Genomic DNA, 113,531 nt, shown 5'->3' with positions numbered 1-113,531 from the left:
GCAGATGAAAATCATGAGGTTTGAGCTAAATTGGCCTTTGAAACCTTTAATCACATATGCATAGTCTCTTTGTACATAAATTATACTGCATATTCTTTCCGTATCTTTTGCATAAAAAATAAAAAGAGTTTGTGCATTGAGACCTGGTGGTTCTCAGATTTCTATTTAGCAAGGGGTCTGGAGGAATTCTTAAAAGAGAAAAAAGGAGAGTGCAGGAAATAACTGCAATGACAAGAACATGTACATGGAAAAACCATGATGAGATCATTGGGCAACTTTAAGAAATTAGCTACTGATTAGTTACTAATCATGGGTGTTGTTCTCACCACCTCTGTCAGAAGCCTGGTGGTGTAACATTACCAGCAGTAACCACTCACGTAGCCTGTTCTGTGCATTTCTGGAATTAAATCTTTTCTGATTCACCCTGAGGATTTTGCTCTCTGGGAACAGACCAGATGGGCTCTTGGAGATCTTGAAGTCATGGGAATAATTCCTAAAGCTAATGAGACTTAAGAAATGCAAAGGTTCTATGAAGGCAAAATGCATCTCAAATGACCAATGAGCAATTTTGGAGGCTCCAGATATTCCTTTCTTCTCTTCCTTTCTCCAGGCCTTCCAGGAGAAATAGGTGAAATACCTGAGGCACTGCTATGGCCAGGCTGAGTAGTTCCAGCTTTACTGAACCCAACTAAGCCTCCACTGCCTGACTGCAGGTAAAAAAAGCAATGCTACAGAAGTTAAAATTGCCATAAGACAATCCAAACTAACCTTTCCCACTGGGGTTTGAGGGGGTTTAATACCCAACAAATCCCTGTTGAGGGATTCCTGCTTTACCACTATAAATAGCTCAGTCCTTAGACTTCAGTCTGAGCAGTACTTGGGGCACCTGACCTCAATGCATTTGCTTCTTATGCACCCTTCAGGTTAGATATTGTCTTCTTAAATGAAACTAAAATATTCTAATATCAGCTTTACACTTTGCCTTCATAACTGGTGGATTAATTTGCAGATATACTTACTTGATTTAATTTCTTGTTTCAGTATAAGCCGAATCAGTTTAGTTACTGCATTTTTCATCTTTGAGCAACTTAATTTATGCTTATTCTGTTTTCAATAAAAACTATTAAAAGCATGGGAAAAATTACATTTCCTAGATTATATGATAGGCTATGAACACATTGGCATAGACAACCTCAGATAAGAAATCTCTAAGGCACTTGGCTTTGCTTATAATGTAAAATATATTTATATCTAAAGGCAGCTATGACCTGAATGCCACAGTCTGTGCCTGTGAAAAATAGACAATGTAGAACCAGATGAGAAATAATGGAATCATGAAAATGGAGAAGGGACCAGTATAAAAACTGTAAGATGGGTTTTTTTTTGAAAAAATTGTTCTGAATGGGAAAATGTTGTTCATAAAGATGATCACTACTGGTGTTCCTCAGCTTCACATCTGGGACCATGTTTATTTAGTATTTTAATTAATAGTGTTGGTTCAAAAAGTAGGGGAGCACTTGTGGGAGTTCCTGATGACTGAGGGAGGCATAGTCAGCATCTGCTGAGGCTAAATGATATACAGGAATTTTATTTGTTGAGGATCTTGTTCAAGAGAATAAATAAGGAGGATAAAAATTTAATAACACACAGCTACTTCTAATAAAAATAAAAGGTTACTATGAGCCTTAGCCTTACCTGTGGCCAGTGACAGAGGAAAAACCCTTCTCTTTATTGGGAAATCTGAAGCTGATCCCCAAGTGCCCTGTGTACCATGGGCAGGACATGGGAGTGCACAGCTGGGGAGAGAAGGGTGAAGAGGAGGCAGAGAACTATCAACCACTGGGTGATTTACCTCCTCTAGAACTCTGGGAGTGGGGTTTTATAAGGAATAATTTCCTCAGTGAGGCCAGTTTGAGGGACCACTATAACAAGATGAGGAATTGAAAGCCTGTCTTTTTAAGGAGACTAGAAGAGCCAGCTTGTCTAAAAAAGGGTGAAGAGGAGAATTATTGTTTGTTTTAAACACTTCAAAAGGACAAATACTCAGACAAGTGAGGACGAAAGGCTAAAACATCTGCATCCCAAATCAGTGGCTGGAAACTGGCTGAGATGAAAGCTGGAATAAGATTCTGCTACAGTCCTCCAAGAAGAGCTTCAGGGGCAACTTGGATTTCTGAGAGTAAGCCTATTCCACTTGCCAGAAGGGTTTATACTGATACCATTGCTCATGATAGGAATGGCTTGGACTCTTGACCCAAGTGATGCCTCTTCCTTTTATTTCCTTGGAGCTTTAACAGAGAGTGGATTTCCTCAGGGCTGGCTGGGGATCACTGTGTGTTATCAGACAGAAGACAATGTGCTACTTCAAATCTGATGACACATGGCTGGAATTTCAATTATACACTGCCATTTTAGAGGGCTCTAAACTCCTTTCAAAAGTCAGGCTGCAGGTTTTTTTAAATGGATTTCAGAGAAATTTGTCAGAAGTGGAATATTTAAAATTACTCAGATTTCTTTAATTTTAACCCTAAGATTAATTGAATACCAGTTAGTTGGTAAGCCCAGAGCAGAATTTCTGGCATTTTGGTTTCCCCTTAAGCAGTGGTTAGCAAGGTTACACTCAGCTCATTAGAGTCACTACAGTTTTAGGCTAGCACAGTATTGGTCATGGTGTCTTCCTAATATAAGACATTGAGGTGATAAACATCAATTCACCCTTACAGGTGAATATTTCAGATGGCAAACCCTCTGGGGTTCTTCAGATAAAAGCTGTGTAAAATGTGATCTGTCATGAGATTTGTACAGCTTGATTTGGGGTGCAAAGTAGGAGTTATGTGCCACTTGCATTTTCCTTGCTGGATCAAGGAAATGTTTCTGCATTTTGGTGTCAAGGATTTTATAAGGTTACAAGTCCTCAATAATGAATCAAACTATTTAAAAAGTTTTCATGACTTTTCATGACAACTGTAATAAATGGTGTGCATCTTCTGAAAGAAAGGAATTTATGAAAGAGAATTGTACTTGCTAAACTCCTGTTGTCAGAGATGTCTGTGTTTGAAAACTGTCCAGAGTAAATAAACCTTTCTGCTGTACAACCCTCAGCAGGGAACATAAATGGGCAACAAAAACCTAAACAAAACAAAGCCACTTTCCTGCAGCTTAGGAACTTCACTGGTGGTGTATATTCACATTCATTCAGATAATAAAACAATTTCATGGGGAGGAAAAGAAGTCATATGATTACCAAGGTCATTCCAAGGATAAAAGCATATTTTTGAGCTTGAAAAGCACAATTTCAGATGGAGGCTTTGGAAAGAATAAAAAGCCTACTTGTCCAAAGTTCAGAGCCTCCTAAGCATAAAAACAATAAAATTGCCTGTGTTCTTAGTGAAATAGAGAACAAACACCAAAAAAAGCCAAAACCCAAACTCCATTTAAATCTCAAATTATGGAAACATAATGAACAGGCAATTTTAATCAGTTTTTCCATCAAGAAAATGAACCAAAAAACCAGATTTTTCTTGAAACATTACTCCTAACTTTTGTCTTTTCCTTTTGTTCTACCCACAAACTCTTGATTGATTTGAGCACACAAATCCAGATCCTACAAATTCATAAAACAGGCAGTTTGAAGGGAAAACACTGATGTAACACATCTTCTCAGGACAACAGAGTGAGTCCTGATAAATAAACACATGGAAAAGAAAAATTGTTTTGAACCTGCACCACATTAGATACTGGGGTCACTCAAGTGAGATGTGAACAAGAAGATAATATTTTTATTAATATCAGAACTTCCTCTGTCATGTCTCAGTATAAATTAGCTTTTGAGTAAAATATTGCATTTAAATGTATTTTTAGACAATTGCAAAACCCATACCTCACTATGTGATATACAATGCAGCCATAATTTAATTCCTGCAGAAATAATTGACTGGTTTTACTCTACCAGCAGGAGAGATGCTGATAAAAGTACTTAGTGGGCTGGACCCGGGTGAGGACAGCTCTGTGTGGGAGAGGGAGGGTCTTCACCCCTGCTCCCACTTGGGATCACCCAGCTCACAGCTGGGAAAGAGCTTTCTGCATGATTCACCCAGAAAAGTCAGGCTCCTAAAAGCAGGTGTGACGACAGAGCATATGGAGAGTGGTGGAACACTTCAGCCAACCAACAGTAGAGGCTGAAGAGTTTTCTCAAAAATCAAACTCCCCCTGGTCTAACACATGGACTTGCAAAGACATTTCAGACCTGGGATTCACCTGTCTGGCTCAAGGATAAACCTGCACTGCACAGACTGAAGAGCTGAGTTAGTGCTGGAACTGGAAGGAGCCAAGGGTTTCATGAACACTGTTCAGCTTTACTGGGGGAAAAGTGGTTATGGATTTTATTCTCCTAAGAAAGCACCAAATATCACCAGCCCTGAAGTGAAACTCAAACCTTGCATGGATGGCCTCTCCATCACACGATGAAGTTTTTCTCCCTCTTATTCTCTTCAGCTTCCTTGATTTGGTTTTTTTTCCTAGCCACTGGCAAATTTGTAATCTCATGGCAAGAGCTCTTCCCTGGCAAAGGAGTGACAAAAGTTTGAAGTCCATGGAGCCCATAAGAGACAAAGAACCAAGATCTCCCAGTGCCATGTGGGGCACTGACCACCACTGCTCCCTCTCAGCTTTGATCCTTGTTCATGGTAATCCAAATGGTGCCTCTGTGTGTGTCCCAACAAGGTCAGGCATCTCAGAGGTCAAAGATCCCTGAGTTTATTAATCCCAAAGGGAGAGACCAATATATACCAGGGCACTGGGCAATTCTTTTGAATTTCATGGAGTTCTCTCAGGAAGTGAGAGGTCAACACATAATTACAATCCCCTTGCCCTACTGCTGTCCTTTTGTAAACAGTGGTGTCTCAGGAACACAGGAAAGTGTCTGATTTTTATATGCATTGACATTCTGAACATGCCATGCAGAAAGCCAGGGGATCAGTAAAAACTGTATTTTAGAATAAGTTATACGGTTTGCTTTTCCCAGCTTCCAAAAAGGAAACAGCAGTTTACAGAAGAAGCACTCTCTTGTGTTCATATTAACTTTCTGAAGCTGTACTATGCAATGTTCTTGCATTAGAGCTCAAAGAATACTCAATGTCATCTTTTAAACATCCATGGAATTTGGGCAGATTTCATGGGAGGTTCAGGTTCGCTTTAGGAAAGAAACACAAGTACAAATTTCCACATTGCAGAGTGCAAAACCACATCCAGCTATGCCACAAAAAGTGCCCAAAGAATCCAACTTACTAATTAAACACTAGTTCTGCAGGAAGGAACAAAAGGCATTTTCCTTCTCCCTGCTCCTAAGAAGCCCTTGAAGCCAATTCTGCCCTTGTACAACATCACCTTCCTCAGAGCAGCCATCCAGGCCCAAGTTCCTAGCTGGAATGAGCTCGGCCAGGGCAAAGGGAAGAGCTGTTTCCAGTGGTCATGAGCCAGGTGCCCTGCGAGTACTTCTCAGTTCCTTCATTGATGGAGCTCCTGTTTCTCCCTGAGCATGCACATCCCTTCACCAACATTCTCCTGCACACTGCTTACAGAAATATTTTACAATGCAAATATAACTCTGAAGTTCGATCTACAATAGCCTTTAACTGTTCTTTTAGCAATGTCCTTAGAAACTGTCCTTAAACCCCCTGGAAATCCCCAGATCACAAACTGGTAACTGCTCTGAGTCAGGAAATGTGGTGTCTGTCTCTAGAAACCACAGGTTGGAGACCTGGGGACTGAAATGAATTAGAAATTATTCCCTTCCTCCTCACACAGCCCTTCCATTTACCCATTGATTTAACAGAGAATAGTTGCTTTGTTGCTTGCACAGAACTTTTAAACTGACCACAATATTCATATCTTAGTGTACTCTGAACAGAAGGTTAAGTGTAGATAATATCTATAAATTTACTATCAAATAAGGGATTTTCTTACTTAAAACATTCTGTATAAACAGAATACACATAAACAAGATGGGTTCTTGTTGCATTTTTCTGATGTCTGTTCTTATGAAGCTCTTCCAGTGGCTTTCACTGCACTTTAAAAACTGGATTTGGTTCTACCACTGTCTGAAGTCAGAGGACCCTGGACTTCCAACTCCCACAGTTTTTATCTCAATTGCAATTCCTGTTTTAAATCATTCCACTGTGCTCCCTGGGATGACTCAGAGTTGAGACCCATCAGCTTCAGCTGCAAAGCTGTAGGGTCAGCTCTACGTTCATACACCAATTTTCATCCTTTTTTGCTTTGCAGTAGGACAGATAGAATATATGGTACATAATACTTGTTGGTTTTTTTTTTCTTCCCATATGGACTTCAGTTAATAACACAGAATTTGAACCATAAAATGTCTTTAAAAGTTGCCCCCCCTCCAATGCACAGGAATGGAACTGTCTGCCCAAATGTAGAAGAAAAAAACTATATATTTCAATCACACTTGAAGTTCTTTTCTCTTTTTATGCTACTTAACTGGAGGAGAGCTTATACTATTTTCCAGGAACTATTTTGGAGAAACTAAGTTTCATCCAGAACCTCTATTTTAAATTTGTGAAATTGCAATAAAATCAACATTCTGAATGCCTCAAATCTTTACTTTCCCTGACACAAGTCAAAAGCACTTTTAAGACTTCATGAGAAAACTACACCAGAAGGGACCTCTTTAACCATAATCTCAATTTCTAATGGGGAAGAAAGGATGAACAGACACAACCAGCTGCTTTCAGGACTTACAGAATTGTTAGTTTTTAAGTTAAAATGTTACCTGTTGAAGTAAAAAAAAAAGGAAAAAAAAAGAAAAAAAAATCCAACATCTGATTGTGAAAACGCCATGTGGAGCACGGTGGGCAGAGGAAGGCCTGGAAATTTATTAGTGGGGCAGGACTGAGCTCTGAGCTGAGGCCCTGCCCAGGAAGGTTTTAGTCCTGAGGATGCTGCTGCAGGGCCAGGGAAAGGGCAGCGCTGCAGGGCACGGCCCCGGCCCAGGCTGGCCTCGCTAAGCCGAGCTCATGGCAAGGCTCAGGCGCTGCTTAAGAGCCGCGGCTGAGTCCACTCCAGCATTCCCCAGCACTTCCAGCGAGCTGTGTCCCTGCCGCAAAGCCGCAGCTCCCGGCGCTGCTGAGCGCCTGGCAAAGGCCCGGCCCCGAGCGAGCCCCCATGGCTGCACGGGGGACTGGTGCAGGGAGGGAAGGAAAGGGAACGCGGGCACAGAAAGAGAGATGAGAAAGCAGCAAAGAAAGAGGAAAGAGACACTTGAATCACAAAATGGAAGGTTAGGAGCAGATTTCTTATCCTGGGCTGCTCACCAACCTTCCCCCAAGAAAAATCACTTAATTCTAATTTCATTTGCCTCATTGGTGCACGACTTGCATATTACAAACAATTTACTGTTCCTCAAAGTACTCTGAAGCTACTAGAGGCTTATTAATAAAGATGAGACTGAGTTCCACTGAAGAAAGAGAGAAAAGAGAAATTTAGAATTATAATTAGAATAATATGGGAAGGATTTGCAGAGGATTTGAGTTATGGTGCAGCAATAAGAGAAAAGCTGAATCAAACGGATTCAGAAAAATGTATCAGCAGAGTCCTTCCAGCCCAAGCTGCCTACAAGACTGACCACAGAGAGGTTTGTAGATGACCTGCTGGTGACCTTTCAGTCTTTGTCATTCATGATAAAGGGTTATTTTCCTAATCCTAGTTCATTTTCAAGCACAGATTAACAAAAAGGGATCACTATCAAGCTGAATAATCTCCTAGCTCTAAATAATCACTGAAAGAGGAGCAGAAAAGGAACCATAATCATTTCCTTTTAATACTATGGATGAGGAATATGCAAAAAGCTAACACAGAAAGGTGCTAGCATGCTGTATTTTCATAACAATTGGGGTTTTTTATCCTAAAATGAACCCAGTCAAATTAAAAAAGTAATCTTATTTATTTCACCCTACAGTGTTACCCACATACAGAATTATTCAAGATAAGGGGAAAATTATTGGTTGTCTATCTAGCAAGTTAAATCAGATTAAAATACTGTATGAATTTTAAACAGAACTGTTCCTACACACACTTATTTCAGGGAAATTTAATTTACTTAGAGAGAATTAAACTAAAAGAATGAGACTTGCTGAGTTCTCAGTAGCAGGGTTCCCAAATCCAGCTATGCTGTCTTTTATGGCTACTTTTCAAATTTTCTTAGGCCCTGGAAGTCACCTTCTTTTGCTGAATGTCAAACACAGGACACTCACATGCTCCTACAGCTCTTAACTCAGTCCTGCCAGCTCTCATACACTTCCAGCAAGAATTCAACTCTCCAATTTTTTATGTGTACATATGTGTGCACACAGACATACATACACACAGTTTCCTGAATTTAACTGAGAGAACTGCAACACAATCTAAAATCCTAAATTCATAGAGAATTAAAAAAGAAACCATAGAACAGAATGGGAAACTTGGCAATTTTACCTTGCATCAGAGGAAGATAAGAAGTAAGAGATGGTAAGAGGAACGATATTGCTCATGTTACACAAAGAAACACCTGAAATGCATGAAAAACAAAATTATACTGGCCAATATCCAAATCAATGCACCTGTTGGCAACAGGCATCGTGTCTCTTAGTCTTACACCAGGAGCATGTCTGCTCAAATCTCATCAGGTGCCCCTCATTACTCCCTGGCTTTTTTTAAAATCTTGTTTTAAAAAAATAATGCAAGTTCTAGAGAATTTAGAGGAATTATTTTTCTATTGCTCACAGCATAACTCTCATTAATCAGCACAAGTTTTCCTTCCTGTGAGCAGGAACATAATCTACCAGAGTGGAACACAACTCTTCCTCTGATTCATTGGTTAGACAAGGTGGGGAGAGAGGAATTGGCAACCCCTCCTGTTCCTAGGTGATGCTCAGGGTTCCTAAGCACACAGATAAATCTTCCCCCTGACACAGCAGGGAAAGAGTGAACCAGGCATGGAGGAGCCTCCCAACTTCACCTGTCAACAAGACAAACTCAGCAAACCTTGTTTGCTCCCTCAGATTTATGGGATATTATTTACAAGATTTGTGTGCTGTTACTGCCTGTCTTGGGATGTTTTATACTCATCTGGTTACTGAACACTGCCTGTTCTGTAACACAGAACTCCAGCCCAGCAGCCAGCCAGGGGAGAAAAGCCATTCTAATCAGAGAAAACAAGAGGCATGACAGACTCATGGATTTTAAGCTGTGGCACAAGAACTAACTTTAAAATATCACTTCCATTAGTAATTTTACCCCCAAATCAAATGAAACCAAAACAAAATGAAAAACACAATAAATAAAATCTCAAAAAAAGAGTAATTTTGAGTTTGAATACAACTCTAACAATATCAAAACACGTGTGTGAATCAAGAGAAGTGACAGTCATAGGAACTCTTGAAGGTAGCAGGGAGTTGTTCTCACCATCACTGACGTGTACCTGGTGCTTCCCCACAGAGCTCTACTGCTGTGTCACCATCCTCCCATCTCCCTCCATCTCCAGCATGCCCCTAATCCATTCCCTGAGGAGCACAGATCTCTCTCCCTCACTGGCAATGCCAGTCTGCTGCTCCATGTGTCACCCAGGACATCAGGATCTGCTGTGTTTGAGGTGAGAGCTCCATGCCAGGACCTGCTCTGCACAACTTGCCAGAGGTATCCCTGAAATGTTGGCTGGATTGTTGTGCTACCAAGGGCAGTGTTCATCACTCAACACCAACTTCTTTATTGTTCCTGCTGCACACCATGGAAATGCATTACCTACAGGTGAATTAAAGTCACAGTGGTACTTTAGCCAAGCAACCATCCAGACTTCCTTTAGGATTAATTCAAGTCTCCCCTCTTTTTTTTTTTTTTTTTTCTTTCCTTCTAATATCTGAAGATGGTACCTTGTCCTACTTCTGTGATCTCTTTCTTTTAAGACTGATTTATGGTAGCAATTTTCTCCCATCTGCTTATCCATGCAACTTGGGGGCCCTGCAGCAGAGCATAAACTCATGCTAAAAATAAGGTGGCCTCACAAAAACCTGAAGCCATAACAGAACAACCCTGGTTAGCCATGTGCACATCACAGACAGCACAACAGGGACCCTGTGGCACACAGCAGCCCTAAACTATTCTAGGCACAGTTTTATCTTTAGCAAGCAGATAAAAGATGACTCTTGGTTTTTCAATCTCTAAAGAATTAGAAGAAATTCACCTTGGATTAGAGTAGGGGCCAGGAAAAAAGACAGACAAGAGATTTCTCTATGGGAGTAATTTTTCTCATTAACTTCTTCTGATATTTCTGTGGGTTCCTGGTTACTCAATGATTAATGACCATGTATGAAAAGAGACAGACAAGAGATTTCTCTATGGGAGTAATTTTTCTCATGAACTTGTTCTGATATTTCTGTGGGTTTCTGGTTACTCAAATTAGTGATTCGTGACTGCTTTAAACATTTGCAGTATTAACTTACTGGATCAGAACCAAGGATTTATGGCTTCCTTTGAGGAAATCAGAAAAAAACCATCATCTACCAGCATCTGTGTGGAGGCCTTACAAGTTTTATAGTTTGGTTTGGGGGCATGTCCTATGTGTAAATCACAAATAATTATCCAGACAAACTTTTAAATAACTTACCAAACGTGCAGGTACTGATAATAAAGTGATCAGAAAAGTGCAGGTCTACAAGCTACTAATACCTCTCACTTCTCAAGGGGAACTGGACTGCAAACTCCATGTATAGGTGTGCCTATGGGTAAAGGTTCAGGATATTCAGAATGGAAGTGCATTCCCTATCACAGCTGTCACCCTCCCACAAGGGAGATGTAAATGCCAGTGTAGAGAGCTCCTGACACAGCTTCTGGATCATGGATGCCACAACTCCAGATACAGGAGTTTCCACATCCAGGTTGGATGTGGAACTCAGACACATTTTACACCAGGAATGAGTCTGAAGGGTCTCGTAAAAGCATAAGGTAGGGCTGAAGAAGACAGAAGGAAGCTGTTTGCAACAGCTCTGCCTTATAGCCAAGCAAAGGACATCTCACTGATGCTGCTGAGTCTGCCTTCTTGTACAAGCACTAAGTTCACATGGTTTAACTTCCTTTTTAAATTTATTTTTAATCCAGGAAAAAATGTTCCTGGACTTTGGCATTACAGGGAACTGAGGAAACCCTTCTCAAGGCTCTGATCTGTTAGCAGAGCATGCACAGCCTGATTATTTTTAAGAACTCCAGGAATAAACATAATTAAAAAAATCCCCTAATCTCAGAAAGTTCATCAGCATAGTGTTAAGTTCATGATTAGACATGGCAGAGGTTAAGAAAGCATCTGCCATGAAAAGAATGAAAAGCCTGGAAGAATTGGGTTTGGTTTTAATGCACTGTGTATGGTTACCAGCTAATGGAGAGTACAAAATTCTACTATGCAGAAAAGCTGCAGTACAGAGTCTGAGAACAGATGACCTTGGAAAACTTGTGCTGGCCAGCCTATTTGAACACTGAGAAAGGGTAATTTTACCTTTTCTCATCTCCATGCAGAACTCTCAGTGAACTTCTGAGGGAAGGCAAACTGCTGCAAATATCAGTTGTGCTCCCATAGTATCTCTTCCCTCTTTTTTTTTTCCTTAAACCTGGTTCTAAACATAGAATCAGAGTCATTAGGTTGGAAAAGACCTTTAAGATCATCGTGTCCAACTGTAAACCTAACGCTGCCCAGGCCACACTAAACCATGTCTGACAGTTGTGTCCTGCTCCCCCTGACACCAATTCCTGAGATGCTGTGACCCTCAGGGCAAAGGAAGTAATTCCTGAACAAGGCTCTGGACACTGCATCCTGATCGAATCCACAGGGACAGAGGAAAAGATTAAGACAGTCTGCCTAGCTAAGCTTACATACAGAATAATGTAGACAGTTTTCAGTCCAGATCAGTCTCTACTGCTATTTCCTCTAATTTAAAATAATAATTGAAAAAATACTCCTTAAAAAAAAAAAAAAAAAAAAAGGAAAGAAAAATAAAAGGCTGATATTTGCAATAACTTTGGTAGTTTGCTTCCTTTGCTATACCAGAAAACTTCTGTAACTTTCCTTCCTATCTAGAACACAGCCTTTGACTGCTCATGCAGAAAGGTGGCTTGTGATTATTGGAACACTCTGATATCTGGTAAGTCAAGTATTTTTACAAATAAAATTCTATGCACGGCAGGGACACCTAGAGAACCACCCTGGGCCTCTGCCATCATCTTTGTGAGCACAGAAAATCACACTATAAGATTGTAATTATTAGATACTGACATTCACTTGGCTCAAGATACATTTTTTTTGTTATTTAATGTCAGTTTAAATTTTAGGATGAAGGCAGGACTTGGATCAGATGAAAGGGAGAAATGATCTAATCAGAACATCAGGCTGGGCAGGCACCACAGATAACCAGCTCGGGGCTGTGATCACCTGTGATGATCCCATCTGCAAATCTAGGGCCATGGTCTCTGGATGCCTCAAGTTTCCCTCCTTCCTGCTTCTTTTTATAAATTTCAAGTTACTCCTCCAAAAGCCAACCCTTCTGGGTGTGCTTGTCTCTTTTCAGCCCTCTGGCCTCTGGGAACAGCAAAATACTTCAGTGCTGCCCTGAGAGGGGAAAAAGTGCAGGCAGGACCCAAACCCCTGTAATCCAGCAACAGGCTCTGTGCAAAGAAAACATGGAGCCAGGGAGTGCTTCCCCTCCATCTCCATGCAGGAAGTAACACCAGTTGCTTCTCTTTGCAAAAGCAGTGAATGAATTTCCATTGCTGATGGGCTCTGGGCTGCCAGCCACATCCTGCTCCCTGGAGAAGGAGGTGACACTGCTCTGTTGCTCAGAGAAACAGGGGACCTGACCTTACCCTGCCTGCTCGAGAGTGAACCTCAACTGCTCCCTCACTGCAGTTTATAAACTGGGCTCCTGCCTCCTGTGCTGACCTAAATACTGCAAAATGTTTGGTTTACAAACATATCAAGGGAAAGTTGGTTTTGCCCTTGCCCTACATTTCCCCTTCTCTTCCCAGTTTAGTATCTCTAACATATTTCACTTACACAAACTATGGAAACTTGTTTTTCACATAACATATTTTAGTAATTTGCTGGAATTCATAGGCTTGTGAGGGGACTCCATCTTCACTGTTTAGGTGGGCAGCATTGAATCAATTTATATTAAATAAACAATTAACAATAAAAAAATTTAAATGCTCATGTTTTGATAAAAGTTTGTAAGGCTATTTTTCAAAAAATAAAAATTCAGCCTGTTAAGGAAAACCTTTCTTGTTAGAGCTTATAATGTATAAAATAGAGACTCACTTCTTCTGACGTTCATTTTTTGTTCCATCAGACTATTCCCTCTGCACACCTGCTCTATCTCCATTTGTCTGGTTAATTATCCTCACTTCTTCTCTACAGGCTTTGACAAGTTCCTCTTCCTTCTCCAGCTTCATCCCCGTTTTTCACCTTGTGTGCCTTAAATCTCCACCCTAAATATCCTGGCTCCTCTCAAAATGAAACAACATAGAATCTACCAACAAACAGTTTGAAATAAACAATAAATAGCAGAACATCTTCGTTATAAACCATTTTTTTGAGAATTCATAAATTAAGCATTTTTCAGAGTAGGAGATGGCAGAGGGCTTTAGGTTTCTATGTGATCAGTACTCCCATGGAGAAAAAGTCAGAACCAAAGAGGTCTTTAGGACAGCATTTCACAAGGATTCTGAATTGATAATAATTTCTAATACGAATGCTGAGCAGCATTTTCTGTATTTGAAAGTATCACATATGTGCATCTCAGTTTATTTTTTCCAACATCAGAATTGCCTGGTAGTATCTGCTATAAATTAATTCTTCTCAGGATTCCACAATTATTATTCCTCTCTTGTCCTGCTTTCAGTTTGTTGAACCTTGCCAAAAAAAAAATTGTGCTGTTAAACTAAAAGATACCTGTGCTTCATCACTCATGCAGCTTTTAATATGGAAAATTTTAGATTTTTATTTGTAAATAATTGAGAAGCAAATATATCACCTTCACAAGGATGGGTCTGAGTGTTCTTTGGGAAGCTGTAGTGGAGAGGACCGAGATGGTTGGGTTTTCCAAGTGCATCTGTGATACCTTGTTCTGTGTTTGGTTTCCTTCTCTGCCCAAAATCCATGTAACCTTTCCAAGCCTTTCAGCTCCAAATTCTCCAAGGACAGTGAGTTCTTGAGTATCTTTGAAATCAGAGCAGTCTCACTATTCTCCTTTCACCATTTCGTGAGACTGATACAGGTTTGAGCATCACCGTGGGGTGGGACTTCAGAAGCAGAGAGGGGGTGAGTGGCACCACAGAGGCAGAGCCACAGCAGCTCAGTTGTGTTGTGCTGTGTTGTTTTCTGTTGTGTTGCTCACCTGTGAGAGGAGCTCTGTGGGACATCACACACACTGTCCCTGCTCTTGGGCAGAGGGGAACAGGGTATGAGAAAAGGCCAAGTTGCACAGAAACATTTACAAGCAATTGCAGAGCCTCACATTCCACCAGCCTGTTCCTCCACACAGATCTAAACCACTCTGCACATTTTAGATGCTCATTTCATTCTTTTGCCCTGGAGTTTTGGCTGTGATTCATTCTTTACATTTAACAAAGAGAATCAGATCACATATGTAAGGTGAGTTGTGGGTGTCCTGACAGAAGGATTTGGCCTTATACGTCCCACCTCCAGACATTTCTATTCTCTTTTTCTTTTTTTCCCCTCCAAGCATGTTGTTACTGTCCATGAGTCATTTCATTAATCTGGAGAGAAGGCCAGAAAACAAATGAATAAACACCCTGCTTCACAACCTTCTGCTGCACTGTTTACTTCTCTGCTAATGAATGAACAGCTGAAAAACAGAATCATCCTAACTAGGGACATTCAAAGGGACATTATCTCCTCTTTGTCAATGGCTGGTGCCTGGTTCAGCCAGTGACTGCACTGCAGGATCAGAGGATGATCTCTGCATGCTCCTTATAACTCTCACACAGTGAGTGCAATGACTGTAAATCATAGAGCAGCCACACAACATTCTGGGTTGGAAGGGACCTTAATCCCAGAAACAGTGGAAAGGAACATACATGCAAGTCAAAAAGAAGAGCACAGGAATCTTTTACCTTTCCTATTAAAATAAAAAAATTAAAAAACAGTTTGAAAAACACAAACATCTGTGATGCCATACACAGGGGCCTGCCTGCAGCAGCACAAGGTCAGATCTCATGTGAACCAGGCTGGAACTCAGCCCGTGCTCTGAGTCCTGGGGTTGGCTCTGTGCACATGGCCAGGGCTCTCCATTTATCATGGATATGGCTGGCAGCCACCTGAAATGTCCTGCTCCCCCTCCAGAGCTGTCAGAGCCATCCTATCTCCAGTGAGATGAATAAAGACAGAAGATCAAGGACTAAATGAGAAACAAATGAGTGCAGTCTCAGTTTTACCCCCCTCTCCCCAATTACAGGAATTCAAGTTCTATCTGCCACCATGGAAGCCAGGGTTTGACTGTCCCTTGCAGTCCTGCAGCTGCAGGTACAGATGAACTGGTGCTCAGTGCAGCTCACACTCCATCCCAGCTCATTTGGGATTCACAGAATCAATGAGCCTCCCTCAAAAGCACAGCCAGAGCTAAACCTTAGGACCATAATTTCTAACACCGTAAGGTGTTTAGTAAGTCCCTTTCAACTTTCAAGGATAGGAATGTTACCTTCATAAAACAAATATTTGATGCCCAGAGGTGGCACTCTAAGTAACATGCAGATTACTATGAATTATTTTCAAAATAAGGCATGAAGCTAAGCTTGTGCACTTTACATATTCTTTCCCCTTTGTTGCTACATGTGCTTGAGATTTTGGAATTTAGTTTAACGTTTATATTTCTGCACTTTGATGCACAGTTGAACATACCCTGCTCTGATCCACTTTCAAAGAGAATCCATTAATTTTTATATCAAGGAGGGTGATGTTCAACCCCTCAGCTAAACACACAGTCCAACAGAACATGAAATTCAACATTTGATGACTTCTTTTCCTGCTCCCATTGCATATCAGCACAGCAGCTTGTACATGACTCCTCATGTGAGTGGTGTATTTCCATTTTTGTGACAATTGGTCGCATGTGAGGTTTTTGACCCAATTGTACACAAACAGAGGAATCTGCCTAAAATATATCCCTGGTCTGTGGTATTGCCACAGCACATTGAGTTGTGTCACCAGGACTTCTCAAGACTTACAACGATGGACAGAGAAAAACCTATCTGAGACAGGATGCTGGCATCCTTGTGGCTGGCAGCATTTGAAATTAAGTCACTATTTTGTCATGCTCCTTGATGGCTTGTGACACACAAACCAACACAAAGCTGGCATTCAGCACATCAAACAGCCTTTCCCTAATGTAAGACTATTTTGACAGAGCATAATTTTCTTACAATCCAATTGTTATAGAAAAAACCAGAAGAAACCCCAAATATGATACAGAAGTGGTCATGATCTGCCAGGCAGCTTCCCGCAACACTGAAGTTTCCTGCAGAGCCGAGGTGCAGATACTGAGCAACATTTACAGACCCACAACATCCCATCCTGCCAGGCCTCACCTGCACATGCAGAACAACACAGGCAATTCCAGCCAGGGCTCTTCCCTCTGCTGCTCTCCTCCTCTTCCTTGGACAAAGCAATGCCCCGTGGCAGAGGGGAAAGAGAAAACTGAGAAATGGAACCACACAACATTCACTGGCAGGGAGAACCTTACCTGTGTGGTGCTGTGGGAAAGGGCAAAAGGGAACTTGACAGCAACATTTTTGGAGGCTTTGTGCCAGTGTACCTGCTTCTATGTACATAAATATATATTTGTGCTTCTGAATTGAAAGCATTCGGGTCAGAAAACTCAAAATACTTCTGTTTGTACATTACTTTTGGATATAGAACTTCAAAGATCAAAGCAACACAAAAATCACTCTTGACATGGACATTATCATCATCCAAACAGAAAATTAGCATGGCCTTTTTTTTAATCATTTAGGCAGGATAGTATTTCTGATTAATAGAAATTTGAATTAAATTGCTCCTTTCATGTACACAGCAGTTAATTCTAATCAAGCAAGCTCAAGGTCTTCCGTTGCCTGGATAGTACTAATTAGATTCTTCCACCATATGACTTCATATGCATCCATACTTGGCATACAAATATCAACTTTCTTTTTAACAAATATGAAGTTTCCTTTCAAATTCTCACTGGAAATAATTTTCTGGTGGTGGGAACAATATCTGCTCCAAAGGAAAATACAAAATTTCAGGAAAATCCTACCAAAAAAAAGTATCCGGCTTAAAAGAAAATGCTTTGAAACTAATTTACTTAGTACATAACATGACCACCATGAAGATTTTGCACAGAAATAAAAGTAACACTTCATGTGGGACTGTGGTTATGGAAATAAGGTTTGATGTATGTGAGTGGCTGCAGATATCATAAAACAAACAATATTAATAAAGTGATGACTGATGATTGCTGAGCTTCTGTTGGCCAGGCATGTCACTGTCCAACGGGAGCTGAGGGAAGCTCCAAGGAACAGCAGCACATGCCTTGTGACACAGGCATGCACCTTCTCAGCTAATCACTGCTTGCTAGATGGCTGTTCCAGCATCCTCAAGGAACAGCTTAAAAACTGACTTTGTGCAGGAATGACAAATCATTGGAGAAAACATCTGATAGCTCTCCCGAGTGCCAGCCAAGGTTTGAGCTGGATGCAGAGAATCTATTATGAAAGAAGGAGGCAGACCGAGCTGAGTCACTTTAAATCAGGAAATGCAATTCCTTCCTACTCCTCAGACTTAAAATATCCTACAGCATAAAACTTCTATAGGATTTTTTTTTTTTTTTATGTTTAGGGAAGAAACCGAAATACTGCAGTCAGGTCTCTCTAAAGGAAGCACTCATAACTTCCAGGCAGTATAAAATACATCAAACTACTGAAATCAAGGAGCAGAAGAAAATCAGAGGATTTAGAAGGACAATAACCAGACCACCTCATTTTACTCTTTTTAGTTGGGTGCATTTCTTTGTAGAGACCTTCTCTTTTCCTCAGAGGGTGATTTTTCCTACAATTAGCCATTGCTTACAACCTTCCTCCTTACCATTTTACAGACAATGAAGTTTTTTGCTTCCTGCCAGGTAATGGGATTCCTTGAAACTCTTCCAATCCTTTACACCACACTGAGTTCAGAAGTAAAAAAAGTGGTGGTACAACTGCAATTGAGCTAAGGAAAGAGGAAAAAAACCTTGCATCATGGAATGGTAGCCTTGGGACAACTAATTAGAATTTTATTCAAGACAAAAGTCAAACATGCAGTGGTAAAGTGCAAGACAGAAATGCAAAATTCCAAAAGCAAAAATGAAGGGTAACTTCACCTTACAAGCTTTCTGCAAGCAGCTTACTCAGGCAACTTTAGGAGAGCAGAAGTTAATCTGAAAAGACAATTTATTCAGTTATTAGTTGCTCTAAAAAAAAAAAAAAAGCTCAATTTATTTTGTTCACACTACCAGCATTTACTCAAAAGTTTCATTGATAAACATCAAGCTGATCCTTGCTTTAGACTAACTCAGATAAAAAACCCTGGAGTCTGTACTGTAGATCTATCTTTAGGAAAACATAATTATTTCTGAATCCAGGAACTGCTCTGGGTTGGAGCAGCAGCTAATATCCTAACCAGAATTTCCTTGATCATTACTCAAGCAGTAGCATTTTTATTTTAAAAAAACCCCTTAGCCCTCCCTCCCCCACCAGTTTCCCCATTTCTCTTCTAACACATTCCACTCTAATTTTAGTTTTTTGAGAAGGTTTTTTTCCAGATCAACCCACTCTTTTTCACATTTAAATAATTTTCAGTTTTTAAAAGAGCTCAGTTTTAGCAGGTGCTTCAGTAGCTAGGCAATAAGAAGTCTCTTGGGAACATCTTCCATATTTCCCAAATGGATTAGCCTGGAAGTTTGGGGAGAACACATTAGACAAAATAACCATGCTCTTTAAGAGTTTCATTCCAGCTTTGAAATTCAGAGAAAGAAATGCTGTCCCCAAAAGAAGCATTTGTGCTCCCTGTTAACAAATGAATAAACAGCTGCTACACTGGCAGTACTGGGATGGACCTTGGAGGCAGGAAATTCAACAGACACACTCAGAAGCCAAACATGGCAGCAAACAATGCAGCTCCTCCTTTTTGGCATTATTCAGCTCCAGTGTAGCCCAAGGACCAAGAATTCTCCGTGCTTTGCAACCATGGCCCCAGTGAGTGATCTCCCTGGCTCACAGTGGGAAAGGCCCCTGCACGGTGTCGAGGCAGCAGAGACTTCACCAGGGCCTGCAGCCCCCCACAGCTAAGGCAGGTTTGTTACCAGCAGCTCTGGGAACTGAACTCAAGGCCAAGATTCCTTCAGGATACCCCTCCCCTGATAAAAGAGAGTCTGGCCCCCTCCATCATCTCCAGCTATTTGAAAGACACCTTTTTCCTCTTTTGGCTCCTGGAAACTAAAACCACTGCGGTACATTTCAGCAACTGATTCTTCTTGTGGTCCCAAATTGCAGGAGACAACCCACTGACAGTGATGCCTCTGTGCCTTCATGCAGTTAGAGCAGACCTGTGAGACTTTGGCATCTGGCAGATTCATGAGGCAGGAAATTTAAAAATAAATTTAATGCTAGGCATCATTTACAGATTTACCAGAATAGATGTTCATCTACAGTCACAGGGTTATCTTCCACATTTCCCTAGAGTGCAGCAACATCCTCCTTCTCCACTGCTAAAAAAGACTAATAAAGAGTTGAATCTATCTTGCTATATCTGTACAGAGGTAGCATCTGCAGTAAGAAGTAAGTTGGAGTAGAATACAACAGCAGACATATCTTATTCTTCAACATGACATATCATCCCCCGTTTCTGTTCCCTTTGCTCCATTAAATTCCCCTAACCACACAAACTGAAAATAAATAATCCTATTTTAAAGCTGGACTTAATTTTCAAAAATAATTTTCTTACCCGGTGCAAAGATTTCAGGGAAACATTTCCTCAGCAAATGTTATTACCTAGATTTGCTCTAACCTCTATTTTCCACAGGTGAGGTACATTTCAGTATGGAGATGAGGACTTGCCCGTTAGATTGCAAGAATTTTTAACATGTTTTTTTTGTTTTGAGTGTGTGTTCTCTGCCTCTCAAGTTTGCTTCATTGCCTTCATCCTTTTTAGGCTCTCTAAAAGAGAATTAACCATGTCCATTCCCAGCTTTGCCAGCTCCACTACTGAAAACAGATGGGTGAAGAGGGGAAATACTGGAACCTAAAAAAAAGAAAATTCTGATATTTCCAGAATACCCCCCCCCCTCCCCAAACATTTAATCTTAGAAAAAAGGAGTTCTCCTGCATGTGAAGTCATTCCCTGCTTGCTTCCTTCTCTTTGTCCCTGAGGTTTGTGAGCTGAGCTGGCTCCATCCTTGGGCTAAGCAGGAGAACACTTCAGAGCAGCTGAGCACACATTAACACCTCCTCCCCACCTGGACCACAGGTCTAAAACAGTACAAGTGCTCATGATTCCCTGCAAGTAATTAAAACCTTTGGCTCTCTCATCCTCACTAAACCTTCCTCTGCTCAAAAGCATCTCTGTCTAAACATGGGCCAAATAAAGTGTGAATTGAAAAGAGGACAGGGAAATTAGATCAAACTGAGTATGTAGCATTCTCATTATCCCTCATGTCAGACAAGTCAGAAGCACTTATGTAATTGGGCCTCCAGACTCAAGGCAGTGAAGTGTTAAGACAGAAAAGCAATCCCAGGACTGCGTGCTGGGTTTTGACAAATAGAAAAACACAGAATTAGGCCAAGAGCTTATCATTAATGTCAATTTTTAATTGTACCATGTCAAACCCAGGTTCATCATGTGGCACATGTGGTCAAAGAGGTAAGAAAGTGTGTAGTGCAAAAGCTGGGAAAGTGAGGGAGGGAATTTCCTGTGTGCCTGGGTACACATTTGTGTGTGGATCAGAGCAAGAGCACTGGTGAGAGCACATGAACCACGTGTGTGAGGAGCACAGTGCAGGGAAACACAAGGGGAGGCAGCGGCCCATGAGCAATCGCTGTGAAAAGGATGGGGGTGGGGAATAGTGCACAGTCCTTTTTTTAGCTTCTGCTGTAAAAAATAAATAGACCTTTTAGTCTGTGTTCTTCTTGAAGCCTTCTCTATTGACCATTCATTTCTTCTGTCCCTTCCCAGCTCTTTACCTCCTCTATATGGCTGATGAATATGCAAACGCATAATCAGTTCTGTAATAGCCTATCCTTTCTAAAAACAGGCTATAAATTTGGATCCTGAGCAGCAGGTTCTAAGAAGCCTATTATATGACATGGCTGGGGGAAGAGGCAAGACCCAAACACCACCAAGAGCTCACCAGAGCTCTTTATAATGTGTTTGAAAGCAGGGAGGAGGAGGGTCATCCCCCAGAGCCTCGCTAGCAGCCAGAGGGACAACACCTTCGGCACAGCCACACACCCAGAGCAGGGCCTGAGATACTACAGGGTTTGGGGAGCTGAGGGCAGGCTGGTTTTGGGGAGCTGAGGGCAGGCTGGTTTTGGGGAGCTGAGGGCAGGCTGGGTTTGGGGAGCTGATGGCAGGTTCAGATTTGGGGAGCTGAGGGCAGGCTGGTTTTGGGGAGCTGATGGCAGGTTCAGATTTGGTGATCTGGTGGCAGGTTCAGATTTGGGGAGCTGATGGCAGGTTCAGATTTGGTGAGCTGGTGGCAGGTTCAGATTTGGGGAGCTGAGGGCAGGCTGGTTTTGGGGAGCTGATGGCAGGTTCAGATCTGGGGAGCTGAGGGCAGGCTGGTTTTGGGGAGCTGATGGCAGGTTCAGATTTGGTGATCTGGTGGCAGGTTCAGATTTGGGGAGCTGATGGCAGGTTCAGATTTGGTGATCTGGTGGCAGGTTCAGATTTGGGGAGCTGAGGGCAGGTTCAGATTTGGTGAGCTGGTGGCAGGTTCAGATTTGGGGAGCTGATGGCAGGTTCAGATTTGGTGAGCTGGTGGCAGGTTCAGATTTGGGGAGCTGAGGGCAGGCTGGTTTTGGGGAGCTGATGGCAGGTTCAGATTTGGGGAGCTGAGGGCAGGCTGTTTTTGGGGAGCTGATGGCAGGTTCAGATTTGGGGAGCTGAGGGCAGGCTGTTTTTGGGGAGCTGATGGCAGGTTCAGATTTGGGGAGCTGAGGGCAGGCTGGTTTTTGGGGAGCTGATGGCAGGTTCAGATTTGGTGATCTGGTGGCAGGTTCAGATTTGGGGAGCTGAGGGCAGGCTGGTTTTGGGGAGCTCTTGGAGCCATGGGGCAGGGGCCAGGTGGTGTGGCAGGGCTGGGCAGAGCCGAGTCCATCGGATGCTCTGTACATCCCTACATCCCCATGGAGCACACAGGCCCTGCTGGGGAAATGCCTGCACCCCAAACCCGGTCCCTGGCAGCCCCTCCCAGCTCCAGGAGACACAGAGCCAGGTAAAACATGAGCTGTCCTGTTCCACTGGGCTGCAGAAGGCAGCAGTGCCTGGAGCAGGGCAGCATTTTGAGGCTCCAAACATTGCAGGGCAGCTGTTTCCCAGCTCCCAAGGATTCTTCTCCTTCCCTCTGTGCAATAAACACAAACCCTTTTGTCCAATACTTGCATACACTTCCATGTCTGCCATTTTGAGGCCCTCCTCTGGTTTCTGCAGGGTTTTACAGCATTCCTGGGTGCTGTTGCTGCAGGGTAGAAGGCAAGAACTGTTAGTCTGAGTTTAATGGGATTGTCCTGCTACACAGAGACAGAAAGCTGAAGGTGCTGTGCCAGGTGCCTCAGTTCCAGCTCCTGATCTCCAGTAAATACTAGAACCCCACAGGAAGGAATCAGGCCCAGGTGTGTTTTACAGAATTTTTACAGAAAACTACCCAGGAACAGACACATCTTTGAGCTCCAGACTGAACTGACAAGCCAGGAGGTACCAGGTGGGAACTGAGAGCTCCTGCTCAAACCTTGGCCAAGGCACAGGAAAAAAGCTGGTTTGCAACAGTTTCAGTGGCTCTGTCCCCAAGACAGACAGGACAGTGCACTATACACTGCTTGTCCTGGGAACATCCATCACCCTGATGAATGGCACAGAGATGGAATGGCAGCAATAATGTACCTACCTCCCTCAAAAACATGAGATAAAGGGACAGAAACTTGGATCTGGCTCGAATTCCAACTTGCATCCCGAACATATCACAACTCTTCATTTGCAGGTAGTGAATATTTGCATAATTCATTGGAGTAATATGGCAAAACAAAAACATACAGGACATGCTATAATCACAGATACCTGAAACATGAAATAATTTTAAAACACAACTTTACAGAGATTGATATTTAAAACCAAAACCTTGTGATCTTATAAAAAGTACAAAGTTGTTCAAATGGCAGCCTTTGAATGTGGACATCATGGAACACTTTCCTTCTCCCCTTCCCTGTCACCTTCAACACAATGTATCTTGCAAAGCAATGCAAACTCTGCAACACCTCAACAAAAACAGGGATGACAGAAGGAAGGAATGTTAAAAACTGATTTTAATGAATCATGTGACAAAACCCTAGGACCAGTTCACAAAGGAGAATTGAGGTCTCATTCACCACTCTGAAGATGGGAACTGGGCTCCTCAGATGAGGTCCAAAGCCTTGAGCTGAGCTTTGCTGTGTGTCACTCTGATCTGACAATTCAGATCCCCTCGGGAGCCCTCTTTTCCTTTTTGTCTTTTTACATTCTTGCCAGCCTATTAACACACCAGTATTGTGTGCCTACTTCAAAGGTGTATTTGCCTGCATCACTGGAAGCACATCATATTCATCCCAGACTCTGATAACACTTTCACAAATATTTGCTTCACTTAAACTAAAAATAAAGCCAAACCCCAAAATACAGTGAGAGAAAATATTTTGATCACAAAATAAAACATACCAGCAAACCAAGGCCAGATTCCCATGAAATAAGGAGAATTAAAATAGGAAAAAAACAATGGGTGGATGTACTTAAAAGTAATCTCCCTTAAGTGGTGAAAATCTTTGGGTCCTGAAACACCACCAAATCACCATAAATAAAGTAGCATCCTTCTCCCTCCTGACCCCAGGAAACAAACCAACCCTAACACCCCACAATTTGCTGTGATCAGCACATCTTAGGCACAGGATCTGGAGATAATTACCAGAAGGGATGCTGGCAGACACCAGGGTCCATTCAGAGAAATGCATTTGCCACTTCTTCCCTGAATTTCAGAAGTCTCTCTCCTAAATCAATCCCTTGCATATCCAGCTGCATGCTCTGGAGATTGTGGATCCAAGGGGAACAGCAATATTCTCTGCAGGATACTTTCAACTACTTAAATCCTGACTGAAACTCTTCAAATAAAGTACCAGTTAAATTGAAAACATTACAAGAGAGGGGTCTGACAGTGGCAAAGATACAACATAGTGGCTACAGCTCAGAAAATTTACATGTTATCAAATGGGAAGCCATGACAAACTCAAATCTTCACATGAGACTACACAGAAGACTTTATGAAATGGAAATGTATGGATGCTTTTTCCTGTAAGAAGAATAACTTTACAGTTTAGGTGATATTCTGTAACTATAGGAGGTAAGTTTGGAAATATAGACTATTACCAATTCTACTAAACTACTAAAACACTCTTAGCAGAACACTTGGCACTTTCCTATTCCCCAGTTTAAAACAGCAGCAGAAGTTACTCTTGTAGATGGCTGTTAAAGCCTCAGTGCATTAATGTGCTGAGACTGCCTCCTGCTCTCTCCTCTTGTCCTACACAGCTAAAGCCAAACCAAGAGCCTGTAACATTTCTGGCATTACTGTACCTTCCCTTGCAATATGCAACAGAATTGTGTCAGATCCATTAGCTTCAAAAGCAAAGCCCCGATTCAAGTTATCAAAACGTTATCACACTGTTCCCTCTTTGCAGGATAGCATCTTCACGGTCTCATTGCCTTTGTGGTGTGGACTGAGGCAATCATGTGATTTTAAATTGCTCTGTTTAACTTTTACCCTGCACCCACAGGTCCCTCTTGGCTTCTGCCCTCACTGGTTGTTGCAGCCCGGCGCCGCAGAGGAGGCGCCCGCCTGCTTCTGCTTCTTGCGGCGCTTGTTCAGGAGGCGGTTGTTGGACGTTTTCAAGTCTTTGATTTTCACCTGGTCATAGTCCACCCTCATGGTAGCCAGAGCACTGGTCATCTCCTCCTGAAAGCAAGCAAGCAATGTAGTGAAGCCCCTGAGGCAGCGAGCGCAGGGCCACCCCACCCTACAGGCTGCAGAGGAGGGACACAAGGAGCCCTCTGTCACCCCCTGGCCAGCAAGAGCTGAGCCCTCTCTGGGCACTGCGCCAGGAGCAAAGGTTCCTTCCACCAGGGGCTCAGTCAGCAGGAACTGAGCTGGTCACACAGCATTTCACACGTGAGCACACAGGACCATGCTCTGCTGGCCTAAATTCCACCTGTCCCTGTGCCCAGCGCTTCTCCCTGGCTGGCTCTGTGCCTCCACATAAAGATCTTTAAAAGTATGTGCTTCAAATTCACACACCTTCTTAATTTGAATTAATGCTTAAGTACGGGAACATTTTAAACTTTTTAATAAGGTTGTAAAGAAAAATCTGTTTAAGTAAACAAATGTCTAAGCATTTGGTTCAGGAAAGGAAAAACAATTCAATATCATGAGTATGTTGGTAGCTCGAGGGAATACCTCTGGGACGGACACAGAAGCACAAGCGTAAGAAATTCTCAGAAACATGGAAAATAAGGCAGCTAAGTGAAAATATCTGCTTGATCTCTGACTCAGAAGGTAAATGTTGCCTAGGTCCTAAAAAGTTTTATCATTACATAGCTCAACAGCTGAGACTACAGATCAGTGATTTCAATAAAATCAGTAATCAATAAAATATGCTACAGGAATGTTGCAATTGTAAACATTCTAGAAATTTCAAGTGCAGAAAACTCAGAATTAATTGTAAAAGATGCCAACCTGTTAAAGGCCAGCAGGAAAGAGTTAAAACTTTCAGTGTGCCCTACAGTTTCACTTTGCAGGAAGCATTCAGCAGTCATTGGTACACACAGTAGGTGAGGCACCTGCTTAGATTAAGATAATTTTTTTTTCTCTCCTCTTCCTCCCCACCTAATGTCATAACAAGACAAGACTAAGGTTATTCAGTGTTGTTCCACAATTCAAAAGCACTGCATAAAACCAGAATGCAGCTCAGCCCTCCCTCCTGTCCCCCTACGTTTTCAGCACATTCTTCACTGTAATGAAGCTCAAACTGCCCCAGCAGTGTCCTTCTCCTCCCTGGGTACATGCAGTGGCTCAGCAGGAGCATCATTCATGCCTTTGATCATCTTTGTTGATATCTGGTGCAGCTGTAAGGCTGCTGATGAAGCTCAAATAGCATTCCTTCTTTTTTTAAACAGTTATCATATACACTACTGTTCTAACCAAGACTGTTTATGGCACCCTTGTTTGACATGATTGTATTCAAAATAGCCACAGTATCCAAGGCAGCACATTTCATCTCCTATCACACTTGACTTAAAGAAATCTGAATTTGGATTGACTCACTTTAACTTCATCCCAGTGGTCTTTGTCCTCTTGCAGGACCCGTGCAGTGTGAAGAGGAGTTGGTGGCACCGACATTGATCTCTGAGAACAAAGAAAAATACCAAAAGAAGTTCCAAAAAACAACATTTGGGAAGTGATTTCTTGCTCTTCTCTGTGTATGAAAGGCATAAAACTTGATATAATGTCCTCCAATGGCCCTCATTATTCCTGCTTCCAATCACTCCACAAATGAACTCGTGTGTAGGAGAAAAGGACTACATTCCCCACACAATATTTAAAGAACAAAAAGAGAGAGAAATCAGTGCTGAGCTTCTTTCACTCTACTCCCTTCCAGTCCAAACAATTTATCCAACCAGTGTTGGATAAATTTTTATGTATGTTTTAGATTTTAACTGTCATTTCACTATTTATTAGTCAATATCTTAAAGTAGTTAATTTGACCTTTATCTCCTAGGATTTGTTGTAGGAGACATTTTCTTGCACGTATGCATTAACTGAGATTACCACTTCATCAGACTAAGTGAACCCCAAAGAGGAAATGACACAATTCTTCTGAGCAAGGCACAGCTCAGAAGACAGTACATCCACATGAAACTGAGATCTCTGTTCACCTGCCATGAAAGATCAGGAGATACTTTACATAGAAAAAGGAACAATTTCTAAAGCCTGAAGCACAGTTCCCTAACTAAACTCAGTATGAATCATGGCAATTCTTGCCAGCACCTAACCCAAACTATAATTTCATTTGGATTCTCTATTTTCCTTATGTTTTCCACCCAAACTTGCTGTTTGCTGCTGTGGCATCCTACAGCTGCATGTCAACAAAGTCTAAGGAGATCCCTGTAAAACAAACCCGACACTGGAACCAGTGCTTATGTTCCCCCGAGCTCAGAGAAGCAGTGCAGCAGTTACAGAAGTGAAGCAGAAATCCTGACTCCTGCATCCTCTGGACAAGGACCCCAGCTGGCCAGGGTACAGTTTTATCAAACACAACTGGGACAAGAGAAATGGAAAACAAGCATGCTGGTTTCAGTGGTGTCCCTGCCCTGCTTCCCTGTGGAAGGTGCCTTTCTGCTGTGAGCTGCTGCTTGTTTAAAAAAAATCTTATAGACAAGGAACTAAATGAGTCTGTGCTCCACCTAAATTGACAGTTTTTGCCTACTTCACAGTAAAACACTTCTGTCATCCATCTCAAAAAAAAAAAAAAAAAAAAAAAAAGAAGAGGGGAAAGTAAAAAAAAAAAAAGAAAAAAGAGACAGAGGCACCCTCCTCCGCTGCTTGTGCAACTCCCCAGACATGTTTCCACTTTGGGATTTAGGAAAAGGGAGAACACAGACATTCCCTGTATTGGTCTTTCCCTCTCCCTCCCTTTGCCCCCTGTGAGCAATAAGTTCAGCAGAAAAGAAATCCAACCTGCAGCTTTCTTCCAGGAAGGGTATTGGAGCAGGGCTCCAGTTGGAGCAGGTACAGCAGAGTCTGCAGACCTTGCCTCTAATCTCCTCCTCATTAATTGGCTCTGTGCATATTCCAAGTAACGAGTGTCGCTGTAGGTGGCAGCTTCCTTAGCTATTAGGCACTCACTCCATGAAATTCCTCACCTGCTGACTTCTGAAACACCTTCTTGGGGTTTCAGATACTCAAAGCTGGAGGTATTTATTCTGAGCAGTGATTACATTTTTATTTAGTTAAAAAGACTCAGAAACATTGTTTGGGGTCTGTTCTACAGAGTCTTTACAACCTCAGTTTCTCAACTCTGAATGACAACACCTTTTTACTTCATCAGGATGTCCTACAGCTGCATTTCACTTGATTCCAAGGGCTTTCAGATGCTGCAGCAGGCATTGTAGGAACAGGGACAATCAGCCACACCTCTGCTTCTGCCCCATCCTTTGAGGATCAGCACAGACACACCAGCACTGTGAGAACAAAGGGAATTCTACAGCAGAAATGAGTCTGATCCTGGCTGATGATTCTTTGGGTAGCGAGAACAAGGCTGGTATTTTTTTAGACACAAATGTGAGAAGTATAACCTACTATTTTGAGGGACACCTACAGAGCAGGGATGGTATCATGAAACTCAGTCTTTTAACTTCTGGGATTTGTGTCTCTTATTTGAAATAGTCCATATTGCATTAATAAAGTAATTTTTTTTCTTTTTTCTCAAAAAATTACTTTTAAGGAGAAGTAAATTCAACCAAGTCATAGAATGAAACCTGAACTGGGACCATTAATAGCTCTGTGTACCACCCTACCTGGCAATCTCTCACATGGCAATAAGAGACCCTTGCTCCTCCCCCATGTATTTCCAAACTCTGCCAAGGATGAGAATTCCCACTGAGCACAGGAGCATGTTCACCCTAACACAGCTATGCACAATGGTGCCTGAGACCACTAATAATAGCTCTTTAAATCCTGCACTGATGAAGTAAGCACACAGAGTTTATTTTTATATTTTTAAAGAGAGTAACACATGCATATGCTGCAGAGTCAACAGAGACTGCCTGCTCACAGAATATAGAGACATTTTTGGCTGTTGCTTCCAAGGACACGACTGTGGGTGTCTCCCCTTGTGTGTCCTCTGCTAACAGCAAGAAGAATTGTGGTTTTATGGGCAGTTGGCCCTCTGTAGAGGGCACAGGAGGTTAATTAAGGGACCAGCAGCAATAACAGCCCTTCCCTTGCTGCGTATACCCAATGTAAGAAACAATTTGTGGTGTAAAAAGGGATCTAAGACTCACATTAATCCAAGGGTGATTCATAAACTGAGAGACTGTCATCCTCTCTGTTGGGTCAGTCTTCAGTAAATGGCGAATGAGTTGTTTGGCTGAAAAACAGAACCAACAGGGCATGGTGTAGTCTAGGTCTGCATTCCCAAATAACCTTGGGAACACAAGGACCTGCTGAATGAAGAAACACAATTTTGCAGCACTGAAAACACCTCCCAATTGCTGTGACTGGGTTAAGAAGCCATGTACAGTGGGGCAGGTTACTATGTTTAAAGGGGAAAAACAGAAAAACATCTAAAACAAGAGGCAAGAAGGAAAGAAAAGACTGGGAATTCCAGCTATGCTCTCTACATCACCAAACCAACTGCTTTGAGAGCAATAACTGGAGGAAAAGAGAAGCACAGGAACAGAAAGCTGCTAAGTTGCCTGCCTCAGAGATGGCAACAAGCTGGGCATTAATGGGCTGAATGAATACATAAGCTGATGTTTTGAGAAATTATGGAGGACAACAACTAGCACAGGCTGTGGAAAAAAGGGACAATGAACTTTGACAACTGAGAGGCCACTAAAAAGACAAAAAAGTCAAATAAATGGATTGCACAAAATGGCTTTACAGCAGCTTTCTGTGAACATGGGATTTGCCAAAGCAAGAGCACTAATAATTGAGATATGAGATGGTGAGAGGCTAGACAAGAGTTTCATTAATGTGGGTGGACAGACTGGAAACACTGCATCCAAAGGAAGTTATTTAGAAGGACTTACAGAAAACTTCCTTAGGAAACCTATAAGAACTTCTAAATAAGAGTTCTCTTTTAGGAACATCACATGCAAGATGACTAAATGCTTGTAAGAAGTTGCCAGAGGTACAAGTTCAATTTGTTGAGAGAGGCTGCAAAGGACAAGGACAGCACAACACAGGGAAAAAAAGCAGCAACCTGCTGAAGGTGCCTCATCAGCCTAAAGAACACCTACAGATGAGATGATCTTAATAGGATGGAAGGTAGAGGGCCCCTATCTCCACCCACGCAAGCACACAGAAACCCTATACACAGTCCAAGTGCCTGTTCTCTCACCAAGCTCCTCTAGCCTGTTTTTAACTGCTGGAATATGAACAAGACTCAAAGCAGAGAAAATATTTAGCCAGAAACCCATGACTAAAACATCTCCCTCAACATTGTTCAGCAGGCTGGGCTGCACACAGCCACAAGATCCAGTGAGGGGTGAAGATACCACAGAGCACAGCAGGGTCCAAGGATAATTTGTTACTGCTAAGCAGCAGTCAAAACCAGGATCACAGCAATATAAAGGGCTTGTAAGAAAAACAGATAAACCCAGATATTGCTGACCTTTCTCTTCAATATGACAGGCAGGTGAGACTTCCAGGTTATGAAACTGTCAGGATAAGAGGGAATCAAAAATACCCACTTTCAGGACACTGATTTGAGCCCAGCAGCTTTTGATCAATGACTTATACAAAATTAATTGTTGACCTTGATTTAAGTGGTGGTTGGCAAATTCCCACATCCCAAAAAGCTAGCATGAAAACTTGCCATCCTTGCTGGCTGGATCACCAAGGAGAGCAAAGACTGAATAAATTCTTAAGACAGTTTGCCTTTCTTCCAGCTCAGCTTGCGTTGGAGCTGTCCAGGCTGTCTCCTTTCTTGGGATTAGAGACTTCTGTTTCAAGAGGGTTTAATATCAGCATTCACTAGCACTAGCTGGATTTTGAAAGAAGGTTTTCAGTGGTCATTTACTTTTTGTAGCACAGAGGTTGCTGGCTGGTATCTGAGTTCCCAGTCGTTCTCTGCAGCACCTTACAAAAAATTGATTTAAATTGCAGAAGAAAGGGAAACAAAAGCTCAGACAGATTTTTAGAAATAGTCTCTTTGTAAGCACTGCAGCACTGCACACCACCGTGCTCACACTCATCGGCACCAGGGAGGATTTTTACCTTCCTCTGATACTTCAGCCCACTCTGGATTGGGAAATCCATATTGCCCCATCCGAATTCTTCTCTTCATCCCTGGAGAAATGGCTTGACCGGTGTTTGAGTAGAATGGAGGGAACCCACACAGGCTGTAAGAGTGGACAAAGGAACTTTCATAACTAGGGAAGTCCTTTCACTTCTTGAAAAGTTTTATTCAAGCTTATATTCTACTGCAGGCTGCACAATCCCAGTGAACAATTACTTGTGAGTGCAGATTTAACAAGTTGTGTTCTCTCTCTGTTCACCAAGTTCCTTCCCAAATACTTACAGAATATATGTGATGACACCCAATGACCACATGTCACATGATTTGTCATACTTCTCAGGACCGAGGACTTCTGGGGCTGGGGAAGATTAAAACCACAAGTAAACAGAGTATCAGGTATTTCTCTTCATCTCCATCACCTTGTAAGTAGCAGCACACTTCAACAACAGGTATCAGAGGCATTAAAAAACTACAACTCACTGCAGGAACTGGGTAGCACTTTCGATTGCCAAGTTCCTAAAGGCATCTAAAGTAGCTTTAAAAAGGAGGAACAGAGCTGGAAAAATGCCCTACTCCTCACCTTGGTGTCTCTCTGCTCAAGGGAGTACTAAGATTACCAAAAAGCAGAAGGAGCTACAGCTAAATGTGTGCAGGGAGACACTGCACTGAAGGAGGCAGGAGCATATGTTCCAGCAATCAGAATAGAAAGGCCCTACTGGAGCTGTGATAAAATTTTGAATGATACCTGGGTGGTGTGTTTAGCTCCAGCAGCTACAGGGCACTGTATTTTTCTTTGGCCTCCAGAGCATTATATTTTTTCCACAAAATAACAAAATTAGACAGAGATACATTTAGAGGGGATTTTTTTTGTCCCCTGGGGCAGGTAAACTTCCAGGGAGTTTGATTTTGCAAGGAAAATTATTGTTTAAACATATGAGCAATCATGCTGGTTTATAAAAAGGTGTTGAGAAGGGAAATGTCAGCTTGTTTATACACAAATATAAAGGCATAAAAACATACGTGTGTAAACTCCTTAACATTTTACCACTAAACCCAGCTCACAAAAATACAGAAGAAGGCATTAAAAAAAAAGAGTATTGCTAATGTGATTATCTGCTCCCAGTGAATAAGTCTCTTTCAATACAGCATACTACAAACTTTTATCAGAGAAGTAATTTTTCAAACAAATTAAGTCCCTTTTCCAGCAAAGAAATTCCAAGCATGGACTGCCCCAGTCAAACTATATGATGAATGACTATTAACTCAAGACTAAAATGAGTGCATGAAGGACAGTCTGCTGTGGCATTCATTACACAGTGCTTCAACTTTGGACAAAATGAAGGAAAAATTCTGCTGTGATTAAGTCATGTTGGTTCTGTATTACTAATTCCTCAATTTGCCAGCTTGAAGAAGTTTTACAGCTGAGGCAATACTCTTCTCTCTTATTGCTTTAATTTAAGCTATGGGAAGTTTTGCACAGAAACACCCAAATATCACAAAGCTCAATTCAAATTGTGGCTTTTATTGCATCATTCAGAGGAAACATCAGGATTACTTCAAGGGTAATCAGAAGGAATTCCCTCTCTCTCCTTGTATATTCTCATTTGTATCTCCTGTGAAGGCTTTTTCTTCCGTCACCAAGGCAGAAAGTAGGAGCATTGAACTGTACTGGAACCAGACTTTAGGTTTGGATTGGATCCCAGTTTAAATCCTGGAGGCTAACACTTCACATTACATCCACAGTAGATTTCCCACCCACTGTAAGGGAAGGAATGACTGAAACACAGAATAAATGTGCTTTGGATAACTCACCCACATAATAAGGAGTGTAACAGGGGGTCTGCAGTGCATTTACAGTGGTTTCTTTGGCAAAGCCGAAGTCTGTGAGTTTGAGCACAGTGTCTTTGTCTTTAGATGTGTAAAGCAGGTTTTCAGGCTGGAAGGCCACCAAGGGAGGATAAACAGGACAATGAAGAGATGTCTCTAATGAGCTGACAGGTCAAACCCACCACCACCGTTTAGGTCTTCTTACTTCTATTACAACCCCACCAAACACACAGAAAGTTCCCTCCCAACATGCAGCACTTTTCCTCAGACATCAACATCCTTCTTAGCAAGGTTATTTGGGAGAGCAAACCACAAAACCCTGTCCAATGGCATCCAGTCTGGCTTCTTGAACCTCTCCCAGTTGTCTGCACTTCCTGGGACTGATCTGTGTGGTGACAGCAGCTGATCTGACATCACACTGTGCCTCAAGCAGCCAAGGGGCAGGACAAGGGAAATCCTCAGCTCCATCAAAATCAACTGATACAAACATAGCCCCTTCGCTGCTCCCCCTCCTCTGTCTCCTGAAACCTGAGATAATTCCACTCTTGCTCCACACTCCATACAGGCAGAAGTGGCACAGAGGGAAATACAAGCTCCTGTGCCCAAGAACAGGGACAACAGAGTATTTCCATTATCTCCAATTAGTTCAACTCGTTTCCCAGTTTACCCCCTGGTGACACATGATGTGTCAGTTCTCCCTCCAGCTAAACACACAAACATCTGTAGAAAATCCACCAGCTCAGAGCAGTGGAATTGATCTGATGCCTCAGTCTATCATTACAAGCCCTGCTCTCCTGCACATTCCATCCCTTGCTGTGTCCCTGCACTGGAAATGCCAGGGTGCAGCGAGCTTGGCTTTGCTCGTGCTGTGCACTTCAGAGCATGAGCACAAAATACAGCCCTACAAACTCTGTCAAACCCCGACAACGAGATTGGGGTTCAAACTTTACCTCATTAAACGCTGTCAGTAACTGAGATCTCCCTATTTTCTCAAATATTCACACACTTATTGAAGTGGGTTAAATGCATGAAATTGATATTATTTCTTCCAGAAGTTTCCCCTTTTTCTGAAGGGGGTTTTGCCGTTTGTGATTTTTGTGGGTTTTTTTTTTTTTTTTTGGTTTGGGTTTTTTTTTTTTTTTTAATACAAGTATGATGCTGAAAAGCAACTAATAATTGGCAAAGACTGTACACAGAGGCATCTATAAGTTATAGGTTCACTTGAAGGAGTGCTATTTTCTCACTAATTAATGGATTGCAAGTGGGCAGTACCTCTTTAACTAAGCATCTGACTATCATGAGATTTTTCTGCATTCCGTACACAACTGGAAGGCATTAGCACACATGAATATTCCAACCTTGGACTAGTTGCAAACTAGTGAGCAAATCCCTTCTCACACTGGCAGAGGAACAGGGACACTGACCATCTGACTGCACTGCCAGTTCTGTTAAAATCACTGCTGCCCAGGCTTTTTTCCTGTCATAAGTTTCTATTCCCCAGCCCACACACCTTGGGGCCTCACCTTGACGTCTCTGTGTGCAATGTTCATGGAGTGCAGGTACTGGATGGCTGTCCCAATGTCTCTCATTATTTCAGAGGCCTCTATAAATACAATTTTAGAGAAAGGTCACATTAACATTCCCACTGTAATTCAGGGACATGCTTGGGAATGCTTATGGCTTACAAACAGCTTGCTGGAACATGGGGCAAGCGTCAAGACTAGAGAAACCCTAAAATTAGCCCTAACAGCTGTGTTTTGGGTTTGCAGGCACCAAGCCCCCGACTGCCTGGCTGCTCAGGCTCCTCCTGAGCAGGCGCTGCAGCCCAACAGCTCAGACTCCTCAGGAGCTTGGAAATTCGTGCTTTAATGTGCTCACCAAAAAAAGCAGCAAGAACAGAGCAGGTACACAAGCAGCAACTCTTAAGAAAAGAAGCCCGAACAAGAACCTATCTCTAATTGTCCAGGACATGTCCTTGGTTGTTTGAGACAGAAATTTAACCTTCAGCTTCTAGTTCATGGGGATGATCTATCAGATTTTCTAAAAATAGAGCAATATAACAATATAGTAATTTTAGGATAGTCACATCTTAATTCCTCACTGTCTTTAGAAGTTTTTCGTAAGGAGGAACAAAATCAACAGTTCTATTCAGCAAAGGCCAAACTGCCACCTTTGAAATAATAAGTTTGAAAAATTTAATATAGCCCCAATGGGAATTTCTAGTGGTGGAGTTACCTTGCAACAGCAGTGCTCTGGGAGTCTGGAAGGGTTCAGTTACACAGGGAAGAATGACATTCCCATGTGAGCATTATATCACATCTCCATTGACAGGGAAACAATAGAAACTTCAGCCTGATCCTCTGGGTTCTGCATAGGCAGAACTTGTACTGCAACCTGGAATCCTTTAGATTATAGAGAGCAAAATTATACAATCTCAGACAAGGACAATCAGAATGCAGAAACACTCCTGTTCTTTGGGAAAACCTTGCACAACCTCCTCCCTCCTGGTCCTAATGGGAAGCTGTGGCTATATAAACAGGCAGTGAACCTGGGGAATCCAGTGGCACAGGGCTCATTTACCTCAAGAAAGAAGGAAGGTTTTTTTTTGTTTAACCAAATGATTTCTGAGTAAGTATTTATGTTATACAATGCTATGTAATGCAGAAAAGTAATGTTTTTAGTAGAGTGCAGTTGCTAAAATTCATGGAATCAGTCTTCTCCCTGGAATTTGTGTTTTAGAGAAGAACAAATAAAGTTTCTAAAAATGCTCATTTTCCCTGCACAAGCCTCTTATAGGACTAGAAAGGATTCATCTCAGGCTAGGAAACACACGAGAAGGAAACAGACTGGCCTCTACACCAGACCTGCAAAATAAGTCACAATAATTTACAAGCTCAGGTGTATATTTTTCTGCTTTTAATAATTTTGTCAGGCCAATAGTTACAAACACTATCACCTTACAAACATTAATGGTTTCACTCTGAGCAGAAACAAGCTCTTGTCTGCTGTGAGGGGGCAAGGAGAACCATGGTCAAGCAGACCTGTGGTTCTCTGTCAATAATAAATAGCAAAAATGATAAAAATGGCAAGACTAGCCTAGTGCAAGCTCTGTCCCTGCCTCATGGCAGGGCTTTACCCTTGCTCATTCCCTCCTACAGACAGGCAGGTTTGTTTACAGTGTGGGTAATAACACTTCCTTTCAAGCAGTGCTTTAAAACCCTTGAACAGGAGATGTTTCATCAGATGTGATTTGCTCATTATACTCATGACCCAACAGTGTGCAGTGATGCTGCTTGAGGGACAGTCAGAGAGAGATCCCAGCAGGAGCTGCACTGATCACAGCAGAGGTGCTCTGGCACAGGACCAGGGATCAGAGGAACAGACGCTCTCATGGTACAGAAATGAAAAAGCTGAGCAGATTTGTGGAAAGATTTTGCTCTAAACCTTCCACATTTTGCCTGAACTTGACCAATTCTCATAATTCCCGGTTCTTGGGAACTTTTCAAAATTGCTCTTAACACACACTGGGATAAATAACAGTAATAACAACAAATACCACCACAGATAAAATCAAAGAAAAATTCCTAAAAGGAAACAGGGCACAGAGAAATGGAGAAGAAAGAAAAAATCTTCCACAAACTTTAAAATTAAACTTGCAGTGTTTTACCTCTCTCAGTGAAAGCTTGGTCTCCTCTCTCCTGGATCCTGCTAAACAGCTCTCCTCCTTCCATGCTGAAACAAAGAACACAAAACCCCCACCTTATATTAGCAGAAAGGACAAAATTAACACCTGACTGTGCATCCATATAATCTCATAGAACCACAGCAGGAACAGATAAAGATTACAGTCTGCCTCCTATGTCAGTGCTTCCCAAACATCACGCTCACTCACATCAATGCAGAAAGCCATTCTGATATGGCATAAATAGAAAACAAAATAAGACCAGGGAGTTTTTATGCTTTCACTTTCATGTACCCTGTCACAGGGAACATGGCACACAAAGATGGGAAGTCAGATATGCTGGCATTGGGAGGCTGACAATAATCTTGTTTCATGTAAGGGGTGGAGAGAAAGAAAAAGAAAGAAGCAAAGACACCTAAAAGAATTATTAATTTGTCCTCAGTGAAAAGGACAATAACTGTGGTATTGGAGACTAGGGAGAGAACAGGGAAAGTCAGAGTCAAAATAGTTACAACACGACAGATCACATTGGATCATTGGATTTACATCTGAAGCTGGAAGCTGATCACAACCAAAGCAGAATATATTGGTAGAGACATCTTTCAAAGGTGTATTAATCAGTTAATGCTTTAATGAGGACAATTGCTATGGAGCACAATGAACATTTATTTTTTGGTAAAGATTCCCCATTCTTCCAGCACATGGCTGGAGCAGCTGCACGTTTCCTTACCAGTTCCATAAAGGGAACAAGAGATTTCCTGTGCAAACCAAAATTGTTCTGCTGAGAAATCTCCCAACTGCCACCTAAGCCAACACATTCTCTTACTCCCTTCATCCCTCCAAAAGCAGTGCCTGGTGAGGGGCTGCTGCTGGTCCATACCATTCCATGACAATGAGCAGGCATCTCTTTCCATTATGGATATTCTCATACACATCCAGGACATGGACAATGTGAGGACAGCCTGAGGCTCGCCAGTGATACTCGACTTCCTGCCGGGCTTTGGGGTTGTCGTACAGGAGCTGTGGAGAAAGAGCAAGGTCAGCGAGGCACCACTGTCCTGCTGTCAACTGGCACCAACGTGCTCTGGGGCTCAAAGATGAGCTCCAGATGAGAAAACCTTCTCCAGCCGAAGGATGAGAATCCATCATGACATTTTCACCTTCTCTGGGCTGTCCACCTTGTTAGACTGAGGAATACAGAAACAATTGGTCCCTTGGAACAGGAAGGGCCTTGAACAACAGTGAGGAGGGATTTTGAATCTGAGATGGAGACAGGTCTATCTTACCCACTTCTGGGTGGGAAACAGCAAATTTTTCTTATGTGTTTGCAAAACTTTTAAACAGAGAATCTCCCTTCTAAGGACAATAACTATCTCACATGCCCCCAGCTGCTGGAAGAAGAGACTTCCAGGTGGGTGCATTGCAAATCCTGTAAGTTAAGTGAGATTTGAAACAATGTCACTTTTACAGTGACTCTGAATGTGCTTCTTCAATACTACGTGCACTTCTGGCCCCACCAAGTAAGAAAGGGACCTTTGGCTATCTAGATGCTTGAACTTTTTTCTATCGCCTGCAAGGCCAGTTTATTTTAAAGGCACTGATCTCCAGAAGGGCAGCAGGAGCTCATCCTTCCTGACCCTGCAACCTCTGCACAAGAAGTGTGTCCCTTCCTGTCTGAAGCACTGCTCTGTACCTGACACCACAACTGAGCTTTGTGCAGTAGGGGCACATTGCTGAATTGTGCCTGTTCCTCTCTGCCTCAGCTCTCCAGACACCACTAACACTTTGTGACAGAGACTCCCTTTACTGCACATTTGTACAGCTCCTGCAAAATGCAGCTGTGATCGGAGCTTGATATAGTAATAATCATGGTGATGATGGAGCAGCAACAAAACTGATGCTATATAAAGCATTGTTAAATGTAGTGAAACAGAATAAAAAACAAGCAAAGAACAACCACCTCTGATATATTTGTGTTAGAAAAGGTCCACAACAACTATGGGGGAGCTATTTTCAGACAGGCAAATAAAAAGTATCATTGATGCACTATTAGTCCTTAGCCTTTCACTCATGTTTGCTATTAGTTTCAAGTGAACGCACAACTGCATGATAATTGCTGAAAACAAGAATTAACATGTAACCTGTCATTATGGACCTATGAATCAGACCAGGAAACTGTTTCCATCCAATAGCCAAGTTAAGCCACAAATGGTGTCACAAGCACCTTCAATACAGGCAAACATGTTTTTGAAAGGTCACAGGAAGATGCAAATTCTGTTTTCTTTATTGACTTCAATACAGACAATTTACATCACTGGGGAAAAAAAATCTTACACTTCTTTGCTGCTTCAGCATCCATTTCAGCAGAGCAGACAAAGTAGCATGGCAGGAAACATCTGTAGCCTTTCATACAATGATGGGGAAGTGCTTGGGAATGGCTGGAAAGAGGGTAAATGCTTGTCTTCCAGGCCAGGAACAGGAAAAGGGTGACAAGTACTCCTCTGCTGAGTGCACATTTTTGGTTTTGTGTGAAGCATTGGAAGGCTGCAGGAGGGGACAAGTGGGCTCAGGAGGGCAGCTGGCCCTGTAGCTGAGTGTGCAGCTACACCGTGCCCACCCCAGGCCCCTCAGCTGGGCTCTGCACAGCACCAGATGTCCAGCAGAGCAGGGGGCTGGAGGAGCTCTCTGGCCAAGGTCATTGCCCTGGCAGCCAAGCTCCTTCTGCACAGCTGTCATTCTGCACCCAGAGCACGCCCTTCTGAGATCACTGTCCGCCTCTTCCTTCCTGCTCCAGCCTGGCTCTGGCCTCATTTCCAACAGAAATAACTTCCTAAAGAAAGAGATGGCTCCAATTTGGACAAAGAGCCCGCTAGTGAGTCCAAGTGCCCTTGCTTTGCTTCTTTCAGCCATCAGCCCATTCAGCAGCCTTCCCTTCACAGCCACTGTGTTCTAGCTCAGTAGGACTGTCCATCAGAATTTTCCCCTCTGCCCTTCTGAGTTTGGGCTGTTGCCTAGAGGGCTCTTCAAAAGTTCATTAAATTACATGTGCCACAATAAAGCCTAAAGACCCTCAAGACTAACCAGGCCTTCCAGTGCTCGTTGTTTGGCTACTACTGGATTAATGCCACTTCTGAGCAGAACGCTTCCAAAAGCTTCTCCTCTATCCTGTGCTACTGATCAGACATTCCCATTCTCTATACTAATGTAACTGCACTATCATCTGTGTCTATTGTACTTGTACAGTGCACAGAGATGCTATTTTTCAGGTTTGTACTAAGTGCTTATGAAAATGGCTTCAAAGAATTTAATTCTCCCTCTCTGAAGAGCCTTTACAAGCATTTGGATGCTGCAGTTTCTTTTCTCCACACTTCAAGTAAGTTTTGTACACTTCTTCGTGCCAAGATTGAATGTACTCATGTCAAGATGACACCTGGAGGAGCAGAGAAAGGGAAATTCAAAAATAAAGAGCACATACACATACCAAGTAACATCTGATATACCAACCAACTGTTAACCTTTGGATTTCTCCTTCTGAACTTCAAAAATAAATGAAATCTTCTCTTTATGTCTAAAACTGGAAGGCAGAGCTGTACCTTTTAAGACATTTTAGAGACACAGACACTTGTAAAATGAAAGCCGTGTAGGGCTGAAAGCACCAATTTCTGCAAAATTTAGGTGATGATTTAGAAACACAGTCTAAAATTTTAGACTTGTGATTAAATATCACAAACTTGCAAAGAACCTAAATGGATATTTTTCCATCTTCCTGAGCCCAAAGAGCGACTGTCCTTTTATTGCTGCCATAGCTTTGATAAGACTTGAGTCAGGTTCTCTGACATTGTACAGAAGTGCAGAGGCAGTTGTGAACAAACCCAGAACTTCAGATCAGTTTTCCAGTGCTACTGGTTTGAGTGAAGAGCAGCTTTAGGAATAGGGCAGTCACTGCCCTAAAGCTCCCCCGGCGTTCAGCCGAGTCACAGCATGTCACGATAGGCTGTGGACAAGGATCATGAACCAGCCCAATTTCAAAAGCACACTAACCCCAAGAGAAATGCTCCATCTCCCTATTTCTCATGAGATCAGATGACACAAAGCACAGCAGCCTTTGCACAACTTCATGAGTGTGTGGTCAGACACAGTTTGCACCAGGAGCTGCTCAATACAAAACTGGAGTTTTGCTGGAGCTCAGCATCACCAAACCATTGCCTAAAAGCAGCAGATGAAACAGGGAGGTCACCAAAAACAGGGTGATGGATGGAAGGTAAGAAAGTACAGGATGTGATTCACACAACTGTCCTCAATACCTGAAAAAGCTGAAGAGGGAAAAGAGCAGCACAGTGGGAGTGCTCAGCCTGTTCCTGAGGAACAAGAGGGCAGATGCCAGCAGACACTCCAGGATGTGCTGCCAGTTCAGGGCCTGGGCAGTGCAGGGAGTCCTGAACTCTTATTCTGGGGCATTGGCCTAGCTGGGGTTGGGGGGTGCCTGCCAAACAAATTCTAAACTGCAGCTTGAAGGCTGGCTCTGTGGAATTTCTTCCTGTGCAGAATGTCTTGATCGAGAGGAAAAAAAAAAATTAAAAAAAAAAAAAAAAAAAAAGACACAGTATCTTCTAATAGCTTTTCCATTGATTCACTGTGGTATACACAAGGAAGGACAGCAGGAGTCCTCATACCTTAATGGTCTGATCTATACAGGAAACAACCTCAGGGCTCCAGGGAGTGGCAAGTGATCTTCTGGACTCTGAAACTGTAACAACTGAGAGGGAAGATATCCATGGGCATGGGTAAGGGAACAGGCTGAGGACAGCAAACAACCACTTCTCAGTGACTTTCTCTTTAATATGCACTGCCAGATTACACAGATTCCTGTTAGACCTGCTATCTGCTCCCTACATAGGAGATCAAGACCTCCACGATGTGTTTTTTTTGTTTATTTTAAACTTCAGCAGTTCTTCCTAGATCCAAACAAGTGCTGTGCTTGGCTTAGAAGTGTTACAGGCTCAGTTCTCATCTACTCCATGTGCTACAATAAAGCAGCATTTGAAACTGCAACCACGTCTTTCTTATATACATCAATTTCAGAATCTGAACTCCCCTTCACAAGACAATCAGTTTTATAATCTCTATGCTATCTTCCTCACAGGAAGGCTTCCCATTATTAAAACAGAAATGGAACCTGCAGAAATTTTCAGTCCTAAAGGTCCTCAGCATGCAATACTGACATATAGGCACGTATATCTAGCTTATTTATGTCTCTAGCTGGGAAATAAAAGGTCTAAGGGCCTAAATGTAGGGGCTTTTTGCTTGCTTTCCTCTTTGTGTGTGGCTGTTACAAAAATGCTGAGTCCTACAAATAAGCCTTGGGAACTGAATTCACACTGATGCACAGAACCTGACACCATTTGCAGCAGAGCAGTTCTTCCAGTCATTCTTTATTCAAGAGGGGTAGATGGCAAAAAGAGGCTTGGATAATGTTTCTTTTATCCCCTCCCTCCCCTATGCTACTAAAAGAAAAGGAGCGGGGGGAAAGAAAAAAGGAAAGAAAAAAGAACAATCAGTATGGCTTTGGACATTTTGTCTTTTATTGCATCCTGATTATTTCCAATATATCTTCTAATTCAATGTTAACAATCTTTATCTGTTTCCAGGTCTCTTCAGAAGGGATAAAGCCCTCCTTGGTGTTAGAACACTCAAGGAATTGAAATGATCAAGGTTTCCTTCCTCGTGCATCAGCAGTGCCCGTCAGTCGAGCTGCAGCACATGCCATGTGTGTGCCTGCAATGGCAGCAAGTGGGGACTCCACTCCTGCAAATCTCCAAGAAAGCACTGATTCTGTTCTTTAAAATGAAAACAATACAACACACTTCTGCTGGAATTATTTAGTACTGAAGCATCAGTCTAAGGGCTAAAATCAGGGCAGGCACAGGTAGAGGGTCATCTGTACACCTTTTACTTTTCTGTTGTTATTTCAAATCCAGCTTAGGCTGTTGGAAATTAAACCTGCTTGGAGGCTTTATTGAAATAAACTGTCGTCCTGATTCCTGCAGAGCTGTCCAAGCTGCCACCACAGCTGGCATTCCCTGGCCTCTCCATGGGGCTCAGACACACGGCCAGTCCCAAAGGTGGGCTTCTCCAAGCTAATAATAGGAACAACAGTCGAGTAGCACAATTTTCCATCACTCCTGCTTCTGGTATCAAATCCCTTCCCTCACCCTACTGCATGTCAGGGCTGTACTCCCTGCATTGAAGGACCTTTCTCTATCTACCTCTTCCCTCCACTCTTCCAGTCTCTACTCAGCTAATCCTGGAAATGGAAAAAGCTGCAGCAGATCTTTGGGGCCTTGCCAGCACAAGCGAAAGTGCAAAGGACTCAGGGAGGATTCTCTGCACGTGGAGTCAAAGCCACGCTGAAATCAGCTCCCTGCTGACACACATGACTGCAAATTCCTTACACACATGTTTTAAAGGGAAAACAGGAGAAAAGAGTGGAATGGGCAAAGAGAAAAAGAACAGTTTAACAGAGAGATTTTTCTTTTTTTCCTAAGAGTTTAAGCACTAGATGTACAGCAAGTCTGCTGAAGAACTTTGCTCACTCCTGCTTCTTCATCCCTAGAGAGCACACACCAAATAAATATTATTTTGCTCCAAGCCTCTCTCCTGCAGTGAATCAACCAGGTCTCTCAAAAATAACTTTGGTGTGGTTTCTGAATTTATTTATTGTAGCAGTACTTGAGTCACCACCAGGCACTCACTATGACTCTACAACCTGAGGTAAATAAATGAGACATAGCACTATTAATGCTCTAATTACACATGCAACTAGCCATTCACTCTGCAAAGGTCAGCTGTCTTTGCTCATAAATGTTAGTGGAGATACAGGGAATGCAACTGGAATGGCAAGGCTGGGGGCCAGGATGCATTTCAAAGGTATCCCCTTGCACATGTGAGGTTGACATAAAAGGAAGCACAAAAATGAGCCAAATGCCCACAAAGAAAAGTGACTTTCCTGATACTCTGATAATCTTATATGAATGTATTGGAACTGCAGTGCCAAATACATGCAACTGTACATTCAATACCGTGGGGTATATAGAGATTTAAATAAAAAGCATGATATGTATTTTGCTAGAACTATAATATTACTTTGTATTTTAATACTGTGCTTGTTCTGTGTGGATGGAAAAATATTCCTACTGGCACTGTAAGATTCCAGCTATTCTCAGTTGTGACAGGCTACAAATCAGCTGCATGTGGCTTCTGTTGCATTCAAAACACTGCAAATGGATTTTAGAAGAAAAATAAATCACCAACAGCTACTAATATGCTGCTACCAGACAGGAACATCCTCAAACACTTGTTTATACAAGAATGCCTAGAAATCAGCTCCTCTCTCTACCTTCTCCTGATGACAATTTCTCCCTCAAAATGCTGTTTAGTCAGCACTAACAACTGCATTCAACACCTGCAGTCAATATTCAGCAGCTGGGCAGACCTGCTGTAAAGCCCTTCCAAAACTCAGACATGCTAATCTGTGATTAAAATAAAATAATCTCTAGCTCTGTTACTATTTTCACTCTTCCTAAATTTCCAAATTGAGGAAAAGGAAACCTAAAATCCCAGCTGAAAATTATGATATTTCTTACCTTGTAATTTCACTCAAGTGTCTGATATGAGGTTTGCCTTTGAAAAGGGAAAGAAAAAAGGCGAAGAAAAAAAAAAAAAACAAACCACCAAAACAAAACAAAAAACCCACCCCTCAATACAAACTTCACTCCTGCCAGCCATGAGTTCGTAAATTCTGATAACAAGGAGTCAGCTGACTTGGTTTCAGTAATTTATACAACTCGCTCCTTGGCTGAGCAAAATGAATGGACCTTGCTTGTCAAACTTTGCTGTGAAAGAAAATTCCTGCAGTACAAAATACTGTGGCACTTCTTCACATCTTCAGCCAATCAAACTTTCCCTCTGCTATGACTTTAGCTATTCATAGAACACTAAATTCAAGACTACAGTCTTGATCTTCCAGATGTCTAAGAACTTTATACCTTGAATCAAAGCAAATAAAGGATCACTTAAAACTTTGAGATGTACCCTATAGCAAACAGCTTTGACACCTGCCATAGTGAAATCTCCCACAATGAGGACACATCCTGCCTGTCCAGGACTCAGAGTTGTCTTGGGGCCAGTCTGAGACCGAGACACAGATTTCCACAAGAACTATGGCCATCACAAAAAACTCTATTTTCTGAATTGCCAGTTGTATTTCCTTACCTCTGACGTTCTTCTGTGCGATGCCTGTGATGCAGTAATACCTCCAGACTAGACCAGCACTTTTTGTGGCCATGAAATGGGCTGGAACGTGCCTGCCAGGATGTGACCCTCTCACACGCTTCCCAGTACTGACAGTCACAGTTCCTAAGCTCCACTTAAACCATCCCTAATGCCCCCTCCTCCCAGTAATATGTTATCCCATGCCCTTTCTGTTATATTTTGCTATATTTTTGTCTTATACCTCTGTTTTTCTTTAATAAAACCAAAACTGCATTACAGCATACCTAACTAGTAGTAACATTCTACATACGTTTTCCACAGAAAGAAGGGGAAAGAGCAAATATAGATGTTATTCTGAGTGCTCTAATTTCAGTTCTAACTGCCATGAAAATCACCTGTACTGCTGTGTGGGACAGCAGGGCAATAATACCAACATTAGTAAGCGATGGCACAGCTTTGCTGGAGCAGGATGTGACAGAAGGCACTGAGAAGATCCAAGTGTGATGCTCTCTTTCCTGGCCTTCATACTAATCAGCAGTAAGAAAATTAACACAGAAGTGATAATACTAAACAAGGTAGAAGCAAAAATTAGGAACATGTTTAATCTCATTAACCACAGATAACAGTGGCTCTGAGAGAAGCCTGAGCTGTGCCCTAGCCTTTCTCTGTATTTTTTGCATGTGTGACTACAGTCATGAAGATTAAATCACTCAAGAACTCCCAGGAAGGCCTTGACAGAGGCTCTTTGGGTTGCCTACTGGATTCCTGCTGTGGCCATTTGCCATGTGTCTGTCTTTCCACCCTTCTCTGCACACCAGCCCCATTTTGGGACAGTTGACACCTTAATGAGCTTCCCCCCACACCTGCAGCTCTGTTCTCCTCCATGGCCCCACCTTTTGGCAGAGAAATTCAGAATGCAGATACTGTCCTGTCATACCACTGCCCACACACCTAAACTCCCTTTTAGCTGACTTCCTATCCCCTTCCACATGAATTTCAGGTTGCCATCCATGCATGCAAAGCTTGGCAATGTGCCACCCCAGGCCAGCTCTTTCTCAGACAGAGCTGTTCTTCCTCAACATCTCCTTCCTCTACACCCACATTTGTGCATTCTGTCGCATGACCAAGCAGCGTCTCTCTCCTACTGCATCGTCTGTCTCAAGTACTCCTAAATCATCCAAAGGACCCAGAAATAAATAAAAAACTCTCAAATCTTCCTTCTCCCATTCCATGGGGCTCATCTACTTTGTTTAAGCATTACCTTAAGGGGAGACTTGCTAAATCCCTGACATCAGTGGCACCGACAGCAACTCCATGTCACGTCTCTCACAGCAGAGATACTGAGATTTGATCCAGTTCTTGGGAATCTGACGGGAGTGACTCTGACCAGCACATCAAATGCTCAATCCTAAAAGCTGTCACCTGTGGCAACTTAACTCCTCTGCAAAAATAAAACAAAGCCCTAAAGCCTTCAGCAAGGACATCTGTAAGATTTCTTTAGTGCTTCAAATCACTGCTATATGTTTTCACACTCGTGTCTGTGCAAGCTCTGCCATCGGCATTTTCAAGCAAAGATCTGGATCTGTTTCTAAAGCACAACAACTCAGTACACAGCTCTGTGGATGGAAGCTTAATGGTCCTCCAGGCATAAAGATCCCTGGAACTGCTTATTGTGTACAGCCACGACATGACAGAGAATAGTGTGACTGTGAACAGAAACAAAACTCTGCGGCATTCAGCAGAGCTAGAAATGCAAAGGAAGCCATTAAGAGGAAAAAGTAGATTGTTCTCCCAATAGTTGTTGTCCTTATTTTGTCTGAATATATGTTCTAAAGCTAAGTAAACCAGTACACAGGAAAGGCAAGGAAAGAAAAGAAAAATACTCTGGGAGGAGGGGGAATTCAACAGATGGAATCAACACAGGCAAGTGACACTGCAGTAAAACTGTTATTTTTGTTACAATTCTCATTGATGGCTTTTGCTGGGTGCACTGGCTCAGCCACCCCTGGTTACAGCTCTGCTTTGTCACAATGGCAGCAGAATCCAGCACAACTTTCCTTTCAAGCCCCACAGCACACCCCTAGAGCAACTAATGCCTTACAGAACTCATTACTTGATTAAGGACTCTTTAATATCCACAGTGCTGGAAAACACTTCCTGGAATGCAGCTGGGATCTGCCAGTTCATACACAGCCATACACTCCTTCACACCTCCCTTCAGAAACCTTAAACACCCTGCCAGCCACCATTAATTAAGATCCCCTCACCAGGTAAATGCCCCATCCTCCTGACCACAGCTCCCTTTCTCCATCCAAACCTGGCACCTGCCCAGCCACATCCAGGCTCCCACCCTGCCTGTCCGAGAGCCCAAGCCCTGGAGACTCTTCTGCAACAGCTGAGAACTCCTGCTCCTGGTGAGTCACAGCTCCCAGCCACTCCAGGCAAGCAGACTTTATTTCTCCAGTCATCCCAACAGAAGGGAATATCTTTCCATTTTGCTGCCCACTTTATTTCAGTTTTTAGCCACCTTGCCTACTCTGAAGATCTTCTCTGTACCAGGATATGCAGTGGAGTGAGAGGTGTGAGCAGAGGGCTCCTTCCCCAACATTCATGTTCCATTTCTTTGACAGAGGTTAGAGAGGAATGGTCCACGTTCCCTGCAACCAGCTGACAGGAAGCAGTTGGACACCTCAAAGGTAGAGCAGAACAGCTTAAATGGAAGGGTGTTTTTTTGCCAAAATCAAGAGCATTTCCTTCCCATTCCTGAATAATTTCCTCTCTCCTCCTGCCTCATGACTGTACATGAAAAAGGAAGAGGAGGAGGATCTCAGGAATATTTGGAAGTCTGATGTTTTGATGTCTCGTCTAAAGCAGCACCATGCTGAGAGGACTGCACAGGGGTCAGAAAAATGAGATGTAGCAAAAGCACTGATGAAAAACAAGAATCAGTCCAGGAATTAGATCCTTTTCATCTTTCCAAGCTGAAGCATATCCATCTCCCTTTCTTAAGGCACTGTCCTTCCCCTCCTCTCCCTGCAGCAGTAGCTGCCTGTGGTACACTGCAATGTTGGCTCACTTCCACAAGTCAGCATGTCTGAGAGAGAGTCTGGGATGAGGCAGGGGGAGGAGGGAGTGACAAAGCTGGGGCAACAGAAAAGAGACTCAGGAGCCACCTGCCTGCTTCCAGCTAACATCAATACCCTGGAAACAGCTGCCCCATGGAAGTGCTCCTGACTCATGAGGTGATGCTTTCACAGAGGCAGTGTGTGTTCATCCAGTCTCATTCTCCTGGATGTGACCCACCAGGGAAACAGGAAAACATCCCTGCACTGAAGCCATGTTAACAGGAAAACAGATTGTCCAAGCATGCAGCTGCTGCTCCCTCCACAGAGCTGCTCCAACACTTCACAGCAGGCAGTGGCAAGGGAAGAAGGCACACAGCCATGATTCTCTTCCCTCTAGATGGGAAGACAGATCCCCAGGTGGAGACTGCAAGGGTAAGGGGAATTTGCAGATTTTGAACATCTTGCCACACCCCAGAAGATCTGGATGACACCTGCTTCATATGCAGAATTTTGTCCAAGACCTGTCAGGTGGTGGTAATTTCAACTTCCATGGGCTAATACTTCTCCCATCGGCAAAAATGCTTTCTGTTTATTTATATATGGCCATATAACACTTTCTCAAGCAGGGGCTGCTTTGAAAACCTTTAGAAACCGTCTCTTGATCCATCTTCACCAGTTCATAACCAAGGGAGGGGGTCATTTGTTTGTAAATTTAGACACACGTTAGACCCTCCTGCCCCCCATTAGTCTCTAATGGGAGTTACAAGGGCAGCTCACAACCAGCAGGAGACCACCTCCAAAGAGCATCCCAGTGTGCCTGCCACCACAGGCTTCTCCACCCCAGTGCTCTGCTGCGGGTGAGGGAGGAGAACCCCTGAAGGTCTAGGGAAAGAACATCAGGACAGTGATACATTGTTCTCATCACACAGCTCTGCAGGGCAAGCTCAACCAGGTCATCAAATGCGATCCCTTTCAAAACACTTCTTAATACTAAATGATGATATCAACTATTGCAGGAGCTGGAGACATTTTTCAAACCTTAATGCATTAAAACTCAAAATTCCTGAAGTCTCAGTTTCTTCTTAGAAGTGACTATTCCAATCTAAGAGGCTGTGATATTTTGAACATGGGGGGTACTCTACCAGAATTCATAATTATCACTACCTGTATTTCCAACTGCAAGATTAGAACTATTTTAGTCAAAACTAGAAGTTTCCACATGAAAATAAACAGCAGACTGGTAGAAAAGCATTCATAGGTCCTGGACAGAACCACCATAGAAAACCACCAAGAGACCCTGGATTTCCAGATCAGATGATGCACAGCCAAATTCCTATTAAGTCTGGCTGCAGAAATCTGCTTCCAGATCCTTGCTCTGCCTGAATTAGATGAAGGTCTTCCACTTCACTACCTGAGTTCTTCCAGCTCTTGCAGAGAACCCTTTGCATGCCTACGAGTGCAGTGTCTCCCAATTCTCACACCTGAAATACAAGCTGGCAAAATAGGGACATAGCCCTGAATTCCTCAGAGCCCAGCTGAGGGGGCATCAATGTCTATTTTGGGAAGGGTATGGCTATTCTCACTTCTTATGAGGAGTTTTAGAAGTTCCTGGGTGTTTCTTAGTGCAGAGGGTACAAATTGTTGTATTTGATAAAGTTTTCTTGCAATCACAGTACCATTTTCTGCTCAGTTTTAAGGGAGGTATTTCCAAAACCAATTGTCACACAACAAAAGAAAAGGTGAGCCTTAGCAAGAAAACCTCCTCAGGGATACATGGATTCATTACAGGGTGAGGGGGGCTCAGAAGAGAGCCTGTAAAAGGAAGACACCCCTAAGGCAAGTTTCACAAGAGTGGTAGAAGCAGAGAGCTGCACCCAGGACTCTCAGGGGATGCCAGGCCAGAGCTGCATTTACCTTCTAGATTATACACTGCCATAGCAAGAACTACTGGAAAAAACACTGCTGCTATTTCCCAAAGGACTGTTACAGAAATATCTGTTTCACTCATGTATCCTGGGGAACCTTCTGTGAAAAGACCATGAGAACTGGGACTTGGAATGTGAAAGTGAAGCCTCTTCATAACTCTGTAATGTGCTTATCCAGACAATTTCTAATAAAGGGTGATTCAGCTTCTGAATCAGAAAGAAAAATTATCTTGCCCGTTGAGAAAGATGGAATAAGGTTTGGTTGCAGGAATAGGACTGAGGTCTGGATGCTTAACGCAAATGACTAAGTGCCTGTTTTTCACAACCTAAATTCTGGCTACCCCAGAATAGCACCAAACCCACAAACAAAAAAAATACAATGTTATAAAAAATTAAGTTTCATATTCAAATTAAGCAATTTTTTAGAGAAACTAAAAATGAAACAAAAACGAATCCAAGAATGTGAATCAGGTGAAGTGAGCCACAGAGGTGGCTACTTTAGACATGCTACTTTAGTCTGGAAACTTGAAATTCTAACATCTACCAGAACCCCACCTCTTGCTCTGCCCAAAAGAGGTCTGGCTGCAACTTTTAAAGCTGCACAGTGCCAGTGTCTTAGAAAGCTTGTAAATAAATTCTCCCCACCTTTGAGCTCTGTTCAACTCTGCAGGCCTTGGCCTTTAATTCCTAGCTGTTTTGCAATGTGTGCAATAACTTTGTTCTCCTGGATACAACCACACAGTTGTCTTACATACCTTGCAAAAGGTACAAAGCCAAACAGATATCTGGCAGAAGAAAAAGATAGAAATATATTTAAATCCTAGTGCTCTCTGGCACTTGAAAGGTGAAATTTAAAGGTTGCATTCTGCAAAGATACCGTCAAATGTAAATATTACAGATTTATAAATAGTCTATAGTGTTGCACATTCTTGCAATATTTCTCAGTCCAGATTTCATCTAGGCCACATATAATAACATTATCTCCTTTGACTATGCAAACCATCCAAAACAGATTTGTTCTTGCCTGTCCTAAAATCCAGGGCACACAGTCAATAGTCACATTCCTCACCCTATCTTTCCCATCTCCACGCTCTTTGCCTGTTAATACTGTTGCCATAGATTTTCTTATTATCAATAATCTCCTGTGTTCAGTGGGGATGTATCATTTATTGTGCCTTTAGCTCAGACATCTTGTTTCCAAGTCTTTATTATTTGGGTAAAGTTAGAATAGAATTCACAGTGGTAGCTACCACTCCAACACATGGAAGAGAGCAGGCATCACATCCACAATCCCACATCTTCCTCCCTCTGTTCCAGCCCTGGAGCCTTCCCTCTCTCCTGCAATACCCCAAAAAGGATCCTTTGCATTGCTCAGGGAACACAGGGCTGCTGGTTCCAAAACTTCAGAAATATTCAAAATTTTCAGATACACAGCTCTCTTTTACACAGCTGAGCTGTTAATCCCAGGGCAATAAAAATTGGAAAGGAAAACCCATCCTATACAGTTTATTTTCCCACCAGGGCCATTTGCAGTGTGTCTTGTGACCACTGCACACACAGAAGCAGCTGTAAAAGAAGTTTTGGCAACTCAAACTCCTGAAGTTCTGATCCAGTTTAGGCAAATGAGGTAACTTTTGTAAAGAAAAATGAAGAAGTAAAAACTGAGTCATCATCTTTGCATGTTCCTGACTAAAAAATAAATCAATTAGCAGTAAAGCAGGTTGCAAATTTCACTGGAAAGGCTTCAGGGGAACAAAGGAAGAACAGTGAGGCTTTATTGGAAGGGACTGATGGCAGCATCAACAATAACCCAAGCACCACTGAACTCCTGAGTGTTCCTTGAAGGCTGCTGTGTGATACTCTCTCCACGTGGCACTGACTCCAAGGTTCCTGCAGCTCATGGCCCTGGAATTGCCTGGAAGATTTCACCATGGATTTTTCTGATAGGATAATGTATTTACAGACAGGCAGCCCATGGACTGCTATGGCTTGGTCAAAAGCCTAGGCTCTTGCCATTAAGAGACTGGAGTCAGGAATCTCAGGTCCTTTCCTGGGTCACAGACTTCTTTTGGTACAAAACCTGTCTTTGGATGTCACTTTCTCACGTTTTACTGCAGTGGGGTGCTTTGGCATAAATTATTTGGCAATCTTCAACAGAGATGACAGAAACTGTAATAAATCCTTTAATAGAAATTCTGTGCACACAGCAGAACTGAGCAATTCCATCAGTTCTGCTGTTTCTCTAAACTGTTTTCTCTGAACCATTTAATACCCTTTCAATAAATACATAATAAATAAAATGTTGCAGAAAAAAAAAAAAAGAACCATTTGTCTATCTTCTACTTGCTATGAACAGGTTTTTGTGATAATTACCAAAAGCAAAACACATATTTTATAATATGATTAAAATGGTCTTTCTAACATAAGTGAACTTCAGTATTAAGGTGCTTGAGTAACCTGAATATTGCTCCCTTTGTATGTATCAAACACAATATTATTACACGCTATTCCTCTCCCTTTAACTTCATCCTTGCACCAGAGCACCACCCGGACGCAGTCAGGATGCAGGCTGGCATGCAGAGGGACAGGAACTGCCATCGGCAGCCCCTCCCATCTCCTCTGCATTCTACACAGACACGGCAAAGCACAGGATAAGAAACAAGTGTCTTGTGGTTTATCCACAGCTGAATGCTACCCTGAGGGTTCTCCTCTTGCTCTTCCTGAAGTCTCATGCAATGCTCAGGAAGTCAGCTGAGCCACACAGGTACTCTCTAATTGCCTGTTCCTCATTTCCCAGGGCCTGGACTGTGGGGGGATTTGCCAAAGTCCTGGGCCACAGCTCGGGTTTGAAAAGCTCGACTGAGTTCAAGAGCAATCTGCAGCTGTGGGGGAACCAAACCCAAGCCACCCTAATTGGAGATATTTCATAGGCAGCTCACAAAATTCGGTGGAATTTTACAAGTTTAACCTCTTCACCTGCTCCACATACACAAAGTAGAGACAATGCAAACTTAGCTTAAAGCCACGTCGTGAAAATAACAGTGATCCAGGCATTAGAGTGAAAACACCTCAAAGCACAACCAGGAGAAAATGAACAAAAACCCAAACTCTGTTTTCAGAGAAGGTCTAAGCTAACCTGAAATAGAGAAATCCATACACTGAACAAGGACAATGGAACCAGCTATTGAAACCAATCATTTACCACTCCAATATTTTTGTCTGTGCACTGAAAAATCCTTAAGTGGGATAGAAAATACAGAGTGCAAGATAGTCAGAAGTATAAACACGGCACAGATCCTGACATCTTCTACATCTGAATGCTCAGTTTAACAACACAAAAGTGCTATTTATGAGGGAGATTTGTGTATGTGAGAGCAGACTGATCATAACAGATTGGGAACTTGGCATGATTTTAAGGGTGACAAGGCAAGACACACCCAGAACAAAATGCACCCCTCAATAAACCTCAAATCCATGTAACTGGCAAATTACTAACACTAAATATGTATTTTACATAATCAAAACAACTTTTTCCTTTAGTCTTATTACTGGAAAAGGTTGAAAAAATTCTGCCCAAACAACTCCTGCAAAACGATTTCAGTTCAGCACAGGAAAAACCATCCTTCAAATCTGTCAGAGTAATAGAATATGTGAGGCCATGCAGACCAAGGCTATCCCACCAGGAAGCAAAGTTCTTGGTCCAGCCCAATTCAGCCTCTTTCCAGAGGCACAGTGGAGTTCCCTGGAAAGAGCACTCATAGCATTGACCTCACAATAGCATAGTTTTTCTGACATCTATTTTTTTTCCTTTTTACATGAGATTTATCACATTAGTAACAGATCTGATGTCTTCAGCAAGATAAACCACTCTCAGCTTACAGATATTTTGCCTGAGCAAGGACAATGACTTTGGTGGTTATTTTTGTTTCTTTCCACAATGAACTCTGATGCTGTCCTAGAGGCTAATTACATCAGGAAAGTAATCAGCATTTTGAGATGCTTTTTCCTGATGCTGTCTTCAAACCACATCTATTCAGCTTTCATCACTGCTCTCCCTTCAAACACCCCTTATCCAGAATGATCTGCTTTGGAACAATTCAGATGGTTGATGTTTCCTTGATAGGCAGTATCTGTCACTTGATGCTGAGATTTGCAGGCTGCAAAGGCAGTTCCATGCACACATTAAGTGGTTCCAGCACTATCGTAGCAAATCAGATCAACCCTGATGCATCAAATATAACTGAGGGTCTCCATAGAAAGTTCTTTAACTTCTTTAATGCCGCTGAGCTGCCATTAATTAATCCCCAGAAGGGATAAATTCAAGTATCTGCATGCATTGGGCTTAATATTTTACTTCTGCCTATTTCTCATATCTTCTGGAGAAGTACATGTCTTCCACTTTGTTTTGATTTTGTAATATCGTATTGATGACTTTACTGTTATTAATCTGTACCTCATACTTCTGCTTGAATATCATATACAAAAGCAGAGGAATCAATTACTTTACACAACCCTCAGCATCTTTTATGCAACTTCTTCATTTGCTTTGCTCAAATACAGCCTGATTTTTCTGTGTAGTAAAGAATCAAAGACTTGAATAAAAGACTTGATACCTTTATTAATGCCTGATTGATCCAATAATCAAAACTAGGAATTATCTTCATTTCAGCATTATATTACAGAAAATTGTGCCACTACACTGCCTTTAAAAACAATATGTAATTTTCTACCACTCTGATTTTGTTTTATTTTAACTGAAATAAAAAAATCAATAATTCTTAAACTCATTTATCTGATTTTTCTCTTCTTTCAGGAAGGGTCATTACCTCCATGTCTTTCAGCCCCACTATACTTATTAGTTTATTTTCCTCAGTTCTACTGGGCTATATCAGATCATTTGTGTACCTTACTTTTTTTTATCTTACAAAGTCTATGGGTAAGTAATTTGCTGCCTCTTTTTCTCTCATTTCAAGCTATCAGTAAAATAGGTAAAATTAGAAGATACTTATTTCACACATCCTGTTTTATGGGGCAATGAATAGTACATTATATTTTAAGAAGAGAATTTTAAATAAATGTAATCAAACTAAAGAAGCCTGAGACTGTTTGGCCAATTCTATGGCTTATATAACAATTCTGTCTCTTGCTCCAGCAGAGACCCCAGTTCAACAGCAGTGTCAGGGAAGGGGAAGCAGGTTGGTGCACAGTGCACAGAAGCAGCTCTGGGAGCAGCCAAGCCTCCTGTGAGCCATGCAGTGCTAACAGCTGGATCAGGATTTCAATCAGCCAGCTGCAGACACAAATCCTTGCTGCCTTCCCTAAATGAAGGTTACAGACTGAAGTCTGACACCAGTGTTGGGTCACAGCTCTCATAGGATCAGAGTAGCCTGAGTGGGAAGGGACCCACAGGGATCATCCAGTCCAGCTCCTGGCCCTGCACAAACACCCCAATAACCCTGCCCTGTCCCTAAGAGTGGTATCAAAATGCTCCTGGAGCTCTGACAGCCTTGGGCCCATTCCCTGGGGAATGCCCCACCATTCCTGGGGGAAGAACATTTTTCTGATGGCCAACCTAAACCTCTCCTGACTTCCTGTCATTCCTTCAAATCCTCTCACTGGTCATGAGAGTGAAGAGATCAATACTTGCCCCTCCACTACCCCTCATAAAGGATGCTGAAAACCCCAGTGAGGTCTCCCCTCAGTCTTCTCACCGAGTGCCCTCAGCTCCTCCTCATAAGGAACACTCAGCTGAGAGACTGAGTTGGGCCCATCCTCAGCATCTGTGGGGTCATCATCCAGATCACCCTGATCAACTCAGCTGCTCTCAGCCTTGCACCTGGTCAGCTCAGCAGAGAAGTCATTTGGGAGGTGGTACTGGAGATGCCTCCTGAGTGGAGTGCACTGGGGAAACAGATACACACATCCCAGAATACTCCTTGTCCTCATGCAATGAAAGCCTGTCCTTTGCAAGGAGTCCTTGTAGGGCAGTGATTGTGGGGCAGTGATTGTGCTGTTCCCCCAGAACAGCTCCATAGGCAGCAGCCACTGTGCAGAGCAGCCCAACTCACAGCCCAGCCTGGAGGGAAACAGCACAGGGAACATGCCCCACTGCTCCCTCAGCCTTCTAACACTGCATGGAAAAGTAACAACTGCATGTAAAATGTACTTTGCCAAACAGCAGAAATACTAAACGTGCCTCATAAGTCCTCCAAGTCTTCCATGGGAACACTTGAACAAAAATACGAGGTAAACTTTGGCATATTCTGCTGAATAAAAGCCTCATATATCCAAATTTTTCTATTCACATTTTTGGCAAATTTTAAGATGTAAAAATATAATCCTGTGAGGATAGACAGGAAGATGTAAATGTTGAGGTTGGAACACAGACCTCATGGGGACAGTGTTAAATGGAAGAACCTTGGGTTAGTGGAGGGTCAGAGGCACAAAGACAGCACAGTTACGTGGAACGGCAGCAGCACCATCTGCTTTGGGACTCCTCTCTCCTAAATCCTTGATTTACAGAATGTACAGAAACCTGAGTATTCCCCAAAATGCTTACTGACTTCTACTTTCACAGTCAGTGAGCAAATAAATAGAGCATCAAAACTGAACTCCCAATTCAAGCCAAACTCCAATAGGCTTTTCAGGAAAAAGGCAGAAAGGCACCAAACATTTTTGGTTTAGTTACTCATCCTACAAGTTAGGGTTTGTTGTATATCTGCAGTTAGTAACAACCCTCTAGTGGGCTACAGTTCCCAGTAATTAATGATTATTTGTTCCCTTTTCTCTAAATAATACAAATTTTGGCTCTCATGTTGTTACACAAATATATATACAAACAAGAAAAAAAGGGCAAACCAATGTATTTTGAGCTAACAAGGTCCATGATTTCAGAAAATAAGAAACATGCAAATAATATACCAGAGCTTATATTTCTATATAACTAGTAAAATTAAAATAAAATTAGGGGGAAAAGCCTCACTGAATGGGGAGCGTATCAACTGTAAAGAAAAAGTAGAGATAATACAGTTCTATCTTGCCTCAAAAAAAGTACAAGTGCAAATTCTGGTTTTATTTTTAAAGCAATTTTACTTTTTCTCTTCTTTGGTGCCTTATTTTAAAAAGTTATATATTGAAAATACCAAATTTAGTAGTTTGGAAAAAATTAGCAGCAAATTTTATCATATTTCAAAACTACAGTATCTATTTATTGACTGCTAAATGAATTTAGGAAAAAGGGAAAAATGTATAGAGTGATGTCTCACAGATTACTTTCCCCTCATATGATTTTTAATAAAAATTTTGAAGTTTAGGGGTGGAAGCAAAAGTTGACATTTACTGACATTTAGCAGTTAAAATGCAATCCTTTCAGAGAATGAATAGCAGAAAAAAGTGGGGGTGGAAGAGAAGGGAATCGACTTCTGCTCTGATTACACAGAAGAAAAAAGTTAAAAAGCGTGGAATGAACTGAATGAAAGCAAAAACCACGAGTATTTGCAGATGAAGGTCTCCCAAACAAGGGGGAGGATGTCAGATTTCCCAGGAATACTGACTGTGAGCTCCCTAGAAATACTCCCTACCAAACAAGCAGTCAGCTCTGGACCATTAATGGCCCTCAGTCCCCCCAAGTGGGAGAGATCCCTGCTCCTGATGTCGCAGCTGCAGGAATCAGTGACCAACACACACTGACAGCTCCCAGCATGCTCAGGGTTCTATTTGTGTGGTTAGCAAAGTGCTTCATAAACGTAATGAACCCATTTCCTAAAAGTAAACAGAAAATAAGAAAACCCTCGCAAGTTTTGAAGCAGAGACATGATTGCTCTATGCAGATACAAAGCAAAGTCAAGAATTCTGTATTATCATGCAACAATATGTGCACAGGTATCTAAGGATTGCTACAGTCCACAGGTAGAAGGTATTTCAATGAGTAGCTTGCAGATTTAGATTACATGTGGTATGAAAGTGTAAATTATCTTATTAAAGTTAATTTATTTTTTAATTAAAGTTTAAGTATCATTTGAAGGCTTGAACAGACACCTCAATGCAGCCTAATTTCTCAGCAGGGTCATTGCATTAGAAAAGTTCCTCCTATGAATGGTTTCAAGTTAAAAAGTTGAAACTGAGGGAGATCTAGCCTGGAGAGCTCTTTTGCAAGAAAACCCAAACCTGGTGGACTTGGGAACTTTAAAGTATACTGGTCTTCAGAGAAGGTGAGGAGCCCTTGGTAATAAGAAGCAACATGAACCAGAACATTTATATTAATAATATATTAATAATATTAATTAATATATAATCTCAGCCAAAGAACATTTAATGCTCTTGTGCACATAAAGAGGGAATGACAAGCAGCAGTCTCCTGGTAATCCCCTGCACAGCAGGAAATCAAGGGATGATGGGACACATTACTGTTATTAATTTTTAATATAAAACAGAGCACTGCTTCCCGATGATGAAGGTGGTGTGCTGTGCACATGAGAAGCTGGTGACCAGTGGTGATAATAACAACACCTCCCCCTACCAAGCCATCCCAATTTTAACTTGCTCAAATGCAGATGGAAGATCGAGTTTAAAAGACAGAAATTTCCCTTTTGGTCTCCCAATCACAGCATCCTCAAGAAGCAGAAATAAATATCTGGAACTTGCATGACTGAGTTAGAAAGCAGTTTTTGAGCACACAATACAGTCACAGCATTCTGAGTGGCCTCAGGTTTGAGTTTAGAGGGTTTACATAAACAAAACCAGAGAACACCAATCTCCCCATGAGCTTTGATGCTTGGGATAGATGGGAAAGACGACATGGGAGAAGCTCCACACTGAGCAGGATCATGGATATTTTCCCATGCTACTCTCAAATTTCAGTCCCACAGCCCTTTCTCACACTGACTGCCCAGGCTCCAAGCTTGAGCCATTCTCCTCCTCCAGAACTGCCCTCCTGTGAAACCTGCTCCCTTCTTGCAGGACCAAGGAAATCCTGCTTTGGTTTTAGACCCAAGCAGTCCTACACAGTTATTGCCTCATATTGCCAAAAATGAAGACTGCCACAAACAGCAAGAACCATTTAACAATAAATTGCTGTGTTGGATGTTTCATTGAACAAACGCTTGTGAGAATTTTTCCTTATTTTTCCTGGGAGACTTGGCTTTTGTGCATACAACACAGGATTCACCCTCCCTCACACCTCCACAACTTATTCAGACAGCAGAGAGGTGGGAAAGACTCAGAACTAATTGCTCTCATATGAAGTGTTTTATCAATAATGTATACTGCTGTTTTCTGCTCCTCCCGAGTGCAGCAAGAGGTCAGTGTTTGCAGGTCTTGAATGTCTTGTCCCATTTTTCAACAGTAACAGGCACAGAGGCCCAGCCCAAGCCAAGGCAGTCACACCTGTCACAACAGAGACACCCTGGCAAGCGCGGTTTCTGAAATCCAGCTGGAAAGGAAAGTCACCCTTACACTCCCTTCACCTTCGAGGGGATTTTAACAACAGTATCTCAGCACCAGGAAAAAGTTATTACAGGGCTAAGAGACTGGAGAAAAGCACTACTTGGTACCAATCCACCAGAACTGGGACTGTTTCTAAATTAACTGACCTTTCCCCATGCACCACTCTCACTTTGGCAGTCTGCTTCCCTGCACACTAGTGCCAGCAACCTTGGGAGATGCTACTTTGTAGGTTTTCAATCATTAAAAAAAAAACCAACAAACAAAACAAAAACAAAACAAACAAAAAAACCCCCACCACTTTAAACCCTCCCAACTAAACATGATAAACATGGAAAACCACCTAATTCCAGTACACAAGACAGCTCTGCAGATCTTTTGCCCTTTGTAAGCATGACTTACATACCACAAACTCTGATTCAAAGCCAGACACTTGCTAAGAAAGTGAAATGAAGAGTAAGAATACAACCAGCTACCAAAGTTGTTTGCAATTCTATTCCAAGTTCCAGATACAAAGCTTAGCCTTTAAAAGTCAATAGCAGACATGCAAAAATTTAATTAAAATCTGCATTGGGGTGCACTATTTCATCATATATTTAAGCCAGTTTAAAGTATTAACTACCCATGTCTGAAGTTTCAGCTTCTGGTTTTAACTGTCTTTAGCAGTTGGGTTTTACCCTAATTCATATTAAATGTGAAAATAAGAAGCAGAATGTGCTTGAAAAGAACTTTCAATAACATTACACTGTTTGTATTTCCACAGGCCAAGTCTCATAAAGCGCCTTCCTGCCCTGCCCTTCAGAAGAGGGGGGAAAAAGGATCTTAATATGAATAGATGTTGCAAAAAAAAAAAATATTTCACCTTATATTTACACCCAAGTTTGGACAAGTACAAGTTGCTGAGAAAGACACACCCTTAACATGAAACTATTGTGCAAGGGATGGACATTACCCAGAGGCACAGCCACCAGCAGAGCTGAGGCCACAGCTCCATTTCCCTCTCCTTAGACAGGAGGATATTGTACCCCTGAAGCAGCAGTACACTTAACACAAGAGAAACAATAATATGCCTTCTGAAGCTCAAAGTTTCATTATTTATCCTGACAGTTTTGTATTTATCAGTTGTAACAACAGGATCTGGAAGATCACAGTCAAATTTGTACAGTATATTAGAACTACAGGGTGTTTCTTCACATTTGAAATTCTCAGAGAAACTCTGTTTTCTTTCAAGATCTCCACAGCAGCACAACCTCTCAGCTCCTGGGGCAATGAATTTCACAGGTTAACTGTGTTTTAGAAAATCCTTTTAAATAATGCAATATTCCACGGTCAATAGCAGTGAGGCTCAGTTCCCACCCTAAGGAAATGGGTGCCTTGGAAAACCCAACCAAGCAGGTTTAATTGGAGCAGGTTTCACATTACTGGGCAAGGAGAATGGATTGACAATTTTTCGTGTTACCATTCACATGCAGACATTGAACATGGGTCAGAAAGAGTAGTGCTCTGCTCCCCTTTATCACAAACTTACTGCCACAGGGTTTGTATGTATGCAAAAGCCCTATTTTGTCCACAGAAAAACTCTTTAAAAAGCAGAGGACACAGCAGCACCCTTACAACAGAGGCTTGAAAGAACAGGAAGCTTCAAAGCATCAAGGAACCATCAAGCCCCATCTACCTCCCAAGTGTCAAATTTTGACTGTAAATTGATTGGAAAGGGAAGAGTAGAACAAAATGAAAGGCTTTTACTCTTCACGAAGACAATGAGGACGTTGTGCTGTAGCGTGGCTGCAGCAAGGCCGGTACCGTGGCACAGCAGCTGAGCCAGAAAATGCAGCCCCCTCCCCTCCCTACCTTGGATCTCTGACATCTTTGGTGCTAACAACTCGTTGCTGTGGAAACCAGACTGCTTCTGACAAAGCCACATTGACTCAAAGCAACATGTGGGAAAATGGAATAAGGCCCTGAGAGAAATTAATCCTTTACACGAAAAATAAATACAATTTTGGTTAAAAATTAAGCAAGTTAAGGGGAGTATTTCTGTGTTAGAACAACAGGCAAGAACAACACCGGCAAACGCCAGGCCTTGTGGCACTGTAAAGGGATTTTAAGGACATTTCATCCCTGAAATATATGGCATATTCAGGGCTAAGGAGTACACAGGAGTCCAACACAGAACACAGGTGTGTGAGGCAGCTGCTCCCTATCCAGTTTTTAACTGCTCTCCTTCGAAAACAAAACTACACCCAACCCCACCCCACAGTAGAACAGAAGCCAAGGCTGGTACAAGCCAGCACTGAAGGGCTTTCGCAAGGCCCAGGCTGACTCACACCTGGGCAAAGCACCCAGCCAAAACCTCAGCACAAGGCCTGGCCATGGAGTTCTTGAGTTGCTCCACGCCCTGCCATTCCCAAACTGTTTCTATATCTCAGAAATGCCAGCCAAAAAACCCATAAACAATCAATTTTTTTTTCTGATTTCTCCCCTTACAACAGTCTCAATAAATCTCTCCTCAGCTCTTGTTGACTCAGATCCCAGGAGCTGCTTTAGAGCCTGTTACTTGGAATACCAGCATCCTTAAGAGAGTATTCAAGAAAAAAAAAAAAAATCCTGGGAAAAAGCCCATGGACAAGAGCCAGAGTTTGAACTGGCAAGACTTAAGATCCGTGCACAGTGCAACTTTAATAAGACTGGCTCCTTATCCAGATCATCTGAAATTACTCATAAAGATGGCACACTCAGAATGATTTGTTTGGTTTTTGGGGGGTTTTAAAACAAATTCAGCAAGCAAACTTCTCTGGAGGAAAATTTAACTTTTACACAAATCTAATGTTTGGGGTTTTTCTTAATACAGGCCATGAAAGCTCCAGTGCAAAATGCCAGGTATCACAAAGATTCAGGAACTCGGAGGCCACTTGTGATTTACATGCTGAGCAAGAATCCTCTCCCCCTTCACTCCCGAGGTATTAAAATGCCGCAGCGTTACAGCTTAATCTCATTTACGGAGCTTTGAATCATCTTAAGTACTTAGGAAGTCTGTGTAAAATACCACAATCCCTGCAGTTTATACACCCTAATCCAGACAGACCGCACCACCAGCTTTCACTGCTGCTGATGGAAAGAAGTTCTCACGGTTTTCCAATTAGTTAAGCAGGTCATCTCCCCTCCACCTCCAGCTCTGGCCACCTCCCTGCCACTTCCCATCACTGTCACAGTGTCTTCGGAGAGTGCAAGAGCCACAAGGACTTCACACAACTCTGCAGGACCAAAAGACATAAAGCTCTGCAGACAGGACAGCTGTACTGTTGCTAATGGAATATTACACACCATCCTAAAGTCTGCTGTTCTAAAGACACATTTATCATGGAAAACCTCCAAAACAGGGAAACATATTCAGGTTATATGAGAAATGGGAACTTCTTCAGGGTCAAGCAAAGACCAACTGCAAAAATATTTAGTGATGCAAAATGCTGCATGATGGTGTAAATAAATCAAAGATTGTATAATTTTTTAAATGAAAAAATAAATCACTGTATACAGTGAAGGGGTTAAAATGGAACAGTCTTCATAGGTAAAATATTAATCCACTAACTTCCTCAAATTCACATTGGCTCTTGCTCCCAATAATGGTGACACCTCCATCTCTGTGCTTCCCATTAATTTATCACAGCATGGATATAATCTCTGCTTTCTGCTGAAACTGAACTGGCACAAAAGACAACAAGAAGCCATTTATTCTCAGGCCAGGCCACTCTTAACACAGGGTGCTACCACAGACAGAGGAAAATACACTAAGGAAAAAGGGATGTGTGTGAGCCTTGACATTCAGTTATGGACCTGATTCTTCCCAAATGTTATCAGGTTTTGCCAATCTGGGAATCTCTCTACATGATATGACCATAAGTAAATACACCTGAAGTACACTTGCATTGTAAATTAAGTTTAAAATTCTTGCATCTTGTTCCTTTGCACTTAAGCTGATTTGCAAAATCCAGTTACCTGTAACAAGACTCCCACAAGAACAAATCAGCAAGGTTTTCCTTTGGTTAAATGGCACAGGAGGATTTATACTATAAAGCGAGGAGGGGGAGACAGAAGAGCCTTCTGGTGCGAGGAGGGTGTCAGGCGATCAGTGGTGTCTGACCGAGGCACACACGTGCTCTGCTTTCAGCACCTTCCCCGCAGCTGAGTAAGACACTTATCCGGAACTTTATCAGGTCTTTGAACCTGGCAAGGCGGGGAACACGCCTTGATCTTCCCGAGCTTTGTTGCCACGCAAGTCAGGCTATAGCGTGTGCCAGCTTGCTGAGAGACTGGGGAGAACAGAGAAGGTGCAAAGTAGCATCAACATAGTTTTGCTTATTCAAGATGACTTAATGGTTTATAGCATTATAGCATTTGGCTTTCTGTTTCTGCTTCTTAGGCTTAATTAATTGCCATTGAAAAAAAGAATTATTACATGTGGTTCCATTATTTCAGACCGAGCCCATCTTTTTATTATTTTAATTATTTGCTATATTTCAAATAAAGAGCAGACCAGTCAAAAATGTCAGATCTTCAAAGTAAATTGATAACTCCTCGTTTTTTAAAAATTAACTAGTCCAACTGACACTTTGAAAGGTGCCAGTCTGGCCCCAATAAGTACAAAGTGCTCAAAGACTCTGGTCTTGAATGACTCACTGGTTTAAAAACAAATCTTGTAGCAGTAGAAACGACCCACTTTTTAATCGACTGGAAGTTATTTTAGGTATTTTATGCATATTTACATAATAGTCACCAAGATTGGCACTGAAGGATAAAATTCAAGGACCAGTCTGATGCTATCCATATTTTAGGCACTCCTCTGCCTAAAGGAGTGCCTTTTAGGCTGCCATTTAACTAGAACTCTTCTGAATTCCTATTCATTCTATGCTGTACCCAGCTTTGATCTACAACACAGCTCCTGGACTTGGTTATCAGACTAAGCTGTGTTACTGACACTGAATTTACTGTAGCATGAGATAAACCAGCATAAATACTCTGCAGGAAACATGGTAGGTAAGAGAGAACTACAGAATACTTCACTAGAAAGTGCTGATTTCCTCCAGAAACACACAATCATTCCAGAAGAGCTGCTTCACCCTGGATAAAACCTAACCAACTATTACACTCGGTTTCCCAAACTGTCATCTCAGTTCTAAGCTTAGCATACCATTATTCTTCCTCATACCAAAAATGTTGAAATGTTTCATTCCTAATCTGGCATAATTCTCTTCTAAAAATGCAATCTGCAGCATCTAAAAAGATTGTTAACATTCCTATTCTACAAGCAATCATCAGCCTAAAATAAACTTCACTTTCACTGTGTGCAGTGCTTTCTGCACTGCTGCATCATTTTCCTTGGTCATCACCTTACTTCAGGCAGCAAGCAGGGTATTTTACAAGCACCAGCTATTTACATAATTTGCAAAACAAATACTTTGGACTGTAAAGTCTCCTATTTGTGAGCAATCATGACCTAGCTTCAGGGTAAACTAACTGGAAACAGACTATCCCAATAATAGCTTTTGTCATGCAGAACTATTTAACGTAATCAGAAACATTAAAACTGAGTGGGAGACAGATACATAGCTCAAAACTAAATGAAACTGAGGCAGAATGCTCTGTCCACAGCAACTCACCTATGGAAAGCAGAACAACATTCTTTAGATAGTCCTACGTCCAGGTCCCAAGAATAATTTTGGGAAGGACTTATTTTGCAAGATTTTTTTTCTCCATTACCTGCTTTCTTTTCTTTTGAGAATAAAGTTATGCTAATACTTTTATGCGTAACAGCAGAGACTCCTACTCTACAATTATCATTTCTACAATTCACTAAACGTTCTTCAAACCTAAAAGGCAAGGAGGGTGTTCAATTTTGTGTTTGCTTTATTTAACATTTGGGCTATGCCTATTTGTCTTCAAATCAGTAAATTACAGTCACTTTTCTGCTGGCACTCAGCAGCACAACCCATTTTCCATGTGGCAGGGAATGGCTTAACTCACTATTTATTCTAGAGGATAGGTCTGTGTGTAGATGTGGTACTTGGGGACATGGTTCAGTCGTGGGCTTGGAAGTGCTGGGTTAATGGTTGGACTTGATCTTTAAGGTTTTCTCCAACCTAAACAATTCCATGAAGCAGCAGGTCCATTTATGCACATTCCACCTGAACCTGGAAGTGTTGGATGGCTGGAGGTATCTGCAGTACGCAGGGGATGTGCCCAGTGCTCAGGAGAGAAGCATTTTACCACTGCTTCTCAGGAGTTACTCATCCCAAAAGAGCCAAGGTACCCATAACCAAGGTACTCAGCTTTCCTGAAGTTCCAAGAGTCTTTGTTTTATGCCTGAATTGTCCTTCCTTTTCTTCTGGAAAGAAGCACCATCTGTTTACTGTAGATGAATAGTATGGCAATGATGTGTAACACTGTTTTTGCATCGTGAAACATCCACCAAAATCATGAAGTGCAGATGCAGAGAAGCACTAATACCCTGCAGGAGGCTCTCTACGTCTCTGTTCTCTCTATTTTTCTTATTTCTTAATTCCAGCTCTGAGACCTTCCAACCATTTTCCACAAAAATAAAGGAGATAATCAAATACATTGAAGTATTATTTTGACACCACCTGGCAGGAATTTGTGCCAAAAAAGAAACAAGGGAGAGGGAAAGAAAGAAGAAGGAGCTGCAGGTTGGGTTTCTTTTTAATGGAAGGCAACTCCCGGGAGTTCACATTTATCCTCACAGATAACCAGCTATTTTGGTTTCCTTCTCTCCCTAAAAACAGTGAGGAGTGCAAACACCAGCAGAGAACACATGGGCTGATGTCAGTTAAGATGGGAGGTTAAACTTGCCCTGAAGTCCCAAAAGGTGAAGTGAACAGAAGGGGGCAGGCTGGCAGAGAGGAGATAAAAATAGAAGAATGACTAGACTTCACTTGACAGCTATTTCTGGATCAACTACGGAAAGAGATCTGAGAAGCTTTGCTATTTGTAAGGAAGACAGAGACCAAAACATAGCTGCCTTCTCGAAGGCCACAGTCCTGCACAGCAGTTTTGTTTATGCTTCTACTTTTCTAAATCCTCATGTTCTCACTATTTGGAAACAGTGCTATTCAGCCAAAACATCATTATGTGTCTAAGTGAGAAACCAGATGAGATTTTCTGGAGCAGGACAGCAATGCCTGTGGCATTTCAATTTAACAGAAACAAAGCTGACAGCACATTGTAAACTGGGTAGCAAATCACAATGCCAAGCAGAGTAAATGAAGCCACACAGTATTTTAGGAAAATAACCAAAACCCTGCAGTATCTCCAAAAGGATATCTTGTGTTTTCCCACTCCAAAATGATTAGTGAAATTCTAACCTGTTCCAATTATGGATATGGACTAACACCAACAACAGGGACCTCCCAATTATAGCATGGAGTGCTTGACTGATGTATGGCTCTGGGGATGAATATTTTTGCTTGTTCAAGCCCTTTCCTCTTGAGTACCTCTGCTAAAATTCCTTCCATTGAGTAATTTCTATCCAGACCCTGGCTGTGCTGGCTCTGTTCCCATTTAAAAGAAAACCTGCAGGCAGAAAGCAGTGCCATCTGTCCAGTCAGGAGCTGCTTTAATGGGCAAGTTTGATGTGAAGGGGAACAGCCTATTACACTTTATCTTCAACAGCAGGAGTGATGTTCTTCCTTTCCCAGGAGCAGGTTACAGCAAGCACTCTCATGCCTGAAGAATTTGTCCACAAATATACATAAATCTCAATGGATATGTGCAAGCAACCTCCAGAAAAAAATCCATCCAGCATCCCTTTTTTTCATGTTCAACTCGCAATTCAGTCTCTCCATTTCTCTTTACCTGTCATACCAGTTGGGTTTGCTCTGTAACAGCTTCATCAGCCTCCACTTTCTATTCCTGTAAGTGAATGATAACCCTGCCACCACACCTGAGAACGAGCAGTGGCAAGGCCCTGTTGTCCCTACATGGAGAATTCTGCTTTGAAGCTGTTTCAGCATATTTTTTTCCTAAGGTTCTTGTCCCTTTTACATAACTGCTTTGACTGGATGATTTACTCTGAACTGTCATCTGGAGCAGGTCTGGGACTTGTGTGGCCCAGTTCAGGTTTCACAAGAAACAAAGGAAAAACTTCCTCTGAATATTTTCATCTTTGCAAATATCTTCAGGGCTGGGAAAAGATCTTTCTATTCTTGCAAATTAACCAAGCAGAGTTTTTATCCCTCCTTGTTGGGTAATCTTCTCACAAGACCATCTTTGCAGAGAGCAGTGGATTCTCTCTGGGCTGCTGGCAGTTTTACTTAATTGCATGTTTAACTTTTTATTCAGCACTTAAACCCATAACGATGAGAAATGCACATATACAAGCAGCAAACTCCCATTCAAACTCCCTAGAGAACTTACAAACATTTTAATATTGCTGCCATACTTCTGTCCTCTTCAGAAGAAAAGCACAAACATTCCACAGCTGGATGGGAAGCAGGATTTAGAGGGTAAGTTCAGCGATACATCAGCTATTGCTGACCTGTAATGACTGGGGAAGTGGACATTTAGTCCTTAATATATATTAAAAGTTCTGAAAAAAATCAGCCAACTCAACCAGTGCTAAATACAAACAGGTATTAGAGACTCCACCATAGGTTCCTTCAACCCATCAAGCAGAAGACATTCTATCAGGGCACAGCAATTTCCATTCTCTTCTCCCTCTCCCCAGCTGTGAGGGCTAAATTAAAAAATAGTTTCCAGATGCTAATATACATTGGATTATATTTCCTACTTCATTCCAGAGCTACAAAATTTGCTCTGGAACATACTTGTTGCTACTGGATTGCTCTCTGGAAAGGCAACTTCTGTTTTAAAATGCTTCCAGCCCTTAAGACTGCAAACCCTTTGAAGTACGAATGATCTCTAACCAGCAATAAAGCCACTGAACTCCTGAAAACAGCAGATCAGCTTCAGCATTAACTATTATCCTTCATCAGAGTATGCTAAGTTTAGAAATTAATGTTGCTAGCACTCCAGAAGGACCTGATTAATGGATCATCTCAGAGATGCAAAGATGTGACACTCCCCATGGCAGGTGCAAAACCCCAGTACTGCAGTCTGTTGTCAAAACCTCCAGTTCCCAATGATAAACTTCTGTGAGTCAGCTACGTGAAGCTAATACAAAAGAGTATGATAAACTACATAAGAGTGTTGGAAACACATGAATTAATCAGCAAATTATTGTATTATAAGCTTTTCTAGTTCCTCTATTATTTTTTTTTTCAATACCCAAAGCTGCTAGGTATTTCCAGGCTTCTCTATCACAATGCAAAGGCTCTGGTGGGGACAGCAGTTCTGTTTGCTAGAGACCATCTCCAGGCCTTGGCAGAGGCTCCAGCTGACCACTGGCAGATCCACTCTGCTCCCAGCACACATGGAGTGTGTTTAGGGAAAGGAAGGATACCTGAGAGCCTCCTGGACCCACCAGATTAACACCAGCAAGGAATCTGTAACACCCATAAGTAATTCTCATTACAATTACTTCAGCTGCTTTGTCTTCAGGTACTGAACCATCCTGGTTCTCATTTAGGCTGCTTTTTTCTCCAGTAATGTGGTTTAAGAGCTCCAAGGAAATTTTCAAGTTTAAAAGCTGCAGAGCAAAAGGCAAGTAAGCTTTATGCTCTCTAATGAATGGTTATTGCTCCATTTTTTTAAGTGGTACTTACCACCATAAATATCTACTAAACTCACTTGCCATACTGGTGTAATCAGTGTTTTCCCAGGAAATATCCTTTGGTAAATTGATAAAAAAATAAAGTAGGAAAATAAATGAACAACTAGAAACGCTCCTTAAGAAAAATCTTCATACAGAGGAAAGACTGAAGATCAATGAACATTTAAGTATTTCACAGCTTAGGTCTATTCACTGCACAAGATCCAAAATAGTTTCCTTTGTGAGTATTGCATAATATGTTCATTCAAAATCTAACAAGTTTTCTCCCAGAAAACACCAAGACACGGTTCTCTCCCCCGCTTTCTTGTCTTTTAAATATGAACACGAGACTTTCACAGCTGATAACATTATTCTGGAAACTACACAGAATATTCTGGAAAAGGCTGAAGCTGGGACTCCAGTGTTGTGATAGCCAATGTTTCCACATATTCAGATTCTTCACGCATCACTCTTTGAGAAAGGTAAGCACAGAACAAGTAGCTTTTACAGGGAATGAACTTTGGCCTCCAAACCATAAATAAGGAAAAAAAAAACAAAACACACATACCTTCAAAGCACATTTCTGGCCTGTCTCCTTGTTGAAACACTCCAGTACTTTGCCATTGATTCCTAACCCTAGCACACGCTTGGAGAGCTTGTAGTCGTCTGTAACTGCGTGTTTTTTTATCTCTAGCTTGACATGGGCTGTTCCCCCAGGCAAGGATTTCACACTGCTCTTGCTCTCCACGTGACTCTCTGCCTGGGATTCCTGTTCACCTTCACTTTGTTCCATATCAGGGAAGAGTCTGGGATGACAGAGATACCCGACAGATTCCTGTGGGGTATCCTCAGCAGAGCCCCTTCTCTTAAGCAATCAAACCCAGTGCTTCAAGCAGTCCATTTGCTCGCCATTTAGTCCTGAGTAAAAACGTAAACAAGTGTTAGTAACTGATGTCAACTAATTGTTGTCCCACCTCACCGCTTTTCTCTTAACAAGATGACCAGGTGCCAGAGAGAATAAAAGTGAAGGGTCACCTCAGGAAAGCACACTTGAACTTCGCAGACCAGTCATCCCACTTCCAATACACACAGCTCTCAGTCTGCACGTATAAATCACTGCTTTTATTGCAACAAAAAGTAACTGAGTAACTGCTGAGTCTTGGAGTAACACTACAGCTAAGCTCTGTACAACAGAAGAGAGCTTCGAGCTCATAAACCCGCATCAACCACTTGTTGCCTCAATGTTTTATGTAGAAATCCTCACAATGGTCCCCTGCCTCATCCCGACGCTCCCAAATTACGCAAGAGAACCACGAATACCTGGACTGAACCCCAGAGTGGCACTGCCTGGGCAGGCACCGAACTCTGGGACTGTGCTTTAATTGCCTGGGTCCACATGCCAGGGGCAGGGACCACCAAACCTCCCAAAAACTGAAGTCCGTGGAGATGCCATGGCGTGGCTCCCGAAGCCGAGAGGGTCCCGCTGGGGACTTGAGGGGGATCCCCGGGGCGGGTCCCGGTGCCAGCAGCCCCGTTACCACGAGCGGAGGCGCCGCTCGCTCAGCCCCCCGCGCTGAGGCGGCGGCGGAGGGCGGGAAAGCCCTGAGGCGAAGCCGGGAGAGCAGGGGGTGGCGGCGGCGGGAGCCGGGCGGGGGCAGCTCCACGCCGGAGCTCGATTACCTGCCTGTGGCGGCGCGGCCCCAGCCGAGGCTTCCCGGAGCGACTCGGGGAAGGCGGGCTCTGCCTGGGTCCGCCCCGCCGCCCCGGGCAGGTGCGCGCCGCCTTCCCGCCCCGAGCCGCGCCGGGCTGCCGGCGGCGGGACCGGCCCGAGCCCCGACAACCGGCCAGGAGCGGGCCGGGCCCGAGCGGGGAGCGGGAGCTGCCTCGTGTTCAGGTTCCACTGCTCGGCTCCCCTGAACAACCCTGGTGGGGAACAACCCCGCGGTGATTTTAAGGTGATCTAGGGCGGTGATCTTAAGCACGATAATAATTTACTGTGGTAAACGGCCCTGACAGAGGGGGAAAATGAGGCTGCGGCGGCGGCTCCGAGCTGGTACCGCAGCGCGCCCGCGCGGTGGCACCGCCGGCCCTTCCCCCTGTGGGCTCCTGTGAGAAGAGGGAGAATCGCCACGTTCACTCCAAACTCTGTGTTAAACAGGCTGTTGCAATGAGAGACGATAGCAGGCAGTGATCCTTCAGGCGCTTGGCTGCCGAAAGGGTGCTCTCAATACAGTCGCTAAACGCGACCAAAGACGCGGTCAGTCTTTCTTGGCACTTTCAGATGCACAGTCAGGATACTAAAAGAGATGGTTCCCACAGCAACTGTCGCTCATCACTGGTGCACAGAGTGTAGTTCCAGGGATGTGAAATGCTGAGCTTTTTTCCCTACATGTGAAGATGAGTCATGCATCGAAATGGAGCTGTATTCGTATCACTGGAAGGAGCTTAAAGTTCACATGCTTTACAAGTTAAAAATACATTTGTCATTTTACGTAACATAATGGCATCTGGAGTTCTAGCAGATAGGAAAATAATTAAAAGGGCTAATGAGCCCTTTCTCCAAGGAATAAAAAGTAGTTCAACTTAGCAGGATGCAGATCTGCAGTATATCACCATGTGATGTGATGCTACAGCTATTCTGCCTCAGGTTTCCCTTCCAGGCTTTCAGCAGTTCAGCTGCTGGAGGGCCTGCTCCCCCGATTCAGTTCACTTATTCTGGGCTAATCAAATCCCTGAGGAAAACAGCTATTTCCAATCTTTTCAGGTTTAGCTGTCAGCCGTCTTAGTCTGCATCACCTCCCACTGCAGTAGTCTCAGAGAAATGTGTATGTAGCTGTGAGCTCCCAGGTTGCACACCTTCAATAGCATGGTTCTGCGGTCACCAGCTTGCTCTGATTTTCCTTCCCATGGCTTCTGCCTGTCTTTGCTTTTCTGTTTGTCCTGAATGGTAACTTCCTTCTCTTTGCAACAGGTAACTATTATTCCTCTTCTCTGCACTCAGTCACTGGGGGCCAGACCCTTCAGAAAACTTCTAAATCTCTCCACTCTCTTCTGCCTTTTTTATTTTGAAAACCATAGTCGCTCACACCCATCTGTAGCTCCCATTCTTGGCCCCATTTTGGATCTTTCCATGTAACTCTCACCCAAAAGCTATGGCTGCCCAAAGCAGGCAGGAGTTACACTGACTAACACATTGAAGCTGGTAGAAGGCGATTTATGGCTCTATTCTAAGAAATATTAAATGTTGCAAAAATTCCAAGCAGATGTCTACTTAAGGGGTTGCTATTTTCTATAGTGTGTCAGAAGTAAGAAATTTCATTAAGAAACTATGACTCTAACTATTACAAGAATGAGTTTCTAAAAAAATAAGCTGTACATGGAAAGCTAGGAGGAAAGATGAGGGAATGAGACAGGATGTGTGAAATTAGTTGGTTCTACATGTCTCAGTTATGAGCCATCTCCTGATGAGAAGAGTTAAACTGGGATAATAAAAACCACATTTTTCAAGTCAGAGGAGTATCTCACTGGATGAAAAGGATGAAAAGCTTGTTTGGGTTCACCACCTGATGTTGCCTGAATATGCTCTTGGCAAAGTTCATCATTTTATCAGCAGCCAGTCATAAGTCTAAACAGGGCAATACACCTAAAAACCCAATGTGAATCATGGTTAATAAGGCCTTACTTCAACTCTCTGCTAATTTCAACCACCATAAACTCCTAAAATGCCTTTTTAGCATCAGCCCAAGTATCAGACAGCCTCACTCTACACAAGGATGACCCCAAAACAAAAAGCAGCTCCTGAAGCCTCTCTTGGTGCTCATGGCAGGTGAAGATCCACTAGCATCCTCTGGAGATGCTTATGGAAAATACACTGACAAGTCCACTGCAGTTCCTTGAGCCAGTGGATGTTTTTCACTCAAACAGATGTTTTTATTTATTGATTGATGTTAGCTTTTTGAAGTTTAAAAAAAAACCCTAAAATAGTACTATTACAGGCTAAGAGCCTGCTACAGCAAAAGTTCTTTCATCTTCACAAAAATCCCTAACACTGTAAATTAAATATTAATCCTACTTTTACCAGAAGTCCCCAACAGCAACAACATAGAGCAAGTTAAATTTCAAAAGAGAATTTGGTATAGCTCAGTTATGCCTGCTTTTCCCCAAAATAAAACACTGGCTTGTAGGAGAAAACAGCAGATATTAAGGTCCTGTTCTTTAAATAAGCTTAGGGGCAGCAGCCCCTTTCCTCTAACCAGTGCCTTAACCTGGTGAAGCTTTTTATTTTAGCCAGCACACAGTTTGGATATGTTCTCCTTGATTTTATCATGTCTTGGATATCACAGATACCTGCTTTACAGACAGACAGCACCACTGTTTAAACAGAGAAGGTTAATTTTGGCTATTTCACTGGGTATTTTCACTGCCTCTTTGTTGTGCTGTAGCAATTCAATAACTGGGATCAAAGACATTTCAGACTTTCAGATGTCTCATTTCCTAATAAAAACAAAATGAACTGAGTTTGCAGTCATCTGGAGAGCTAGGAAAGCTGATGTCATCAAATGTTCTCTGAGGGACGGCAGATCTTGAGGAGTAATACCTGAATGGTACAAGGATCTCAGTTTCCTTGTATACAAAAGCGATTTGCTTGGTGGTCAGCCCTTTGATAGCAATGTCTCATGGAAATAGCTGTGATAAAGAAATTACCAGCTGAAATTCTGAAACTTTGCTTTGTCTGAGTAACAGCTCTCTATTTTTTTCTGCTGTTATGAGAAACCCACACTCACAGGATGCATTATATAGATGTCACCAAAGAGAAAATCCTCTGTACTGTCAGGTTGAAATGAGGACACGGCTTTGTCTGGTTGGGCGGTTGCAACAACCTTATTAAATCCCCCAGGAAGTTCTTCAGAAACTGCATCTGTGATATTAAAAGAAAGAAAGGGCAGCTCTACAGAGTAACATTTTGATATGAAGGAGAACAAAAGCAGTCTCTTGTAGGATCTTTAGTTTAAACTGTCATGTACACAGTGGTCTGAAACACAAACTATATGCATTTTTTCTCGCCTGTCTTTTGGCTCTGCTCTGGAGGTGTCTGTCTCAGACTTATCAAAAAGGCATGAAAAAAAAACAAACTCAAAAAACTCATCAGCAAACAGCCTGGCTCTTTTTTCTCCTGGCTGACAAAAAAACAGGTTTATAAAGCTCTTTCATAGGCAATGATCTTTACTGATGCTTTGTTGCTAGAAGAACTTCTCTTTTATTCTCAACACCCTCTGTCCTTGTGTCCATGGGATTATAGTAGGGTTTCCAGGAGGAATTAAAATTCTGTCTATGAAGCAGCTTTTAGTTAAGGAAACAGAAGTCTCAAGAACACTATTATCACCATCTGGAGAGCCTGTCCTGGTACTTGACTTTGTTCCTCAAGATAAATTCCTCCATGTTAGCACATAGCAGGTATTTGCCTATAGAAATACAGAAGAGGATAGAAAAGCTGCTTTTTTATGCCTGGCTTCAGATATCCTATTACAGGTACCTTGTCTTGGTCATTGAGAAGGCTTTGGGAGGCTCCATCTACGTTCCTCCACAGCTTATTGATGGGGGTGTCAGAGAGATACCAGCTGGACATTTCCCTTTCAGCAGACATGAAAAAAAGATACATTTTTTTTCACAGAAGAATCATAAATCAAAAGCATAAAAAAACTTCTAATCTGTCTAGAGGAGATGGTGCTTCATTTTATGCTGCAGTGGAGCAGAAGAAATTAATCTCTTTCATGGAAACGTCCTGCAACTAATGGGTATGACAGCATTACTTGGGAGTCCTGGGCTGGCCTTCCAGACCACTCAGGAATACAATTTTTGCAGCATTCGAATCAAGCAGCAAAACTCCTATCAGATGCCACACTGTATCACCTTCTAGGTCACCATGTGCCACAAGCCTCAGGACAACGAATATGCTGAGTTCCTTATAATAACCCAGGGTATTTTTTCACAGCTTGAAATAAAACCCATTCCTTTCTGAACATCCTACTTCTCATGGAGCCAGCTCAGATGTCCCTGTATCCATGGCACAGCTCACCCACACCCTGGAGACTCCTCCATTGTTACTCACAAGGTTGTGAAATCAAAACCACATTAAATGCAGCACCTGTTGTTGATTACAGGAGTTGGTGTATCCTACTCGAATAACGAGCTGGCCCCTCTGAACAAGGAACAGCTGCTTGTTATTGGTAACGTTGGGTCACACCCTGCGGTTCCTTGCGCTACGGCTCAGGGTAAGGGCCAGGCAGCAACCAAAGGGGTGACTTACATTCAGTCTTTCAAGCTACTGGTGAAGGTAAATCCAGCCCCCAGGCACACAGACCCCTCTCAAGCGTTACCATTCTGGATGTCACTTTTCATTTACACCAACTCTACAAGATCACAGGAATGTCCAAATGCCCAGCCGAAGTCGAGTAACACCCGCAGTGGGAAGGGACTCTGACCACCGGTTTTCCCAAGAAGACATTTAGCACCAGATGGTGCTGTTGTGTCAGTGAACTTTCCTGGGTGGCTTACTGCCTATTCTGGATTTTCTTCCCTGACTTTATTGCAAGCTTTGAGCTTTCTTTGATACCTTTCATAACTAAAGCCTAGCATTAATGATATCACCCAACAAGATTTCTTGCTACTGCCTCTGTAATGTCCTTATTATTCAAGACAGTACTCTGGAAAGCAATTTATATGAATATAAACTGGGTTTAAACAACTAATTTGTGTGAATGTCAGCAATTTATATTGACTGTGCAGGGCCTGGGACAATGGCACATCGGGCACACTGTGCTGTTCCCGTCTTGGGGCATTGCCCTGTGCCCGCGGACTGCCAATGAGCACAACGTTCATGTCGAGTGATGAACCACTGCTGAGTGCTCCTGACTTCAAACTGATCACAGATTTTTTAGATAAAACAGCCCAGGCATTAGCCTGAATATTTTTTTGCGGTAGTCTCCTAAAGAAGTTTCCAATGCAAATGCAAGCTCCTTTCAGTGATGCGCACACCCATCAGCTACTTCGACACAATGCTCATCTCTCCGGGTCCTGCAGGACCGTGAGCAGAGCGGCTCGGGTCCGGTGCCTGCGGCTGGAAAACCAGTGCGGGAGAGCGGGACGGGCACTGGGAGCAGCCGCTGCCGGCACAGCGCAGACCCCGCTTCTGCGGCGGTGTTTCCTCTGCACAGTACTGAGCGTGCCTTCCCTGCGCCGGAGATACAAATGGCTGCTCAGCCCCAGCACAGAGCCTGCACAAAAAGCCTCCTCCAGGCCAGGATCACTAGATGGAGCCCAATTCTAAGTGAAAAAAAGGATGCAGACAGCTCCTCAATGCCGGCGCCGCGCTGCAGCGCTCCTGCCGGCACACCAAGCTGGGATCTCAGCGTCCCCCCCGAGGCTGACGACGAATTAAATATCTTCTGAATGTGCAGGTTCACTGTGGTGTGCCGGAGACAAGAGCTGCTCCCACCTCCTTAGTCTAGATCTGTTCAAATCCATCGTGCTGCTGCACCACTGACAGAAGATTTAAACAACCTCGGATTTAGATATTGAAGGGGCACAGGCACGCAGGTGTCCTCTGCAACCCTGAGCCAGGGCTACAAAGGGCCCTCCGGTCTGAATGTTGTGCTTGCTGTGCACAGGAAAGGTGAGGATTGAAATTCCTCTGCCAGCCCCTCGCCTCCCCTGTGAATTTACACACGTTCAGAGGAAGTGTGAACTGAAGTCTGTCAGGCTCAGAAGCAAACTGGTCAAGGAGTGCCTGCAGGCTGATATTCCCACCCCTTTGAGATGGCCCTTAGAGTACTGGATGGATGGATGGATGGATGGATGGATGGATGGATGGATGGATGGATGGATGGATGGACGGACCTCAGGACCTCTCTCTTCACATAGCTGAGTATTATTAGCAGCACTCATTACTGCACTGCCCCTGATTCAGGACAGAAAACGGATGGAAGTGTGCAGGAGGCTGAGTAGCTGCCAAATGAACCTGTAGGGAGTGAAAGCCTGAGTCAGGAGCTGAACACAGCCTGCCTGCTCTCAGGCTCATTCCCATGAAGGGAACACCCTTCTAACCTCACCCTTATCAGCATTCTGCCTTCCCCTCTGCTGCCGGCCCCATCCACTTCTGAATGTTCTGAACGGCACAATGATTACTAATATTTTTAAGTATTTGACCTACTGCAATGGAGGTGACAGACAGACCACTCTCATTCTCTCTTATCTCTAATACCGGAAGAGGTGGCAACTCGTGGCAGGAAAAGACAAAAGCAACCAAGCTTTTGTTATAAAGTGTTCAAAAATAAAAGGGTCAATAACCCTAAAAGAAACCGAAATATTTCCTCGTGGGTTGCCAGATTTTAACTCGACAATGTTCTATAAATGCAGGACAAAACGGTGGTGGTGTAGCCTTTTCCAGGAGACTTTGCTGAGCTGATACCTGGTTCACAGGAGACTCCCAGGTGACCAAGACAATCCTTATAAGACAACCTATACAGCGTGACAACCACACAATCGCTGCCCACAGCAGCAGACCCTACAGCACACCCTCCTCCTACTCCCCAGGTTTCACTGGAAATTGCCCCAGTCCTCGTTTGCCCCTCCAGCCCCCCGGCCTTGCCGCTCCCCGAGCACCCACTGCACCGCTGCTCCAGCGACCCGGAGAGGCGCTGCCAGCTCGGGGAGGATGCCGAACCGCCAGGGAGGGGAGGCGTGAAACGACACCGCAAAACTACAAATGCTTAAAAACAAATGGAAGGACAATGACACCCAATTGCGGGAAAATCAAAGGGAGCGGCGCACAAGGCCGGGCAGGAGGCGGTGGGCGCTGCCGGCCCCGCCCCGGGCGGGCCCCGCGCATGCGGCGGCGGCGCCCATTGGCAGCGCCCGGCGCGCCGGCCCCGCGTTCCTGGAAAGTTCTTGGAAATGGATCAAAGGCGTTTCCGCGAACACGCGCGGCGGCGGCTCCGCACGGCTGCCCTCCCTCCCCCCCCTCCTCTGCCTGCCCACCCGCCGGGAGGGCTCCGCTCCCCTCCCTCCCCCGGCCATGGCAGCATGGACGCGGCTGTGCTGGACACAGCTATTTATACCTTCTCTTTTTTTTTCCCCTCCCCTCGTGGCTGATATAGGAAGAGTGATGCGAACACAATACGATTCCAGGAATTCCTCACTTCCTGGAACAGATTAAAAGGGACACACAAAAGATTACTAAGGAGGTTTGCCCTTTTTTTTTTTTTTTTTTTTTTCCCCTCCTCCTTCCACGGAGCTTCATTTTTCCGGAGCCAGCGCTGAGACAGGTCGCTGCTCCGGCTCTTCCCGCAGCATTCGGGGAGATCTTATTTATTGGTACCTATTTATTATTATTTCAGAGTGCTCTGAAGGAAGATCAGTTCCTCTTTAAATATATATAATTTCCTTTTTCTCTGGTTATTTTTTAAACTTTTTTTGCTGCTGTTTTCTGAAAAGCAGAACAAGAATACATTATTTTTTCTAAAGCACTGAGAGTGCACGCATTTCCTTGGCCAAAGTTGCTGAAGTCTTTGGACGGACAGCTCGTCTTCTGCTTGGCTTTTCCTGTGTCTGAAACAACCTGCCGAAGGGGTTTGCTGCGACTCGCCAGCCTTCTCTCACCGTGAACCCCAACTAGAGGCTGAACTCGCTGCTTCGGGGAAGCAAAGAAGGCAAGAAGAGAAGAAATAATTTCTCACCTTCTTGAAGACTTAATGCTTTTCCCTTGGTCCGGGAGTGACATGATCCTCTGTGTTCAGGGGTAAGATACTTTGCAGCCTTCTGTGAAAAGCTGTGCTTTGATAATTGTAATTAGGAAGGTTCTCTGTGACAGTTTTTCAGCTCCTGTATGTTACCATGTGTGACTGTAATGGAATGGGAATGACTCTGGCTGGCCAAGTGCTGAGTTCTATGTGTCTGTCCTGTGTGCCTGTGATTTAGATTCCAAAGCCAAAATCATGGAACCATAAGGTACTCCTGATTTCCATGCTTTCTAGTGCTGAAAAACTCCCAAAGTCTTTGGGAGAGTAAGAATAACTTGGAGTGTGTTGTTCAGTGTGGTGGACACAGCACCAGCGCAGACACCAGCCCAACACCATAGGTGCTCTCTAACGTCCTTTTGGAATCAAACTGCTTACAGGGAATAACTTCCCTGGAGTTTAGGTGCTTTGGTCTTTTTTTTTAAGGAGGTATTTATACTAAATTAATGTCAGTTTTGTGTAAGTTTAAGTGTATCTATAGATGCACAGCTTTCTGTAGAGTGAGAGACACAGGGGGCACACGGATAGTTCCACATCTGCCTTCAGAAGAACAGGTGACATCCAAATGCCTTCTCTGGTATCAGCTCTGATGTGTTGGCACTTCGGTGTTCCTGTGACCAGCTTAGTTTATCAGCTGAGGAATACCTGGTGTGCAGGAATCACCTGGTATTTTTACACATGCTACATACTTGGAAATTGTGAGCATTTTTCCAGTCTGAGCCATCATGTCAGATTTTCCTATCACTCCAGTGTATGGTGGATTTTCCTCAGAGTAAAATCTTCCTTGTCTGCCTACAATGACTGAAGCATGGGGATTTTTCTGCCATTTCCCCCTCAAAATCTGTTCCACAGAGAAGGAGAGTTTGTGTTTACTTTCCTACTACGTGAGGGGTTTGTTTTCACTCTTATTTTCAGTCTGCAGCTGCAGTTCCTATAGCCATGGCAAAGGGAATTCAGTTTTCAGCTTGCCTTTGGGAAACCCTTATCGGAACCTTTTCTCCAGGGTCAACATGCCAGAGCTACTGCTTCCCTTACCCACCAAGAACTTATTATGGAGCCAGATGTATAGATGTTTTCCTTTTAATATCTATTTTGAAGGCCATTTATTGGTCCATTTTTATTATCCTCTAGGATTTCATATATCCTGGACTCCATCCTTTCCATCCTATTCAGACCAAGCTCCCAGTGGAGTGTTGGGCTGTGGCTGATGGAAGGGAGAGCAGCTCCACACTGTTTCTTGTAGTCTTTATACTGTGTTATAAAGTTTAGCTTATCAGCACACTAACTACAAAGCCAACACTAAATGGTATCAGACATATCTGATTCTCCTCAAATTTCTTGCTGTTCCAAGGCTTTCTGAAACACTAACTGCCAAAGTATAGGGAAGTTCATTGGCTGTTTGTCTGGAGAGTGAGCTAGACATGCCAAATTTCATATGGTTGTTTGCTTCCTCCTCACAGCTGTTGTAGGAACACTTTGGTCTATTCAGTCCTGATTCTTCACGTCTTTCCTTTGCTTTCTCTCTTACAAGCACTATTTGCAAATCCTTTCTCTGCCCCACCAAAGGGTTGACTTTTTCATGTCAGCAAACCTTTTTTAACCTGTCCTTATCCCACCACACTCTTCTTTAACTGTCTTGCAAATGTTCTTGCATTAAAAGTTGTAGTCTGCCATTACTTGCTGATCCCTATGTTCTCCCATTCCTGTGCTTGGAGCAGCTCTGTTTGCTCCCAGCAGCAGCTCTCCTTTCTTCAACCTACGTACAAAGTTGTTTAGGACACCAGCACCTCCCAGTCTGTCGAAATTTCTAATCCTTCTCCTCTCTTCCACCATGTTCCTTTGAGCCTACAGCCGCACTGGGAGGTTTTGTAGGGGCATAAGGCTGGTCTATAGAAGGAAAATAGGAAATGTGTGAGCCTGGCCTTTCTCTGGCTGCAGTGGAAGGATCCTCACAGTACCTGCATGGGGTCTGGGCTCCTCCAGCCTCCCGTGGAAGAAAGAGTAAGGCAGCAGAGCATGAGTAGAGTGGGAAAACTCATCTCAAGCACATGGGCTCTGTAAAAGAAATCCACTGACAAATTCACACAGTTGGTGTGGTTTTTGGAGGACCAAGCTGTGAACTGATACAGCCCTTGAAATAAACAACTTTCCTCCCGATTCATGGCAGACATTTCCCTGTGTTGCTTCGCTATCTCTCCCTTCCTTCCTCACCTCTCAGCCAATTCCTGATTTCCTCTCTCAAGTTAGTATATAAAAAGAAAAAAAGTTCCATGCTATGAAAAGTTTTCCTTATGTTCCAAACCTTTCTGGAAGGATAGGCCAGAAAGATTTTCCAGGAGAAAATAAGTTCAGAGAGATTTGACACTTGGACTGCAGTATTCAAGTTCCGGCGAGTGAATGGTGCAGGACTGATTTTCCTTAGTACCAGTCACAGTCATCTTCAGCTTAGGGAACAGTTGGTATGAGAGACACTGCTGTGCCAGCAGGCCCAGGACGTCGTCCTTGCACAACACCCATTGGTAATTAGGTTCAACACAGGCAAGGACCAGAATCGCAGAACATTCTGAGTTGAAAGGGACTCACATGGATGATCGAGCCCAACTCTGAGTGACCCATATGAGGATCAAATCCATGACCTTGGTGTTATTTGCACCATGCTCCAAGCAGCTGATCTGGCTTAATGGTCCTCCTTGTGCAAAAAGGGGGGGTAATGGAGAATTGGGAATCTCCCTTCCCCAAGGAGACAGGTAGCTAGGCAGGTAGAAAATGCAGGTCCTGTGACCAAGGGTCCCTGGTGAGGACAAGAGCCAGCAATCACTTTTATTCAGCTTGGCTTCCTACCCATTAATAGAAATTAAGAAACACAGATTAGATACCATGAAAGCCAAGCAGGTATCCTTCTTCTGAAATGTGATTTGACACGTAGAAAAAGAAAGAATGTTCTTTCCTAAATACCAACAGAATAGCAGGGGTTTGCTATGTATTGCAAGGGCAAGAGTTTCTCTCTGTAGATTTAAATTTACCTTACTCCAAACCTCCATGGTTTGTTTAGAAATGCAGAGATGTGGAACTGATCATGGTTCTCACTTACAAGGTGTGAAGGTGCTTTCAGGTTCTTTCTAATCTACTTTCCTCCCACATCTCTTCTTCTTGTTCTCTGTCCCATACTTGAGTCTCAGCAGTTTGAGGTGGTGGAGTGCAGCTATGATCAGGTGCAGATCAGTTTACAGCACATTTATTTATGTACCTAAGTGTCCCTGTTCACATAGAGCACAGGGAAGGAGGACGATCTGAAGGAAAGCACTTAGGACTTCAGAGTCTTTCTGCTTCTCTTCAATGATTGGGGAGGTGGCTCTACCCTGTGCCATCACTGTCAGTGCCAGTGGTGCTGTGGCAGTGTCACACTGAGGACTGAATGTATTTCTCTCAGCCATCTTCTCTTTAAAGTGCCTGAAAAGGTGTGTTGGGGATGGTGGGGGGATGTACACAGGACATGCAGCAGGATGGGGGACACAGCGGCAAAGAGCTTACACACACTGGGACTGAAACTAATTTTTGCTCAGGAGCTTGCCTGGGAATGAAGACTCTCCTGGCCTCTGACATCCATCCTCCCCTAGAGCTCTGCTTTCCTTTAGGAATCCCTGTGCTGCTGAGGAGGAGCACCTATGAGAGCTCCAGGCTCTGTGAAAATGCATTTAGATGCTGAATAGCTACACCACTTTAGGCCACAGGGGAGTAAATGTTCTAGCAGCCTGGCCATGGCAGAGCCTCCTCCTGCAGTCCTGCACAGCCACACTGACTCCTCCATCAAGCTGCTGAACAGTGGGGTGGGTGTAGTGCACAGGCTTGGCTAAAACAAGAATTCCCACTGTTCTCCTCCATGATCAGCTCACTCTGAGTTCTGACAGATTCATTTAGGATCAGGTCGTCCTTGAGCAGAAAGTGGGTAGGATAGAACCCAAGCTATTGCCAATTCTGCTTCTAATTATATTGCAGTAAATGACAATCCCACTGGCAGAAACAGAAATGCTCCAACATCGTACTCATGTAACTGAAGCCATAATGCTCATAAACCTTACCGCCCCTGAAACTATATATTAAAAGGCAACATCTAAAAATTTCAGGTTCAAAATCATTCTAAATCACAAGGCTGACCACCTTCTATAAGGCCAAAGAGGCAAACTCACTGTCCCTGTTTCTAAGGGCTCATCTTTAGCTGTGTTCCTTCCTCCCCCCTCTCCTCTCTCAGAAACAATGGTGCTGAGGATCTGTTTGTAAAACATAACATGTTGTACAATGTAGCATGCACTGAACAGACCCTGCAACTGCTCTCAAGGCAAGGAGAAATAGCAGAGTGTGCCTTTCTTTTCAGACCTCATCCTTTGCTGGCGGAGGAAAAGATCAGGAGACTGTCACTCAGGGGCATTGAGGAATTGTCAGAGCCCATCATGCAGCCTCTCCCAGTTACAGCCTTCCAGGAGGAGTCTGCACCTGCCCTTGCAGCTCCAGTTCCAGACAGCAACCCACCTCAGACACGGGACCCTGAAGAAGATCTTCTCTGCATTGCAAAAACCTTCTCCTACCTGCGAGAATCTGGTAAGACTCAATTGCAAAGTCACAGGGTCAGAAGGGTGCAGGAACCCAACTCCACAATCTGAGCAACAGGAAGAATCTCCTGATCCCACTTCAGACAGGAACCTACCTGGTTCTGTCACAGCCATGACTGGCTCTTATGCACACAGCAAGTGTATCTGCAGTCTCTACAAACTTACATCATGAACTAATTTATTGCTTTATCTTTTGTAACTGAACTAGGAGAAGGAATTGCAAAAAGCAAATTGCTTTTTCTCTGTAAACTGCAGCTGCTGCAGCAGCCGCCAGCCTCATCCCAAGCCCCAGCACAGCAATGGCAAGCATAGGCAGGAAACCTTTAGAACTTGGTCTTAATTTATGAAGGTCTTGCCAACTCTGGCTCTGGTTGCTTCCCAGGCCCTTAACCTGGTTGTCTTCAAGGCTTCCCTAAATGTACTGCCAGCCCTAGAATATGTTCTTTCCCTAATAAATTCTTTCTCGGATGTTTTTCCAGGCTGGTATTGGGGTTCCATCACCGCCAGCGAGGCCAAGCAGCATCTGCAAAAGATGCCTGAGGGCACCTTCCTGGTGCGGGACAGCACCCACCCCAGCTACCTGTTCACACTGTCCGTCAAGACCAACCGAGGGCCCACCAACGTGCGCATTGAGTACACTGACAGCAAGTTCCGCCTGGACTCCAACTACCTGTCCAAACCTCGCATCCTGGCCTTCCCAGACGTGGTCAGTCTTATCCAGCACTACGTCCTGTCCTGCACAACAGAAAGCAAGACCGAGGCTCCTTACCCGCCTCCGTCTCCTCTACCTCCCCTGCAGAAAGAGCTGGCAGCAGCCGCGGTACACTTGAAGCTCATCCGGCCGCTGGGCCGCAAGGACAGCGTTCCCAGCCTGCAGCACCTGTGCCGGCTGCGCATCAACAAGTGCACGGCCGACGTGGAGCAGCTGCCCCTGCCCCGGCGGATGGGGGAATACCTGAAGCAATATCCGTTCCAGCTCTGAAGCGTGGCCCTTCTCTCTCAGGCACGAAGGAGAGACACAACCACCAACTCTTTATCTCCGTCCTGCTAGAGGCGGGCACAGCAAAGACCTGATTATCAGCAGAGACTGCATCCATCTTTCCTCTCCCCTTCTCTTCACCTCCATTCCAGCCCCAGGGAGGAGTGGGTTGTTTCAGTGAGCAACGGGGCACCAGCTGAGCTCTGACCCTCGGGCCGTGCCGGCAGTGGCTGGGAGAAGCTCTGTGGGCATGGCCACACTACTTGAATGTCAGAGTTGCTGTGACACCGGACATGTTAACGTTGTTATTTTTGCTATTTATTTCCATGGCAGTTTCTTTCCTCGTGGTATTTTTAAAGCACCTTTTACTTTATTGGTTTTTTTTTGTTTGTTTGTTTCTTTTGTGGAATTAGAGATAGTATAAAGGCTTCCAGCCAACTGGCAGCTGAATCTCTGTGGGAATTTGGATTCACATCCAAACAGCTTCTGTTTGAGCCTGTCCCTGTGACAGGTTACAGGAGTCTACATCCAAGCTCTCCTAGGCTTCTGGGGTATGTGAGACTCAGATGACTCTATCCAGACCCACCTCTACAGAGGTAAAGACTATTTGTTTTTTCTTCCTTAGCTACAGAGGTATCACAACCTCAGAGCACAGTGGGAGCTCCCAGAGATGTGCTGCATCACACATGGACAGGAGACTTCTTTGAGGAAGCTCTTCTTCCTTGAGAGCTCTAAGCAGAGATCTGGGTAGTGAAGTTGGGCCAGGGAGCACTCATCCCATCTTTTTCCATCTTCTCCATCTCCAAAGGAAGTTTGTGACAAAACATTTCAAAACAAGTTATTAGAAGCAAATTTTCTCATATGTAGGCAGAATGATTTCATTTCAGAGCACCCTGTGTTTGGCTTGTGTTTTTAAAGTGCTGTTCCCTGACCTTGCTCTTGTCTGAGATACAGGGCAAGCCCAGGGGCTCCTAGAGCAGGGCCTCGGAGACAGCTCTGCTGGGCTGCACCAGTGACACGCACAGCTTCAGGATATTTATTTATTTATTTCTGGGGTAGCACTTAGAGGCACCTCAGCCCACAGAGCTGTCCTTGCTCCCACAATGCCACACTGCTGCATGCTCTGCTCCTGCCAGCATTAGTCACTGGCCACATGGCTTCTGCCAGCTCCAGGCTGGCACACACACTGGAAACCACAATCCAATGTTGCTGTTTGCCAGGGTCCAGACCTCTCCTGCCCCCTGCTCTGACTTGCATGTTTGTTATCCAAAATTAGGCTTTTGGCTCTGGGTTTCCTTCTCACACCCCATCCCTTTCACCCCCTGCAGATGAGGCACAATGGCTCTTCCCCTGCTCTTTTACACACAGGAGGGACAGACAGCAGATGGGATCTGCCCCAAACCAGCACAGACAAGTTGAACCTTCCTGTTCATTTGCTGAATCTCATCATCATCTTCCCAGCCTTGCCATCAAGTGAGAGTAGAGAGGGAACAGACAGGTTTACAGAAATTACCATGTTGCTTATTTTGCCCCTAAGACCCCCTGACTTGTTCTAGCATGAATGAACATGAAGGGTTCCTTGTTCTTCCCTCCTTGGGACTCTCTCTAAGGCTCTGTAAATCAGAATGGACAAACCCCCAGCTATAGCTGAGTGTTGGAAGAGAAGATGGAAAAAGATGGGATGGTGACCCAGGAGACAAGCTGAAAAAAATGGGTGAGTTTCTTCCACCCTGTCTTAAAGCTGCCAAAAGGGACGAGATGGCCTGCTGTGCTTAGTCAGTGTCCTTTTTTTTTTTTTTTCTCTCCACATTTATACAAGTTTGTGCTGTTGCAAGCTTTGTTTTTGATACTTTGATGATTGACAGTGTGCATGTGTGATGTCAAGTTTGCTTTTTGGTATATCCTTTCCCCCTTCCCCTCTATGGCAGCAACCATGGAAAGGTATTGAATGAGAATGAAAATTTAGAAGGCAAAAAGGAAAACTTTTTTAAAAAATAATATAAGTGATAAACCACTGAAATGGCTTCCTTTTATCCAAACACCTCTATCTGCCTGAGGACACTGGGAACAAGGAAACCACGGCTCTCCAAGGAGCAGCAGTGATCTCAGGAAGCCCACACAGCTCAGCCACAGGCCTGGTAACTACAGCTTGGGAAAAATCAGTTGGAGAAGTGTACAGCACAGAAGGGCAGGTTGTTCAGCTCTCTGAAACTTGCCTTCTACTTGATCTGTTCTCTGTTGGGGGTGATGGGGAGGTCAAGCTGTGGGTTTGACTCACTGCCCCAAGAGAGCCCAGGAGCTCCTGGCTGACCCCAAACTGAAGGCTGTGAGCTCCCACGGGCAGGGACCAGCTCTGTTCTGTGTTTGTTCTGCATTTAGCACAGTAAGGATCTCTAGGTGCTACTGCAATACAACAAATAAACAATACAGTTACTCCAAAAAGTCAGTTTCTTCTATCTTGAGACAGTTTGTTAAAAATCATTTGACTCTGGATTTTAAATAAACATTTTAAATATACTTTAAAGCCACTCAATGTAAAAGTCTTTGGTAAAATCCAAATGGATTAATTCATTTTCTGCTTAGAGAAATCCTCCCCAATAACACAGGCCAAACTCTTGACCATTTTTTTCAAACAAGACAAAAAGCCTTTTAACAAAAAAAAAAAAAAAAAAAAAAAAAAAAGGCCCTTCAGACACCAGGGAAAATAAACACCAAAATTCTCAGTGTGGGCCTGGTTCTTACTGCACACAGATGAGCAGCAGCAGATCCCAAGTCCCAAGTTAATAAGGACTTGAAGGCACATTTTTTAATTATGTGGGAGAACACAGGAATGATTCTTGTATTGTTTCTGTGTGCCACAGAAAACCAATACAATGCAGGGGAAAGAAGGCAGAACATAAATGGGCAGATGATGCTTTGGGTGGGAGATCCAGGGCAGATCCATTCTCCCTTTTTCTGGGGCCGTTGGGCTGCAGTGTCCCTGTACCTGTGGTCTGGCCCTGTAGCCTTTCACATCACCTGAGACACCAGACTGCAGACGTGGATCTGCCCTATAATGTCAGAGGGAGACAGAGGATACTCCATCTGTCCAGCTTCTGAAACACAGGGAGCACACTGAGGCAATGCCACTACTGGGAGCTGACTCCACTGTGGTCCCTCCGTGCTCCTCTTCCAGGAGAGATGCCCAAAGCAAACATAACATGCTTCCAACACCGCAAAATGGAAAACACGCTCAGAACAAAAGAACACCAACAAACGGAACTCTCCCATCCTTCCCCCTCTGTGAATCCACTGGCTTCAAAGTTCAAAATACTGCTTTAAAGTATTCCTGAAGCATGTGCTATGCTTCCTATGCCTAGCAAATATTATTTCCACAATCTCATCAACATGAGTCCACGGGTAGATTTCTATTGCACACCAAACCAGGAACTGCTGGCAATGCCATAATCTGTTCCAGATCAAGTTGTTAAACAAAAACAATCACATCCCTCTTGGTTTAACAGGAAATATGGAAAGAGAACTATACAGGGTAGAAGCAAAACACAGAATAAGTGGAAACACAAAAACAAAAGAAGGAAGAAAAGAAAACAAAAGAAGGAAAAGCTGCATCCATCTTTAAAAAGAAACTTTGCAAAACGTGGAAAAACCTGGAAAAAAAAAAGTAACTTTTCTGACACATTATTGAATGATTTCTTTTTTCTATACTCTTCCTCTGAGTACACATAGGAAACCCTGCTGTTTCCTTTCCACAGGCTGAAGGTGGAGATGATTGGCATGAGCCAGGCTGGTCCAGAGCTGCAGTCACACACGGTTTTACCTCATCAGCTGTTACCTTAACAACTCCCACTCCTACACCTTCACCACATTTCGTTAAAGAAAACAGGTTCATGTTCTGAAAACTCCTCTGCCAAACCTCTGTGCACACTGAGCTGACTTTTGTAGTTAAGTTCCACATCTCTGGGACCAGGAGCATTCGTGGCAATGCATACTGGCCTTTATCAGCACTGAAGTACAGCTGCAACTCCTCTCCCAGTGACACCTGTATGGTTTGTTGAGCCAATGCACAACAATTTGGATTCTCTCTTGGTTTACAGTTTCTGTCTGCAGATAGAAACATGGGTGTGGAGCCCTCACAGAGTGTGAAAAGCAGACTGATAGTATTTGGAATAGAAATCCCAGTCCATGAGTGAAACCACACTCCCCTGGCCCACTCCCACAGCAAAACTCCCCTGCAGTTTGTCAGGCACATATGGTATCATTTTCTGTCTTAAGTCATCAGCCTTCTGAAAAAACAACACATGCAAGAGTGAAATAACCAGTTCACATGCACATATCCCTATCTTTTCTAACTTACTGAAATCTTAGTCCTTTCCCCACATCCTCTCAGGTGCCCAACATCCCCCAGTCCAAGTCAGGGAAACCAGCATCAGATCAAGTGAACCAGCAGAGTGTATTTACTTCTCTTAGGACAGATATGGTCAGGTATTTCTTGTTACTGACCTATTACATGTCATTTCTAGCCCAAATTCCATTGTCAGCCTTACTTGCAATCTCTGAAATTAAGGGAATTACAACCAAAATTAAATGGACACTGTTTGTGTAGCTGTTCTGCCAAACATGTTCATGTGCTCAAATCGTGTTCAATATCACAGCCCTCTCCTATCTATCCCTAATGGTTGCTGAGACCCTTGCAATCCTGATGGAATTACAGTATCTTCTTCCCCAGCCCAGAAATCATCAGCAGTCCAATGGTCTGGAGCAGAGCAATATCTGGTCTGGTAATAATGGTCTGGTAAAGCAATATCCAGTGAAGGTGTGCCAGAACAACTTTGGATGCCAAGTAACATCCTCCAGCTCCCTCAGTTCTGAACAGCATTGTCACAATGTTCACATCATGCTGTCAGTGACCCCCACCCATCATCCCCAGGGGAAACAAGGAAAAACCCATCAGTCTGGGCAGCTCCTTACAAAAAAAACTAGTCAGAGATAAAAATAAGGTATCACTTAGAGCTCTGCCCTGTCCTTGGGCAGTTTCGTTCATCCTCTGTCTGTTCACAGCAAGCTAGCTTTGACTTTGGAAGAGGGAGCCCAAGGGAAGGCAGCGCTGGCAGCGTTGCCCAACGCACGGCAGTGAGGAGGCCCTGGCGCTGCTCTGAGTGTTGGTAACACCTTCAGACTCAGACATGTCTGTTCCCTGCCCACAGCAGGCCTGCCTCTGTGGGCTTTTTACAATGCTGGGTGCCAGAGCCCAGGGAGCAGGAACACGTGGAGGCACGGCTTTATCTGGAGGCTAATGCTGCCTGGAATGAACCTCGTGTTGATCTCCCACTGCCGCTTCCCGAGAAGCACAAACCATCATGTGGCTCCTGCCGCTCACCGCACAAACAAGTGCAGCAAGTGGCCCTCGGGAGCAGGCACGACCCTGCAGCATCCATCAGACATCTGTCACCACCTCTGCTCGGCAGCAAAAAACAGCCTCAGGGAAAAATTACAAAGTGGCCCTAGCAATAAAATTAGAGTCTTTCAGTGCTCAATTATGTGGACTAAGGAGTCTACATAAACATACTCTTCCAAACTTTAGCAAGAACTAGTAATTTTTTCTGCTTGAAAATAACATATTGTTTAGAAAAAAAGGGCTATTGGTAGGCAACATGTTGACCAGAGAGAAGAAAAGTAATTTTAAGGGCTTCACTGTTAGTCTGGGCACTACATTTCAAAAGAAAATGATGGAAATTAAATGACAATTTGGACTTTACATCATAACAATCTTAACATAATTATTCAGAGTGTTTTTTTGGATTTGGAAAGGGGAGGGAAAGTAATAAATTTCTAGAACTCCAGCTTATATTCACTACAGATGAGACAACAAAAAAGGAAGTTTTACTGCAAACCACTGCTGGCTTAGTCCTTCAATTCCCCTGTAAGCAGTTGTGGCAGTGGTCACGGCTGGAGACAGGCTGTTGGCCCATCGATCCCCCCTGTTGCAAAATCCTCATTTGATTAATTTAAATATAGGAAAGAACAGACCCAGAGGAAGTAGCCTGGCCCAGCAAAGGAAAGGCTTCAGTCAGAACTGCTCCAGCCTGACATGCCAACCTAGATTTGCAGAGGAAGGTTTCCTTTCATGAACAAGAACTACCTTCCTGCTGTTGCTTCTCTTCCTCAGACCTCACTGGCAGGGTTTTCCCCTCAATGCCATTACTTCCTAAATGCAGTGTAAATGCACTTTGCAGCAGCTCAGATTTGAGTTGCAAAAACCTAATACAATGTTAGTTTTTGTCAAAATAGCTATTTTAAGAGAACACTATCTAGCCAGGAAAGGCATTTGTTTTAATGTCTCCCTATGGTACTACAGTGACAATAAAAGCTTGAAATAATATTGGTTACTGCAGCATTAGATTGCCCAAACAGATCATCAGAGACTTGGTATTTCTCAAAAACCTGATATAAATATGCCAGATGGAAGGACAAAGGAAGAGCTGGTCAATCAAAACTCAGTGGCAGACCTCAGCCAGGACTGGAGTTGTTTGGACTCTGGCCTGGCCAGTAACTCCATCATGTGACTGCCTTGGTCTGGAAGATACAGTGCAACTCTTCCAACTGTGGCTCTTGGAGAAATGCTGCCCTTGCTGAAACAGCCCTGCCATGGAAACCTGTAAAAAGGTTCCTTTCCCAAGGAGTGGAATGGGAATTCATTTACTTCAGGGCTGAATTTGGTTCACTTCATATTCCTAGTTTTACAGACAAGAATTTTATCCCTGGTGAAATTCTGACACGAATTTGTCTTCAAGGGAAATTGTACCACTGAAGTGCTGCTGATTTAACAAGAAAACCCTTCCCTCACACACTGTCTCCAGCATGCAGAAACCCAACACAGAGGTTTTTCTTTTAAAAGCAAAAGGAAAGCCCATGGTGCAGTTTACAATTAAATTCTGTTTTTCCTGAATTCACACACAAACATTCCAGTCAGAACATGTGCAATGTCACTCTGGGATGTAAACATCAGCTTGTGGAAAACTGAACAGCCAAGCCTGAATTGATCTCAGCAAACTTGTTTCACCTTGACTAGGACAGAGCTTTCTGTGATGACAACTCCTAAAAACAACAGATCTGGATTATATCTGGGACAAAGAGACAGCAAGATCCACTGCTCATCTCCTGGGACGCCCTTCCCTGCCAGTTGTCCCTCACTGCCTGTTCCTTGTAGGCTCATGCAGTGCAAATGAGCAGGGATTTAATAGCTGACCATAGACTGCCGAGTCTTTAATGTCAGGGCTGTTTCCTCCCTAGAACAGCAACATGGTTTGAATCTAGCTTACAGAAGACAGAGCTTTGTTTATACTTGTCAGAAGTTACCCAATTTGGCAAGGATTCTTCCCATCATGCAAGTGTCACCACAGCCATTGCCAAACACTGCAGAGGCAGAGTTCAAAACATTACCTTCAAGCCTGGAATTATGATGAAGAAATATGTTGCCCAGTGCATATGCTATATGTTTGCACTTGTCTGAAAGTGCTCAGCACTAATAAAAGGTGTTATTATAATTAAAACATAAATCTAAAATAGCCTAAAGCATGACCTAAGATTATTTATTATTTCCAGGGAACATCTTGGAAAATCTCTCTAACTTTTTGAAAATACCTCACTCTCGTCTAAGCCCTTGGTTTTGGAATACTCCTTACAATCTTTTAAGATTCTTTGTAATTCACCTCTTTCAGTGGTGTTCCCTCCAGTCCTATGCCATGGAAATCACCTTGGCTGAGAGGCACTGGGCAGCATTTTGGGAAGAACAGGACAAAACAGCACTGCAAGGCTGGGACGGATCAGCAGGGGCAGAACAATCTGGGTGTGGGCCAACATGGAGACTCCATATTACTCTTTTTCTTTCCAAGAACACAGGAGACCGAAGGCTTCCCTGTGCAGGCAGAACCTTTTGTTGCTGATGAAGGCCTTTGGAGCGGGGTTAGTGTGACCCGCCAGGCAGCTGAGTCAGGACTCTCCGCAAACAGCCGCTCCAGGCCGGAGCGTGCAGATGTTGGAATGTCCTCTGGGCCCTGGGATACTGAAAGCCAGCTGGGAGGAAGAGTCTGCCATGGAGCTTGCAGGGAAACACTTTGGTGCAGAAGGTATGCATTGTGTTATTACAGGGAATAGCTGCACTCTCCACAAACCAGACTGGGCTCCTGCTCCTATGGTCCCCACAACTCCTTCACTCATCTCTCTCCATCCACAGCATCCATCTGACGTGCTCATCACCTCAGGCTGCACACAACCTTCTAGCTTGGCTCTAGGGTAAGGGAAGAATTTCCCTGTGCCCTGCCAACCCATGGCAGGCAGGGAGGAAGCCTGTTCCACACTGTGGGCCCCTCCTGTTCAGAAGTGCCACGAGATGAAGGCACCTGAAGGCAGTTTTGGCATCCCTTAGCTCTCTCCTGCCTGGCTGGAGAGCACAGCCTGAAAGAGGAAACTTCACTACATAAGCCAGAACAAGTCAGGCACACAGCTGAAAACAAAATAACTTGTGCCTGTGTCAAGTGACAGTGTGACACTGACTGGTGCAGTAAGTGAAGATGTCACATGCTGGCTTCTGCTGTTTCCTAAGATAGAAGTGCATTGGCATTAACAGAAAATAATGCATTGATAATAATCATCACGTTGGTATTAGTGCTTATATAAACCATCATTCCAAAGGGATGGTTCAGCACAGCTACTGGAAGTGGAAATACTCCACCCATCTTGGATGAGAAGAGAGGTGGGTTCAGATAAGTCTATAACACAACCAGACAACCCCATCACATATTATCAATGCCAACCTACTGACTAATAAACAATAAAAATAATATATTACCCTGCTTATGCTTCTCTACCCAGTTTGCAGGAGGCAACAAGCAGGATTTTGCATGTTAATTTTGCAGTTTATTTTGTATTTGCCTTTTGGCCTATAATTACTCCAATAACCACCTCCTTAGTCTCAGCTCCTAGAGGAATTTGCTGATGGAAGAATGACACTCCTGTCAAAGAACTTCTTAAACCAAGGACAATCTTTGTCCTGTGAGTCAAAAGAAACATTCTCTTCTTGTGTTTGTGTTAAGTGAAATAGGAAACTGTCAAAGAAACTGTTTTTCTCTCCTCCCATTTCCCACCAGCAGCATTGCTCTTCTGTTTATTATCTAGGTGAGTTAAAACCCAAAAGGCCTACAGGAAATACTGTATATCCTATAATGATCCCTATAACTAGCATTATAAATTCTTACTGAAGCAGAAGCAGAAAGCTCTCAAAATTCCCAGTTATTGACAAAACAGATGCCCTAACGCAAAGGGAACGCGTTACAGGCACTGGTGGTTCCAGGTAACCCTGGATCTCATGGAACAGCCCAACAAACACCGTGTGACGCAGCCAGCTGAGGTCACACTCCTCATGGGTTTACCCTGCCCAGCTCCAGAGATATAAATATTCCAGTGCTTGGCTCTTCCAAGGTGTTTGCTTTCCAAGACGGGCACTTCAAACAATGATGTCACGGAAACCAAAGTATAAAGGAATTATTTTTTTTATCCTTTCACTCCAGCCTTCCTAAGGCTGATATAATCAGTGCAGCAGTGCTTGTTTGGAGGCAGCTGATGATTAAAGCCTATAAAAGGAAGCACTTCAAGTTCTGTCAGGGAACACAGACTTTTCATGTCTCTTTTGCCTTGTAGAGATAGCATTTTGATGCAAAGGGAAATAAGTCAAATGAGGTTTTTATGTTATGCTGCCAACCAAAGGAGAAGGGGAAAACCCAGGCCCTTTAACCTCTCTGCCATTAGGTATTCCAGTGCCAGCTGGAATTACTGCAAAAGAAAGAGCCCAACTCATTACCGGGGAAGACACTCCCAAAAGTCCACCTATGTGAAGAATGCCAGTGAGCAAAGATGGTTCCCACAGACCCTCTTCAGCTTCACCTCCCAGCCCCAGTTTTAAACCTTGGGACCAGTACATATGCCAAGGTGACTACATTAAAAATCAGCATGAAATGTGTTCTGAAGTCCAGCCCAATAGACACAAACCCCTTAACTTGATCCTTATCCTGAAAGAAGCATGGCTGGGATACCTTCCAACAGCAACAGGGAAAAGGAGAGTGGTACAAGGATAGAAGAAAACCTGTAAATAGTTAAAGCAATAACTATCACTACAGCAAAACGTCAGATACTGACAATCTGCACTGAAAAGTCTCTGATTTTTTAAATTTTTTGATTGTTTAGCTCTATGAACCTCAGCAACACTTCTTTTCTTCTTTTTCTCCTCCTTTCCCACTTGAACTATGTGCATGTTCAAGGAACATATGGAAAATTACCAAATAGAGGAAGTTTCCTCTTTGGTTCCTCTTTCTGTTTTGCAGAGATGTTGGGCCTCTGTGTGTCCTCCCCATGACCTCCAGTGGGGAGGCAGGAACAAAAAGGCTGAGGACACCAGGACCTAGTGTACATCTCTTGCATGGTACTTGACAGAAGGGCCTGAATGGGTGGAGTTTTCATGTTATTCCTTGTTTCTGCTCCCTGTGCTGGTTATCTTCTTCCACATCATCAGAAAATACCTCAGTGATACAAAATTATCAGTGGTGACCAGCCTGCCCTTGAGATACACAAAGGCAACCACAAGGTTCAGCAGCTGAGGACAAACTGGGATGCTAAAGGCACTTCAAACCCTACACAGTTACCAAGTAACAATTTAACTTCTGTTTTCAAAGGCCAGCTGTCCCTGCCGAAAGTGGGTCATTTCTTCTACATCAAAGTCAAAGCAGCCCGACTGGAGCTGTGTCCACTCAAACCAGTTATTCTGCGTGTACCAGGCAGCTCCTACTGCTGTCTTACACTAAAAGCAATCCTGTGCACCTCGTCAAAAACCCTTTGAACCACCCAGGAACAGAGCTTGAATCATTCCTTTATCCCCAGGGATGACACAGGGCTACGTGAATGCTTCCCATTGGGTCAGTGGATTTATTGACAGTGACGTGGAGACGGGCTGACCATGGGCAGCCTGGGGAGGACCCTGGGTGAGGGGCCAGGAGACCAAAATGTGCTGAAGTCCCCCAGGCTGCCTCCTCTGACCCAGAAGCTCACTGGCGCCTGGCTGGCGCCGCCGCAGCGGGAACGGCCTTTGCGGACAGTGGGCAAAGCGCCCGGCGCCAGAACAGGCAGGGCTCGACCCAGGCCTGAAGAGTCTCACCCAGGGCAGCTTCCAAACAACCCCGACAGCAATCCCAGAGAATTGCTTATGGCAGCACGCAAAGGGGTTGGTTCTCCACGCCGCCGCCTCCGCTGAGCTCAGCCCCACACCAGCAACCTCGACACAAAGCAAGCCAGGCCCAAAGTTACTCTGTGCAAAGGTGACTTTTTCTTCCCCTTGCAACGCTGCCTCAAATCTGAGCAAGAGCAATTTTAAGTGACCCAAGCTCCCTTCTTCCCTGCACTGCCAGAGGAGACAAGTGCATTGGAGGGGTAGGACCATAAAGGAAAGCACCAGTGGCTTCCCTTGTCCCCAGAGCAATCAACGCCACATTTGTGATCCTGGCTTTACATGCTCAGGAGGCAAAGCTATCCCTGGCTTCTCACCATAGAAAGTCTTCCCTTGGTCCTTTCCCTCTCAAACTGCAAACTCTGGCTTGACCTCTGATCCCAGAGCTCGCACCCTGTGCTCTGTTGCTCTTGCACAAACCCCAGTGCTGTGCTCCTTGCTGCCCAAGTGAGTTTGGAAAAATAAATTATTAATTGTATTCAACCCTCTCCTGCTTGGAAAAATACTTTTTGCCTTTTCTATATGGTGCACTAATATTTTGTAATGTATGAAGAATTTCTCCCATATTGTGGAAAATGTGGTGCAGCTCCCAGCTAAGTCACCCAAGATTTTGGGAAAGGGCAGCTCACAACCACTCTGTGCAGCAGTGGCTGCAGACAGCTTAACAAAAGGCTTTGATGTGGGAATGGAGGAGCCAGTGGGGGAAACTCAAGTTCCTAGGGCAGGAAACAAAAGCACGGTCCTTTCTGATTTTCTCTAGCCAAGAAGCAGGGTTACATTTGCTGCTGGTTGAGCATGATCCATGGATCAAGTGTGACATCAGTAGCAGTATCTCTGTCTTCTGCTTAAACTCTGAAGGGCCACCTGTGAAGGCAAGAAAACTTTAAACCTTAGTGCCAGTGGCACCTGAAGTCTGAGGTGAGGCTCACCCTGCACTACAGGAGTGGGAATCCTGAGCAGATAACTTCTCAGAGCAATAGTCTGTCCTGCTGAGAGCCCAGCAGAGCCTGCAGGAGGGTGGCAAATCCCTGCACCTCAGAGCACCCCAGATCCCCCATGTTCTGGTCTCAGTTTCAGACACAAGGTAATGAAGTCATTTCAGTGAGTTATGTAAAATCGACTTCTCGGAAGACACCGAGTACACAGAGCACAGCAGTCGAAATCCAGGCACTGCCTTGGTTCACTCTGACTTCCTGACAAAGACAAGCTCCTGAGCTCAGGGCAGCTGAAGCCGTGGGTTCCAAAGGTTTGCAGCCTCCTGGAATGCTCTCATGCAAAGCAGCATTTTTCTACATGGCAGGTTCAGTCTGAGAGCACCAAGGCAGCAGCACCTTCCCGTGCCTGCTCACACCTCAGGCTGCACCCACAAGACACTGCACCCAAAGCAAGCTGGGGTGGGAAGAAGCTTCCAGACCTTTCCACTGTTGTCTTATTTCCAGACTGTAGCACAGGCAGATTTTTCATTTAATGTGAGCTCCTTAGGCCCCTTCCATAAGGACTGAGGTGGTATTTGTCCCTTCTTCCCTGGTTGCCCTCAAGCACAAGGAAACAGATATTTAGTCTAGATAAAAAAAGATACCAGTGATTCTGTAAATATCAAAACATCTGCGGGATGACTGATCCAAAAAGATCAGTTCAGACCCTATCATCAGCCCAGCCCAGCGGTACAAGAGAGGAAAAAGGTTAAATCACAGCTACAAAATTTGCAATTCATGTTTGTTCCCTTAAAAGCAGAGAGGCAGGAACAGTGCAAGTAAAATAGTGAAAGGTGAAGGAAAACATCATACAAATGGGAATATGATGTAGAATTACAAATCTCTAGCGTAAGGAAGGAGTGGACAAATTTATCTACTGAGCCTTTGGGTCTCTGAAGATGAGCAGGACGCTGACAGCACCCACAGGGTGCCTGGGGGCACAGAACCACAAAAGGATGTCTTTACTGCACAGAATGCTGTATTAAGAGCCTCCTGATGTGATTGAAGCTGTGTGTAACACTGTCACTCCCTCCCTTTCCCAGTCAGGCTGCAGAAAGGCAACTAAATGAGCTCTTAAATCCATCCAGGCTCAGGCAGCCCTTCCCCCATCAGGTTTCTGTGGAAAGCCCATTGCTCCCTGGGGTCATTTCCATTGCACTTCAGCTCTTCCAGGAACTGAGCCATGCTGACAGCAGTCCCTCCTCTGCCACACGCCCAATCAGCACACCGAGGGAGGGATTTCTAAGGAAAATAATTGAACAGCTTTATCACAAAGAGGAAAAATTAAAAAAAAAGGAAAAGACTCCACCCAAACAAAATCTACTGCTTTGTTCTAAGAGCAAATTCTATGAAACACAGAAAGGAAGATGGATCAGCTGGAAATATTGCCTAAGGAAGCACACAAAGCTGAAAATTAACTTTCCCTGAAGCCTGGAAGGAACTACACCTGGCCTGCACCTCACACTGATAAGAGGGATCTCAGTTTGGGAAGCAGTGCCCAGAAAGGAGCTAGGATGGAAGCCTCACACACTTTTAGTGAGAGCTGTGGGGCAAACATCCACTCAGAATTCACCCAGTGACAGGAATTGCTGCTCACTGTGCAAACCCATCCCTGGTGATCACACAGCAAAGTGGGGGAAGGAAGGCCAAGGCCACTGAGCACACGGCCTTTATTTGTGGTGTGTGCTCTCCTGCTCCAGGCTGCTGGAGCAGATGGCTCTGAGCTGTGCCACTGCAGCACCTCCTGCCAAACAGGGGGAGTGAATCATGCAAACTCCCCCCTTTTGCATCCTGGCAGCTTTAGGGGCTCAGTGTTTCCAGCTGTGGGGTCAGGGAGGGCTATGCCAGTGGGGCATTGGCTCCTGCATTACCCCTTACTGTTATCACAGATGGTTTGTACAGCCTTTGAGCTGCTTAAACATCCCCTTGGGACTGAGAAGACAGTCGATAAAGACAACTGCTAATGCCTTATTCCAGGAAATTGTGTTGTTTCTAAGCGTTTCACCTGCTTCTGCTCCCTTCAGCTTTCTCCCAGACAGTCTCATGCAACAGGAGAATAAACTAACAAACAAGAAGGCAAACAAAGAGGGAGAGATACACAGTCCCAGGAGGGAATTAATACACTGGCACTACATCATGTTGCAGCCATATGGTGCTGTAAATACCTCTGGAAGCTTCCTATCCCCTGCTGAGCAAGAAATCTGCACAGGCCTTCCCCAAACCCCACCCAGGAGCCAGTTCACAGGGAAAACTCTCTTCCAAAGACAGCACTAATTTCAGGTTGGACAGATGTCTCCCCTGGCTAATGAGTCAGGGAGTATCACGCCTTCTGCACCTTCTTTAGGACACCACAAAGAGAGCAGGACAGTCTTTAAACATTACACTGTAACGATTCCCACTTGGCTCCAGCTGCTGCACACTCCTTGCTGTGCCAGCCCTGGCTGTCAGTGGCAGTTCCATGGAGCCCAGCAAGTGGGATTTTCCACTGAAATCAGTGGAAATCAGTTCCACTGAACACCCCAGATGAGGAAGGGGTGGCACAGAGAACACTCCAGAGGAAGAAGAGCAAAAGCTGCCTTACTCTAGGAGCCCAAACAGCCCATGGCACAACCCAGTTAGCCAAAGGGCTGTGGGCAGCCAGTCCAATCTGCAGGGGACACAGCCAATGTCAGTGTCCCAATCCCAGGCATTGCTCATAACTCACAAGGAAACTTGCTCAGGCAAGAACTACCTCTGCATTTAATATCTGAAAGAAAGGGGGTTCTCTTACAGGACAAAGGAAGTATTATAGCAATAAATTAGTGTGTTTAGGGAGGGGGAAGACCTGTTTGCTTTAGGACTCCAGTTTCCCATAGGAAAAGTAAGCTGAACATCTTCCTTATCCTTCAGATTAGGTAATGAATTCATAAAAAATTAACTCCTTGACAGCTCCTCTGGGGAATCATTGTACAGCTTGTTTGAAAGCAAGCAGCCAGAAAAGTTGAGACTTGTTTCACCCTTTGCAGACGCACATAACAAACGAGTTACGTGCAAACTTCAAAGCAAACCTTTGCTAGAAGGAAAGTCAATAGAAAATGCAACAATGCATGGATCAAAAATCCCTCAGGACTTCACAAACAAACAACATAATTGCTCTACTTCTCTGCCACTGATCTACAACAACAGCAAGAAGTTTCTGTCGTCAAACCACCCCTCTTTCTTGGCAGTCAGCAACAGCTGAAATGCAGGGCCTATCCACATAAGCAGCAGCTGATAACAGAGAATAATGACATGGAGAAGAAAGAAAATATTCCCCCCCCTCCATTTTCATATAGAATTTTCTGGTTTCCTCTCAGCTTTATCCTGTCTCTTTGCTGCAGCAAAGCAACAAGTCACAAACCCAAGGAGTCCTGTGTATTTTAAACACATGCCTGCATCCAGAAGGAGAATATTTGGTGAACAAGGGAAAAACATAAACATGAAAGAAAAGCTACTTCTGCTGTTTTAGCTCCATTGAGGTTCACTAGAGATGCTCTGAAAGAACTGGGAATAACTCCCCTAGAGCAGAGCCTCTACAAACAAAGCAAATATAATTGATCTCCCAGTTCCTCAAGGACTTTGCATGAAAAAGTAACAAAAAGGGAACTGAACCTGTATGGAGAAAAAGGAAGACTCCAGTTGAAGAGTTCACAGGCAATCTTTTCTTCCACAGCTTTATTCACTAGCACCTGCATCAACTACACACCAGCAAAAACTTGGGGGGACCAGGAAGAAGCTGTGCCAATGAATCACTCTCTACCCAGCACTCACCCTTGTGGTATAAAAGCACAGCAGGGAGAGGGCTTGAGGGAGGGTGGACTGGAGGGGCTGAGTTCAGGATTTCAGGTGTGTCCAGGTGAACAAGAAGCGAGAGAAGCCCCTGCAGACCACGGGCAGGAAGGATGCTCCAAGTGCAGCTGGCAGAGCTGCTCCTGCCTGTGGCACCTGGAGACCCCCAGATCTGGTGAACACCCCACTGTGCCCTCCTTCCACATATCCCTGATGGCAGGAGGTCTCTGCCACGTCCCTGCAGAGCACAGGAAGTTTAGAGGGACATTATCCTAGCACAGCACTGCAACTCTTTTGTTATCTTTCTAGGAAAGAGCTAAGCCTTTTTTTATCTTGTACCAAAAACTGAAAAGCAAATTAAATGTTAATAAAACCTTAATAAAGAGCTACTCTTATGCATTTTAATCAGTTGTTCATAGAAACCAAACATATAATAGACTAAGAAAATGAAAGGCAACAAGGAAGTTGCTATGGCTTTGATGGAACAGCTACTCCAGCCTCATAATACTGTGAATGCATTAAGAATTTTTTACATGAAGAGCAAGAACAGCTGCCTCCCCCACAAACACAAGCATATGCTTCTCCCAAACCCAGGGCATATGTGAGCTGAAAAGACTTTGTTAGCTCTCATTTTGCGGAATTTTCTCCACAGTGGAAAAATACAGAGGAAATAAAGAATGAAGAGGAGGAAAGACTCAAAGCAGTATCAGAAAGTCTGATCAAACATTAGAAGCCGAATACCAATAAGTAAATGGGAAGAAAGAGGTTTGGGGGCTGACTGGTACCTAAGAAAGGCACTAAAGGGGAAAGTAAAGAAACAGTCTGCACTAAAGTCTAGGGGAAAGCTGATGGCATTAAACAAACAGCCCCAGAGGACAACACACTTGCTGGCTGGAGCACAATGTGACAGAGCTGTGGTTGTCAGCCCAAGTCAAAAAAGAGAAGCAAAATTCAGGGTCAGAGTTGGTACAGAGTTCACAGGTCTTCAAAGAGTAGGACTAGGCTGGAAATAGTGTGCAAAATGATAACATCCCAATGAAATTCACAGCACTGATGAAGTCAAGGCCTAGGGGACTCATCTGGTCTGGCCAGAGGGCTAGAAAATATGAGTCCTTCCCTCCTCTCTTGGAGCAACTCGTGGTAGGTTAGCTCACCTCTCCAGGAGAGAGACCCCTCCACACGTGCCCTACCCAAAAAGTGAGAAGGCAGGCACTGTCTGCAGCATTGCTACAGTGACTGCGGAAAGTGCTTTGGAAGCCAATATCCAACTTAACAACTTCCTCAATTCCCTGGTAATTTGAAGTCAACCCAAAGGAACTCAGTAACTGCATGTAAAAGATGTGTTTAAAGCCAAGCACTGTGAGAAATTCACTCCTCCCAGGCTGCCAGCAGCATGTGAAATAATTTTAACTTCTAAGTGGGCAGCAAAAATAACATAAATTTGTCAGTGTCATGCTGAGTATTTTCCTTAGAAGCTCTGCAGGGCTTTAGAGAAAAGTTCCCATTGTCTCCTGCTTTGGAAGGAGGGAACCCAGGACAGGCCAAGGACTGATGAGCTGTGGCACTGGGAAGCACAAAGTATGGGACAGCAGCACCAGGCAGTGGAACTCAATCTGTCTTGCTTCACTTATTCAAGGCCACATGGTTGTGGGATGTTTCAGGGTCCCAAAATCTCTATCTGAGTTCCTGGCACCCTCTCCGACTCCTACCATGGAAATGATGACTGATGGCGGGAAATTTTGACCTTTTAACTCCATATCCCTTTTCTACATTCCTGTGGTCACTACTGCTGTCTCTTATGTAGCAAATTCTTTCTCTCGATCCCTCAAGAAGCCAAACAACATTCTGTAGTAAAGAGCTGAGCGGGGCATAAATCTCCAGCCCCTCCAGTCTCTGGTAATCTTCCCGCTCCCGTGGCCTGATTCCAAACTTTTGCCCCCGGCCACGGGGGAGCCTCAGGTCACTGGACGAGCTCTTTGCCATGCTTGGAATGGCAGCGAGAATTCCCTGAAGCGTCCCGCAGGGCCCGGGGCCGCGGTTCCCGGAACTGGCGGCTGCTGACTGGGGCCGAGCTGTTCCTAGAACCGCTGGGGCTGCGCTCCCCCCGGCAACGGGGGACACGGGGGGGCCAGGGCACGGCAGCGGGACAACCATGGCAGCGGAGAGGCCACACCGCACAGACCCGTCAGCTCTCCAGACATTCCCCTCTCCTCCTTCGTGCCAGTCCCAGAAGGATTGTTCTGACCTGCTTTTCTCGGTGCTGGCAGTGTGGACGAGCCCAGCTGCAGGCTGTCTGCACTGGCAGCCGGCAGCAGCGGCCCCCACCTCTCCCCCAGCTCCCCTGCCCGGCGCTGCCTTCCCTGCCCCTGCCATAGCCCAGCTTTGCTTTCAGTAATTTCAGCCCCTGCGATTGAAAACGACTCTGCCAAAGGCAGCAGCCACGCCTGGGTATCACACTGAAAATCCTTTCTAGCGTCAGCACACATTATACCAGGAAACGTCAGCGATAATAAATATCGCCAAGATGGAATCGTGCCATACAACAGCGAGGTCTGAACTAGGCTGAGCCTAACACAGCCAATCCAGGCTGGGCATAATCTCCAGTACCAGGTGGGCAGCTGTACACAAGGACCACACAGCAGTCCAGTCCTGGGCCCTCGTTTTATAGAGCACCTTTTCTACCCCAGGCTTTTTCAGGAGCCACCTTGGCTCCTAACTCTGCTCCAATCAGCTGTGTGCACAGCCAAGCACACACCTAGCTGTAAAATTTATTTCTAGATAAATAGATGGCTATAGCATGAGCCAAGACATGGCTGGGACCAAGTTCTTAGCTAATCCCATGCAATTTCTCTGGTTCAAGAAAACTGTGCCAAGCCGATGGAGAAGGAACCTGGCCACAGTCTGGGTTCCCCCAGCACAGCATTTAGCTGCAGACATTTAGAGTTTACAGAAGGAAGCTCACTGAGCACCTGGCTGACAAGTAACAGCCAGAAAAACCCAGAACATGGTAGATGAAAATCAGGAGCTGAAGTAAATAAACTAAATTGATTTCCCTGCTGTTGACAGCACATACTTTTCCTTCAATCATCTGCACTGCCATGAAAGGTGATGATATTGCTCCATTTACTGCGTTTTTCCTGGCCTGTCCCCAAGGCCACAATACTGTGTGTTTATTTAGTTTTTCATAAGGTCAAAGAAGCATATTGGGGTAAACCAGAAAGTCTACTATGGACTTTCACCTTTGGGACCTTAAACCAAGTGTGACAACTGCAATGAAAAATATTTACAGCTGTCTACACATATTGGGAGGGGGGGCTTTAGGAAGAAAGAGGGCTTTCAATCCCACATCCTTCTCAACAGCTTCCTTAAATATTATTTATTATATGCAAGAGGAAAAAGAAGAAAACATCAAGATTTAGACTATACAATGATCCCAGGATACACTACTGATTCTTTTGAGCCATGAATCACAGATCAGTGAGGCACTGGTCTGTGTGGAAGAATTCCAGCAATAAGCACTGTTGTTAGAGAGCGAGTACCTGGGGCCTCTGTGCTCACACACCAGCTTAAATGGGGGGGTGGGCATTTAAACTGGAATAAGCAGGTGATGTGCAGTACTGCCTTTTCCATGGCATCCAAAGAAACACTGGCTTGGCTAATCAGCTTACTTTCCTTGGAAACCTCAACAGGCTGGAACTTCACATACTTGTACACCTTGAGATGTGGTTTGTACAATCAGGCCATTGTAAAATCATGCACAGTGCCCAAAAGGCACTCTGGGCCTGCTCTTCACAGCCCCATGGTCTATCTGGTGGACAATCCTTTTCCTGGTTGTAGTGGCCAATGAAACAGCCAGAAGTCAAGAGGACCATGAGCCTGACACCAGTCCACAACTTGGTCTCACTTTTCCAGAACTGCAAACAAAACCATCCCTTGCTACGCAAGTGGAGAACAAACAGCAAAAATCCACATTCCATGACACCTTGAGAGGTCAGAACATGGCAAATGGGGAAGGCCAGGAGCTCTTGCTGAAAACCCACTCACATGGACTCTGGAAAAACCTGCACTGGCTTTGACCCAGCAGCACAATGTCTACAGTGACCCCATGGGAATGCAGAGTCTGACTTCCCTCAGATCCAAGCCTCTTTCTGACACAGCAAGAAAAGAAGGAAAGACATAAAATACACACCACCATCACTAGAGGCAGCTGTCTTAACCAGTGGCTTTTAAGCTGCAGCCCTTAGGACAGGGCAGTTTCCATGGATTACTGCTGCCATCCACAAAAGATGACTAACTAGAGCATGCCTACTGCCAGGAGGACTTTCTTGTGGCAAGTCTTGAGTTACTCATGTTGAATGTGTTGACAACCAGTCCCCTAATGATGAGTGGCAAACGGTTTCCCTGAGTCTTTGAATGCCTTGGGTGGCAGCTGACAGGTGATGCTCCTTTTCCTCCACCCATACACTGATTTATATTCACTCTTTCTTAATTTAGCTCCTTGTCTTAAATTCCAAGTAGCTTCCTTGAGCAGTCGTCTCTAAAACTGAGACTAAAATACAGCAGGACCAGGAATGTGAAATAAGTTACAGATTCATCCCAGATATGTGAAAAGGTTAACCATGTTCATAACCCCCTCAGCACTAACATCATGTAAAGCAGAACCTCTTTTTCGAGTGGCAGAATGGCAGCATCAGATGAGCTGGGCAATAGCTTTAAGGAAAATTCTTTGGAGGTGGGAGCTGGGCCTCATCAGCTCTACTATGAGGACCCTAGAAGAAAACGACCTATTAGGTATTAATGTCTGGTATGTGTGGGATAAACATGCAATAGGCAGTTACATAGAAAACGTCTTCGATCTATTTAAGTTACAGCTGCTGTAACTCAAACTGCTAATAAGTTACAGACCATACAGCAAATTTAACTCTCACTCAGGCAGAACATGTGAGGTGATTTTACTGATACAGGAGAAAAAAGATGCAGAAAGCTCTCCAAAAATAAAACCATCATCCTTTTTTCTTTCTATTTACAAACCCAGCCATTCTTTTTCCTTATTCCTCACTCCAATTCTGCTAGCCAAAACAGTGAAATTTTGAATCCCAGAAAAACAATCCCTTATGCAATTCCACCCTTTTAGCAACGTAAAACTGCACAAATTGAGTACATAACACACCATTTACATATTAACTTCTCAATACAGTGTGTACCATCACTGCTGCCAATCTGCACACAAAGGGTACTCAAGCCTGAAAAATCCTTGTCCTTTAGTTCCTTCTCCATAACTTTGTACTGCTATTTTGTCTTGCCTTTGACAGGACCTCAGAGCTTCCACCTTTTTTTCAGAAAACAACTGAATCAGCTGAACAAGATGTTCCTTCTTTACTTCTTCATTCTGGATGTACTCTTTCTGAAGCCATCAAGGCACAACTATAACTAATATTTACTACTCAAGATGGTGATTAAAGTTGCTTATCACTGCTACAGCATCAGACACCTGCCTTGTACCCTAGGTCCCATGGGATGGGAGTATAAGAAAAGAAGCATCTAGGAGGGAAGAGCTGTTCTCCACATCCCTCTTTAGTCCTTTTGGGTTCTCAGAGTTTAAGCACAGCACCAACTCTAAGTCTGTTCAAACAGCCATAGCCCATTTCTTAGAGAACCCCTTCAGCCAGCACTCAGGTAACTGCTGAATTTTTCCAGCAAACACCGGTGGCCCGGGCTCACCTCACAGGATTTTAATTCTCTACACATCCCCAGCAGGTCTTTCTGCCCAGATAGCATAAAATGTAAAGTCATTCCCCACAGTGCTGGTTGCCAAACAGCATTTGGATTGCCAGGATTTGACTTCATCGATACTCAGAAATTCTCCACTTTTCATCCCCCAGCTACACCTATCACAGCTGGGCAGCCATGAGATTTATCACACCAGTTTATCATCCCTCTCCTGTGATGAACTGAGTTCCCTGCTGGGATTGGTGGAACCAAGACATGGGCAAAAAACCTTGAAAACCTGATCCAAGCATATTGCATCAATGCTCAGTGCTGGCAGTGTGGCAGTGCTAATTACTTCACTGCCAATCAGTTTATCAGGAGCACCCAGCCAGTGTGCTCATCTTTCCAGTCCTCTCCTGTGTCTCCAAGTGCTCCACCTTTCCTTCCTCCCCTGCTGAAACATCTGGGTGGCACCCAGAGAACACCTTCTCAAAGGGCAGTTTATAGAGACAACAAGGGCTCTAAGGAACAGGCTGTAATTAAATACAGTGGAGAACAGAGTGAGAAACCACAACATAAGTGTTAAGATGCTTTAGGTCCAGACTGGAGCATCTTCTCTGTTGCTTAACATAGAAATATGGAGCTAGTGCCTATACAGAAGGGTAGAAGGCAGCTGGAACAGTGCTGCGTGGGAGAGATGCATTCATTCTCCTCCCTTTCCTAGGAAGGCTGGGGAAATTAAATCAGGTCCAAGAACTCTTTCTTCTCCATTAACACTCATCCATCACCACCTGTTTTGCAAGACAGTCTCTCCCATCCTCCTTGCTGCAGTCACTTCAGCCAGCAGCCAGGCTCTTCCAGGAAAGTGGGGAAGAGCAGAATCCCTCATCTGCCAACCACCCAATCAAACAGAGGGACAAGAGATTGTAAGAGGAAACACTGTTTTAAAAGGAAACTTCTTACTGTTTCTTGGGATCTGGCTTCTATGTAGAATGACACACAAAGAAACTCTTACAACACACACAGTGAGGAATTCAGATTGGGGAAGTACAGACAGAAGCAGAGACAGCTCTGACCCAAGCTTGAAAACTTGCAGATCCTCAACAGGCTTGTGCTAGGAACTAGAAGGAAAAAACAACCTCTGTTAAATGTTCCTACTTGAGGAGCTGCTGAAAACGTGGTTTAAACTGTTGGGGTTTTTTTGACACAGACAATCTCCACGCCTGAATTTGAGGTGGGAGGAGGAAGTAAATGGCTGCCAACATAGCAAAGTCAGATCTCACCAGGGACAATCCTGAGTAATTGATCCTGAATGGAAAAAATGAACTCATGTCTTCTAAAGGGGTGACTTTAATTAAAAAAAAAAATCTCAAAACCAGACAGAGCTCTAAACTCTTATGCCATTAATATCTTGTAGAGTATTTTCAATACTTCTCATCCATATGGTATGTATACATAAAAAGAGGAGCAACACACTTTGGTGAGATTCAATTTTGGAAGGGTTGAACAAGAGCTGGTGAAAAAGTCTCTAATTCTATAGTCTGGGTAGCAGTACTGCCAGTGCAGCAGAGGGAATGCTTATTTACAGCCTGCAGCCAACCTAAAGAACAAGTGATCAGGGATTACAACTCACAGGACTCTGGCAAACTTGATTAGATTTACCAAGTGAAGCTTTCCAAAGCTGGTCATAAAACTCCCTTTCATCTCCCCTGGATCATATGCAGCCAAATACAGCTACACCTGAGGGTGCCTTTGCCATCCTGTCCAGAGGCTGGGATTCAGCTCCTAAACTTTCAAAAGCACAGAGTCTCCAATGGCACAGGGGGCAAATACACACTGACCTGAGCTGCAGGGAAAGATGAATAGAACAGAAAATATGGAACAGTTTACTATAGGTTTGGTCTATGAGTCAACAATTTGTACAGTCTGCCCAGGAAAGGCTGGCAACCTGAAACTGATATAAAAATAGAACCTTTTAAAATAATTCCAGAACCAATCAAAACCCTGTAACAAACCCACTGAACATCAGGTTGTCACCACACTCTGTTGCGACATTGTGGAACTTCCCAGAAAAAAACATCTGTCCTCAGGATAGAGCCACTTGCGCAAAGCAGAAACAGCCACTGCTGTCACACACACAGAACCACTGCTGTCACACACACAGAACCACTGCTGTCACACACACAGCCACTGCTGTCACACACACAGAGCCACTGCTGTCACACACAGCCACTGCTGTCACACACAGCCACTGCTGTCACACACACAGAGCCACTGCTGTCACACACACAGCCACTGCTGTCACACACACAGAACCACTGCTGTCACACACAGCCACTGCTGTCACACACACAGCCACTGCTGTCACACACACAGAACCACTGCTGTCACACACAGCCACTGCTGTCACACACACAGCCACTGCTGTCACACACAGCCACTGCTGTCACACACAGCCACTGCTGTCACACACACAGAACCACTGCTGTCACACACAGCCACTGCTGTCACACACACAGAACCACTGCTGTCACACACACAGAACCACTGCTGTCACACACAGCCACTGCTGTCACACACACAGAACCACTGCTGTCACACACACAGAGCCACTGCTGTCACACACAGCCACTGCTGTCACACACAGCCACTGCTGTCACACACACAGAGCCACTGCTGTCACACACACAGAGCCACTGCTGTCACACACACAGAACCACTGCTGTCACATGGTGAATCCTGCACACACACAGAGCCACTGCTGTCACACAGAACCACTGCTGTCACATGGTGAATGCTGTCACACACACAGCCACTGCTGTCACACAGAGCCACTGCTGTCACACGGTGAATCCTGCACACACACAGAACCACTGCTGTCACACAGAGCCACTGCTGTCACACACACAGAGCCACTGCTGTCACACACACAGAGCCACTGCTGTCACACACACAGCCACTGCTGTCACACACACAGAGCCACTGCTGTCACACACACAGCCACTGCTGTCACACACACAGAGCCACTGCTGTCACACACACAGCCACTGCTGTCACACACACAGCCACTGCTGTCACATGGTGCATCCTGCACACACACAGAGCCACTGCTGTCACACAGAGCCACTGCTGTCACACACACAGAACCACTGCTGTCACACACACAGCCACTGCTGTCACACACGGCCACTGCTGTCACACACAGCCACTGCTGTCACACACACAGAACCACTGCTGTCACACACAGCCACTGCTGTCACACACACAGAACCACTGCTGTCACACACACAGAACCACTGCTGTCACACACAGCCACTGCTGTCACACACACAGAACCACTGCTGTCACACACAGCCACTGCTGTCACACACACAGAACCACTGCTGTCACACACACAGAACCACTGCTGTCACACACACAGCCACTGCTGTCACACACACAGAACCACTGCTGTCACACACACAGAGCCACTGCTGTCACACACAGCCACTGCTGTCACACACAGCCACTGCTGTCACACACACAGAGCCACTGCTGTCACACACACAGAGCCACTGCTGTCACACACACAGAGCCACTGCTGTCACACACACAGAACCACTGCTGTCACATGGTGAATCCTGCACACACACAGAGCCACTGCTGTCACACACACAGAACCACTGCTGTCACACACAGCCACTGCTGTCACACACACAGAACCACTGCTGTCACACACACAGCCACTGCTGTCACACACAGCCACTGCTGTCACACACACAGCCACTGCTGTCACACACACAGAACCACTGCTGTCACACACGGCCACTGCTGTCACACACACAGAACCACTGCTGTCACACACACAGCCACTGCTGTCACACACAGCCACTGCTGTCACACACACAGCCACTGCTGTCACACACACAGAACCACTGCTGTCACACACAGCCACTGCTGTCACACACAGCCACTGCTGTCACACACACAGAACCACTGCTGTCACACACACAGCCACTGCTGTCACACACACAGAACCACTGCTGTCACACACAGCCACTGCTGTCACACACACAGAACCACTGCTGTCACATGGTGCATCCTGCACACACACAGAGCCACCACTGCTCCTCAGCAGGCAGGAATGGTACTTGCTTGAGCATCTGCACATGGGTGCAGCCATACACAAACAGACCAAACTGCATGTGCAGGTGTTTATTGAATTGTACCAGCAAAAGCTTCAGTAAGAGATATTTGCAGTCGTGAACTCAGCAAAGCAAAGAAATAATATAAATATACAGTATTGACGTATCCTTCTTCAGGGAGGGGGTTTTGAGAACATGGAGTCTGCAGACTCAATTTTTCCTGGGCTCTGATGACTTTGTGGTAGAGACAGGTGAAGTGAAACCTGAGTAAGGTAACTCGAGCCAGAGAGTGAGATAGAAATAAACAATATTATTCCTGGAAAGAAGGGATAGTAGCTGTCCCTCTGCCAAAGTGCACTCCAGTCCAGAGTCTATTAGCTGCAGATTCTTTTCTGGGCTCCACCTCCCAGTGTCAGGGCAACAGTCCCAGGTCTTGACGTCAAAACTGCCTTTTGTTTGCTGCACAGACTTTCCCCTTGTGCAGGTTTAGCAGACCGAGGCACCGCAGTAGATGGGCAGAGAGCTCTGCTCTGGCCAGATCTGCAAACTCAACACAAACCTCCAAGGAAAGTCCCCATCCCACATTACTAATATCAACCATTCCAGAGGGAAAAAAACAATAGTTCAGTACGTCTAATTTGTTTTACATCTGAGCTGCCCTTTTGCTAACCTTTCATTCGATTTGTGCCCTGGGTTTTATCCTGCATTATTTAGACTGCAAGTGCTGCCAAGTAAGGACTTTTACCATAAGTATAAGACAAGGCTGTAAAACTACTTCCTTAGCTATTCTATATATTAGGAGAAAATCCTTATAGATGTGGGGGATAAACTCTCAGTGCTCCAGAGAGCTTGGGGGGCGGGAATGTCAGAGGGGGAATAAAGAATGAGACCAGGTTCTATCACAAAATCCTTCCACCTCTCCAAACCTAGGACAGCTAGAGCCAAGTTTGGTTGTTTTCCAAAGTCAGAAGAGCAGTCTCCTCTACTCTCCTGCAGGGTGACCTGGACACACACAAAGGGTTCCTTGTCCTTTCCATCCACCTGACTCCCTGCCCCCAAACACAAGCTATCCAGTGGGAGCATAAGGGAAGAGGGACCTGCAGTAGAACTTGCTGTGTTAGGTCAGGCTTTCCCTGCTAGAAGCCCTTTAAGATACACCTATAGCAGTCACTGTAGGATTACACCATTCCCAATATAAATTTGACACTCTATTAGAACCTATAGCTTTTTTTTTAAAAAAAAGGTTAATAAACAGGAGACAAAAAAATTAAAAAGGAGCAGTCACATAATGCACACAGAAATGGGCACGGTAAACATTTGCTACAGATTTCCAAGAGGAGATGCCAGTCACCTCACATGCTCACAGTTAAGATCTGACCATGTCTGCAACCCCTCCTTTTGACAGCAGTGAACCTGACATTGGCTGGAGCATTCCACAACACAGCTCTTCTATTCCCCTGCCACTGAGCATCTCCAGACCATCTCCCTCCACCTAAAGCAGAGGCCAAAGCTCTTAGTCATGTTCTCCAGACACAGATGTGCTCAGAGACTCTCCTTGTTCCCCCTTCCGAAAGCTGGGAAACCTTTGGTATGTCTCAGTTTTGTAAGACACTCCAGCTGGTGCTTTGTGATTCTTGCAGGAGTGCTGTTACTGGCTTACACACCTGTAATTGAGTGAAAAACATGACTATTATCTCTGGCTTAGGCATGGGGCCAGCACTGCTGGGATGAAGCTTTCCTGGGCTATTAGTAGCTAACAAGATGAGCAGCATTTGCTCCTGCTAATGAACACCAAAACAAAACCAAACCAACAAAAAAACCCAAAACCAACTTTCTGTGATCCCTGCTGTCAGAACAACAGAAAATTCTATGCTCAACCCAGGATAAAGCATTTCATCCCTTGTAGAGTGTTGATTTGGCAGAATGCAATCCTGGTGTTTCAATAGTGTCTTGTTGTCCATGTTCTCCTTCTGACACCTGCACAGAAAGCCAAACTTCCCAAAGAACTAACCCACATCCAGTTCCCTGGGACAAGCTATTCACTGACTAGTGTGAGTAAATCTTCATTCAAAAAGACACATCCTGGTTAGGAGGAGGGAGACCTCACACAGCCACACTTCCCTCCCTTGCCAAGCTACAAGCACACAAACACAGGAACTGGGTGTCACATTTATTCTCTTTTCAGCTCCTTCCAGTGTTTTCAGAGGAGTCATCTGACACAGAATGGAAAGGCCTGCTCATTTCTACTTGCTCTCTACCAGCAGGGAGACACAAGCTGGAGGTCAGGAGAGTGATTTCCTACTACTGACACACAGGTGGTATTGGGGGCAGATGTCAGAAGTCCAGCAGCAGCTGGAGCCTGATCCAGAGCTCTGCAGAGCAATGCTACACCAAACCAGGCTCTGACTTTCTATCAGCATGTCCTGGAAACCCACACTGCCAGGCAGGTCACAGTGGAGATAAGCAGGACTTAGACCTCATATGGATCCTTTCTTTTTTCATAAAGGCTTGACAAAATTGAGCCCTGGGAATGACTGACAACCTGAACTTATTTATGTCACAAAGTACACTCTAGAACTAGGCTGTGATGCAGAGAGAGAATATTTCCAGGTGCTGAAGAGGCAGCTATTTCAGTAGCTCAGCAATCCCCTCCCACTCCACTGAAGTAGGTGAGCAAGTGCACAAGGCTTATTCCAAGTGCTCTCAATGCAGGAGTCAGCTCTCAAGAACACAATAGAACAAATGCTCATAGTTGGGGTGTCAGGGTGGAGCAGCTGCATGGGACTGGTTATTGGCCTTCAGGCTGCTGATCCCTCACAGAGTCGTATTTTCCAACCTCTCCCTGTCACTACAAGGGCTGAGAATATGCTCAAAAAAAAAAATCATATCCTAAACTATCTCATGACAAGAGAGACTTAGAAATCCAGAGGCTTGAAGGAAAACAGCAGCT

At 44.0% G+C, this 113,531-nt stretch overlaps 2 protein-coding genes and 1 long non-coding RNA gene across 8 annotated transcripts; 2 read left to right on the top strand and 1 right to left on the bottom strand.

Annotated features, from left to right (window-relative positions):
* Positions 1–13,922: 13,922 nt before the first annotated feature.
* On the bottom strand, positions 13,923–71,080 carry MAPKAPK3 (MAPK activated protein kinase 3). 6 transcript variants are annotated; one of them, XR_008432994.1, is made up of 17 exons: positions 70,636–70,938; positions 69,884–70,233; positions 37,773–37,912; positions 36,878–36,942; positions 34,734–34,813; positions 33,196–33,319; positions 31,666–31,741; positions 31,362–31,486; positions 29,423–29,508; positions 26,685–26,765; positions 24,276–25,319; positions 23,229–23,309; positions 22,731–22,802; positions 18,450–18,506; positions 18,176–18,298; positions 16,639–16,705; positions 13,923–14,811 (listed from the first exon to the last, which is right to left on the bottom strand). XR_008432994.1 is itself a non-coding variant. In XM_053953768.1 (11 exons), exons 2-11 carry the CDS (start codon positions 70,106–70,108, stop codon positions 25,161–25,163), a joined length of 1,161 nt encoding a protein of 386 aa, XP_053809743.1. In that variant the 5' UTR covers positions 70,109–70,233; positions 70,996–71,080; the 3' UTR covers positions 23,323–25,160. The 6 variants fall into 6 exon arrangements, 3 of the variants coding, with proteins under 3 accessions (XP_053809743.1, XP_053809742.1, XP_053809744.1); XR_008432993.1 differs by lacking the exons at positions 13,923–14,811; positions 16,639–16,705; positions 18,176–18,298; positions 18,450–18,506 and having other exon boundaries at positions 20,914–22,802; XR_008432992.1 differs by lacking the exons at positions 13,923–14,811; positions 16,639–16,705; positions 18,176–18,298; positions 18,450–18,506 and having other exon boundaries at positions 20,914–23,309.
* On the top strand, positions 47,248–49,302 carry LOC128794120 (uncharacterized). Its single transcript, XR_008432995.1, has 3 exons — positions 47,248–47,577; positions 47,794–47,859; positions 47,975–49,302. It is a non-coding gene; the product is annotated as an uncharacterized LOC128794120 (long non-coding RNA).
* A 7,276-nt stretch (positions 71,081–78,356) lies between the features above and the next one.
* CISH (cytokine inducible SH2 containing protein) lies at positions 78,357–87,212 on the top strand. Its single transcript, XM_053953705.1, has 3 exons — positions 78,357–79,111; positions 83,482–83,705; positions 84,196–87,212. The coding sequence occupies exons 1-3, from the start codon at positions 79,065–79,067 to the stop codon at positions 84,696–84,698; spliced, it is 774 nt and encodes a 257-aa protein (XP_053809680.1). The 5' UTR covers positions 78,357–79,064; the 3' UTR covers positions 84,699–87,212.
* Positions 87,213–113,531: the final 26,319 nt, after the last annotated feature.

This window comes from Vidua chalybeata, chromosome 12 (genome assembly GCF_026979565.1).
Source record: "Vidua chalybeata isolate OUT-0048 chromosome 12, bVidCha1 merged haplotype, whole genome shotgun sequence".
Classification (NCBI taxonomy): domain Eukaryota; kingdom Metazoa; phylum Chordata; class Aves; order Passeriformes; family Viduidae; genus Vidua; species Vidua chalybeata.
Note: the sequence above shows the minus strand (reverse complement) of the source record. Positions and strands in the feature narration are given on the sequence as shown.

Coding starts and splice junctions, on each gene's coding strand:
- CISH (XM_053953705.1), top strand. CDS start 79,065: ATGCTTTTCCCTTGGTCCGGGAGTGACATGATCCTCTGTGTTCAGGG. Junction 79,112..83,481: donor ATGATCCTCTGTGTTCAGGG/GTAAGATACTTT, acceptor CTTTCTTTTCAG/ACCTCATCCTTTGCTGGCGG. Junction 83,706..84,195: donor CTCCTACCTGCGAGAATCTG/GTAAGACTCAAT, acceptor ATGTTTTTCCAG/GCTGGTATTGGGGTTCCATC.
- MAPKAPK3 (XM_053953768.1), bottom strand. CDS start 70,108: ATGGAACAAAGTGAAGGTGAACAGGAATCCCAGGCAGAGAGTCACGTG. Junction 33,320..34,733: donor TTGCACACAGAGACGTCAAG/GTGAGGCCCCAA, acceptor GTGGCCTTCCAG/CCTGAAAACCTGCTTTACAC. Junction 26,766..29,422: donor TGAATCACCCTTGGATTAAT/GTGAGTCTTAGA, acceptor CTTTGTTCTCAG/AGATCAATGTCGGTGCCACC.